The sequence below is a fragment of the Cajanus cajan genome, chromosome 3 (assembly GCF_000230855.2).
Source record: "Cajanus cajan strain Asha chromosome 3, NIPB_CcT2T_4, whole genome shotgun sequence".
NCBI classification, from domain to species: Eukaryota; Viridiplantae; Streptophyta; class Magnoliopsida; order Fabales; family Fabaceae; genus Cajanus; species Cajanus cajan.
The window spans coordinates 12,799,730-12,943,908 of NC_138519.1; the positions used below are offsets into that span (position 1 = coordinate 12,799,730).

A 144,179-nucleotide genomic window follows, 5' to 3' on the forward strand; every position below is an offset into this window, starting at 1 on the left:
GACGTAAGTGCTTACGTTTTTTTCAAAATTACTATTCATATGAATAGTAAAATACTATTCATAAATACGTATTCGTAAATAGTAAAATACGTATACATAAATAGTAAAAATATGTATACATAAATAGTAAAATACGTATACGTAAAATAGTAAAATACATAAATAAAATACTTATTCACATAATAAATACATAAAAAAAAAATTTCTTTTCATTAAATAAAATTTGGGATGTTACAATGAACTTCTAATTTTTGTTTTGTGTAAGTAGTTTATTGGAAAGTTCTCCAGGCATACAAGTTTAAATGAATTTTCATATTTTTTTGTAGAATTTTTCTTAAATTTTTTTTTACCATTTTAGAAATTAATTATATATATTTTCAATGATATAAGTAATTTAGTTTTTAAAATTTATTTTCTATTTTAAAAATATACTGTAAATAGACTGGTTTCTCAAACCAAAGTGACACGATTTTGAATAATTTTTTATTGGTTCAAGAGTAAAACTTGTTATAATAGATTTACTTATATGAAAACTATGAAATTAATTGTTGTTCAAATCAAAAAGTTGTTGTTCAAATCAAAAAGAGTTATAAACATAGTAAAAATTACATGTAAAATATATCCAACAAGCAACTAAAAAATAATATGAAATTAGAATTTTGGAATGCTTTTTGGACTTATGTTTATGAAATTTTTACCATGTTTATGATTTTTGTTTTGCTTTCGTTCAACAGTTTTCATGTAAGTAAATCTAATAAAAACAAGTTTTAAGTCTTGATTCAATAAAAAATAATTCAAAATCATGTCTCAAAATTGTAAATAATCATTGTTTTGAAAGAACTATATCGACTTATATTTATGAGGCAAAAGACCAAAAGTAAAATTTAGTCATTAAATTTATATTATATATAAAAAATTATTAAAATATAACATTTGGTGTAAATTTAATGTTAACGGATTTTGACTTATATATATATATATATATATATATATATGAGAGATTTGTTTATTTTAAGAATAAGTTTATCTAGATTTATTTTATTTAGTAACTCATACTTTACATCAAATTTCAATGATTCAATCGTTAAATTTAAAGTTCTTAATGTATAAATCAAGTTTGCAAATTCTTAAAAAAATTTAAAAATCATTTAATACTTTATTTTATTAATTCAAATTGACAGATAATCATAAAGTTATTTTATACATTGATTTGAATTAATGAAATGAAATATCAACTAATTTTTAAATTTTTAAAAAATTTGTAAACTTGATTTATACATTAAGAACTTTAAATTCAATATAATTGTATTCACAATAATTATTCTCTCCTCATAACTATCGTTCCTTCACATTTATTATCTTTTGCGGACTCAATTCTCACCAATGAAAATATTTTTTTAACTAATATAAGTCACAACAAATGTAAATTAATATTTAATTATAAACTTTTAAACAAATGCATAAATTATTTTTTTAATGAAAATATTAATATAAAATATTTTGTTAGAAGTAACGACTAATTTTCATCGTAGATTCTGAACACATTACATAAATTATGTTGATGAAAAAAAAATGATTGTATTTTGAATCCACATCCTTTGTCGAATCTCATTGCTGAATTTCTGTATAGGCAGTGAGCAAACATGGAGCATTCATCCGCACCTCATGTGTTGGCTTTACCTCTTCCAGCAGATGGCCACATCAAACCCATGTTTAACTTAGCCAAACTTCTTTCCCATAGAGGCCACAGAATCACCTTCGTGAACACACATCACAACCACAATCGCCTCCTCCAATCCACAGACTTACCATCATTCCACACCCAATTCCCCAATTTCCACTTTGTGTCCATCACTGATGGCTTACCCGATGACCTTCCACGAAATGGGGCCCTTATGAACTACTATCCATTGCTTATCTCTCCGAGTGCCAGGTCCTTATTTGCTCAAGAGTTCCGAGAATTGTTCTTGAAACTTGTTCAGACAAATGGAGAGTGGCAACCACCATCTTGCATCATAGCCGATGGACTCATGTCAACCATTGCCTTGAGTGTTTCACAAGAGTTTCGGGTTCCATTCATTGCTTTCCGTGTAACATCCCAAATTTTATTTAATGAAAAGAAATATTTTTTTTTATTATGTGAATAAGTATTTTATTTATGTATTTTACTATTTACATATACCTATTTTACTATTTATGTATACATATTTTTACTATTTATGTATACGTATTTTACTATTTACGAATACGTATTTATGAATAGTATTTTTACTATTCATATGAATAGTAATTTTGAAAAAAAACGTAAAACTCAAATTATTTAGATGAATAGTATTTTACTATTCATGAATAGTAATTATATTATTATTTTAATGAATAGTGCATAGTGCATAGTAACTTCAAAATTTCTATAAATAGGGACCTAAGGATTTTGAAAATTCATAACTAGAGAGAAGAAAAGTTTAGAGAGAAGGAATTCTAGAGAGATAGAAAGAGAAAATAAGAGAGAAGGTTCTGCCTAGGTTGTGAAAAGAGGAGGAGAATAGAGAAGGTTCTGCTCTAGTTCCGGTTCCGGTTTAAGGAGAAAGAGAGGAGATTCTGCCCAAATTCCTATTTATCCAGGTAAGGGGGGGAGTGGGAAACCTTGCTTGGGGGTGTAGAAATAATTGTTAAATAGTCTGTTTGTTGGATTGGCTCCCGATCCCTTGCCTGTTGTTTATTTCTTTGAATATGTATTATTGATGTGTTTTGTTTTATATCTTATTTATTTACATATTAGAATCTGTTATTTGAATGGAAGGCTAAGCCTCCTAAGTATTTATAAATTTGTAATCTATTATTTAAATGGAAGGCTGAGCCTGCTTATTATCTTATATTACCTTTTAAGCTTCCTACTTTACTTAAAAGATCTTAATATATTATTATTGAAAAATATGATACCTAAGCAACCTCTGGACTGTTGGATTGTTGGACTGTTGGACTATTGGACTGTTTGGACTGTTGGACTGTTTGGACTGTTGGACTATTGGACTATTAAATTGGATTATTGAAATAATTCTTAATTATGAAATATGAATATGATATGTGTAACATGCTAAAGGTTGAGTTTGTGAATGTATGACATGCATCATATGCACATATTACTCCAGGTGTGCCGCTGAGGCCGCATACCCACGACTAACAAGGTGTACCTTTGGGTCACCCACGATATGCTAACGAGGTGTATGAACACCAATGATAGGTGTACCTTAGGGTCACCGACAATTGTATAGGTGTGCCTTCGGGTCACCAGTGATGAATTCTGCAACTTCCGTATGGCGCCACATGCATACATTAGTGAGTCAAGTCAAGAAAATCATTATACATAAGCATATATGTGAGATTGATTATATATGTGAATTATATTGCGTGTGTGTGTGCTATTTAACTTTTATTTCTATATCTGCAACTGAGTGAGAAGTTTCTCACTCCCTTGTCATTTTTGTGTATATTTAAATTATGATGCAGATAATTAGCATGAGGCTGAGGATGTTGGTGGTGAAGCTTAGGCTTCTGTTTGGGTTTCGCTCTGATAGGATGTGACATCGGGATTAGCTAGACTTATTGTTAAATTATTATTATTTTTCTTTTGTAATTTTTATGTTATTTATGTTGAAAGTGTGTATTTTTGTCATATTATAATTTTACTAAAAGATTATAAGTTAATTCCTAACTAGGAGGCTCTGCCACCTTTACTGGGATTAATCTATAATCTTTATTTTATTATTTCTTGACAATTTGATACTTACAGTTGAAAATTATGAATGTGCATCTTTTACCCAATGATACTTGAGATAATTATTTTATATTAGACTAAGAAAGAATTTATATATAGATGGTTTATATCTATTGTAATTATGTTGGGGTAGAGGGTGTCACATTTAGTGGTATCAGAGCAAGTCGATTTTATCAACCGTGTGTGTTATGTGCTTATCATGACTCTGTTGTGTACTCTGACTATGTCTTGTTTGTTGTGTACTATGATGATGATGTTCGTCCTGTGTTGATATTGTTGAGTTTGAGATTGTTAAGTTAGTTTGTAATCAGAGGAATGATAATCATGATAGTGTTAGCCAACTCGAATTATTAGAACCTTGGATGGGAGGTGATATATTGAGTGTACTAAGAGTTTATGATTGGTGAAGTTTCTGACATCTATAGTTGTAGCAGGTTGAATCTAAAGGTGGTTGTCTCTTTGGTGAGAGATCGAAATGATGTTAATTCCCTTAAGTGTTATTATTGGTATGTTAATTATTTATGGTTTAGGTAGCATGTGAGTTGTTTTGATTGAGAAAAGTAAGGAGAGACTTGAATGAGAAATTAAGTAGTGAATTTGGAAAAAGTTGAGGTATTTTGTGGCATTAGATATATTGATACATTATTGCTATTTGGTGTCGAAAATATTTTCATTATAGTTTGTTATGATAGTATGAGTATTATATCGACAAAATTTATATTTTGAGGTCTTTATGAAGAATATGGCTTTAGATATTATCTTTTCAATTAGGATAAGATGAAACAAAAATCTAGAACTTCAAGTTATGACTGCCTTGGTGATTAGAAATTTAGTAAGCACTGAATTTATTAGTGGTGATATTTGAATCTTTAGCTAAAGAGATGATCTCTTGGAAATCTTATGTCTTCATAAAGAGTTGTAGCTTATTCACTTAACTTTCGTTTGAGATAGGTTTGAAATCACTTGGATGAATACAACTCGGTTTGTCAGGTAGATATATGCTATCATGATATTTTGAGTTGTTAGGCATAAAAATAGATTTAAACTAGATTGTCTAAGTATGAATTTGGATTGTATGAGGTGAGTATTTTAGACCATGAAATTTCTTGCGGAGGAAGATCTACTTAAGTTGTGCTTAAGTGAGAGATACTTGAGTCAATTAGTAAAATCAGGAGTCTTGTTTGATAGTTTATATGAAAATTCAGTGAGTAATTTTTTTTAACAGTTGTTCATGGTTTAAACTGCTCTCACTATAAAAATTGCTTTTGCCTTCGTTTCTTTGGTTATTAAGATGTTTCAGTTCACTAGGTTGTTTCTTGCCTACCCTTGGAATCAACCGTAAGGATAATCTATATCAGGAATTCTTGAACCTGTGTATATTTTTAACTACCCAAATCATTTCGTTGCTTACTTCTTTGAATTACTTACTATTACCTTTGACTGAATTGACTAGAAAGGAGTTACATTAGTATGGGATAACAATTGAGGAAGTAGTTTTCAAACTCTTAAGGAAAGATTGACTAGTGTTAATATTACTAGATTTTAGTAAGATTATTGTAATATATAAATATGTCTCTGAAAATAGGTTTAGGAAGAATATTGTGGCAAGAAGAAAAGATAGTAGCTTATGTTTCTAAGAAATTGAAAATTCATGAGAGAAATTACCTTACCCATAACCTTGTTAGCGACTTTGTCATTTATATTAAGATTTGGAGACACTAACTATATGATTCTATGGTTGAGGTATTTAGTGATCATAAGAACCTTAAATATATTTTGACCAAAGGGGTTGAATACGAGATAAAAGAAATAGTTGAAATTTCTTAAGGAGTAAAATTTTGATCTTATTAATTTGGTTAAAGCCATTGTGGTGATTGATGTTTTGAGGAAATCTTTATCTTTCATTATGATTAGAGAGATGAATCTTTTTGGCTTAAATTAGAAATTTAAGTTTGGATTATAAGGTTACTTCTAGTATTGTGAGATTAAGTATGAATAGCGAATGGATTGTTGAAGAAAATTATAGGAGCATAATTAGTTGATTTATTTTGGTAACAAGTTATAAGGCTATAGGTTAAGGTGATGGATATGATTATGACTTGGGTGAAGATGAAATGGTGAAACTTGAGAACTGATATGGATACCGAGTGTACATTATGCTTAGGTACCTGATCTTTAGAATTGATCATAGAAGAGTTTGAATTGGTTGTAGATAGAGTAGTAAAATTAGTGATCTGATATGTGTATCTAATGCTTAGGTGTTGATGTTGTGGCAAATATCTGGATTACAATGATAACCAAATTATTATTTTGATGATTTAAGGATTGAATTTGATTGCAGAATTTAGAAACTTATGCTTGATGTGTAAGATTACCATAGTAGCATTAAATTATTTATGTTGGAAGTAACTAATAGATGAGATTAGAGGAACTAGGAGTTAGATCCTTTATTAGTGACCCAAATAAGCAAGAGATTAGAAAGGACACAGTTGGATGTTTAGTTATAAAACTTGAAAGGACATAAGAGTACTCTTAACATTTATTTAGGAGTTACTAAAATGTGTCAGAGTGGCGCAAGGGAAGCGTGATGGTCTAATATGGAAAGCGAAGTAAAGAACTTGAATCAAGGTATGGAGAGTGAGTTTAAATTTGGAGTGGATGGAGTTTTGAGATTTAAGGATAAGTTGTGCATTCCTAGTGTGCTAGAATTTAATAAAGCAAATCCTTTGAGGAAATTGATAAAAGTTGTACATCAACAAGGTAGTGATGTTGCATAAGAATTAGAAGTAAGAATGCAAAGAGTTTACCATTGCAAAAATTTCGGGGACGAAATTTCTAAAAGGAGGGGAGAATTGTAACATCCCAAATTTTATTTAATGAAAAGAAATATTTTTTTTTATTATGTGAATAAGTATTTTATTTATGTATTTTACTATTTACGTATACGTATTTTACTATTTATGTATACATATTTTTACTATTTATGTATACGTATTTTACTATTTACGAATACGTATTTATAAATAGTATTTTACTATTCATATGAATAGTAATTTTGAAAAAAACGTAAGCACTTACGTCAAAACTCAAATTATTTGGATGAATAGTATTTTACTATTCATGAATAGTAATTATATTATTATTTTAATGAATAGTGCATAGTGCATAGTAACTTCAAAATTTCTATAAATAGGGACCTAAGGATTTTGAAAATTCATAACTAGAGAGAAGAAAAGTTTAGAGAGAAGGAATTCTAGAGAGATAGAAAGAGAAAATAAGAGAGAAGGTTCTGCCTAGGTTGTGAAAAGAGGAGGAGAATAGAGAAGGTTCTGCTCTAGTTCCGGTTCCGGTTTAAGGAGAAAGAGAGGAGATTCTGCCCAAATTCCTATTTATCCAGGTAAGGGGGGGAGTGGGAAACCTTGCTTGGGGGTGTAGAAATAATTGTTAAATAGTCTGTTTGTTGGATTGGCTCCCGATCCCTTGCCTGTTGTTTATTTCTTTGAATATGTATTATTGATGTGTTTTGTTTTATATCTTATTTATTTACATATTAGAATCTGTTATTTGAATGGAAGGCTAAGCCTCCTAAGTATTTATAAATTTGTAATCTATTATTTAAATGGAAGGCTGAGCCTGCTTATTATCTTATATTACCTTTTAAGCTTCCTACTTTACTTAAAAGATCTTAATATATTATTATTGAAAAATATGATACCTAAGCAACCTCTGGACTGTTGGATTGTTGGACTGTTGGACTATTGGACTGTTTGGACTGTTGGACTGTTTGGACTGTTGGACTATTGGACTATTAAATTGGATTATTGAAATAATTCTTAATTATGAAATATGAATATGATATGTGTAACATGCTAAAGGTTGAGTCTGTGAATGTATGACATGCATCATATGCACATATTACTCCAGGTGTGCCGCTGAGGCCGCATACCCACGACTAACAAGGTGTACCTTTGGGTCACCCACGATATGCTAACGAGGTGTATGAACACCAATGATAGGTGTACCTTAGGGTCACCGACAATTGTATAGGTGTGCCTTCGGGTCACCAGTGATGAATTCTGCAACTTCCGTATGACGCCACATGCATACATTAGTGAGTCAAGTCAAGAAAATCATTATACATAAGCATATATGTGAGATTGATTATATATGTGAATTATATTGCGTGTGTGTGTGCTATTTAACTTTTATTTCTATATCTGCAACTGAGTGAGAAGTTTCTCACTCCCTTGTCATTTTTGTGTATATTTAAATTATGATGCAGATAATTAGCATGAGGCTGAGGATGTTGGTGGTGAAGCTTAGGCTTCTGTTTGGGTTTCGCTCTGATAGGATGTGACATCGGGATTAGCTAGACTTATTGTTAAATTATTATTATTTTTCTTTTGTAATTTTTATGTTATTTATGTTGAAAGTGTGTATTTTTGTCATATTATAATTTTACTAAAAGATTATAAGTTAATTCCTAACTAGGAGGCTCTGCCACCTTTACTGGGATTAATCTATAATCTTTATTTTATTATTTCTTGACAATTTGATACTTACAGTTGAAAATTATGAATGTGCATCTTTTACCCAATGATACTTGAGATAATTATTTTATATTAGACTAAAAAAGAATTTATATATAGATGGTTTATATCTATTGTAATTATGTTGGGGTAGAGGGTGTCACATTCCGAACCTATAGTGCCACTTGCACTTGGGTCACAATCCACATCAGCAAACTTTTTCACGAGGGATCTTTGCTTCGGAACAATGAAGGTGAGTAAAGGAATTTAGGAAGCAAAAGTCAAATAAATCTTTTCACAAATCAATATAAGTTTACATATAAATTATTTTGTAAAAGTTCATTTGTATTAACTTTTCAAAAAAAAACTTATTTTTAACTCATGCATAAGTTAATTTATGAAAAAGTTTATTTTGATTTTTTTTCTCAATTTTTTTTTTCTTAGAAGTGTTTCTAAAAAAAAATTATTCAAACACACTCTTAATAAGTTATGGCAACTTGTTACCAAAGAATGAGGCCAGTACAACTAATAGTTCTTAATGATTAATAAAACTTTATTCGTCCCACAATGATGGCCATAATTTAAGGTTTTCACACATATATTAAAAATAAAAATAAATGTATCACCTTTTTATATAATTTTATTAAAATAATTCACTTTCACGATAAATACATTTTTCCTTCTGTTCTCTATTATAAAAAGAAAAGAAAATGAATTCACACATATTAGAAAAATTGATTATTTGGATTAAATTTTGCTAATTTTATAATATTTTTCCTAAATTTTCTTTATTACAAATGTTAAATATGGTAATGTAACTAAAAAGTCATGCATTATAAGAAATATATTTTAAAAAGAATATCATTAAATTATAAGATAAAACTAGTTAAACTTTGTTTATATTTAAAAACGAAAATATTTTTTTATTGTATGCTTATAATAGATAACAAAGAAAGTACGCACTCAATTATGTTGGTTGAGTAATTTATTAACAGATAAATTTAAAAAATAAAAATTAATATTATATCGAAAGTGACAAGAACATTATTCATTTTAGAAAATCTAAGTGTTAAAGCTACAGTTACTGTGAAACTAAGGGAGTACGAATTTGATGTCTTGTAACGCAACGTTCTATCCTTAATTAATGCAAATTTTATTTTGTTATTGATGTTTTAACTAGAAAGAAAATAAATCTCAAATAGATGCTTTTGATTATTAGATCTATTAGAACAACACTTTTACAAAGTTTAGAAGTTTTGACCATTTCACAATTGCCTTATTTGCAGAAAATATGCAAAATGTACCTGCAAGCATCCCAGGATTAGAAAATGTATTGAGAGTTTGTGATCTTCCATCTTATTTCACATTGTTGACAGATAAGACCCTCAATAGAGACTTTTACATCGTAGAAACCTTAGCCATGATTCAAGCTTCAGCTCTAATACTCAATACCTTTGAACAATTAGAACCCTCCGTTATCACTAAGCTTGCTTCTATATTTCCCAAAGTCTATTCTATTGGTCCTCTTCACACTCTCTACAAGACCATATTCACGGCTAATAGTTCATCACTGAAAAAAAATGGTCGTATAAGAAAGGAAGACAAAAGCTGCATTACATGGTTGGACCATCAAAAGGCAAAGTCAGTTTTGTATGTTAGTTTTGGCACTGTGGTAAAGCCATCAGTTGAGCAACTATTGGAGTTTTGGCATGGTTTGGTAAATAGCATGGAGCCTTTCTTGTGGGCTATCCAAAAGGAGTTGATCGATGGTATAGGTAACCATGTACCTTTAGAGCTTGAGATTGGGACTAAAGAAAGAGGTTTTATGGTGTATTGGGCTCCTCAAGAAGAGGTTTTGGCCCACCCTGCAGTGGGTGGATTTTTGACTCATAGTGGTTGGAATTCTACTTTGGAATGTATTACTGAAGGAGTGCCTATGCTTTGTTGGCCATTGATAGCTGATCAAATATTGGTTAACAGTAGGTGTGTGAGTGAACGGTGGAGGATTGGGTTCAATATGAATGGGACATGTGATAGGTTGATTATTGAAAAGATGGTGAGAGATATAATGGAGAATCAAATGGAAAAGCTCATGAAATCAACAAAAGAGATTGCAAAAAAAGCTCGTGATAGTATTAAAGAGAATGGTTCATCTTATCATAATTTAGAGAATCTGATCAAGGACATTGTTGCAAGTGTGCCAACAACAGCTACGATGTAGAGTAGTTTCTTTTATAATTTTTAGGAATTTGTTTTGCTTCAGTTACATTTCAGATATTAGGAGTTATAATTCTGGTTTTGTGTTTCTGTTATGGCTAATAATTAAGGATGTAACTTATATGTTTGATGCTCTTTATATATATAGACTTAATTTTTATTAAAATATTATAAGCTTCCTTTAACATTCTTTAGTTATCTTCTCTATTCTCATAAAACAAAAACAACAGATATAAAGTCAATGAAGACATAAAACTACTATAAGAGGAAAACTGCATTTTGTAAAATCAACAATGTTGAAACATATTACATTTCTCAATTTAATCATTGCATTCATTGTTTTGTATCAAATTTTTTAAGACTTAAAATATAAGAATTTTAATCCAAAGGTGTATTACGCCTAGATAGGAGATGGTTGAAGTAGACGAGTAATAATTAAGTGTGATGAAAAAAGTCTTTTCAGATGTATTGCTTATATATATTCTAAATACAAAAACTCTACATAAATCAACTAAGGAAACCATTCTAAAATCGTATACATTCATGACAAGTGGTATTACATGCTAATAAGATCGACTTTTTACTCGATTAGGGTCATTAAGGAAACATTTTATAGAAATAAGACTATTTTAAAACTATTTCTCACTTTAAGGCACTTAATTATGTGTACCACTAATAAATTTAATGACACTCATGCCACGTAATATGTAATATCTGAATTTTTTATTAAAAATATTTATTTTATTATTGATTATTATATTTTGTGATAATTAAATGTATTGATTTTAGTAATTATTTTTATATGAATATATTGTGAGATTTTATAATTAAAATTTATATCATTTAATTATTTATTAAATAAGGGAAGGGATTTGTCAATAACTATGGTTGATATATGGTTTTTTAACTAAATGATTTAAGGGAGGTTAAGTTTTAAAAAGAGCTAATTAATTTTTACGCCCTCTCACTTTTCACATACACATTTTCACTTCAAAGTTCAGAGAATCTGAAGGAGGAGGAAACTATTTTAGAGTCAATTTTCTATACTCAACAAGGAAAGAGAGGAGTGAGAAATCTCACTCTAGGTGTGGAGATATATGTTAGGTAGTATGATTGACTTTTAATCCTATGTATGTTGCATGCCTATGTGTGAGGGAATTTTCCCAAATCCTGTGTTTGTGACTCTCTTTTTGTTGTAATTTTTGTTGATTATGTTATTTTGTTCAAGTTATGAACGTGGTGTTCTCAATCTAAACATGTTTGATTTTTAATTATGAAGAATTATTTCATTCAATTTTTGTTAATTATGCATTATGACATATGGGGTAGAGGGTGTCACATAATACACACACATACATAAATATTTTGTAAAAAGAATTGTATGGAGAGTAAACATGACATTCGTATTGGTGATGTTGGAGTTGCGTGCAAGATCACCATTGGTGCATCCAACTCTAATGACACTGTTGTTTTGTTGTTGTTGTTTTTTTTTTTTTTTTTTTTTAATTTTGGATAAGTGATGTTAGCCCATTCATTTCATACAAGAAACCTTTTATACACACACACACACAAAGTCTCCATTGATAAGAGACCTTTTAGGTAATGACTAAAAGTAAAATCACAAGAGTTTAGGCTCTATTTTAAAGTAGACAATATCTTATTAATGTGAAGACTTGTGTGTGGTGTAAAAAACCCTCAATGCATAACAAGTGGTATCAGAGCTGATGGTTTTGACCATGTGACCAACTTGACGAGTATGATGGAGTTGACAAATAGATTTAGGTGTAGGATCCCTTATATCAAAAGTCTTTCTAAAGGTGGATCCATATATGCAAAAGAGTCTTGTTGATAACGTAGAGGGTTAGGAGGCGTGTCCACTATCGTGGGTTAAAAGATAGAGTGACGATGCAAGTACTTAAACCGTGACTAATAGGGATGGCAAACATACCCGTACCCGCGGGTAATATCCGAACCCGTCCCGACTTTGATGGGGAATATCCGGTTTGACCGGGTATGGGTACAGGTATGGGTAAAACCCGATATATTAAATCGGGTACGGGTACGGGTATGTGTATGTACTTACCCGCCCCGTACCCGTACCCGTACCCGTCCCCGTTCTCATTTTTAATTTAATACTCACTTACAATTTAATTATATTAAAAAATTTTAATATTTTTTTATGTGTGATTATTTATTATAATATAAGATAAAGAAATAATTTAATTATAATTATAATATAATAAAAAAATAATTTAAAAATATCATTTTTTTACAAAAAATAAAAAATAAAAAAATTGACGGGTACGGGTACGGGTACGGGTATACCCGATACCCGACGGGGACGGGGATGAGAATGAAAATCTATACCCAACGGGTATGGGGACGGGGACGGGGATGAGTTTAACTCGCGGGGACGGGGACGGGTATCATGAAACCCGTACCCGCCCCGCCCCGTTACCATCCCTAGTGACTAAGCTTTATGGACTACCATCAAAGATACTCGTGGACTGATTGCTTTCGCTGCAAAATGGGGTTAAACTATAGTCTTTTATTTAAGTGGAGAATTATTGGGATGCAATTAAAGTTCTACATTGTTCAAACAAGAGGATGGATATAGGTTTATATATGCACACGAAGTCTCCATCAGTAAGAAGTCTTTTAGGTGATGACTGGAAAAAAATGCGGACTTAGGCTCGAAATAAATAATATCTTATTAATATGAAGACTTGTGCGTGTATAAAAACCCTTTGATGCATAAAAAACTCTCTCAAGAGATGATTGTCACTAGTACAAGAAAAATATTTTAAACCGATTATTAAATAACTAATGTAATAAAGGTAGTCACATAATTGAAAATTTTGAAAACCTTTTTGCATCGCTTATTAAGTAATTGATGTATAATGCCTTTTTTACACCAATTAACCTATAACCGATATAAAAAGGCCTTTGAAAACATTTTAGAATCTCATTTCACTCTTGCACACTCTTATTTTTCTTCCCAAAAATTTATCCCAAACTTTCTTTTTGTAATCTTGATGATGTTTTAAACATCTCGATCATTAGTACAAAAGAGGTAATTTACGTAAGTTATTTTAAGCTTTTTATGTTAGAAAAAAGTCCGACGTTAATCCGAGAGACGTAAATTTACGTCGATTGTGATGGCTGACGTAAATTTACGTCGGACATTCCCAAGAGCCGATGTAAAAAAATTGTAAACAAAAAAAAAACATAATGAGTGCAAGCAAAACGGGCTGTTCTACCTGGAGAATGAGTCGTTCTTCTGCTTGCAGAACGGGCCGTTCTGATTGTAGAACGAGCTGTTCCAGATGCAAAATTAAAATCCCCTGCATGAAACAAACTTACAAACTTAAGAATCAGGCGAGTTACATACCTTACCTGTAGATGCTCCATATCCTGAATAATCATAACTGAAAGCATAACAAAAAATTGAAAGAAATTAAATAAACATATATTAAACTAAATATATCATGCATGAGTTTAGACTTTAGAAACAAAGTAAAAAAGCAAGAAATTTTGGTGTTGGTGTCTTACTTTTGACGAAACCGAAACCGAAGAAGGAAAGTGAAGAGTGACAGAAAATAAATTCGACCTAAGCGGTTGAGCTTCTTCTTTCTCTCACACCGTTTCACTTGTCTCTTGTTTTCAAATACTGACACGCGCTGGAAGATTAATGGACCTTTTTACGTAGGACATAAGGGGGTCTGTCGTAAAATGTAAAATCTACGTCGGACGTATCTTATGTACGACGTAGATTTTACATTTTACGTCGGACCCCTTATGTCCGACTTAAAAAAGTTCACAAAAATTACAAAAATGCCACCGCATCTTTTTTACGTCAATTTTTGGTATGTTCGACGACAAAGAGGTGACGTAAAAGACTAATTTTCTACTAGCGTGTCTCTAACAAGGTTTTTTTTTTTGGTGATTTCGTCATTGTTCATGACCTCCAATGACATCCACCTAATTCACCAATTTTTGTGTTTTTGCATCATTTTGTATTTTGTTTTATTTACTATCCTCATTATGTTATTTGTCATTTCATGAAGCTTTATTTTCTCTCCAAGTCTTACTTTTGTCACCGTTATGTATGTTATGTATGTTATATCATTGATTTCATATTTTGTTTTGATTTCCTATTGTTAACATTAATTTGTTTTCATTCTTCAAGTCTTGTTAAACTTTCACTTTTGGTTTTTTGCCATTGATCATCAAATATTTGTTTGAGATTTGTTTACAAGTTTAGAATTGTAAAAAAAAATGTACCAATTTTTTTTGTTTAAAAAAAGCTTTCTATGTCTATGTAGAAATGTTCACTTTTTATCACCATTTCTACAATCTATGTAAAATGTTCAAAATAATAATAGAAATTAAGGCCAACCTATACCAACCAATGAATGACCACTACAAGAATGTTTCGATTTAGAGTTGGCCAAAAACTGACTCTAAATCATAAAAATCGACGTAATATTGTCGGTTATTCGTCGATTTTTGGCCGACGCTAAATAAGTTGACACAATTTTTTTTGTGTCGGCTAAGCCGTCACTAACAAATTTATTTATTTTATTTTTTTATTGTCAGTTAAGCTGGCACTATGTTGACACAAAATTTATTTTATTTTTTTCTTTATCTTCTTTTTCCAGCTTATCATTTATTCGTTCATATTTTTAACATTCTTGGGACTCGATCTGTGAACCTTGAGGTCTTAAGTAAACTTGATAACCAACTGTACTAGAACACATTATGCGTATATAACATTGAAAAAATTATCTTTATTTCTCTCAAAGCACGTATACGGTTGGAAAAGCTGACGCTATTTTAAGATGTAGCGTCGGCTTTTTCGACACTAAATTTAAATTAAGTTTAGTGACGCTATTCTTTAAATATAACGTCAGCTTTTTCGACACTAATTTAATTTAAATTTAAATTAAATTAGTATCGAAAAAACTGACGCTATATTTAAAGAATAGCGTCGGTTTTTCCGATGCTAAACTTAAAAGAAATTTAAATTAAATATTTTAAGTTTAATGTCGGAAAAGCCGACGCTACATCTTCAAATAACGTCGGTTTTTTCAACACTATTTGCGTCAACTATTAACCGATGCTTATTTTCCGCTGCTTATTCATCATTTTCTTGTAGTGGACAGAGGTAGAAATTAAGGCCAACCTATACCAACCAATGAATGACACTGGTAGAGAATACAATCTAAAATAATTAACAAAAAGTATATATTAGTGCCAAAACTATTATATGTAGGTTTGTGAGACAAAAATCCGAATCAATCCTATCAAATCTAGATTATAAATCAATATTAAATTTGCTAATACAATATGTAAATTAACGAAGAATAAATTATGCTTTCATGCATTGTTGTGACATACAATTTCTACACGAAGAACTTTGCCTTCTTTCGCTCCTTTCCCACATTTGTCAAGAAAAAAAAAAAAACACCAGTAATAAATCATAAAAAAAAAGAAAAAAGATTGCATATTCTAAATGTTACATTATGATTATGGCTTTTTATATCGCTATTATCACACCTCTTAACATGTTAAATGAGTGAGTCAATATTCTAAAAATGTGATGTGGGAAAAAGAAAAGTGATGCTAACGTGTAAGCTTAGCATAAATAGATGCGTGGAAACAAACCATTGCTTCATTCCCCTCTCCTCAGTCCTCACAATGGAGAAGTCAACAAGACCTCACATATTGGTTTTACCCTTTCCAGCAGAAGGCCACATCAAACCCATGTTTAACCTAGCCAAACTTCTTTCCCACAGAGGCCACAGAATCACCTTCGTGAACACACATCACAACCACAATCGCCTCCTCCAATTCACGGACTTGCCATCGTTCCACACCCAATTCCCCCATTTCCACTTTGCATCCATCACCGACGGCGTGCCCGTTGACCTTCCTCCGAACGAGTTTGAACTGTTGATCTCTCCGAGCAGCAGGTCCCAGGTTGCCAAAGAGTTCCGAGATCTGTTGTGGGGCTTTGTGGAGAAACCTCGCCGGTGGGACCCACCTTGTTGCATCATTGCCGATGGGATTATGTCAACGGTTTCTATGAACGTTGCTCAAGAGTTGGGGGTTCCCGTGATTACTTTCCGAACCTACAGTGCCACTGCCACCTGGGTCTCGATTCATCTAAGCAAAATTATTCAGGAGGGACTGATGGATCTGCAGCATCCGGGTTAGTAAACAAAATTTGAAGTTTCAATTGAAGATAGCCAATTTTTATTAAGTCAACCCCTTCTTTCTCTCACACTATACATAAATTCATTAAATATAATTTTTTTTTTATAAGCAAAAGAGATTAATATTAAAAGGAGTACAAGGGGTACTCCAACTCGTTACAAGAGATACAGATACAAAATTAGTCTAAAATCTAAAATAGAAACTATAAGAAAATAATTAATCTTTACAATTTCACATAAAATATATATCACACCTCCTCTTAGCATTACTGTGTGCTTAAGGATCTTTAACCATAACTATACATCACAATCATATCTTTAATCTGTACTTAAGTATCTTTAATCATAACCTATTAAGATTTAATTTAAGAGTTTCAATATATTATTGTTAAGTTGATCCTAATAATTAAATAGTATTCTCATTTATTATTATAGAAATATTTTTAGATTAAAATATTAAATAAAATTAATTTTAATAAAATTTATATATATTTTAGTAAAAAAGATTATACATTTTTTTTCCTTATATATAAGTATAGAAAAATAATTCTCTAACAAGTGAATTATTTACTTATTTATTTATTTGTTATTATTATTTTTTTTTACCGCTACCGGTGAGCATCGAATCAGGTATAAAATACATTCACAACACTCACGTCTGAGTGTTATACATTCCTTATATTTTTTTTTTACAAGTTATTATACTTTTTATAATTTTTATAAACAAAACATATGTGTTCTTATTAAAGTTTTTAAATTATCATTTAATAACAAGTAAACATGATAAATTTGTTAATTTTATAATAATTATTTTAAAAAATATACTATCAACGATTTCTAACTATTTCGTAGTATACAATTTTTTTTACACTAACAATGTGTAAAGATTCAACCTATTTATTTATTTATTTTATTTTTTACAGGAATTTTTTTTTCTCTCGAAAACTTGCATAATGAAAAAATTACATTAAATATAAGTTATGGAAATAAAATATGATTCTAAATATAATTAATATTAAAATCTTTTTTAAAAATCTTTTTTTTATTTTTATAAAGATACAAGGACGTATACTATTTAACACCTTGATAGAAAATGAAATAAAAGAATAAATATGATAGTTGATATAGTTTGATAAAAAAAAAATAGAATAAAATGAGTATATTGACTCATATGATGGAATTGTATAAAGTGTAATAATAAATAATATGGGAAAAATTATTAATTGATATTATAATTAATTTTAGATTTTATTATCTTAGAATTTAATTTTATCATATTTCTTGGTCATTAATTTTTTAATAAATAATTATCGATATATTTTATTCTCTAAAATATACTTTGCAAAGTCAAATTCGATCATAAATAGAATTTCAATTTTAATATGCTGGCTTAATTTAAGGGGAATTGTGACCATTTGTTTAGTCAACAACTACACTTTTTAATTTAGTGAAGTGAATTCACTTTTTTGCTACAAGATACATGTCGCGATTCACGTTCGATCCTTATTATTATTTTTAGCATTATTATTATTATTATTATTATTATTATTATTATTATTATTTTATTATTATTATTATTATTATTATATTTTTACTGATAAAGAAAGTGAAGGAAAAGTTCAAGAAAGATATAATACTTGTAAGTTTCTTGACAATTTAAATTATTACATATAAAAATTATAAAACAGTGAAACACGTTTATGTCGACGGATCTCTTTGATTAATAATTGTGAATGACAGATGTCTTGCAATTCCACTAAATAAGAAATTTACAGAAATGATATGGAGTACATAATTAAATCTTAATATACTTTTAACTTATTCCACAAAATAAAGGAATTCGGTCACTGGGGGTGGTTAACACTGTTGAACTGTACTCAAGCTCTGCGACCTGCAACCTGAGTTTTTAAATCTATTATGTCGTGAGAAAAATAATGGGATGTAATAAATTCCCGAGTAGGTAGTTTAGAGAAATCAGTAAGAAGATCTTTTGGTTGGGTCTTTGTAGACCCCTAAAATTGTCCGGGTCGGAAATAAAGCTTGAAGACTCTCGAAGACTGAAGGATAATCAGCCAGAAGGACTCCTCGAAGGCCCTAGGAGGGTTCTCTGTAGGTCTAGAGGTCTTAGAATAGCTAAAAATAAGGAAGTGGAGGGAAAAAACCCAATACGGCCGTACTGAACTTAATACGGCCGTATTGAAGCTTCAATACGGCCGTACTGAAGTCAGTACAACCGTATTGACACTTCAATACGACCGCTGCGAACTCAATACGGGCGTATTGAAATTTCTGACTTTCAATACGACCGTATTGAACTCCAATACGACCGTATTGAAGTTCAAAAATTTCAATACGGCCGTATTGGCCCTGTAGGCCGTACTGCGCCTATTCCCTATAAATATGACGTCAATTGGACGTCATTCCACACTTTTTTCAGATAGTTTCAACCCTCTCCTTGAGTATTCTGGGGTTTTTGAGCAGTGTTCTGCCCTAGAAATCACTCGGAGAGTTGATCCGACGAAGTTCTTGAGCCCCGAGCCATTTTGCTTGAGGATCGAACCTAGTCGAGGGGAAATCTTTTTGATTCCCTTAGTCAAAATTTTGTTCTAGGAGAGCGAGGAGCGGGCTTGTAGAGCGAGGGAACGCCAAAACGCTTCCCAGTTCTTTGCGATATATAAAAGCACGCTTCAAGAGGTTTCCCTTCAATCCTTCCTTTTACTGCTTTCTGTGTGCATACTTAAACTGTCACCATGTAGATAGTCAATTTATAATTGCTTAGAATAAATAGGGGTAATTTAGTAATTTTATACTGTTCTTTTAAAAATAATCTGTCATAGGGAACCCGAAAGGGGCGCCGTGGGGTGCTAACACCTTCCCCACGCGTAACCGACTCCCTTACCCAACTCTGGTTGTAGTGGCCAAAGTTGATTTTTAAATCAATTGCCTTATCCCTTTTTCCAATGTTTTGAGTAAAACATTGGTGGCGACTCCACGAACCCTCCTTTTATGAAAACCACTAATCCATGGAGGGTCCCGCTTGGGATTAATATGGATTAGTGAGCCTTTTAATAAAATTGCTCGTTTGACGAGGTCTCAGTTTGAGAATAAGTCATTCTAGCAATCCACATTTTTTAAAACAAATAACGAGTCCAACCATCCTTCGCGAATGCCGAAAGCCCGTTTCGGGCCGGTGGCGACAGATGGCGACTCCACTGGGGAAGCCTCGAGAGTCAGTCCCATTTAGTGACAGATTATTTTTAACAAATAATAGTTAAAATTACTTTATTACCCCTCACTTGTATGATAACATGTTTATCTATTTGGCTTTAATAACTGTTGTATGTTTAATTTTCCGCAATTGTTTGAAATAAAATTGCACACAAACCTTTGCACACAACAGTTCCCTCTATACCCGGGGGCATGAGTGGTAATCCATAGGGAGTGGATGTTAGTACGGCCGGTTGATGGGTTTATAGGAGCCTATGAGACCGTTGTCGGAAAACATCACTCAAGGTGATAACCATGAACTTGAGTCCGACGGTGCGTTGGAGCTTTCCATCGACCTACGACAAGAGGAATTGGGTCCCTATAATGGGGGCACCTTGGGGGCCTTTGACCAAGTGAGAACAGTTAGATCCTCCTTGAATATGCACTTTTCTGCAGGAGACCCCTACCTCGTAATTTGCTCGTGACTGTTCGTGGATGAGTGAATTGTTTGTGTAAATGCTTATGTGCAATTGTTTGTGCATTAATAAATAACCTCGTGATAAGGTCTAAAAATAATCCCCATGCATAAAAAACCATGACATGAGAGGAAAGACCATGTGTGAAAATATAATAAGAGTGAGGAGCATGTGCATCATTACCAATAAGACATCATGCATCCTCATGAAAACATACATTTTAGGATCACCAATACCTCTTGACATGAGTGAAAGAGACCCATGACTATGGAGATTCTCCGTTGGGGAGAAATCATAGATAAAGAAGGGTGGTAAACTTCCGTCTTAAAAAGGCAGCGCCTTAAAGATGGAGGTTTATCAAGCTCATGTTAAAGAGTGTATTCATTCCATAAAATAAACTAACTAAACATTCATTTTAGAAAGTGGCTGGTCATCTCTCTGTCCTTACGCGCGCACGGAAAATCAAGAAAATGGAAGCATTAGAGGAGCAAAACAAGAAGCTCACAACCGAGCTTTCACAGCTTAAAGAGCAGATGGCGCAAATGATGGAACTCATGCGTCATCACAACATCCATGATTCTCATCATAGTGATCATGGGTCCCATCATGAGGAAGAGGAGGAAGAGCATGAAAAAGATCCTCCAAACGCCGTACCCCTTGGGGCAGGAATTATAATAAAAGAGCCCGAGGTCTCAAAGGAACAATTCCATGCCCTCGAGGATCGGCTAAGGGCTATGGAGGGGCATGACTTTGACATTAAGGATGCCGCCGACATGTGTTTAGTGAGGGACATTCAATTCCCTCCTAAATTTAAAGTGCCAGATTTCCCAAAGTACGTGGGATCGACTTGCCCTAAAAGTCATCTCACCATGTACTGTCGCAAGATGGCTGCATATGCCACAAATGAAAAGCTCTTGATCCACTGCTTTCAAGAGAGCTTAGCTGAAACTGCACTCAACTGGTATATGCAGCTAGATGGAAATCTAGTACACACATGGAGGCAGTTGGCCGACGCCTTCCTCAAGCGCTACAAATACAACATCGACCTAACACCCGATAGGTCTGATCTTCAAGCCTTGAGTAAAAAGAACGATGAATCCTTCAAGGCGTACGCCCAACGTTGGAGGGAGTTGGCGGCACAGATAGAGCCCCCGCTGTCGGATAAGGAGACGGTGTCCTTATTCATCAACTCGTTGACTGGTCCCTATTACGATAAAATGATAGGGAACACAACGACACTCTTCTCGGACATCATCACCATAGGAGAAAGGGTGGAACAAGGACTTAAAAGTGGGAAGCTGGCTAAGCCTTCCCAATCATATGAAGCTAAAAAGGCCTTTGGGAAGAAGAAAGAAGGAGGAGTCAACGCTGTAACCATTGCTCCGTCTTCTTCCGCTTCGAAGTCAGGCAAATCGCAAAACAACTCTGTGAAGAAGTTTGATAGACTTCCGACCACTTACAGCGATCTCCTGCCGAAGCTAGTAGAGGCGCGTCTTGTAGCTTACATTCCACCAAGGAAGGTGAATCCACCCTACCCCGATTGGTATAATCCACAAGACAAATGTCTATACCACTCGGGGGCACAGGGGCATTCAACGGAGAACTGCCGAGCTCTCAAGTATAAGGTCCAAGACCTTATCGACGCTGGGTGGGTCACTTTCGATTCGACGGCGCCCGACGTGAGCAAGAATCCTCTACCGCAGCAGGAGTAGAGAGAAGGGCAAGCCATGATAGGGCCCCTCCACATTTTTTCTTTTAGGGACTCATGATCAGTACCCGAGATCATGAGGACCTTTTCATGTAAATAAAGGGTTTTGTACAGTTTTACACTCATATATCAATAAAAAGGCATTTTTCACACATTATTCTCTCATTTTGTTCTATTCTCTCTCTCTCATTAATATTAATAAACTCTAAACCTAAACAGAACCAATAAATAATTATGTCTGTGATTGCTCGCTCTGACCGGGATCCGAAAGCCGAGGGTGAATGGGTTGAGTTGGACAGTGATGAGGAGACCATCTCTCCGGATCTGCAAAGACTGCTAGATCAAGAAGCTCGTCTACTCCAACCGAATCAAGAAGAATTGGAGACCGTGAATTTGGGGCAGGGTCAAGAATTGAAAGAGGTCAACATTGGGACCCGTATCAGTGATGGAATAAAAACGCAATTAATTCAATTATTGAGGGAATACAAGGACGTATTTGCATGGTCGTACCATGATATGCCCGGGTTGGACTCCAACATTGTCGAACACAAGTTGCCCTTAAAAGAGGGGTTTCGACCTATTAAGCAAAAGCTTCGACGAATCAAGCCCGAATGGTCCTTAAAGATTAAGGAGGAGGTGGAAAAACAATTAGACGCGGGATTCTTGGTTGTATCCCAGTATCCCGAATGGCTGGCTAACATTGTGCCAGTCGTCAAAAAGAATGGGAAGGTTAGAGTGTGTGTTGATTATAGGGATTTGAATCGTGCCAGTCCAAAGGACGATTTTCCCTTGCCATATATTGATACACTCGTGGATCACACAGCCACAAACACGCTCTATTCCTTTATGGATGGATACTCGGGATATAATCAAATCAAGATGAATATAGAAGACCGCGAGAAAACTTCTTTCATTACACCCTGGGGAACTTTCTGCTACAGGGTGATGCCTTTTGGACTTAAAAATGCAGGTGCCACCTACCAACGAGCGATGGTGACGCTATTCCACGATATGATCCACAAAGAAATTGAAGTATACGTGGATGACATGATCGCAAAGTCAAAAGACGAGATGGACCACGTCCAATATTTGAGAAAATTATTCAATCGGCTTAGTAAATATCAGCTTAAGCTAAACCCGGCTAAGTGTACTTTCGGAGTTCGGTCGGGTAAGCTTCTTGGGTTCATCGTCAGTGAAAAAGGCATAGAGGTGGACCCCGATAAAGTAAAGGCAATAATGGAAATGCCTCCTCCTAAAACTGAGAAAGAAATTAGAGGATTCCTCGGCAGGGTGAACTACGTCGCAAGGTTCATCGCACAGTTGACTGACACGTGCAAACCGATATTCAAGCTGTTGCGCAAGAATCATTCCGAAACTTGGGATGAGAATTGTCAACGAGCTTTTGACAAGGTCAAACAGTGCTTGGCCAATCCACCAGTATTGGTGCCACCTGTCGAGGGAAGGCCATTAATCCTCTATCTGACAGTGCTTGATGAGTCCATGGGAGCCGTGCTAGGGCAACAGGACGAAACTAGAAAGAAAGAACAAGCCATCTATTACCTGAGCAAAAAGTTCCTTGATTATGAAACCCGCTACACGCCATTAGAAAAGACTTGCTGTGCGTTAGCGTGGGCAACACAAAGGCTCAGGCAGTACATGATAAGGCATACTACTTGGTTGGTTTCCAAAATGGATCCAATTAGGTATGTGTTCGACAAGCCAATAATCACTGGGAAGATCGCCCGATGGCAAGTACAATTATCAGAATTCGACATCATACATGTCACACAAAAAGCCATCAAGGGTAGTACCCTAGCTGATTACCTAGCACACGGGCCGACCAATGATTACCAATCCCTTCAGGATGATTTCCCCGATGAGCATGTAATGAGTATACAACATGAAGATCCCAAGGATGATACGTGGACCATGTACTTTGATGGAGCCTCCAACATGCTTGGACAGGGGATTGGAACAGTACTAATCTCCCCACAAGGAAAGCATATCCCCCTAACGGCAAGACTCAACTTCGACTGTACAAATAACATGGCCGAATACGAGGCTTGCGCGTTAGGAATCCAAGCAGCGATCAACAATGGTATCCTAAAGCTCAAAGTATTTGGAGATTCGGCTTTAGTCATTCACCAACTGCGAGGTGACTGGGAAGTCCGAAATCCTAAACTGATACCATATGTTGAGCATATCAAAGATTTGACACAATTCTTCCAAAGTGTCATCTTTGAATACATTCCAAGGGAGGAGAATCAGTTTGCTGACGCCCTTGCTACACTATCATCGATGTTCGCCTTGGATAAGGAGCATGAAATGCCCATCATCAATATCCGGCGGCACGATAAGCAAGCGTTCTGCCTACTGATAGATGAAGCTGTTGACGATCATCCATGGTTCCATGACATCAAACAATATCTGTCAAAAGGGGAATATCCTGATATGGCTAGTGATAATGATAAAAAGCATATCCGAAGAAGGGCCATAGGATTTCTGTTGATTGGAGAAACCCTCTACAAAAAGAATTATGACTCGGTCTTGTTGAGATGTATAGACCAAGTCGAAGCTCAAAATGTAATCAAAGAAATACATGAGGGGGTTTTCGGTACCCATATTCCCGGGCCTGCAATGGCTAAGAAAATCCTCAGAGCAGGATATTATTGGTCGACCATTGAAAGGGATTGTTACCAATACGTCCGGAAATGCCACAAGTGTCAAGCATATGCCGACAACATTCATGTCCCACCAACGCCACTCAATGTTTTGGCTTCACCATGGCCATTCACAATGTGGGGCATGGATGTTATTGGACCCATCGAGCCAAAAGCATCCAACGGACATAGGTTCATCCTTGTGGCCATTGACTATTTCACCAAATGGGTAGAAGCGGCATCGTATGCTCATGTGACCCGAAAGGTGGTAACGTCCTTCATCAGAAAGAATATCATATGCAGATACGGTATTCCCGACAAAATCATCACTGATAATGGATCCAATTTGAACAATAAGATGGTGGAAGAACTGTGCAAAGAGTTCAAAATTCAGCACCATAACTCTTCCCCATATCGACCAAAGATGAATGGGGCAGTCGAGGCAGCCAATAAGAATATCAAGAAGATAGTACAAAAGATGGTTGTCTCATTCAAAGACTGGCATGAGATGCTACCCTTCGCTCTCCATGGTTACAGGACTTCAGTACGTACATCCACAGGAGCTACTCCATTCTCCCTTGTTTATGGAATGGAGGCAGTTCTGCCGGTTGAAGTCGAGATACCGTCTCTGAGAGTAATCATGGAAGCAAAACTTTCCGAGGCAGAATGGGTTCAAAGTCGACACGACCAATTGAACCTTATCGAAGAAAAACGACTGAACGCCATATGCCATGGTCAAGCCTACCAAAGGAAGATCAAAAAGGCTTTTGACAAGAAAGTCCATCCTCGAGTCTACCATGAGGGAGAGCTGGTGATGAAGAAATTGCTACCGGCTCAAAAGGACAAAATCGGAAAGTGGGCCCCAAATTACGAAGGACCATACGTGGTAAAGCGAGCCTTCTCCGGAGGATCATTGATTCTCACAGACATGGACGGAGAAGAACTTCGATACCCAGTCAATGCTGACGTGGTAAAGAAGTATTATGCTTGAAGACGTTGCTTGCATCAGCCCGCTAGGATGAAAACCCAAAAAGGGCATCCTAGGCAAAAGTTAGGGCAAAACAAAAAGCCCGCCAGTACAAGGGTACTAGGCAAAACAAAGGCAAAATTATCCCCGCTAGGACACGTCCTAGGCAAAAATTAGGGGCAAAAGAATAAGATGCAAAAAGTAAAGCAAGCAACGATCACTTCAACCGAAAACCGAAAGGCGGTCCAAGTGATAATCTTCTAGAAGCAAGCGTCTTGCAGTATCTACACTCCTGGCTCAGGCATCTCACCCGAAACGATTAGGGAAACGGGAAGAGCGACAATTACAGATATAATTGTTTAAGCCAAAAATGTATAGCCTACCTTGGCCAGCCATTCTTCAGAAATTCCCTTTGTAAATCTTTCTGTATAAACATTTGTGAATATCAATAAAATATCCATTCGTTTCTTTTCTCTCTTGACCATGTGATTATGCCTCTGAATTGGTTTTTCATAAAAATTGTACGAAATTCCATTAATAATCGGTCAATAAAAGAAAATTGGAGGGGTTCCTGTAAAATCCATAATCTCCTGCATAAAGGCTCACAAAAATACTCCCTCGCGTCAATGACAGAAAGTCCTCCAAGAAGAAGAGGATAGGAAGAGCCACTCACTTTTCTAAATAAATGAACAAAAATAAAAAATTGTATTGCATTTGTGCATCACACACATATTAGTTGCACATTCAAAGACCTTATCATGAGGCAACTGCATAAAATAGAAAAATAGAAAATTGCTTGTGTATGACAGCAGCAAGCAAAATACAAAGATTCAGAAAATCAACAGCATCATACAGAATAATTGAGCCTGGAGAGGCTTGCCGAAAGAATACTCTCAAAATAACTGAGCCTGGAGAGGCTTGCCGAAATAATACTCCTTCAGAATAATTGAGCCTGGAGAGGCTTGCCGAAACAATACTCCTCATCCCCCACATCAAAGAATAATTGAGCCTGGAGAGGCTCGCAGAAATAATACTCCCCAGAGAAACCTCAACTCACGCTCTTGGACTCAAAATCCCCTGCAAGAGTTATCAAAGCAAGATCGACGACATTCCCAATGGAAGCACGATCACCCAAGCAGAATATCCAAGTCAAAGGACTTAAACTTCCTCAGTGAAGATAGCTCTCCAACTCAAGTGTCGAGTGAGGCTAAGCCTGTAGAGGCTTCCTAAATAATACTCTGGGATACATAAGATCCCTAAATCCCCAGTCGCCTACTCAAGAGGCATCCCTGCAGAAGGAGAAAAAATAAAAAAATCAATAATCATTCCCCAAGTGGAATCTGGCTCTCAGCCAATCATTGAACGTCAAGCTGATACGCCTAACAGAAGAGGCTAATCAAAATCAACGACAAAATCCCCCAGTGGATAACAGCCTACACAGAGGCAGCAAAATCAGAAAACCAAAAGAGACACCCGAACAAGGATAACCGGGATACTCCACCAACGTCGAAAGGACATCAGCCGATCATAAGGCACCGCTCACATCAGAAAGAGCATCTTTGTGTCTGCACCCCAAAGGAATCAGAAATTCCCCAGTGGGCACCAACTACGCAATGGAAAGTTGGGACACAAGAACCTATGAGTAACTGCACATCCCCTAGACGGATCCCTGCGTTATCCAGCCCCTAGTGGCACAAAATCAAAAAAAACAACCGTCGAAGCAGCATCGTGGACTGTGGAGACAAAATCATCACCAAATCCCTGGAAAGGAGATATTCACGCTACCCCGTCGTCACAAACACGGAGGTATGCAGCTTCCGGCTCGGGCAATGAGCGAAGCTATCTCTGGAAAAGGGGTACTCAGCGCTTACCGTTGTCACAAAGGTACTTAGCTTCCGGCTCAAACAAAGAGTGAAGCTAAGCCTGGAGAGACGGTACTTACAGCTTCCAGCTTGGGCAACAAGCAAAGCAAGGCCTGGAGAGGCAAAACTCACACTGCTTACCGTTGTCACAAGGGTACTTAGCTTCCGGCTCGAACAAAGAGTGAAGTTAAGCCTGGAGAGACGGTACTTACAGCTTCCAGCTTGGGCAACAAGCAAAGCAAGGCCTGGAGAGGCAAAACTCACACTGCTTACCGTTGTCACAAGGGTACTTAGCTTCCGGCTCGAACAAAGAGTGAAGTTAAGCCTGGAGAGACGGTACTTACAGCTTCCAGCTTGGGCAACAAGCAAAGCAAGGCCTGGAGAGGCAAAACTCACGCTGCTCACCGTCGTCACAAGGATACTTAGCTTCCGGCTCGAACAAAGAGTGAAGCTAAGCCTGGAGAGGCGGTACTCAACCATCAGCGTCATCAGAGGCGCGTTGATGTCCAACTTCTGGCTCGGGCGTCGAGTGAAGTCGACCTTGGAGAAGGTAAACTCAGCTACCGAGGATGTCAGAAGCGCCGAGGTATGCACCCACCTGGAGAGGCTACTCAACATTTTTCCACCGGAAGACGCTACAAGTCAGAAGGTCGGCGCAATACCCGGACAATTGGGTCAACTCCTTTACTTGTCAGCCGATACACCAAAAGGCCGTCCGACTAAGTAAAGGGGGGGCAGCTGTAGACCCCTAAAATTGTCCGGGTCGGAAATAAAGCTTGAAGACTCTCGAAGACTGAAGGATAATCAGCCAGAAGGACTCCTCGAAGGCCCTAGGAGGGTTCTCTGTAGGTCTAGAGGTCTTAGAATAGCTAAAAATAAGGAAGTGGAGGGAAAAAACCCAATACGGCCGTACTGAACTTAATACGGCCGTATTGAAGCTTCAATACGGCCGTACTGAAGTCAGTACAACCGTATTGACACTTCAATACGACCGCTGCGAACTCAATACGGGCGTATTGAAATTTCTGACTTTCAATACGACCGTATTGAACTCCAATACGACCGTATTGAAGTTCAAAAATTTCAATACGGCCGTATTGGCCCTGTAGGCCGTACTGCGCCTATTCCCTATAAATATGACGTCAATTGGACGTCATTCCACACTTTTTTCAGATAGTTTCAACCCTCTCCTTGAGTATTCTGGGGTTTTTGAGCAGTGTTCTGCCCTAGAAATCACTCGGAGAGTTGATCCGACGAAGTTCTTGAGCCCCGAGCCATTTTGCTTGAGGATCGAACCTAGTCGAGGGGAAATCTTTTTGATTCCCTTAGTCAAAATTTTGTTCTAGGAGAGCGAGGAGCGGGCTTGTAGAGCGAGGGAACGCCAAAACGCTTCCCAGTTCTTTGCGATATATAAAAGCACGCTTCAAGAGGTTTCCCTTCAATCCTTCCTTTTACTGCTTTCTGTGTGCATACTTAAACTGTCACCATGTAGATAGTCAATTTATAATTGCTTAGAATAAATAGGGGTAATTTAGTAATTTTATACTGTTCTTTTAAAAATAATCTGTCATAGGGAACCCGAAAGGGGCGCCGTGGGGTGCTAACACCTTCCCCACGCGTAACCGACTCCCTTACCCAACTCTGGTTGTAGTGGCCAAAGTTGATTTTTAAATCAATTGCCTTATCCCTTTTTCCAATGTTTTGAGTAAAACATTGGTGGCGACTCCACGAACCCTCCTTTTATGAAAACCACTAATCCATGGAGGGTCCCGCTTGGGATTAATATGGATTAGTGAGCCTTTTAATAAAATTGCTCGTTTGACGAGGTCTCAGTTTGAGAATAAGTCATTCTAGCAATCCACATTTTTTAAAACAAATAACGAGTCCAACCATCCTTCGCGAATGCCGAAAGCCCGTTTCGGGCCGGTGGCGACAGTCTTAAAATGCTATGAATCTTGGTTAGCCACTTAGCCTGTAATTTCCGCTCCCAAATACAAATTACATATAACCAGGGGACTTATTATATGAAATCTCACTGTTTTGTTCTTTTGTATGCAGGCTCTCGTTACCTTTAGTACTACTTTAATATATCATTTCTTTGGTGTTAAAAAATAAATAAATAAAAGAAATTGGGAAAAAATTTCTTTGGGTCGAAATTTAATATTGTGGATGCTTTCTTCAACTTATGATTGTTATTGTGGAAGCTTTCTAGTGATTGGGTCGAAATTTCTAGAGATTTAACAAAATTTCTTTGGGTCGAAATTTAATAAAACTAGTGATTGTCATTAAGCTTAGAAGTTTGATCCAATTTTTTATGGACCTAAAATGCAGAAGATTTAGATAAGGTGCTCACAAGCATCCCCGGATTGGAGAATTCATTAAGAGAATGTGATCTTCCACCAATTTTAAAATTGAAACCTGGTAGTCTTTTCATTGATTTTTATATCAAAGAAACCTTGACCATGACTCAAGCTTCTGGTCTTATACTCAATACCTTTGACCAACTAGAAGCCCCCATTATCACCAAGCTCACTACTATATTTCCCAAAGTATACACTATTGGTCCTCTTCACACTCTCACAAAGACTCAAATCACAAACAATAATTCATCAACCCTTCATTTGAGAAAAGAAGATAGAAGATGCATAACCTGGCTTGATCATCAAAAGGCAAAGTCAGTTTTATATGTTAGCTTTGGCACTTTGGTGAAGCTATCACATGAACAACTATTGGAGTTTTGGCACGGTTTGGTGAACAGTTTGAAGCCTTTCTTGTGGGTTATTCGACATGATCTTATTATTGGAAAAGGTGATTTGGGTAACAATGTTCCTATGGAGCTTGAATTGGGAACTAAAGAGAGGGGCCTCATGGTGGATTGGGCACCTCAAGAAAAGGTTCTGGCTCACCCTTCAGTGGGTGGGTTTTTGACTCATAGTGGTTGGAATTCCACATTGGAATGTATTACTGAAGGTGTGCCTATGCTTTGTTGGCCATTGATAGCTGAACAAACGATTAATAGTAGGTGTGTGAGTGAACAATGGGGGATTGGACTTAATATGAATGGAACGTCTGATAGGTTAATTGTGGAAAAGATGGTGAAGAATTTGATGGAGAATCGAATAAGGTTCGAAAACTCTGCGAATGAGATGTCAAAGAAAGCTCGTGAAAGTGTTCAAGAAACTGGTTCTTCATTTCATAATATGGAGAATTTGATCAAGGACATTAGGTCAATAAAGGTAATGAGATAATATTATGAGTAAATTAAACACATTTTGTAGATGAACAATGATATATATTTAATTTTTTATTTATAAGAAAGATTATAAAGAATCGACGAAAATCAAATAAATTTTCTCATTTCTACCTTAATTTCTATTAATTTAATCTAAATATTGTTATAAAATAATTTTTAAATTTAAATTGAACTTGAATTTTTTATTATTATTCTAATATATATATATATATATATAAAGGATCCGTTTATTTTAAAAATAAGTCTACTTAAATTTACTTTACTTAATAACTCATATTTTATATCAAATTTTAATGATTTAATTGTGAAATTAAAAATTTTTAGTACATAAATCAAGTTTGCAAATTTTTAAAAAATTTAAAAATTATTTAAAATTTTATTTTGTTAATTCAAATTAACAGATAATTATAAAAATATTTTAAATGTTAATACTTAAAAAAAACACAAGAAAAGTCTTATAAAACATAGGTCAATGTCTCTTCCTCTTCACTTCTGTACTTTTAAGACAACACCCTATTGAAATCTACTTTACACATTGAATTAACATCCAAGTCTACAAAATGTATATTAACCTTCATTCTTAGTAACTAACCTTTGTTAAGCGAAAGATAACCCTAATTCCTAAGGCATAGCCAATCAGCAACCAAGCCTCAAGTGTAAAATCTCAAAAGGATGCACAAAATCATGATCTTATACATATATTATGAATGAATATCAAATTCTCAATTTCTACTAAAAATCTATTTTTCCAATGACCAGGTGTTAGAATACAAGACGAATGAGAATCTTTCAAATGCTTGTGTTTTAATAATAATAAATATGCGCTTTTGAAATTATAAAAAAATAAAAATACCAAACTTTTATAGTCGAAACTTTACTGTTTTATCTAAAAACATATAAAGACAATCATTTCACCACAGAAAGGAACAAACAATACCCATCATCTATCTTAAGAAGATAGCTTCAAATGTTTTATTTAATGTTGATGATTCTATCATTTGTTTTTATTGTCTTTTTTGATAAAATAAACAAACTCTAATTTCTTAGGGATTAATGATATCTTTACAGATGTAGACTGCTTTTCAAAAAAAAAAATACTCTTTTGGAAGAGCGTGTTTAACATAAAAGTCATTTTAGATTAACAAAAAATGTTTCATTCTCTTAATTAAAAGAAAAGTTGACAAGTAACACCTTCACTTACATAAGAAGTGAAAGTTTGGTTAAACACATTTAATGTAAACATTAATGGTACCAACTAACAATTTACAATATGAAGAAGAAAGACAAAATAAGGCTACAAGCATATACCTTAAAGGATTTACAACAATCATCTTCAAAACCTACTCATAAATATGAAACTTGATCAACATAAAAGCAAGTTACTCAATCTAAAATATTTGCAAGTTATTCTCTTATAACAATTACTCTTTAAAAAGTTGTCTCGTACAATTTTACTAAACAAGTATATCACAAATTAATGATGTGGAAAATTTGCAAGTGAATAAAATATCGATCACAATGATTGCATTTTAATTTGTACAATTATCATTGATTAATCAAAATTAGATAAAAAAATTGAAGTTTTGTAATTTATAAATTAAAAAATATAATTTAAATAAGAAATTAGAGATTATTGAAAGATGATAAAATATGCGTAATATATATAAGGAATTGTTTCATATATTATTTAGAAGATATTTTGAGATTAGGATTCACATAATGAGTTCCTATTTGTCAAATTGTCTCATTCAATATTTTATTAAAATTTGTTTGAAAGGGAATTAACCTAAAGTATTCTTCATTTTTTTTTCAAGATATGATAGTGTATCTAATTGAATTAACCTCTATATATTGTGGTAATTATATTCAATTAAACCCATAGCATTTTATGTTATAATTCATTTGATTTTTGAAAGATTAAATGATTTAAAACCTAAGTCTAATTCTTAGGGTTCTAATATTTATGTTCACCTTTCAATTCTTTTCAAAATATCTCATCAAATTATGAAAAATGATTTGCAACACTCACATATATAAAAATACTAAGAATTGAGATCAAGAAGGGAATTCAATAAAATAATTGAATGATTAAATCTACTCACACATACTCATGGTAGTTCCCCCTCAAGAAAACAAGAAAGCATAAAAGTTAACATAAGAGTTGAGAGTGTAAGATTTGGAACTCTAAGTTAAAAGGTAAAAAGTAGATCAAAAGATATCTCCTTCCCTCAACTCACATTCTATTTAAAAGCCTCAAAACTAATCCTAAAAATAAATAAATAAATTTAAAATTAGAAGAAAAAAAAATACAAATCAAAAGATAAAATGTAATTTCAAATGTTTGCATGCGCGCCTGTGCCAAATGCTACCATATGTATTATTTCTCCTAGTTTTGGTTGCACAGACATGCAAAGCGTTGCATGTGTGTGCCAATTGTTGCCTTGTGAATTTGTTTGGTATAAGTTAGTTTGGACGATCATGCATCTGAGAGTTGCCCGCCCATAAAGGGCATAAACCTTCTCAAATTTTCTACTGTGTGGGTTTGTGATTATTTATCATGCTCCAATGATCTATGTAATCTCATAATTCTTCTTTTTTGCATATAAACTTAAACACTTTTGACGCATATATTTTTATCTTAACATGTTCAACAGAAAAAGAGAAATAACAAAGAGAACAAAATAAAGGACAACACAAACATTTATGTAAACAAATCAAGGTAAAAATGTTTCCAAAATGCATATTAAATGCAACACATCAATTAAGTAAGACAAGATTTGTTTATTTTACTCAATAAATTTTAACCAATTATTTTAGAGGGAAACCTATAAAGACTTTACTTGAAAATAGTAGTAGAGTTCCTTGAAGTTTGGAAATGCTTTGTGTGAACCCAATTGACATAAGAAGGAGGCATACATCATGATGATTCTACTGCATACAAGAGATTGATAGGTAGGTTTGGTATTTGACAACTACTAGACATAATATATGTTTTTTTGCGCAATAGTTTAGCCAATTCATGCAAAATCTAACATAAGGTTACCGTTTGTTTTGAGATATATATAAAAGGTCTCCTACTTAAGGAATGTTCTTTTCTGACACTTCTCAATCTTCAAATAAAAAACTTCTAGTGATTCAGATTAGACCAAGTTTCTTTATTTCTTTCAAAGAGGAATACAAAATTTTTCTCATTTTACTTCTCTCTTTCTCTCAAAAAAGGTTGTTTAATGAATTAGACGAAATTAACTACATTACCACTTCACAAGTCTCTTTAATTATAAGGAATGAAATAACTCTTGATTCATGACTCTTAATTCATTGTTCTTCATTCATAATTATTCATTCTTAACTATATTTATGACTCTTCATAAAATATAACTTTTCATTTATAATTCTTCATAAGATATCAGTCTTTATAAAATACTTCATCAATTAAAGAAGAAACTTCAACATCTTTATCGTATATTGGTTGGAGGCTCTCTCATACATATCATGGAAATCGAGGAAACAACCAATTGTCTCGCGATCATCATCATGAGCATTATATAGAGCCTTAGCCTCCACTTTTTCTCGAATCCAATGGATCACATATTGGCTTACAGATTTGTAGATTTCTTTCACATCTCTAGCATTATTGTATTATGATATCGATAGTCCGTCAACCCGACGTATTACTACAAATTCTTCATTTCATCAACCAATACAACATATAGATTGTCAAATAGTCTATGAAAAGCTTCGAGCCTACTCTATCGCTACAACAAATTCACTAGCCAATGTTATAACTAAAAAGCTTTGGATTCATCTCCTTTTCAGCGCTTTGTATCCAAAAGCCAGGAATGATGAACATGCACTAACCAGCTTGAGGATGTTATCTAGTAAAACAAAAATTAGTTACTTCTGTTATTAGATTATGTTACTGTTTAGTTTCTCTTTTCTTCTATCATCTTATATACATAAATAAGCTTAGGAACTCTTCTCAGATGATGAAGTATTATTCTCAATATTCTCCTTGTTTCTATCGCAATAAATAAAGATCCATTTTTTACTTGTTCGTTTTTCTTTTTTAAATATATTTAGTGGTTTATTACTATTTCCTTTTTTATAATACTATTTAGATGATATTAACGGTGTCAATTCAGCTGCAAATGTAGAACGGTGTTGTGATGAAGCCATGGTCGATCGTATTCTCTCTATTTGAAAGAGTGTTGGAATGGAGGTGCGTGAAAATGAAGACGAGGTGCGACAGAAGCTTATGTCCATGGAGCAGAGGGATCGTATGGTGGCGGTTGGTATTAGGGGATCCTCAGATATGCAATGAAAGTCGGTACATTCAATTGTCGTGGATCAGGGGGTGATGTGAAAAGGCGTCGTATATCGGAGCTTATTCGATTTGAGGAGCTAGATTTTATGCCATACAGGAGTCTAAATTGGAGATGTGCGATAGTACCCTTTGTGCTCAATTATGGGGATCTACAGAGTTCGAGTGGTTTGCTTCTCCTTCTCAAGGCAGGAGTGGAGGTCTACTTTCAATTTGGAACTTTAATCGAGGAAAATTGGTGTTTACGTTTTCTGGTTCTGGTTTTCATGGTGTTTGCTTGCAATGGGGTGTGGATGCGTATAGGTGTGTGGTGGTCAATGTATATTCTCCTTGTCAGCTAGTGGATAAGCGGCGGTTGTGGGAAGAGATAATTATGTCTAAGCGTGGTTTTGGGAGTTGTTTATGGTGTATAATGGGGGATTTCAACACGGTGAGAAGACTAGATGAGAGAAAAGGGGGGATTGGTGACTACGGTGCACGGGATATGGAGGAATTTAATTCGTTTATAAGAGATATGGAGTTGACTAATGTACCACTGGTTGGGAAGCGATTTACTTGGTTTAGGAGTGATGGTTCTATGATGAGCAGGTTGGATAGGGTGTTGACCTCAGAAAGCTGGAGTGCTCAGGGGTGCAGGATTTGTAGAGGTGATTCCGCGTGATGTATCTGATCATTGTCCATTGATTTTGAATCATAAGGTGCTAAACTAGGGTCCTAAACCGTTTCGATTTAATAATTATTGGCTTTCCCATCGTGGTATTGAGGGTGTGGTGAGGGATGCATGGGAGAAACAGGTTCAAGGTCCGTGGGCTGCCCAAAGAATACGAGGAAAGCTCTTGAATGTTCAAAATTCTCTAAAGAAGTGGAACATTGAGGTGTTTGGTAATGTGGATACCACGATAAAAAGCCTGACTAATGAATTAAAGGAAGTGGATGCCAAGAATGAGGAATAAGTTCTTGTAGAATCAGAAAAGGAGTCGGCAAAAGGAGTTAGTAGATGGGATTTGGTGTGCTCGGAGGAATAAACTAACCTTGCTAGCTCAAAAGGCGCGAATTCGTTGGAGTAAATATGGTGATTTAAATTCCAAATACTTTCATGCTTTTATCAGGGGAAGACAACGACATAACCAAATTATAGCTTTGAAGATGGGTGAGCGTATGGTAGAGGAGGTCTATGAGATTAAAGAAGTAGTGAGGTCATATTTTGAGGAGCATTTCAAAGCAAGAAGTTGGCTTAGACCACGATTGTCACTTGCGGGTTTCCCGGTGTTGTCTAATGAACAAAATGCAAGGTTGGTTGGTGACTTTACTAAGGAGGAGGTGTGTTGTTTAATTAGGGAGAGTGACGGTGACAAAAGCCCAGGACTTGATGGGTTCAATTTTTCTTTTTTGAAGAGATTTTGGCCTCTTATGAAGGTGGATGTGATGGATTTGCTTGTTGAGTTTCATACTAACTTGAAGATTCCAAAGGCTCTTCTGTCTTATTTTGTGGCTTTGGTACCCAAGGTTCCTTGCCCTCAAGGTATGACTGACTTTCGTCCTATCTCGTTGTTGGGGTGCTTGTATAAAATTATCTCTGAGGTATTGGCGAATAGATTGCGTGGTATTCTTCCATCAATCATCTCAGAGAATCAGTCTGCTTTTATTCTTGGTAGACATATGTTAGACAGTGTTCTAGTTGCTTCTGAGGCTATTGATTATGCTCAGAAATATAAGAAGCCAATTTTTGTTATGAAGATTGATTATGAGAAGGCATATGACTCTGTGGAATGGGACTACCTGTTGTTCATGCTCCGAGGGTGTGGTTTTCATGAGAGATGGGTCCGATGGATGGAAGCTTGTGTATGTGGGGGAAGCCTATCAACCCTTGTGAATGGGAGTCCAACGGCAGAAGTATCTATAGGTAGGGGATTAAAGCAGGGTGATCCGTTGGCACCATCTATGTTCTTAATTGATGCGGAAGGCCTTAGACTGTTGCTGAGTAGGGCTTTAGAGATGAATCTGTTTAAGGGATTACACTTAGACGGTGAAGGTCCGCCGATTTCTTTTTTACAGTTCGCAGATGATACTCTGATTATTGGAGAAACTACTATGCAGAATCTGTGGTGCTTAAAGGCCATCTTGCGCTGTTTCGAGTTAATTTCAGGCATGAAAATTAATTTCCACAAGAGTTGCGTGGTCGGTATTCATTCTGGGGTAGATTTCACTAGCTTGGCGGCTTCTTTTTTACATTGCAAGGTGGGTCAACTACCGTTTAAGCATTTGGGCTTACCTCTTGGTGCTAATCCTAGGAAGTTGTCTACTTGGAAACCAATGCTTGATGGCTTGCGAAAGCGTCTATCCTCTTGGAAGCATAAGCATTTATCCATTGGGGGGAGAGTGACCTTAATTAATTCGGTTTTGAATGCTATGCCCGTCCATTTCCTTTCATTTTTTAAAGCTCCAAACTCGGTGATTAAGGAAATTGTGGCCATCCAACGTGATTTCTTGTGGAGAGGTGTCAAGGATGGCTCGAAGATTCCTTGGGTAAAATGGAAAATGGTGTGTAAGTCAAAGGTTGAGGGTGGACTAGGAATCAAAGATGTCAGATTGTTCAATTGGGCACTACTAGGGAAATAGGTGTGGAGGTGCATGCTCTCTCCGGGTATGTTGTGGGCTAAAGTTCTTCATGATAGGTATGGTCGTATTGAGTCCTTTTCAAATTGCTCAAATGTGGATAGAAGGGCCTCTTGGTGGTGGAAGGATATAGTGTGGGTGCTACAACAAGGGAATTTTTGGTTGGACGAAAAGACTGAACGTTGTATTGGTGATGACACTATGACCCGATTTTGGGAGGATAGTGGATAGGTGGTTTGCGCTTGTTGGATGTCTTTCCTCGTTTGTACTCCTTTGCCTTAGACCCGTTGTCAGTGGTGGCGGATAATGGAACTTGGGAGGGATCTACGTGGGTGTGGCAGGTTAATTGGAGAAGAGAACCTTTTGTCCATGAAGGTAGGAGTGTGAATACCTTGTTGGATATGCTTCAGGGCTTGCATGTTATCTCTTCAAGGCAAGACTATTGGAGATGGATTTATGATAACGACGGTGTATTCTCGGTGAAAAGTGCGTACCTTTGGCTACAACGCTCGGTAGGTGGAGAACTCAGATACTCTTCGGATTTTCAACTAGTTATAAAAATCTTTGGAAATATAAGGCTCCGATCAAGTGTTTGGTGTTTTGTTGGCAAGTGTTATTGAATGCGTTCCCGTGCAAATCATTGTTACAAGTACGTGGTGTGGAGTTGGATAACAATTTCTGTTCTTTTTGCTCTCTGTTTGTTGAAGACTCTCTTCATCTCTTTCTAATGTGCCCGATGGCTTTTAATACATGGTTAGCTGTTGCTAATTGGTTGGACGTTGCGGTGGTCTTTCTCAATTCTTTAATTTCTCTTTATTTATATTGGACGAATCTTGGTATATATAAAAAACATTCTCACTTTTTACGAGTGGTTTGGGTTTCTGTTATCTGGTCACTATGGTTTCATCGAAATGTTATTATCTTTCAACAAGGTACTACAGATTGCAAGGAAGTGTTGGATAATATTAAATTGCGTTCATGGAAGTGGATTAATAATTTTGTCCCTGGTTGTTCTTTTAGTTACACAAGTTGGTATTATAACCTGAGTTTGTATTTCTCATAGTTTCTATTCTAGCTTTGATTCTAATTTTGTGTCTGTGTCTCTTGTAACGGGTTGGAATACCCCTCGTACTCCCTTTAATTTAAATTTCTTTTGCTTATAAAAAAAAAAAAAACCGATTTAGACCGTCTTGGAATAGAATCTGTAACACAAAAGACAAAACATCGTGATTTCCAATAATTTTGCCACGGCCCATACTTTATTTAATGCCCTTTTGACAACATCCCAATCGGATCTCTGAATTCCCTTCTTCTCTCGGAACAAAGATGGAGCACTCAACTGCACCTCACATAGTGGCTTTACCTTTTCCAGCAGAAGGCCACATCAAACCCATGTTTAACCTAACCAAACTTCTTTCCCACAGAGGCCACAGAATCACCTTCGTAAACACAAATCACAACCAAAATCGCCTTCTCCAATTCACAGACTTACCATCATTCCACACCCAATTTCCCGATTTCCACTTTGCATGCATCACTGATGACTCTCGGAACGACTTTGCAGTAATAGTATCCCCGACAAGTAGGTCAAAGGTTGCGGAAGAGTTCCGAGAATTGTTGTCGAGCTTTGTGGAGAAAGAGAAACCTTGTTGCATCGTAGCTGATGGGATGATGTCAACGATTGCTATGGACGTTGCTCAAGAGTTGGAGATTCCGGTGATCGCATTCCGAACCTACAGTGCTACTGCCACGTGGGTCACAATCCACTTAAGCAAAATTATTCAGGAGGGAGTCATGGACCTGCAGCATCAGGGTTAGTAATTGTATATTTTTAGTTTCGATTAGACAAAGACAACTTTAATTAGTTCTTTAATGAAGATGTTAATTAGATTTTTCTACGGTGACGACATTGTATGTACTTTTAACAAAATAAATAAGCAAATTTTAAATCACTATGGTGTGCTTAGTTGGGAAATAATTAAACATATAATTAATGTATTTTTAGGACACGATTTCGAGTTATTTTTACTAATTTGAGATATATGAAACTTTTTCATTAAATTTACCTGTATGAAAATTTTGAATTAAGTTATTATTTAAACAAAAATGATTAAAACATTGTAAAAATTACGTAAAAGAATATGGTATTAATTTTTTTTATTGTTCGTTAGATTCATTTTGAGGTTATTTTTATTATAAGTATGATTCCTTGTGGTTTGAATATCTCTAGTTCAAAAATTGTATTTAGATGAATTTACACATTTTGAATCGGTTAAAAAAAGTTTAAGTTTGTCTCTTAAAATTAAAAATGATTATTTAAAAGGACTAAATTTTTTAATTTTAAAAAATAAATTACATAAATAAATCTTTAACGAAATGAAAGAATAATATGAATCTTCAAAATAAAATAAAAACTAAAACTAATTTAAATTTTTAAACTGCATGTGTAGAATAAGGAATCTTTTGCTTCTGTTTGCTCTGGTTTGTCTTTTCTGCTTTGCGTTTTCCGAAGCAATGTGAAGAAAACAAGGAATTTAAATGTTTTTGAATGTAATTCCTGTGTAAGCGGCATGTGTCGGCAATTCAATTTCAATCAAATTGATAATATGCAGATGGCCACAAATTTTATCCTTTTTTTATTTTTTATTTATTTATTTATTAATATCTTCCTTTTGATATAGTTATTTTAATAAGCAGATGCCGATTCCATCTTTATTTTTATTTTTAAAGTAATTGATTGAATTCAATTTAATTAACATTGGTGTAGAATTTTTGGATACAAGCTGTTCGCAAGTTTAGTAACACATTTAAAAAAGTGATTTTGAGTCTAGATCAAATTAATTTCGAGTCAAAAAATATATATTTTGGATTGAAATATTTTAGGTATTTATCCACTTAAAAAGAAATTATAGTAGGTTATACTGCGAACTTACTTTTAAAATTAAAAAAATCCAAGCATATAAATAAATTCACTTCAAAATACAAAATTAATTTCATATTCAAAATCATTTTTGCAAACTTTCATTAAAAAAAAACTCTGTGTTGACTTAATTGTTTAATTTGCTGAATTATCTATCTATCACTATAAATAGAATAGTAAATTTACTGTGTGGAAAGTTGTAAATTTTCGTTTGATAAAGAACTCGATTACTTTCAAAGTGAAACACACACTGAGACACATATTAAGTAAATCATAAATATGCTATTAACTTGTTAGAGGGAATAAAATAAATCAAGGAAAAGGCCTTATTCGGGACTATAGTTAATGAAATCTGGTCAACATTGTTCAGGTTACTTTCTTCAATTGTTTGATAATTAATTTGATAGTACATTATTCTCATGAAGCTTACAAGTTTAACAATTTCATGATGGACTTAACATGCAGAAGATATAGATAAGATTCTCTCAAGCATGCCAGGATTAGAGAATGTATTAAGAGACCGTGATCTTCCATCAGTTATCAAAATGAAACCTGGAAATTTTGGCGTTGATTTCTACATCAAAGAAACCTTATCCATGACTCAAGCCTCTGGTCTTATACTTAACACCTTTGATGAGCTAGAAGCCCCTATTATCTCTAAGCTCACTACTATATTTCCCAAAGTTTACACTATTGGTCCTCTTCACTCTCTCATAAAGACTCAAATCACAAACAATAGTCCATCAACCCTTCATTTGAGAAAAGAAGATAGAAAATGCATAACTTGGCTTGATCAACAAAATGCAAAATCAGTTTTGTATGTTAGCTTTGGCACTGTAGTGAAGTTGTCACATGAGCAACTATTAGAGTTTTGGCACGGGTTGGTGAATAGTTTGAAGCCTTTCTTGTGGGTTATCCGAAAGGACCTGATCAACAAAGATGGTTTGGATAACAATGTGCCTATAGAGGTTGAGTTGGGTACTAAAGAGAGGGGGCTTTTGGTGGAATGGGCCCCTCAAGAGGAGGTTCTGGCCCACCCTGCTGTGGGTGGGTTTTTGACACATTGTGGTTGGAATTCTACAATCGAGTCTATTGTTGAAGGTGTGCCCATGCTTTGTTGGCCGTTGATAGCTGATCAGACGATCAATAGTAGGTGTGTGAGTGAGCAATGGGGGATTGGGCTTGACATGAATGGGACATGCGATAGGTTGATTGTAGAGAAGATGGTGAAGAATGTGATGGAGAATCAGATGAAAGAGATCATAAGCTCTACGAATGAGATTTCAGAAAAAGCACGTGATAGTGTTAAAGAAACTGGTTCTTCGTATCATAATATAGAGAATTTGGTCCAGAACATAAGGTCAATGAGTATAAGGAAATGATATTGAGAACTACTTGGTAGACTTGTCATAAATGTAGATGATATAATGAATTTTAATTTTTGAGTAATGCTACATGGACATTTATTATAACAACTTATACCATATCATTTTTCTGTCAAATAACTTCTTTACATTACTTTATTCGGTATGAAGAGATATTATTAATAAAAATAAATAAATAAAAAATAATATTATACAAATTAGTATATAATTTTTAGGATAACATTACTCTTAATTTTCTATGCTGTTAAAAAAACTGACATAATAATCAATTTTAATGTTTGTTTTTTTACCCCGCTGTATTTGTGTATTATGTACATAACTAACATACAAAAGGTTAATTTTCTATTTCGGTTATGTAACCAACATATAAAGTGAGTTGTTTTTTTTTTTAATTTGTTCGTGTTTATGATTTTTCCTCGGTAAAATTGGGTGGATCTTCATTATAGGCTCAGTATATTGTTTAGTTAAGTGTTAGTTGGAGAAATTTTGAGTGTTTTTTTTATCAAGTTAGTAATGTTTTTTTTTATAACTAATTAACTTTAGGCTTGTTATCTCTTTCTATATAATGGCTTAGTTAGGTGTTCTACTGATGGTGCACAGATTACCATGATGAGGTATCCTTTGTTGAAAAGGGAGAATCAAGTGCGAGGAATTTATCTCTTGTAAAGTTCTTGGATTCTCTTATAATAAAAGGCCCGCAAGTATCTTGAAGAGTGGACGTAGGATTTATTCCGAACCACTATAAGTCTTTTTTGTTTTTGTTATTTTTTTTAATATGCAATCTCTTTTCTTTTATAACAATTGGTATCAAGAGCCTTGGTTCAAAGAAGGGGCAATTTCGAGATGGGCTCAACGAAGTTTGACATTGAGCGGTTCAATGGTGATAACGATTTCGGGTTATGGAGGATCAAGATGAAGGCATTTCTGGTTCACCAAGGGGTTGAAGATGCACTCGCAGGTGAAAGTAAGCTACGCTGTCACCTTGATACATAAAGAAAAGAAAGAAATGATGAGTAAGGAACATAGTTTGATCATTTTGTCTTTGGGTGATGATGTGTTGAGGGAGGTTGCTGGAGAAACCACCGCAGCGGGTGTATGGAAGAAGGTTGAAGGATTGTACATGACAAAATCCTTGACAAACAAGCTATATCTAATGAATAGAATTCATCAACTCAAGATGGAGGAAGGGTCATCCATAAGGGAACATGTATCGCTGTTCACAAAAGCTATCTTGGACTTGAAGAGCATTGATGTGGAGATTAACGAAGAGGATCAAGCCAAAATGTTGTTATGTTCTCTCCCACCATCATGTGATAATCTTGTTGACACTATAATGTTTAGAAGAGAGTCACTCACTCAAGAAGAAGTTAAATCTACTTTAAATGTTAGGGAGACCAAGAAGAAATACTTGAAATAAAGGGAGAAGGTGTTGAAGTAGAAAGTTTGTTTGTTCGGGGGAAATCTAAGAAAAAGGAAAATATATAAATCAAGGAATCCAAACAAGAAGCCAAAGACTAAAAAGTCTTGTTATTTCTGCCACAATGAAGGCCATTTTCTAAGAGATTGTCCTGAAAGAAAGAAAAAGAATAATGGAAAAGGCAATAAAGGAATCGATCTTGCAACTGTGGCAGATGGATATGAAAATTATGATGTTCTCACTGTCACTAATCAACCATGTAGTGAAGAATGGATTATGGATCCAGGGTGCATTTTCACATGACCCCAAATCTGAATTGGTTTGATACTTATAAGAAAGTGGAGGCTAGAAGGGTTTTAATGGGCAACGACATTGCTTGCAAGGTAGTTGGTATAGGGACTATCAGAATAAAATTAAATGATGGATCTGTAAAAACATTCATTGAAGTTAGACACGTGCTTGAGTTTAAGAGAAATATTATTTGGCTTGGCATGTTGGGTGAGGCAGGGTGTGTTTTCAATGGAGAAAGTGATGCAATTGTTATCAGAAGGGGATCCAAGCAAATCATGAAAGGAATCAGGTAAGATGGTCTTTATAGGTTGCAAGGTAAAACAATTGTCAATTCAGCTAATTCTTATTTTGTGTCTAAGGATAATTCAATTAGACTACGACATCTTAGACTTGCTCATATTAGTGAGAATGGGTTAGAAGAATTGCATAAGCAAGGTCTGTTAGAAGGAACCAATTATGAAAATTGGATTTTTGTGAACATTATTGTTTTTATGGAAAACAGAAAAAGGGCTAAGTTTCCTACCGGTACACATAATTCTAAAGGGATTTTGGACTATGTGCATTATGATATATGGGGACCCGCTACAACTTAATCTCTTGGTGGAACTAGGTATTACATTTCTTTTATTGATGATTGGTCAAGGAAAGTGTGGATATACTTGCTGAAGCACAAAAACCAAGCTTTCAAAATCTTCAAACAGTGGAAGGCTTTGGTTGAAACTCAAACTAGGAAACAAGTCAAGGTGCTTAGGACGGACAATGGTTTAGAATACTTCAGTGATAAATTCAACGAATTTTGCAAGGATAATGGGATTACAAGGCACAAGACAGTCAGATTGACTCCTCAACAAAATGGTCTAGCTGAGAGAATGAATAGAAACACTTTGGAGAGGGTAAGGTGCATGCTTTCTAATGCCAATCTCAGCAAACAATTCTGGGGTGAAGCTGTTAATATAGTTGCATATATCATCAATAGATCTCCTTCTACAACCATTCAATTTAAGACATCAGAGGAACTTTGAACAGGTAAGCCACCAAGCCTTAAACATCTAAGGATTTTTGGTTGTGATGCATACATTCACACCAATGATGGAAAGTTAGAACCTAGATCAAAGAAAAGGACTTTCCTCGGGTTTCCTAATGGAGTGAAAGGATAAAAAGTATGGATTGTTGAGTCTGGAAAAGGAAAAGTATTTATAAGCAGAGATGTTGTCTTCCAAGAAGAGAACATGATGAAGGTTGATAAACCGGACCCTACTGCTACAAAAATTACAAATACAGAAAGGAAAGTTTAGTTGGAGGTGGAGCCAGCTACCCCAAGGCAATCTGATGAGATCACCACTCACCAACTTGAAGGAACTCAACTTGAAACAAACCAAGGTGATTACATGTTTACTAGAGATAGGGAAAAAAGACATTGAAAAGCTCCTAAGAGGTATGACTATGCAGATATTATAGAATGTGCCTTGATAGTGGAGCATGAGGAGTCTAGCACTGATCCTTCCAGTTATAAAGAAGCCATGTTAAGTGTTGATTGTAAGAATTGGAAAGTTTCTATGAAGGAGGAGTATGATTCTCTTATGAAGAACCATACTTGTGAACTTATTGAAAAGCCTGAAAAGCAAAGACTCATAGGCTGCAAGTGGATTTTCAAAAGAAACCTGAGATTCCTGGTGTTGAGAAGGCAGATTCAAGGCAAGGCTCGTGGCTCAAGGCTTCTTGTGACACCCTTACTACCCCAACACATATATGAAAAAAAATTTTATAATACATTTAAGAAGGTTAAATTTTCTAAGTTGGTAAAAGGGTTCACATAAAAAAATTCGACAATCACATTAATAGAGATATAAAACATAAAACACAAGAGTTTTACAAATTGTTTTCAAAACAATATTACAGTGCCAAATACACATAAATATTTCATCCTAGAAATCCTCTGCCCCGATGAGAGCATTCCCAGAATTTTAACTGTTGGCATCCTAGATGCCACTCGTAGCTGGATCTTCTTCTCCTAAAATATCCACAGTTTATACGGTGAGAAAAGAAAATATCTATATGCAAAGTACATACAAACACATCACAATATAATCTCATAATAACTCATTATTTAATAAAATATTCATAAGCATTTATCTATATATATATGTGTGTGTGTGTGTGTGTGTATCATAATTTATCAACCATTCATCATATTCACATCTCAATTCACAATTACATCAATCCATCACAATCCACTTGAACATTACAATTCATTCATAATCCACACAAATTTCACTATGTCAAGGTCACGCTACCCTTTTTCCAACCTAGGGCCGTGCTCACCCCTGACATAACACTGTGCCAAGGTCACGCTACCCTTTTTAGTAGCCTAGGGCCGTGCTCACCCCTGACATAATACTGTGCCAAGGTCACGCTACCCATCAGCTTAGGGTCGTGCTCACCCCTGGTCATCAGTACCATAATCACATCTCATTCACATCTCAATCACATTCCACACTTCTCATTTCATAACTCAAATTCACATCACGTACATAATTCCACATCACATACACATCACATACACAACAGATAAGCCCAACAAAATGAGGGTTTATACACCCCTCAAGCAATTCACATCAAGATCATCCATTCTTAACGAGTAATATAGCAATAATATTCATAAATTATAATAATCAATAAGATAATCGATTTAATATAACAGTGAAACTCATAATTATTCCAAATTCTAGTTCACAGCACTTATGATTTCTTCTTTCTTCCCAGATCATTATTCCTACAATTTGGCATATCTATAGACCTCAACACATAATTTCAATAGAACTAATGATTCTTCAAATAAAATAATTATAAAATCATAATCCTAAGAAATTCTTCCTCTACCCAATTCCCTCATGTACTCTACATATAAATAATCCCCTTTTCCCCCGTACCTGGATGAATAGTAACTTGAGCAGAACCTTCTCTTCTTAGATAGGGACCAGAACTGTAAATAGACCAGAGCTTCCTCCTATGGATTCCTCTTGGTCTTCAAAGAGAAGAAGAGGAAATGAGAGAGAGTAGAAGAGAAGAGAGAATGAGAATTGAGGGATGGTTTGCAATGGAGAAGTGAAGGGCTATTTATAGCCTTCATAACACATTAAAATATAAGTAAAATGGGCTTAGTGGAGTAATATGAAATGAATTAGTGGAGTTGGTGGAGTTGGTAGAAGAATTAGTGGAGTTATTGGATGAGTTAGTGGTGCTGGTGGATGATTTAGTGGACACGTTCTTAAGCACGATGATTTATACCTTCTAGATGGCAGAATTTGGTCAGGTGGTCTTCATGAAAGTTTTAGCCGTGGCTGTTATCTTTTCAGTCGTTTTGGAATCACCGAAAAAGGAGGTGTATAACTCCAGATATGACCGTTTTAGTGAATAGGAGTCAGGCTGCCAGCGTGAGTCAAAGCTGTTGCGGTGTTTAGAATATTTAACATGGTAGATGAAGGAATTTGAAAATGGTTTCTTCATAACAGTTATACTATTTTCTCTTAGCTTTCCATTGATACAAAGTTTGCATCATTTGGACAACCACAGACCGAGTTATGCCCCAAAAACCGAGGCTTGCCAGTCAGCCCTGCGAAAACGATTTTAACAAAAAGAAAGTTTTTCAACTATTTAATTAAGTCCATTAACACACCTATCTTTCTAAAACCTACAATTAATCATAAATGGAGTGTAAATTAGCTACAATTGAAATAAAAGATAATCCTCAAATTATGACCAAATACTATGTAATAATAATAATAATAGTAATTACCATTTTGAAAATTGGGATGTTACACTTCTCACAAAAAGAGGGGATAGATTACAATAAAAAAAATCACTTGTGGTCAAACACACTAGTATAAGAGTGATTCTTGCTTTAGTGGCTTCATGTAGTCTAAAACAATCAAATTGATGTAAGGACAACATTTTTACATGGTTTGCTTGATAAAGAGATATTCATGAAACAACCTAGAGGACATAAAGTGGCAGGTAAAGAAAACATGGTCTGTTTGCTTAAGAAATCATTGTATGGACTCAAACAGTCTATAAGGAAATGGTACCTGAGGTTTGATAGTTTTGTTGTGTCTAAAAGATATCAGAGAAGTTCTTAGGATAGTTGTGTCCATCTCAAGAGGGAATTCACAGGGAATTGCATATATCTACTCTTATATGTAGATGATATGTTAATAGCTAGTAAAGATGTTGAAGCTATTAAAAGACTAAAGCAAGTTATGAATTCATAATTCAAAATGAAAGACTTAGGAGAAGCAAAAAGGATTATGGGTACGGACATTGTGAGGGACAGAAGCAAAGGCACAATTCATCTTAGTCAAGGAAGCTACGTTGAAAAGGTTCAATATGTTCAATGCAAAACCTTTTTCTACTCCTATTGTTGGTCAATTCAAATTGTCTTCAAATCAATCTCCCAACAATGAAGAAGAGTACAAATTCATGAGTAATATTCCATATGCTAATGCAATAGGTAGCCTGATGTATGCCATGGCCTATTCTAGACCTAATATAGCTTATGGAGCAAGTCTTATTAGTAGATTTATGGGAAATCCAGGAAAAGAGCACTGGATGGCAGTCAAGTGGATGTTCAAATACTTGAAGAGGACTCTAGATATTGGATAGAGGTTCATGAAATTAGAAACTAACAACAATCAAATAACTGGATATGTAGATGCTGACTATGCAGGTGATATAGACAAGAGAAGGTCTATAACTGGCTACATCTTCACTCTGTATGGAAATGTAGTTAGCTAGAAAGCAAATCTTCAATCTGTTATGGCCTTATCAACCACTGAATATGAATACATTGCTTTGATTGAGGCCATAAAGGAAGCTATTTGGATGAAAGGGTTTGTAGAGGAGTTGGAAGGAAAGGAATTGAAGACTAAGGTTATGTGTGATAGCCAAAGTGCTATATGTCTCTCTAAGAACCAAACATTCCATGAGAGGACAAAACACATAAATGTAAGGTTCCATTTCATCTGTGACATCATTGCAAAAGGTGTGATTCAATCAGAAAAATTGGCACTGAAAATAATCTTGTAGATATATCCCTGCTTATAAGTTTGAACATTTCCTAGACTTATTAAGCATTCGAAGACCTGGTGAATAAAGCTTCAAACCATAATCTTGGACATCTATTTGAGCTCAAGCTGTTCATAAAGACCCAAGGTGGAGAATTTTAGAATTGGGTGGATCTTCATTATAGGCTTAGTTGTCTCTTTTATAAATGTCAATATATTGTTTTTAGTTAAGTGTTAGTTGGAGAAGCCTTGAGTTTTTTTTTTATCAAGTTAATAATGTTTTTTTGATAACTAACTTTAGGCTTGTTATCTCCTTCTATATAATGGCTTAGCTAGGTGTTCCATGGATGGTGCACAAATTACCACGGTGAGGTATCCTTTATTGAAAAGGAAGAATCAAGTGTGAGAAATTTATCTCTTGTAAAGTTCTTGAAGTCTCTAATAATAAAAGGCCTGCAAGTACCTTGAAGAGTACTGAAATTAAATTTATTTCGAACCACTATAAATCTTTTTGTTCTTGTTTTTTTTTTAATTTTCAATCTTTCTACTTTTATAACTTCAAATAATTTCAGGTAGTTTATAGTATATATGGCTGGCCACCACTGTCCACCATATCCTATAATTATTTTCTAGGAAAACTATAATTATCCAAAATTTTACTATAAAGAAGTATAAACTATAATAATTTATTTAAATCATGAAAACCTCATAATTGAACAATATATAAAGTTCTTAAACTAAAAATAATTAACACCCTAAAAATATTTAAACAATATGATAAATAATTGAAATGCGAGTACATCTCATCCAATTCAACTATATTTAGATTAGATTATTATATTTATTATTAAAATTATAAAAAAAAGTTAATTAATTAAAAAGAATTACATTAGACAGCTAGTAAAATACATTATTATGACATAATATTTAACTAATAAAACATTCAATATTATAAATTTACTTGTCAAAATATAAAAATCATATACAAAACATATTTGCATGAGTTTATTTTTCACTAAAAACTCAAGCCTTATGTTAAACAAAATATATGACACTTGACAAATAAACAATAATGACAATGCTCATGTGATATAATTGATGCAGCAAATTACCCCTCCTCCTAAATGACTCTATATACAGGGGATTATTAAACTGAGGTACGCATTCAATCTCATCATTACATTACACACATCTAAGTCATATATATATTGACTTAAGTAAGTTGTTACAAGTGTCATAATCCGAATTTGAAATCATCATTGCATCGTCGTTGATGAAAAGAATCTTTTGCCAAAATCTTTTTTAAAAACACTAGTTAAAGAAGGTTTAAAATACGATAAATTACACAAAAAACTTATACAGATCTCACAATACTACGTTTAGTTCTTTGTCAACTACGAATTTCTAAATAACTTACACAATTCTTTCAACAAGTCTCTTGGAGCTCAAATTTAAATAGTATTTCACTTGCTTCTATAATTAATCATCTTACTTTTTTCTCATGGACATGACCAAATTTGTGTACTCCAATGTATCCAACGCTATGAGTTGTGAAACCTTTTTCGAAAACCTTAAGAATAATTCATCCATGATATCTTTGCCAAACTCAACGGTTAAAAGAGGTTCAAAAACAGATCTAATGGACTTAGCTATGAACTCTCCTCTCATTTTGCTATCAAGAACAAAATCAACAACTTCCTCCTGAAGGTTTGCATCCCAACCTATTTTGAAAGTTTTCAAAGTTTGAAGGGTAAAAGACCCTTCTGCCTCAATGACTTGTCTAACTTCCTCTATTGTAGGACCATATATAGATAGATTAAAGGAGTCCAACTTTGCCTCTTCAACCAAACCCTGAAATATGATTGTAAAGCATTATTATTTATTAAAAAAAGGCAAGTCACAAGTAAATAACAACAAAAATAACTATTTTACGATTGGTTTCTATTAAACCCTATATTAATAATAATCAACTTCATTACTTCAATTAATTACCTCTAACACCATATCTTTGAGGACCACCCCAATCACCACCCAAGGACTACTAATTTCGTGAGCCTTTTCTCTGCCTATGAAAGTTAGTACCATAACACCACAAGGTTTTAGCTCATCAGAGCGTGATTTTAGGAAAAGTTTGAAATCTCTTTGAAATTGCTCAAAGTATGCTTTATAGACAGTTGGACTGCTTGTGGTCGTTATATATGTATTGCCCTTGTTTAAAGGTTCTACACCATTGGTTAACTCTTCAGGAGCCTATTCCGAAGAAAAAACATAACATAATGTTAGTTTAGCAAAAACAGAGAATATTAACATAACTCAATTATATTTTTTTTGCTACATATAGTGACCTGCGAGAGCCAATGGAGACTATAGGAGGAATGAAAAAAGTGAATGTGATTATTGGGAAAGAGCCTTCCATAAAAGTTTCCCGGCGTTACATGTATAAAGCATGTACTAACTTTATCTCCCATCTCTTTTATTTTGTGGTAGAAATTAGGAAGCAACTTCATGATGTTATTGAAGTCATTTTCAAATAGATCGTTGAGATAAATTTGGAGCACAGTCGCAGAAGCATCTTGATTTAAGCTCACTTTATGGTTATTAATGATAGTGATTATATCGTACAAAACCATAAGCGCATTTGGTCCGGAAGAACAGCCTAAATCTGCCACTTTCAAATTACTTTTAAAATTGGTGCTGGACAACAACCTTACGAGACTTTCTTCAACTATAGGCTTCACTTTTAGCATCACCTTTTTCTGCATAAAATCTAATTTCAGTATATAAAATAATAGAAAGGGTAAGATGATGACGAAAATTACATGTTTCTGAACATATACCATAATAGGATGGCATAGGAAGGTCCTAAAGAGATAAAATTAAATGGTTGAATTATATTAAAGGTTGGTTTTAGAATATTAGTATATATATATATATATATATATATGTATATATTTGTATTTAGTATTATGTTATTTTTTATTTTCAAAATAGGATGATGATACTTGTAGGATCATTCTTAGTACTATTAGGTTATAAATTTGTATTCTTTTTAGGAATGAATGAAAAATATTTAAGTTATCTTTATCTTTTTTTATAGTTTCTTGTAAGTCTCACCAATGTTAGAGAATTAAAAGTTATAATATCACTACTCCTATATTTCTACCATCAGAGAGAACAACAAGAAACTATAAGGAAGGATAAAGATAACTTTGATAATTTTATTCATGCTTTGTTAACTAAAGAGAATACAAATTTATAACTTTATAGTAGTAAGGATGATTCCTGTAACGTAGTAAGTATTTCAGAAGGCGATGGGTGATTTAGTAGCCTAAAACGGGTCGTTCCCAAACTGGAACGGGCCGTTCCAAACTACTACATTGGCCTATAAATCCTAGACTGGAATGGGCCGTTCCAAACGTCGTTGTTGCATGTGAATTAAATTCAACTCTAGAACGGGCCGTCCTGGGTTGGAAACGGGCCATTTTGCATGTGAATTTTACATATGATGAAAGAGCCCAGAAAGGGTCATTCCGGATTCGAAACGGGCCGTTCTAGCCACTCCTGACCTCTATAAATAGGCGTTAAGGAGGGAGAAAAAGGGAAAGAAAGAGGGAGAGAAGGACTCTAGTCCGCTAGGAAGCTTGATTTTGAAGGATTGAAGTTTGGAAGTCAAGCTCAGAGGAAAGTTTTTCTTATTCCCAAATTCTTGGCAATTCGGAGCCAATATTCAAGTTAGGGAAGCTTTATGCATTGTGTTTTTTTGTTGAAAATGGTTGAGTTGTTGGGTGCGGATTGAGTTAAAAAGTTGGGTTTTAGTTGTTTAAAAGAAAAAGAGATGATTGATTTAAATTAGTGGTTGCATGTAGCTGTTCTTGTGTTTTAGAAGTTGTATATAACATGGTTAAGTTGCCTGATGAAGACAAGTTGTTATATCTTGTGTATTTGGTGAAACTAAGTTGTTTTTATGTCGTTTATTGTTGAATTATTAATAAGTTAAGATGTATAAGTTAAAGTATTCATTGTTGTAAAGTTGTTATTGTGTTGACTATAGTTGCTCTAGTTATTTAATTAAGTAGTATAAAGATGCCTATAATTGTAAAGTTGTTATGATTCTTATTGTTGTAAAGTTGTTATGATGCCTATTGTTGTAGAGTTGTTATAATGCCTATTTTTGTAAAGTTGTTATGATGCCTATTGTTGTAAAGTTGCTATGATGCCTATAGTTGTAAAGTTGTTATGATGCCTATTGTTGTAAAGTTGTCTATTATCGTAAAGTTGTAAAGCTGCCTATTGTTGTAAATTTGCAAAGTTGGGGACATATGGTGAAGATATATGTCCTATGTTGAGATACATAGCACTAAGGTGATAAGTTGAAAGTTGTTTTAAGTTGAGTCCCTTAGTATTGTGTAGACAACATGGAAGTAGTCGATCCATGTCATGGTTGAATGACCAATTTGAGTAAGGTATCTAGTTAGAGATGTAGTCTTTGACTAGGTACTGGAGGGTGTGTGGTACTTGGAGGACAGTGGGTGGGTTAACTCTATATGTGAATTGGTGATGCCAGCCAAGGTCGTGGTAGGCTCATACCCAAACCCTTCTGTCTTGACAGTAGTACTAGACCTTCGAGTCTAAGTAGCACACCTGAGCAATCGCCTATTGTTGTCTATACCTGGTTCTCTTCGGAGTTCCTAACGATGTCTTATACCTGACCTGGTTGAGATAGGTCAAACACTAGATTCGGTAGGATTTATGCCACCTAGACTGCTCAACCTCGATTTTTGGAGATCTCCTAGTTGTATATGCATGACGACACATTAGTTGATGTTGCATGGGTTGTTGCATTCAAGTTGTATATAATGTTGATGAATGAGTTGATAGTTGAGCTATTGTGATAAATACTATGTGATTGTGTTGTCATGAGTTGTTGATCACTAGGACTAGAGGAGAAGTTTTCAAATTTGCTAATCCTATTGTGCGGATTGAGATAGTTGTTGTGCTCTAAGAGCCCAATTTGTTTAAAAACCCTCCTTGGAAAGTTGTCCCTTGGAGTGGATGATGTGTTGTTCTCCTCTAGGACTTGGTTGGTCCCGTGTGTGGGCAAGGTCGAGGCACACGTGTATGAAATGACCACGGTATAGGGGCCAGGCCGAGCTATACCGATTACAAGCGGCCAATTTGAATAAAGTGTTGTGTGTTGAAAATGTTGTTGCTAGTAGATGATATTGTATATCTATTATTGTAAATGTTGTGTTGCTTTAAGTTGCAAGTTGAAAGTAGAATTTTATTACTGTTTATTATATGTTGATGCTAATTTTTTATGATTATTGTTGTGAGCTTACCCTAGCCTGTTTTCCCTATGCGGTTGGGACTGCGATGACCATACCTTGGTATGCGAGCAGATCAGGATTAGGTGCTCTGCTGGAGTGGGTGAGCTTCTTTTTGGTTGGGACTTAGGAGGAGGGCTGACGTTATATTTAGTTGATTGGTAGCTTTTGACTACCTAGTTGTTGTATAGGGTATTATTTCCTACTTTTAGTTATATATATTATGAGACTTTTTAGTTGTGTATTCTCATTATATATATAATTTTTTAGTAGTCAGATTTTATTTTATACTTGTATTTGAACACTATAGACAATGTGAGACCTGGAGGGTCGTTACACTTTTATGGTATCAGAGCAGTTCGAGTCTAGTGGATACTCTGTGGGGGTGGTTCTTTTAGGCTTTTGTTGTGTTAAACTCTGTGTTGTGTTGAATATTGTGTTGATTTGTGTTAAGTAGTTGAGATGTAGTGTGTTGAATGAGTTGTTCATTTTGTAGTAGATGCCTAGAGCAAATGAGTAGATAGCCCATGCCATGGAGATGATGGCTATGGCTATGCAACAACAGAATGCCTACTTTGTTAGGATGGATGCTGAGAGAGCTGTGGCTGGTGTAGTAAGACTAGTTAGGTCACAGGAGAGTCGAGATTTGGACAATTCAAAGGTGATGCAGACCCAAAGATAGCTAACCACTAGATCTATGACACTACACCAAAAAAAAGGAATTACGTCACAAAGTTTGCGGCGGTTTTAAAAAACCGCTGCCGCTTTATTATTTAGTTAAAATTTACGGCGGTTTGAGCAAACAGACGCAATTTTTTATTATTCTCCGGTGGTTAATATAGAACCTCCGTAGCTAAGTTAAAATTTTTAGAGCCAAATGTTCCCCCCTCTCATCAGAAACACCTTAGAAACCTAACCCCCACTCTATTCTTCTTCTTCTCCTTCCCTCATAGTCACGCTTCTACCCTGCCCAAGAGTCACGCCTTTGCTCTTCTGCTGTGGACATTGCTCACGAGCTAACAGCGACAGGTTGAAGGGCTTACGGCGACGATTTCAAGGGCTGACAGTGTTTGCTTTGCTCTGCCTCTCTTTTGGTGAGTATTCCATCTTTAGCAGCTCTAATCTCTGCATTAGGTTTTTGTTCTACTTAGAACTGACTTCCATCGGATTAATCCTTCACTACAGAAAGAAACTCATCCTAAATCCGTTCGGTACTTACAAATTGCTGCAATTTCTTTTATTTCTTTTCTTGTTTTGAGAATGCAATGACAAACAAAACAAGGATTTTCTTTTTACATAACTACAGTACCCTAGCTTTTCCGCATCATGCAAATAAAAAACTAGCAAACAAAAACCAAATAGATGCGTTCAATAGGAAATGTGCAGTCACTCAAATAATAACACCACCTTTTTTTATTGTGCAAATGATTAAGCCTCAAAGGCAGCTAATTCAAAATAGCCAGAGTACGAAATAAATAATTAGAAGAGTGGGTATGGTATGAAATTCAAGACAGAGCCCTTATCTTTAACAGCTCCAACAACTCCCTGAGCAATTTTTAGCTTTGCAGTATCCCCCAAGTACCTTGCATCACTCCCTTTAGTCATGGCTTCTAGGGAACCCATTCCACTATACTTTTTGACACGTTGACCATTCTGGTGAAGAAAAGGTAGTTATGCATGTTATTACCATATATATTCTTGTTTTAGCATGTATAAGTCATCAGCAGAAGAAAGAGGCAAGAACAAATTAATTAACTAAGAAATAGGAAAGAGAAAAGCACAGAGAGTGTGTGTGCGTGTGAGAGAGGGAGATAAGCATATTTTAATAAATGCAAAAAACTAATTTTGAACTCCTAATCCAATAATTAAATACCCTGAAAGAAGCACAAAACAGAAAAAGATATTTTATATTGTTGAATTTAGGATTCTTATTCGATGCGATCCTGAGCTCGTAGATCGGTCTGAAGCTTCCGTTTCGAGGATTTTTTTAATCATTCTTTTTCCTGGCTATCATGTTAGATTGTGTTTTGTAATGCTCGCTTTGTAATTTTCTTAATCATGCGGATTTGGTATATGCTAATTAAATGAATAGGCTGTAAAACTATTTTACTACTGCGTGTTATGTCTCTATGCTGCCCTGAAAGTGTTGTTTGATCCGCGTAGTGCCATCTCGTTGAGGTTGGTTGTTGTTGTTTTTACAGCTTTATGCTGTCCCTCGGTGTTAATTTTTTGAGTTCTGATTTAGGCCTAAGGGATAGGGTTGTTGGATTGTTTGAAATTAGTCCCTTGTTGGTGAAGGAAGGCATTCTGTTCTGTCCTATTCATGTAGGAATTTAATATATTTTCCCCATTTTATTATGTACTATACATAGTAAATGATCCCTTTTTTGGGTAAAAGATGAGTTTGATCTTTAAACTTTACAAAACATAATGAATTCTTAAATTCACGTGTTTATTTAAAATTTGAGGACCAAATTCATGAATGTGACAGTACAAGGACCTTGACCATGTTTAACTGAGTATAAGGACAAAAAAAACGTTTTTCCTTTGTGTCTAGAACTAATTTTGTTACTTTGTTAATGACACTAATTTAGTGAGGTAAACAAAAAAATGTTTTACTTTGTTGATGACACTCCTAACAGAGCACGATATTGTTATTGACACAATATGTGTTTGAATTAATATATAGCATCATACTCGCACCTTTCCTGGTACTTGTGCATTATTGTTGGATACTATGTTTGCTATGAAATGACATACTTATTCTTAAATTAGTTTTTATAATTTGACTATCTTTTTTAGAATATAATTTAATTTTAGCATTGATTTTACTGTAATTTTATTTGCCAATGTCCTGAAATATGAAAATGATGCTCGAGTTAGAGAATAAGAAATATGAGAAAAACTAATTTTAGGATAATTTTGTCTTTATATTGGGTTTGGGTGGTGGGAAGCATAACAATTTTCCAAATCACCTAAAGTTTAACGTGCATTGAAGATTTTTCTGAAGATTTTATTTGTTTTGGTTTATAGGTTGCTTCCTTTGAGTTTACTACCTTAACTTGCATCCCAGGTGTGATCACATATCGTGGAGCTAAAATCTAGGTATCTCTACATAAGCAAGCTATATGTTAATAAATTCATCACCCTTCTATACGCAAGATATTATGATTATGAGTTGAAAAACTTGGGATGCCTTATGCTATGTTTTGTGGTACCTATTTTTGTGATAATAGTTGGATGTAAGAGAAGATTAAATGATGTGAATTCTGCCACAGTATGTTAATAGCTTCTTTCTATAAGCTACATGTGTACTCAGTATTTTAAGGAGCATCAGCATATGGGTTTTGGTGAATTTTAAAAATTGAACTAAACTATTTTATATTTTAGTGAACTATAGTTAGTAAGTTTGAACTATACTATAATTTATATTAAACTAACTTATTATTATTATTATTATTATTATTATAAACTGAATTCAATTAAATTCTAAAAAAAAATCTTTTCAATTTTAAATTTATAATTTCTTTATGGTCAAACTTATGATAAAAATAAATAAATAAATATTATTTAAATATTGCTCAACGAGGTTTTGGTCTTAGTCAACAAAATAGTAAAGTGGCCTCGAATTGCATATCTGAAGTGGGCCATTGAACCATATTACATCAAACCGCACAATCTGGGTAGTAAGTCATATACCCTTGTTATGATTTCAATTCATATGAAACAACTATTTTCCGTCCATAACTCATAATTGTGTCCAAAAATCATTCATTTTTAAAATTTATTTTAGTTCTTTTTTTTATAAAAATAATTTGGTTTTTTCTAGTTTAATCCAATTTAGTTATTTATTAGTTTAGTTCTAATTAATTATTTATAACATTTCTTAATTATAACTTTTTTTTATAACTAAAGTGCACTAAACTACTTTTTATAATAGTTTAGTTTTTAAAAATTAAACTTAAAATATGGTTTAGTTTAGTTTTTATCAAAATTAGTTTAATTTTTTATAATCTAATTTAGTTTAGTTTTTACAATAGTTTAGTTTAATGTAGTTTTTTAACACCCCAACCTACAGTTGATTAAAGCTTTGTCTTAGAGTCATTTCTGTTTATATTTTTATCCATATTGCAAAAGTATATATTTGAAGTTTTTTTATTGAGCGGGTTGTAGGTTTTTTTAATTAAAAAAATTTGAGAATATCTCTTGTACAATTTAGGCTTTAAAGGGTTAATGTTAACTGTCATTTGCATCATTTCTTGTCAATCAAAGTTCTCCACGATATTATCATTAAAATATTGAATCATTTACCCTCAATTTAAATAAACCATGACTAATACTCACTACTGAGGGAGAAATTAACTGGAATGAATGATTTATCAATTGTACATGATTGCATATCTAAAACCATTGGCATCAAGTATCTCGTTTCTGAATTTGGTCTGGTTAACATGTTGCTTTCTTGTATGGACAGTATTGTGTACATCCATTTTTTTATGACCTTCAGCTATCTGTAGTAACAGATTTCAAGAGTTTCTTCTCTAAATTGATTTGTGTATAGTTTCACTTGAAACAGTGATATTGATTTGTGTATAGTTTCACTTGAAACAGTGATATGTTATTGAGTATCAGTCTATATGGATAAACTTCTCTATATGGATTAATCTTATTTCAAACTCCATTTACTATAATTTATTTCTCTCCCGATACCCTGAAATTTAGGACTTTATCTTTATTCAAAGCCTCTATGCTTGTGGGAGTGCAACATTTTACAATTTTGAAGCAATGGATAAGTCATGGATTATATATGAAACCGCGAAACACAATGGAGTATGAGCAAGGAGTTAGGGGATTTATTGATTTTTCTTTTGAACACAGTTCAATAAATGACAAAATAATATGTCCTTGTAAACGATGTGGTTTCAAAAAAAGACAGATCAAGGATGTGGTGTATGATCATTTAATTTGTACACCGTTTCCATGTGGGTATACAAGTTGGACTCATCATGGGGAAAGAAGGATAGGAGAAACTAGTAATACTCCAAATGTAGACCAAGATGCCACTGATATTGAAGATCCTATTCAAAACATGATTAATGACGCTTTTGGAGTTGATAGGCCCCATGGAAATGAAGTACCCATTGTGTCAAATGTAGAGATTGATAAAGATGAAGAAGTGATGCCAAATGCATATGAAGAAAGGCGTGAAGCTAATGAGTTTTATGAATTAGCAAGAGATGGGGAACAACCCTTGTACGAAGGGTCCACAAAGTATTCAAGATTGTCATTTTTGGTGAAGTTATATCATATCAAATGCTTGTGTGGGATGAGCGATAAGGCCATGACAATGATTTTAGAACTTCTGAAAGATGCCTTTGAACATGCAAATATTCCAAGTTCATTCTACGAGGCAAAGAAAATAATCACCAAGCTTGGTTTGAACTATGAAAAGATACAAGCATGTCCGAATGATTGTATGCTTTATTGGGGCAACAGGGAAGATGAAGAGAGGGAGACATGCAAAGTTTGTAACACTTCAAGGTGGAAATCAAGGGCAAAAATAAATAAGTCTAGGTTATCTAGTGATGACAATAGTATGAAGAAAGTTCCTGCAAAAGTACTTCGTTACTTTCCATTGAAACCCCGATTACAAAGATTGTTTCTATCATCAAAGACAGCTGAGAATATGAGATGGCATGTTCTGAATAGTACGAATGATGGAATGATGAGGCATCCTAGAGATTCTGAAGCTTGGAAGCAGTTTGACTTGACACACCCTTGGTTTGCATCTGATTCACGAGATGTGCGTCTTGCATTAGCTACTGATGGTTTTAATCCTTTTGGTGTTATGAGTTCAAGTTATAGCATTTGGCCAATAATTCTCATTCCATACAACACTCCACCATGGGTATGCATGAAGCAAACATATTTTATAATTTCAATGATAATTCCTGGTAAAAAAATGCCAGGAAATAATATAGATGTCTACCTACAACCCTTAATCAAAGAGTTGAAGGAGTTATGGACAACAGGTGTGGATGCGTATGATTCTTTCAAGCGAGAAATGTTTAAATTACATGCAGCTTTGATGTGGACGATTAGTGATTTTCCTGGGCTAGGAACACTTTCTAGGTGGAATACTTACACCGGACTTGCTTGCCCATCTTGTAACTTTGACTCTATTCCTTGTCGTCTTCCTTATAGTAGGAAATGGTGTTTCATGGGTCATCGTCAATTTCTTGATCAGAAACATAGATTTAGATTGAACAGGATCCGCTTTAATGGTGAGCAAGATCTACGTAGTTCACCAAAAACATTATCTGGTTTTGAAATTCTTGAACAGGTTCAGAATATTAATGTCACATTTGGTAGAGTGCAAAAAGGGACAAGAAAAAGAACCCGAGGTGGACATCTTCCACAAACACTAGTACAAAAGACCCTTTTTACGTCGGTTATTTAGGGGTTTTTACGTCAGGGAAACGTCCGACGTAGAAGCGGGAGACGTAAAATTTACGTCGGGGGTCAAAAACCGACGTAAATTTACGTCGGACATACCCAGGTCCGACGTAAAAAATCGTAAAAATTAAAAAAAAAAAAAAAGAAAAATAATGCAGCAGAACGGCCCGTTCTGCTTGGAGAACGGCCCGTTCTCCTTGCAGAACGGGGCATTCTGTTTGGAGAACGGCCCATATTGCTTGGAGAACGGGCCGTTCTCCTTGCAGAACGGCCCGTAATCGCTTTTCTTCTGCGTTTTCCTCCCAGAAATCGCTTTTCTTCCCAGAATCGCTTCTCTTCTCTGTTCTCCTCAGGCTTGGCTTCAGCCACTGGTTGTTCCTACTCAAAATATATAAAGAAACACACATAATAAGTTCAAAATACACATTTAGTCGTATGAACGCAAACTGCTTGTTTTTGTCGTATGAACGGAGACTGAATGATAGAAAAATTATAAGGAAGGAAGGACCGAAGGAGTAGGAGGCGGAGGGATTTACACAACGAAGAGGAAGAGGGTTTACAGAGAAAAAAATGAAAAGTGAATGCGCGCGGTGTGCCTCGCGCTCTCTTATTCAAATATGCGTCTTTTTTACGTCGGACCTGGTAGGGTGCGACGTAAATTGGACTTTTTACGTCGCACCTTCCCAGGTGCGACGTAGATTGGACTTTTTACGTCGGACCTTACCAGGTGCGACGTAAAAAAGTTCGCAAAAATTACAAAAATGCCACCGCATTTTTTTTACGTCGGATTTTCGTATTTCCGACGTAAAAGGGGTGACGTAATATACTTATTTTCTACTAGTGAAAGTACCACTCAATAGTGGAAAAAGAAAAGCATATTTTTTGAACTTCCATATTGGAAGGATAATTGTTTACGTCACAATCTTGACATGATGCATATTGAGAAGAACGTGTGCGATAATGTTATATATACTTTGTTAAATGATAGTGTAAAGACAAAAGACAATGTTAATGCGAGAAAAGACTTGCAAGCTATGGGTATTAGACCTGAACTTTGGCCAAATGAACATGGAAAGTATCCTTTAGCTATCTTTACATTGACTAACAAAGGAATGAAGGCATTTCTCACAACTCTAAAGAATATCACCGTGCTAGATGGTTATTCTAGCAACATTTCTAGATGCATTGATTTGGATAACCTTAAATTGAATGGAATGTTGAAAAGTCACGATTCTCATGTATTGATGGAGCAATTCCTACCATTAGCCATGCGAACAGCATTGCCTGATGAGGTTTCAGCAATGTTAATTGAGTTTTGCTCATTCTTCAGACAATTATGTGGTAAAGTGTTGAAAATTGAAGATTTAGACAAATTGCAAAATCAAATTGTCTCCACTTTATGCCACATGGAAATGTTATTTCCTCCTTCATTCTTCACTGTTATGGTTCACTTGGTTGTTCACCTTGTTGAAGAAGCCAAGCTTGGAGGTCCTATTCATTATCGATGGATATATCCTATAGAAAGGTAAAAAAATGTGTGCTAGTGTTTCTTCTTATTATATTATTTTAGTAATAAAACACATTCATCCAAATAAAATTGATTGTGGCTTAATAATAGGTACCTAGGGCAACTAAAATCTTATGTACGTAATAAAGCACAACCGGAAGGCTCTATAGCAAAAGGCTACCTTGTGCAAGAGATTCTTACATTTTGTTCAAGGTATTTAGATAACATTAAGACAAGATGGAATCGACCTGGTCGTGTAGATGATGAGCCTTATGATAGACAATCTGAATCACAAGTAAGTGAATTATTTCCCATGGTTGGAAAACCTGTTGGTGGCTCTTCATATTTTACCCTTACCCCCAAGGAGAAGTTACAAGCTCATAGACATGTGTTAACAAATTGCCCTGTGGTTGACTACTATCTTCAGTAAGTAATTATTTCACTTGGATGAATTATTAAGTTCTCTTTCTTTTTTTTTTCGTATATCTAATATGATATAACCAAATAGGAAATTTAGAAATATTCTACGAAGGCAGTTAAGGGGTGGTGCAAGGAATGTTGCCGAGGTAGACAAGAGGGTTCATACAGATTTTGTTCGTTGGTTTTCTAATCGCGTAAGTGCTTATGCATTCCAAGTTCAATATATTTATTTTTAATAAGAATTTGACTAACAATATGTATTATGGCATTAGGTTGGAAATAATCTTGACAGTCTTAACGAACCAGATAAAGATGTTCTTATTAGTCTTGCGCAAGGTCCGTTTGACCGAGCTAGAAGGTTCACGGCATTTAACGTTAATGGATACAAATTTCGAACTTTAACACGAGACAAATTTTTAAAAACTCAAAATAGTGGAGTTTTTGGCACATTTGGAACAAGAAGCTACTCAAGCAATAATGATGCCCAAATGCGATTTGGAGGAGTGCCATATTATGGAAGATTGATAGATATCATTGAGATTTTCTATAATGGGTTCACAGTACCCATGTTTAAATGTGAATGGGCTGATACCACTACTTCAAGAGGCATGAAGGAAGTTAAGTTGGGTTTTATCTCTGTTAACTTTGCAAGACTAATACATACTGGTGAAAAAGATGACGATGAACCATACATTTAAGCTTATGAAGCTCAAATGGTTTATTATGTAGAGGATGAGAAAGAACAAGGTTGGAGCATACCGATTCATTTGAAACCTAGGGACTTTTATGACATGGGTGAAGATGATGAAGAATATATGGCATCCATTGAGGCATACCCATCACAGAACTTGGAACAAATATTTCCTAATGATGCCACACATATACAATTGGCAAGGGTGACCATAGATGATGATCCTGAAAATTCAACCATTAATGAAAATTTTGATGAAGATAATCAAGATATGGTTTAATAAGAGTCATGAGTAAGAAACCTATATTTGTTTTGTACAATGTTTGGTTTAAACTTCATAGTAGTTGTATGTTTATCTTCTACTTTTAGTTATTAAAGACAAAAGACTGGTTTATGCATGTATGCCTCGTACAAGAAGACATGTTGTGGCTAGGTGTCGATCCACATCGAATGAAGAAAACAATTCCTCCACGGGCACTCATCAAAGTGTAAAGGTTCAACTACCTCAAAGTGAGCCCATGCCAAACATTGAATCATCTTCTCAAGATGACATACATCCTACTTCGCCCACTCGCACCGCATCTAGGAGGTCGACACAGCATGAATCTGATGTGGTTGAAGATTCATCTGTGGCTCAGAAAAAATCCCCTACCTATTGGAATGTTGATGTTATTGGTATGTTTAATCTAATTTTTCTTATCTCCTTATTATTATTTATTGTAAAACTTGTTGGGTTGTTGATGTTTGGTTTATTTACATGTTAGATGAGGTGGGTGTTGTTAGGCAAACACGTTTAAGGGTGCAAGATGTGTTTGCATCACGTGATGCCACTAAGGTGTGTACCAAGTGGAATGCTGAAGGTCAACCAATAGGAGAGTCTGCTGGTTTATTAGCAGGATTTTTGGGTGAAATTGTAAGCAACTTTAGTAATTTCCCCATAATGTATGAGACATGGAAGAAGGTTCCAAAAGATTACAAAAACAATGTTTATAAAGAAACTATAAAGGTATCAATTATAATTGATTGCACACATGTGATTTCTTATGGAATTTGTGTACTAATGATAACTTTCATTTTATTATGGTAAAGGCAAAATTTGATGTAAATGATCAAGAGCATAAGAAATATATCTTAGCTAGGTTGGGAAAGAAATGGAGGGACACTCGATGTAGGTTGTTTCACAAAAATTATAACTTGGAGATTTATGTGGAAGAAAATTGTCAGATGCACCCACTAGAGATTGACCCAGACCATTGGAGGCTTTTTGTACAATTTAGGACAAGTCCTAAACAAATGGTAATATGTTTTCATCTTCCATTGGTTATAAGTTTGGTTACATATATTGACTTTCAATTTTGTTAAATGTAGGAGATATCTGATAAAAATGTAGCAAATCGTGAAAAGTTATTGATCCCACACACTCTAGGATCAAATACATTAGCAAGAAAAAGGGATGAGTTGGTATGAAAAGTTCATTTAGTATATTTTGTTTGAAGAAACTAAAAAATGAATTGTTTGTATAATTACTTTTGGAATGGTGCAAAATGTTAGGAAGTGCAATATGGACGACATTATAGTAGAGGAGATATGTATCCTATTGCTCATAAAAAAAAGGATGGTTCATTTGTGAGCGAAGATGCTAGAGAAAAATATGTGAGTACAATATATTATTTGTAATTTTCAATTACCATTTACTCTTAACTCATATATGTAATATTTTACTATTTATCTATATATTCAACATTATATGTAGGAACAATTGCATAATGAAATTCAGGAGACTTCTTCTGAGAATGAGGCATTCTTGAAAGTGTTTGGAAAGGAGCATCCCGGATATGTTCGAGGCATGGGACTTGGGGTTACTCTGACTCAAATCATTGGATCATATTCTTCCTCTACAAGGTCTGGATCTTCATCAGATGCGGCCACAATAGCACAATTGCAATCTAAAGTTGAAGTGCTTAAGTCACGAGTTGGTGAAGTTGATGTTTTGAAGGAATAATTAGCTTTCCTTATGCAAATTGTTAAAGGAAATCAGGTAAAAAATAAAGTATTTAAAAATTCATAATTTTTATTTTCCAAGTAAAAGTTTGAATCTAAGTTGTGATTATTTTAATTTCAAGCAGCTGAATTGGGATCACCAGCAGATTTGAGACGTTCTTCTGAGTCTAGCCATGTTCCTGAAGACAATGGAGGGTCATCATGAGGGACTATTTAGAATTGCTTCAATTTTAGTTTATTAGGAGCTTTTAGGACCATCTTTATATTTTTGTTGTTTTTATGTATCTAAGTTTCTTAATTTTAAGGACTATTTCTATGTTTGAAAGATGCAAATCTATTATGTACTAAATTTGGATTTAATATCTTTAGTTAATGAATGACGCTTCTATTTGCATCATTTGTATTAGTTTATCTTTATCACATATGTTTGAGATGAGAATTTAAATAAACAGGTTGAAAAATGTAATTATCATAAACATTTAATTGCAAATTGGATAAGAACTGTAAAATGTGCGTTTACATTTGCGGCGGTTTAAAACTGCCACTAATTTTTAACTTATATCGGTTTCCAAAATAGCGACACTTTCATAACTGCCGCAATTTTATCAAATATATTGCGGATGTTTGTGTGGCTGTTTAAAAAACCGCCGCAAAATGAAGTCCCGACGCACGATATTGCGGCGGTTTAGAAATTGCCGCAATATAATTTAGTGGCGGTCAAAACTGCCGCCGCTCTTACTAAAAAACCGCCGCAAACAAACAAGTTTCTTGCAGTGTGAGATGGAGAAAATATTTACAGTGTTGGGATGTTCTCAGGAAAGGAAGTTGGCTTATGCCATTTATATGCTGGTTGAGGAAGTTGAGTATTGGTGGAGGGGCACTCATCAGATGTTGGTTGCTAGAGGAGTGGTGGTTGATTGGGAATGCTTCAAGAGGGTGTTCCTCGAGAAGTATTTTCCAGAGAGTGAGAGACATACCAAGGAGGCGGAGTTTATGAGGTTACACTAGGGAAGCTTGTCAGTTTCAAATTATGCGATGAGGTTTGAGCATTTGGCTCGTTTTTATTTACAGGCTATCTTTAATGCCTGGAAGTGTAGGAAGTTTGCATGTATACGATTTGGGGTTGAGACTGCTTGTGCCTATGCCCTCTTCTACTTTTGTTGTTGCTTTTGAGATGTATGTTGGTTGTTCTCTAGAGATAGGTGATATGAAGTATATGGTAAACTTGATCTATTTTGCCTTTAGTAGATATTGACATAATCTTAGGGATGGATTGGTTGTCTGCCAATCACATCCTTATGGATTGTGTTAATAGGGAGTTAGTTTTCCTCAGGTGGAGGATGAATTGTTGATTTTAGCCAACCAAGCTGAAATGTTATTGTGGGAATTCTTAGAGGTGTTTCTGGATGAAGTACCTGGGTTACCTCCTACTAGGGAGAATAAGTTTAGCATTGATTTGGTTTCTGGTGCAGGGCCAGTGTTGGTTGCTCCCTATAGGATGGCCCTAGCAGAGTTGGTTGAATTGAAGAGATAGTTGAAAAAGTTATTAGATAAACAATTGGTGAGGCCGAGTGTATCTCCATGGGGTGCTTCTGTGTTCTTGGTGAAGGAAAAGGATGGAGGTAGTCGATTGTGTGTTGATTATCGACAGTTAAACAAATTGACCATTAAGAACAGATATCCACTTCCTCGGATAGATGACTTAATGGATCAATTAAAGGGAGCATCGGTATTTTTGAAGATTGACTTAAGGTCAGGATATCACCAGATCAGGGTGAAGGAGAGTGACATACCTAAGACTGCATTCAGGACTAGGTATGATCACTATGAGTACGTTGTGATGCCGTTTGGGGTGACCAATGCCCGGCAGTGTTCATGGATTACATGAACAGAATTTTCTGGCCTTTCTTGAATAAATTTGTGGTGGTGTTCATTGATGACATCTTTATTTCTTCAAGAACCCCAGAGGAACATGGAGAGCACTTGAGGTTGGTGTTGGAAATTTTGAAAGAAAAATAGTTGTATGCAAAGTTGTCAAAATGTGAATTCTAGTTGGAAGAGGTGAAGTTCTTGGGTCATGTTATTTTAGCAGAAGGAATTGTAGTTGATTCAGCTAAGGTAGAGTCGGTGTTATAGTGGGAATGCCTAAGAATTGTCACGGATATTTAGAGCTTTGTGGGTTTAGCGGGTTACTATAGGAGGTTCATTGAGGAAATCTCTAAATTAGTTATGCCTCTAACCTAGTTGACTAGAAAGGATCAACCTTTCATTTGGACAGATGCATGTGAACATAATTTTGAAGAATTAAAAAAGAGGTTGACTACTTCTCCTATGTTGGTGTTGTCTGATCCTAGTGAGCCATTTGAGGTGTATTGTGATACTTCTCACCAGGGATTGGGGTGTGTGTTGATGCAGAACTGGAAAGTAGTGGCATATGCTTTAAGATAATTGAAGAACCATGAGAGGAATTATCCTACTCATGACTTGGAGTTGGTAGCTGTTATTTTTTTCCTTGAAGATAGGGAGGCACTATCTTTATGGTGCTAAGTTCAACATCTTCAGTGATCACAAGAGCTTGAAGTACTTATTTGATTAGAAAGAGCTAAACATGAGGCAGAAACAGTGGATGGAATTTTTGAAGGATTATGACTTTCAGTTGATGTATCATCTAGGGAAGGTCAATGTAGTGGCAGATGCTCTTAGTAACAAATTCATCCACATGTCTAGTTTGATGGTGAAAGAGTTGGAGCTGGTTGAGAAATTCAGAGATTTGAATCTCTATGTAGAGTTGGCTCAAGACCACATTAGTTGCGGAATGACTACCATAGCTAATGAGTTCTTGAAGCAAGTTGGGTTGAAGCAGTTGTAAGATCCTGAGTTGATGAAGGTTTTTTTTTTGTTGCTGGGTACTGAAAAGGAAGTTGGTTTTGAGTTAGGTGGAGATGGAATTTTGAGGTTTAAGGGCAGAATTTTCCTACCTCATAACACTAAGTTGAAGAAAGTTGTTTTGGAGGAAGGCCACAAGAGTAGACTTAGCATACATCCTGGTATGACTAAGATATACCAAGACCTTAAGAAGACTATATGGTGATCTGGTATGGAGGGGGACATTGTTGAATATGTGGCGGCCTGTCTGACCTGTTAGAAGGCAAAGGTTGAGCACCAGAACCCTAGTGGATTTTTGCAGATGATGGAGATCCTAGAGTGGAAGTGGGATAGTATCATTATGGACTTCATAATTGGGTTGCCTAAGTCAGTTAGGAATAGTGATACTATTTGGGTTATTGTTGACGGATTGACCAAGTGTGCGCATTTCTTGCCTGTCAATAGCAAGTAGTCCTTGGAGAAGTTGACGTAGTTGTATGTGAAGGAAATAGTACGGTTGCATGGGGTGACTTCCAGTATTATTTCAGATAGGGATTCGAGGTTCATTTTCAAATTTTGGCAGAGTCTACACCAAGTTTTAGGCATGAGGTTAAGATTGAGTTCTGCTTATCATCCATAGACGGATGGTTAGTCAGAGAGGATAATTCAGTCCTTAAAAGATTTATTGAGGGCTTGTGTGCTAGACTACTTGGGGAGTTGGGAGGAAGTCCTACCACTGGTAGAGTTTACGTATAACAATAACTTTCATGCTAGTATCGGGATGGCACCGTTTGAAGCCCTGTATGGTAACAGGTGTAGGACTCCTCTGTGTTGGTACCAAGATAATGAATTAGTGGTTGTGGGGTTGGAGTTAGTCCTACAAACTACTACGAAAGTAAAGTTGATTCAAGAGAGTATGAAGACTGCCTATAGTATATAAAAATCATATATTAATGAAAGGTGAAAGCCTTTGGATTTTGCTAAGGGGGAACGTGTGTTTCATGTCTCACAGTTGAGGAAGTATGTCCATGACTCGAGTCATGTAGTTGAGTTGGATGAGATTCAGGTCAAGGAGAACCTGACTTATGAGAAGAGATTGGTAGTTGTGATTGATTTCAAGTTGAAGGAGTTGAAGGGAAAGTCCACTGGATTGGTGAAGGTTCTTTGGGATGCAGCTACTGGTGAGGCTACTTGGGAAGATTGAGCAGTAGTGTAGAGAGCAATATTCTTCTTTATTCCCAAGTAAGTCTATTTTCGGAGACGAAAATTCCTGTTTGTTGGGGGGTATTATAACGTAGTAAGTATTTCAGAAAGCGATGGGTGATTTAGTAGCCTAGAACGGGCCGTACCCAAACTGGAACAGGCCGTTCCAAACTACTAAATTGGCCTATAAATCCTAGACTGGCACGAGCCGTTCCAAATGTGGTTATTGTGAGTTAAATTCAATTCTAGAACGGGCCATTCTGGATTCAGAACGGGTCGTTCTAAACGTGCTAGAACGGGCCGTTTTGGTTTCAGAATGGGCCGTTCTGCATGTGAATTTTACACATGATGAAGGAGCCCAAAACGGGCCGTTCTGGATTTAAAACGAGTCGTTCTAGCCACTCCTGACCTCTATAAATAGGCGTTAAGGAGGGAGAAAAAGGGAAAGAAAGAGGGAGAAAAGTTTAGAGAGAAGGACTCTAGTCCGCTAGGATGCTTGATTTTGAAGGATTAAAGTTTGGGAGTCAAGCTCAGAGAAAAGTTTTTCTTATTCCCAAATTCTTGGCTATAAGGAGCCAATATTCAGGTTAGGGAAGCTTTATGCATTGTGTTTTTTTGTTGAAATGGTTGAGTTGTTGGGTGCGGATTGAGTTAAAAAGTTGGGTTTTAGTTGTTTGAAAGAAAAAAAGATGATTGATTTAAATTAGTGGTTGCATGTAGCTGTTCTTGTGTTTTAGAAGTTGTATATAACGTGGTTAAGTTGCCTGATGAAGACAAGTTGTTATATGTTGTGTATTTGGTGAAACTAAGTTATTTTTATGTCATTTATTGTTGAATTATTAATAAGTTGAGATGTATAAGTTAAAGTGTTCATTGTTGTAAAGTTGTTATTGTGTTGACTATAGTTGCTCTAGTTGTTTAATTAAGTAGTATAAAGATTCCTATACTTGTAAAGTTGTTATGATGCCTATTGTTGTAAAGTTGTTATGATGCCTATTGTTGTAGAGTTGTTATGATGCCTGTTGTTGTAAAGTTGTTATGATGTCTATTATTGTAAAGTTGTTATGATGCCTATTGTTGTAAAGATGTTATGATGCCTATAGTTATAAAGTTGTCTATTGTCGTAAAGTTGTAAAGTTGCCTATTGTTGTAAAGTTGAAAAGTTGGGGACATATGGTAAAGATATATGTCCTATGTTGAGATACCTAGTACTAAGGTGATAAGTTGAAAGTTGTTTTAAAGTTGAATCCCTTAGTACTATGTAGATGACATGGAAGTAGTCGATCCATGTCATGGTTGATGACCAATTTGAGTAAGGTATCTAGTTAGAGATATAGCCTTTGTGATGGAGGACCATCCAAGGAGGAGGCATACATAAAGGCCATTGGACTTTTAACTAGGTCCATGGTCAGGAAGCTAGAGGAGGCTTCTACAAAGGAGGTGCTTCTTAGACCTTTACTCTTCATGAGCATTGAGTATGATTCCTCTTATTAGTCTCTTAAGCTTTCATTGTATATACATTGTATAGTACTTGTACATAGTGTTGCTTGTATAGGTGTATTTTGCCTTTGTATTTGTGAGACACTTTTTTTTCTTTTATTTTAGGTTATTCTTTAGAAATTTAGGGTATGTTACTTAGAGACTTTTGCTCCATTAATTGACCTTGTATTCAGGGTCATTCATTTTTGTATTTTTCAGTAGAGAAAGTGGGGTGACAAATAACAAGGTGTGTGGGTGCAACTAGTAATTGGGCCAGGACTGGGCCTAGGCCAGATTTTACATATTGGGCTTGTTTTGCTCCATATTTTTCAAGGAATTGATTTAGCTAGGTCTCACCATCATATGGTGAACCCAACTAAACCAATTCCCAAATTTCATATTTGATTAACCATGGAGCAAAGCAAGTTGGCCACCTAGCTTGGTACCTTGGCCGAATTCACCTAGCTTCTCTTACACACTTGGGAATCTTATACCATAAGCTTCTAACTTAGCTTGCTTCCCAAGCTTCTAAGTTAGAAGCTTACTCCACAAGTTTCCCAAGCTAACTAGACTGATCAAGCTAAGCTAACCATGGTTCTCTTGAACCATAGTTAGCCTAGCTTGCACCACAAGTTTCCCTCACCCTATATAACTTTTTCTCCTTCACTTGTAATCAACTTTTGGCATAATTGAGAGTGAATTCTGAAAATTGTTCAGCAATTTTTCTCTCTTCTAAAAGTCCTAACCTCTTTGATATTCATCCAATTCTCTTATCCCTTCCATAGAAGAGTGTGGTGAGAATTGAAGAGACTTATCTCTTCTCCAAGGAGTGGTGTCTTTTGAGAGGGTTCTCCACCAAACCGTGCTGCTTCCAAGGTCTTTTCCTCCATTGGAGACCTTGGAGAAGCTTAAGAAGAATCAAGGAGCCAAAGGTCTAGGGAGGAACTTGTAGAGGAATCCACATCAATCCAGTTTCTCAACAAGTTTTCCATCACTTTGACTAGGTACTGGAGGGTGCATGGTACTTAGAGGATAGTGGGTGGGCTAACTCCATATGTGGATTGGTGATACTAGCCAAGGTCGTGGTAGGCTCACACCCAAACCCTTCTGTCCTGACAGCAGTACTGGACCTTTGAGTCTAAGTGGCACACCTGAGCAATCGCCTATTGTTGTCTATACCTGGTTCTCTTCAGAGTTCGTAACGATGTCCTATACCTGACCTGGTTGAGATAGGTCAAATGCTGGATTCGGTAGGGTTTACACATAGACTGCTCAACCTCAGTTGTTGGAGATCTCCTAGTTGTATATGCGTGACAACACATTAGTTGATGTTGCATGGGTTGTTGCATTCAAGTTGTATATAATGTTGTATGAATGAGTTGATAGTTGAGCTATTATGATAAATACTATGTGATTGTGTTGTCATGAGTTGTTGATCACTAGGACCAGAGGAGAAGTTTTCAAAGTTGCTCATCCCATTGTGCGAATTGAGATAGTTGTGGTGCTCTAAGAGCCCAATTTGTTTAAAAACCCTCCTTGGAAAGTTGTCCCTTGGAGTGGATGATGTGTTGTTCTCCTCTAGAACTTGGTTGGTCCTATGTGTGGGCAAGGTCGAGGCACACGTGTATGAAGCGACCACGGTATAGGGGTCAGGCCAAGCTATACCGATTACAAGCGGCCAATTTGAATAAAGTGTTGTGTGTTGAAAATGTTGTTGCTAGTAGATGATATTGTATATCTATTGTTGTAGATGTTGTGTTGCTTTAAGTTGCAAGTTGAAAGTAGAATTCTATTGCTGTTTATTATATGTTGATGTTATTTTTTTGTGATTTGTTGTGAGCTTACCCTAGCGTGTTTTTCCTATGTGGTTGGGACTGCGATGATCATACCTTGGTATGTGAGCAGATCAGGATTAGGTGCTCTGCTGGAGTGAGTGAACTTCTTTTTGGTTGGGACTCAGGAGGAGGGCTGACGTTGTATTTAGTTGATTGGTAGCTTTTGACTACCTAGTTGTTGTACAGGGTATTATTTCCTACTTTCAGTTATATATATTGTGGGACTTTTTAGTTCTGTATTCTCATTATATATTTAATTGTTTAGTAGTGAGATTTTATTTTATACTTATATTTGAATACTATAGACAGTGTGAGACATGGCGGATCGTTACAATTCAATAAGGGACATTTGGCAAGGAAAAAGTTTTTTCATTTTCAAGAATTATAATTCCTAAGAATTACAAATATATTTCCTTTCAATAAAAATATGTTTGATTACTTATACAAGTTCTTGAAAATATTCATATAGGATTTCAAGAATTAAAGATTTTCATATTTGGTTATAATAGTATATATTCATGAGTATATAAATATTTTTTACAAAATATATTTTTTATTAAAATAAATTCATTAGATATATTTATTTACTTAATTTTATTACAAATATGACATTAAACTATTTTAAAAAGGTTCAAAACTTATTAAAATTCTTTAAATACAGAAATCAACAAAAATGTAAAAAAATTACATTATAATTATGAAAAATAAAAAATATTTTTTTATTTCATATTAATAAAAAAATTAAAAAAATAAAAGGTGTTAACAAATACTATTAAAATGTAAAAATAAAATAGACTTCAATGATATTATTAAAATTGACAAAATAAAAAAATAATGAAATATAAGAAAAAAATTGAGATGTGAAAGGGATGAGAGTGGGGAGGGGGTGAGCCAGAGGAAAAGAGAGAGAAGGTGAGAGGAAGAGAGGGGGAGTGAGAATGTGTGAGAGAGGGAGAAAGAGAAATAAGAAGAGAAAAAAAAAATATATTTTTTAAAAAGAGATATAATTTTTTTTTATATATGTAAAATTTTTCTTCTAACTCAAAAAGTTGGATTTCCACTTCTATGAAAATGTTTTTATGAAAAGTGGAATAAAAATAATTCCTAGAAAACTATATTCCTATGAATCTCTTCTTTTAAAAAAAAAATAATAAAAGTCAAGACTTTTTATCTAAAATCTTCATGAAAAAAAAAACATTCTACATATTAAAATCCTCTAAGTATCATCATCCTATTTTAGAGAATATAAAATAATATAATACTAAATAAAAATATATGATAATATTCTAAGATTAAACAATAAAGTCTTTAATCATTTAATTTTATATTTTTTAAACTTCTCTAGGTCTATTCTATCACGCCATCTCTTTTCTAGAGTCCCTTTCTTAAAATATTTCATACTCATTATAACATCGAGATTTAATCAAGTCAAATTAATATGATAAATGATAAGTTCAAACTTTTCACTCATTGTCCTTAATAAAATAAATATAATTAAATCCTCTAATAATAGTCTTTGGGTCGAATTGTCTAACAAAAACTTTTCTACCTTGAAGCAAGGTCATTCCTGTAACGTGTAACATGAGGAATCCGGATCTATCGTATAACCAATGATTCACAAGCAACAATGGTTTACAAACAATAACTTTTTTATATTGAGCTTCGGTATTTTATAAGTTTTGGTATACAAATGTACATATGGGTTGGAATTTCTCTCTCTCTCTTCCTCTCTTTCTTTCTCTCTCTATATATATATTATATTACTATAATATATATTTATATTTTTTAATAATATATTAATATGTATTTATAGTATAGATATAAATAAGTTTTAATGATAAATATTATGTTACTATAAAGTGTTTGTTATTATATAACAAATTTTTTTAATAACTTTTCTTTCACGATAACAAATATTACATACAATAATATATATATATATATATATATATATATATAATATATGTAAATATAAATATATTTAATATATATAATTACACATAATTTTAATTTTAAATAAAATTAAATAATATATTATATATCATTATAATTGATACATATATATTTTAAGAATATATAAATATATATTATATTTAATCTTTTTATCGGTTTCCGTTAAATATTAGTGTCCTTACGGAAAAATATTGTTGACTGTTTTTTTTATTCTTTTAAAAAAAATCTATCTTGAATGAGGGAATGGTCTCACATAGGGAAGGATTTACTTTGAGGGCAGGACATCTTGCTCTCATTATCATTTTATACATACATATTTTTTTTATCAAAAAATAATATTTTGAAAATAAATTATATTTTAATAAAATAAATATATATTTGTATTATTGTATGTATAAAATATAAATTTAAAAAAAATATTTATTTATTTAAAATTTGTCAAATTTTTAAAAGAGATTAGTTATTATATATAATATATTAAAAAATTTAATTTTTGATAAAATAAATTTTACAACATGCATATTTACCTTTGTACTTTTTAATTATTTTATATTTTAATTAAAAAATCAAAATAGTAAAGATTGTAAGATTGTATACATTGATTAAAAAAATTAAAAAAATAAAAATTGAAAGATTTATGTTTTATTTAGAATTTTTATTATAAAATATGTTTTAAAATAAATTATTATAGAAAAATTTATATTAGTATTTAAAACATGTTTATATCATTAATAAATTAAACTTGATTTTTATTAACATATTTATTTTTATATTTTTATTAGTATTAAATTATTATAAAATAAGTCTTTAGGATTATAATTTTAATCAAATATTTTTAAAAATATGTTTATAACAGATAAATAAGTCATATTTAAGAAATGTGTTTTTAAAGAAAGTTATATTCAAACTTACTAACTTATAATATAACTTATGCTGACCTAACTTATTTTCATCCTTAATCGTAATCATAAATATAAAAACTTGTAAAAAATAATTATGATATATATTTATACCTTTAAAAGATATATGTAAAATTGTTAATATTATAAATATATAAATAAATATTGTCTCCATCAATGGCGAAACTTGAATAAAAATTTTAGAAATGCCAAATTAATTTTTTTATATATAAATTACATTTTTATTAAATAAAAACTAATAGAATTTCTTATTTTCTTTACTCATTTTTTTAATTTTATTATAATTAATAATATAATAATATATAAATATAATATTAATATATATATATATATATATATATATATATAGAAAATTTTGGAAGGGACCATGGCTCCCCTTTCATAACTAAGATCCGTCTTTAATCCTCACTATTTAAAGTTTCTGGATCCGTCACTATTCTTACATTACAAAATTTTATTATAAAAGAAACGTGACTGTAATGCAAAATATTATGAATCGTACAATTATCACGTGTATGCATAGACAGTATGTATAATGCAAAATATAAGCGTATAGAAAGAATGTACTTGAAGCGTGGAGTTTTTTGCATAGCTTGTTTCTCCCACACCACTGTTCATGCAAAGGACTCGTTCTGTTGCCATCTGTAACAAACACAAAATACTTTAAATAAATCAGTGCCAAAATTATGTTTTGTTATATAACGGGGTCAATCTGTGTACAATTTTTATATTCTTATATATCCATCTTCTTTTTCATCTTGATTTTTAACTTTATATTTTCTTTTTTTAATAACTTTACCTGTCATTTCTCTCCTTACTTTATATTTTATTTATATTTTATGAAGAGAAAATAAATGATTCACTGATAATGCTGTAAACTAATTTTATACTATTATCTATCACAAATAATTCTGTATAATACGTTATTAAATTTATAAAAAAATATTAATAGTAATATTTAATTAGGTAAAATAAAAAGTTATTTTATAACCTGATGTATCATCGTTAAACTCTTAAATTAATATATTTACAAACAAGAATTTTAATTATACACAAATTTCGCACACATATTAAACTGTATAATTTATTTATAACATCACATTCTAACATAACTAGTTGATAAATTTCTTTGATTTTCATCATATATATATATATATATATATATATATATATATATATATATATATATATATATATATATATCACGAAATGACAGTAAAGATCACGTTACTTTAGAAGAAGCTATGTTCAGACAAATTATGAGATCTTGGGAATGTAACGGTTTGCTCTCATTTAAATATATCAACCTTTACAATTATTTATTTATTTAATGTAATTGTTTTAAAACTACATAGAAATCCAAATTTAAACAAATGAACTTTTATTACTTAGATTTTGTGACACCCTTACTACCCCAACACATATATCGAAATATAATAAAAAAAAAAATTAAGGAAAATAAACTTTTTAAGTTGGTAAAAGGGTTCACATAATACTTCATAACTGTTCTGACTGAAAAATAAAACTTGAAAGATAAAATTCAAGAGTTTACACATTTTTCAAAGAAAATAACATTTATTACAATACCAAATATTCTATCCTAGAGATCCTCTTGCCCCGATGTCACACTATCAGAGCATTTCCCAAATTAACGGATGGCATTCTATATACCACTTGCAGTTGGATCCTCTCCACCTAAAATATCAACAATTTATACGGTGAGAAAAGAAAAATTATCTATATGCAAAATACATTCAATCATATCACAGTATAATTTCATCATAACTCATTATATAGTGTATATATATATATATATATCAATTACTCATCATATTCACATACAACATTCGTGCCAATCCAACAATTAACACTATGCCAAGGCCTCGCCACATCTGACACAAGTGATACAGGTTAATTGCCTCACTCAACCCACACCAGACCAGGGTCACGCCCTCCCTGTAGCATCACTTACCCAGGGGCCGTGCCGTCCCTCGCCATTTTGGTGTGAGGAAACACAATCACATTACAATCAATACAATCTCTTGCAATTAACCCTATGCCAGGGCTGCCATAAGCGACATAAGTGGTGGTGTTAACTGTCCTACTCATCCCACATCATACTAGGGTCACGCCTTCCCTATAGCACCACTTACCCAGGGGTCGTGCCATCCTAGTCATCAATGTGAGACATCACAAGCATAATCATACAATATCTCAACTCATAATTCAAATTCACATCAATATCATCCATCAAATAACGTAAAAATAACTAATATAATAATCAATAGAATAATTAGTATAAACTATAAACAGCGTATCAGGGGTTATACTACTCCTACCATGCTCATCCTTATTTCATATGAAAGATAAGAAAATTTCCTATAACTCTCATGAAGACATCAAGTCCTAATTCCATCATCTACTTTGTGAAAAATGATAAAAACCGCAACAGCTATAGATAAAGCTGACAGCTTGACCCCTCTTCACTAAAACATCCATATCTGGAGTTCTAGACCTCCTTTTTGGGTGATTCCAACGCCATTGGAAAGCTAAAATCCAAGGCTACAACTTTCATTAAGACCTCAAAATCAAAATATTCACGCTCAGCGCCCAGACTTGCACTCAGCGCGCCCAGCGCATTCTGCAACCAGCAACCCGTACTACCCTTACAATATAGTGAAAAAATAGGAATACATATATATATAGATAATAATAAAGAAAATATAAATTAACTCCAGTAAAGGTGGCAGTGCCTCCTAGTTAGGAATCCATTTATATTTTCCAAATCATAAAAATATAACAAAGATGTAAATTTTAGTCTTTTATCAAGAACATTTAAATTACAAAATAATAGGAGGCTCAGCCTTCCATTCAGATAAATTCCAAATTATAAATTAATAGGAGGCTCGGCCTTCCATTCAGATAAATTAAACGTGATTTTAAGAAATTATTCCTCTACCCAATTCCCTCATGTACTCTACATATAAATAATCCCCTTTTCCCCCGTACCTGGATGAATAGGAACTTGGGCAGAACCTCCTCCTCTTTTTCTTAAATCGGGACCGGAATTAGAGCAGAACCTCCTCTCTTATTCTCTCTTTTTATTTCTCTAGAATTTCTTCTCTCTAGAATTCTAAATTTTCAAAACCTTAGGCCCCTATTTATAGAAATTTTGAAGTTACTATGCACTATGCACTATTCATTAAAATAATATTATAAGTTACTATGCACTATTCATTAAAATATTAAAATTAATTAAAAAATTGAAACTTGCTTCCCTCGTGGTTTCCTTAGCAGCCATTTACTATTCACGTATACGTATACGTGAATAGTAAAATACGTATATGTAAATAGTAAAAATACGTATACATAAATAGTAAAATACGTATACGTAAATAGTAAAATACGTGTAAAAATATGATAATCCTTCTAATAATCCCAATACATAAGAATAAAATTTTTGGGATGTTACATTACTCCCCTCCTTTTAGAAATTTCGTCCTCGAAATTTTTGCAATGATAAACTCTTCGCTTCTTACTTCTAATTCTTATGCAACCTCATTACCTTACTTATACAACTCTATCAATTTCATCAAATGATTTCTAAGGGTAAGACAAATAACCTTGACAAGCCTATCCATATAAACAAAATCAATCTCTTAAGTGTCTCAGACAAATCTATCACAAAAGTCTTATCCATTCACCATTTTACTTCCAACATGGAGCGTCCAAGTGCTACAAAATTCTTAAAGACTTATAGTATGCTAATCACAAGTATACAATTGCTTCACTCCTCTCTTCATCATAGGTCACAATACTTCCGCTGCGCTACTCTGATACATCGTAGTAGTTCTTAAATAAAAGAGTACTCTTATATTCTTCCTCTAAAAATCATTTTTCTTAATTCAAAATTACTAAGCGCCCAAATTTATTCTTGCATCTCAAAACAACATCAATTTCTATTTAGAAAAGTTTAATCATATTCCTACTAATATTTTCCACTTGGTTCACTAGGAAAGGCTCTAACCCCTGAGCTTCTATAATCTTATTCACTAATTCACTAGTTATTTTCAATCATACTCAATTCAATATTCCTAGAGGTAATCTCACACATCAATCATAAGTCTCTAAATTCTTCAATCAAATCCAATTCTTAAATAATCAAAAATAATATATTAGTGATCATCGTAATCAAGGGATCTATCACAATATTGATATTACTTCTATAATCATCTATAAAGATCAAACACCTAAGCATGTTAACTAGATACACATATCAAATCACTAATTTTACTATTCCATCTACAACCAAGTCAAACCTCTATCCATCACCTTATTCTATATCCTCATATCTTGTTACCAATATGAATCAACTAATTGTATTTCTCCAATTTCTCTCAATGATCCACTTGTTATTCGAGTCATACCTAATTTTTCACCACTAGGAGTAATCTCACAAGTCAGACTTAAATTCTTAAAAAGATCCATCTTTCTAATCATAAGGAAAATATAAAGGTTTTCTAATCAAAACATCAATTACCACAATGGCTTTGGCCAAATAACTAATAAGATCAAAATCTTATTTCTTAAGAAGTTTCTAACTATCTCTTTTGGTCAATAGATATTTTAAAACTGAATACCTCAAGCTTAGAATCATATAGGTAATGTCTCCAATTCAAGGTCATGGGTAAGGTAATTCCTCTCATGAATTCTCAATTTTCTAGAAGTATAAGCTATTATTTGATCCATTTTGCATTCACATTCTATCCAAACCTACCTTAGGAATATAAATATATACCACAAAAGACTTACTAAAATCTAGTAGTATTAACATTAGTCAATCTTGCCTTAAGAGTTGGAACTACTCTCATACCTACTATCCCACATAAAGACAATACCCCTCTTAGTGAATATAGTTAAGGGCAATGCTATCTTAAAAATTCCTTTAATAAATCTCCAATAATAATAAACTAATATCATAAAACTCTTATCTTCACTAACTGGATTAGATATCTCCCCACTTAAACACAACTTCTACAAGAGTCATATCCATGTTTACCTCAACTGGAACTTATAGGGACAAGAAAACTTATCTCATACAATAAAAATAAATTAATCAATCAAACAAGCAATCACTCAATCAATAAAAATAAAATAAAATAAAATAATAATACTTTGATAACTCAACATACATCCGTCTTGAATATATCTCCACCCTTAACTACAATATGATCATATCATACCCTAAGATCACTTTTACTAACCACACTACATTCACCAATCGATCCCTAAGGTCATCTATCCACATATCAACCTACCTGCATATTAAATCATATTCGAATACCTACTTTAAACCTTCATATATACCATCCATATGAACAACCTTTACCACATAGCATCATACAACCTTAAACAACCTCTTAATCCATATGATAACGCACCGAAATATTTTAACAAAGTCAATTCTTATCCTTGCATTGCCTACTAACCCAAAAACATTATTATACAGCCTAACTTCTCTTTTAAACAACTACCAAAGAAAACAACACATCCCACGTGATCTCAACCTATCACCAAAGAAAGCTAAGTGATTAAACTACAACTCTTATGAAGACATCAGAATTTAAAAGGATCATCTTCTTAGCTAAAAATTCAAAAATCACCACAGATATATTCAATGCTTACAACTAGACCTTTGCTCATCAAAGTAACTATAACGGGAGTGCAAACATCCCCTACACACTAATGCATCAACATCTAAGCCACAAAATACCTCAATCCTTCCAAACTTACTTCTTACCACCTCAAATTTAAATCAAATTTTCTCTCCACAAATTTAAACCAAACGATTCACATATTCGTATAAAAAGACTTAGAAAATATGCGGCTATCAAATTCTAGAAATCATCAATTCTTCAATTTCTCCTTAAAAAAAAAAAAAAAAAAAAAAAAAAAAAATACCAAAACCCCATTTCTCGACATATGTCATCCTTGAATTCAATCGCTACAACTATAGCTTTCAAAAATTTCACTAATCGTAAACTCTTAGTACACTTAAAATAAATCCATGTCTTATTCAAATCTAAGGCCTCAATAATTCCTATAATATTAGCACAGTATCTCGTCTATTATTCACACATATGCTTTCAACACAAGCGATATCACTAAACCACTACCTCTTACGTAAGCAAGAAATATCAAACAAATAAGCGATTATCAAAGAAGCAATCAAAAATAGCATTCATCAAAATCTATCATACAAATCCTGAGAACACATTGCACACAAATAACAACATAATCAATCATCACATTAGCACATCAATCAACTCATCACATTATTAATCTACCAAACAAGCATAGTAGACTCATAACTCACGGCCGATTGGATCGGCCTGCTCTGATACCACTAAATGTGACACCCTTACTACCCCAACACATATATCGAAATATAATAAAAAAAAAATTAAGGAAAATAAACTTTTTAAGTTGGTAAAAGGGTTCACATAATACTTCATAACTGTTCTGACTGAAAAATAAAACTTGAAAGATAAAATTCAAGAGTTTACACATTTTTCAAAGAAAATAACATTTATTACAATACCAAATATTCTATCCTAGAGATCCTCTTGCCCCGATGTCACACTATCAGAGCATTTCCCAAATTAACGGATGGCATTCTATATACCACTTGCAGTTGGATCCTCTCCACCTAAAATATCAACAATTTATACGGTGAGAAAAGAAAAATTATCTATATGCAAAATACATTCAATCATATCACAGTATAATTTCATCATAACTCATTATATAGTGTATATATATATATATATATATATCAATTACTCATCATATTCACATACAACATTCGTGCCAATCCAACAATTAACACTATGCCAAGGCCTCGCCACATCTGACACAAGTGATACAGGTTAATTGCCTCACTCAACCCACACCAGACCAGGGTCACGCCCTCCCTGTAGCATCACTTACCCAGGGGCCGTGCCGTCCCTCGCCATTTTGGTGTGAGGAAACACAATCACATTACAATCAATACAATCTCTTGCAATTAACCCTATGCCAGGGCTGCCATAAGCGACATAAGTGGTGGTGTTAACTGTCCTACTCATCCCACATCATACTAGGGTCACGCCTTCCCTATAGCACCACTTACCCAGGGGTCGTGCCATCCTAGTCATCAATGTGAGACATCACAAGCATAATCATACAATATCTCAACTCATAATTCAAATTCACATCAATATCATCCATCAAATAACGTAAAAATAACTAATATAATAATCAATAGAATAATTAGTATAAACTATAAACAGCGTATCAGGGGTTATACTACTCCTACCATGCTCATCCTTATTTCATATGAAAGATAAGAAAATTTCCTATAACTCTCATGAAGACATCAAGTCCTAATTCCATCATCTACTTTGTGAAAAATGATAAAAACCGCAACAGCTATAGATAAAGCTGACAGCTTGACCCCTCTTCACTAAAACATCCATATCTGGAGTTCTAGACCTCCTTTTTGGGTGATTCCAACGCCATTGGAAAGCTAAAATCCAAGGCTACAACTTTCATTAAGACCTCAAAATCAAAATATTCACGCTCAGCGCCCAGACTTGCACTCAGCGCGCCCAGCGCATTCTGCAACCAGCAACCCGTACTACCCTTACAATATAGTGAAAAAATAGGAATACATATATATATAGATAATAATAAAGAAAATATAAATTAACTCCAGTAAAGGTGGCAGTGCCTCCTAGTTAGGAATCCATTTATATTTTCCAAATCATAAAAATATAACAAAGATGTAAATTTTAGTCTTTTATCAAGAACATTTAAATTACAAAATAATAGGAGGCTCAGCCTTCCATTCAGATAAATTCCAAATTATAAATTAATAGGAGGCTCGGCCTTCCATTCAGATAAATTAAACGTGATTTTAAGAAATTATTCCTCTACCCAATTCCCTCATGTACTCTACATATAAATAATCCCCTTTTCCCCCGTACCTGGATGAATAGGAACTTGGGCAGAACCTCCTCCTCTTTTTCTTAAATCGGGACCGGAATTAGAGCAGAACCTCCTCTCTTATTCTCTCTTTTTATTTCTCTAGAATTTCTTCTCTCTAGAATTCTAAATTTTCAAAACCTTAGGCCCCTATTTATAGAAATTTTGAAGTTACTATGCACTATGCACTATTCATTAAAATAATATTATAAGTTACTATGCACTATTCATTAAAATATTAAAATTAATTAAAAAATTGAAACTTGCTTCCCTCGTGGTTTCCTTAGCAGCCATTTACTATTCACGTATACGTATACGTGAATAGTAAAATACGTATATGTAAATAGTAAAAATACGTATACATAAATAGTAAAATACGTATACGTAAATAGTAAAATACGTGTAAAAATATGATAATTCTTCTAATAATCCCAATACATAAGAATAAAATTTTTGGGATGTTACAGATTTAACTTTAAAATATTTAACTTCCTTAACAACATTTCTATTTATATTTATTAAAATATTATTATAAATTAAATTGATAAGTTATTGTAGCATTTTTTTTCAAAAAATATTATTATAAATAAGATAATATTCTTTTATCTTAATATTATTATTTTTAATTATTTTTTTAAAATTAAAGTCTTATATTTAATAAAAAATGATACATAAAAAATATACTTGTTTAATATTTAATTATTTCACAAAATTAAAGTTACATACCGAGTAAAAGAATAACATATAAAAGAGTATAGATCACCATACAATGAAATTTAATATAAACGAACTTTAATATTTGATCTTGATTTAGCGATTAAATGTCTTTCACCTTAAAAAAAATGTAAAAAGAATATAAGTAAGGGTAACAAAAGAATTTATTTGTATCCAATATTATCCAACCTAGGTACGAATAAATTTATTTAATTTATCATCGATTTAGTTTTATAAATGGTTAGTGATTTATATACTAATTTTTAAATATTCGTTAGATTATAATATAAGATGCATTATGGAATGAGATTTAAAGAAAACTATTTTGACTTTAAAAAATTATAAATTTAAAGAGAAACAATATAAAAATGCAATGATTTATAAAGAAAGGAGAAAAAAAAAATATTTCAAAAATAAAATTATTTAGTTTTAAAAAAATCATAGATGGATTGAATATCCACTTTAAAAAATTTTCAAAGAATGGTTTGAATAATTTTTCTTTTAAATGAATTTAATTTTTAAGAAATTTTTTAATAAATTTAAAATGAATTAATGGATTATTTATTTTAATCCATTATGATATGTCTAAAAAGTTAATTATTCAACTATGTCTCACTTTCAAAGTATAAGTGGAAACATCATCTATATTTAAACTAATTATTATTTTATTTTATTTTTTAAAATAGTAATATTATTAAATATTGATATTAATATATAAAAATGTTGTTAATTTTTTTTTATTAATAATATGACATTTTTCTTTCGTTGCTAAAAACACATGTTGTAACGTTCGGAACCAAATTGAGGGATGGACAAAGCATCGAAGAAGACAGCAGCATGTGGCATGGTACATAGTTTCAATATTTTAATCACAAAATGCACCAGTCACCCAGGTTGCTTTAGAAAATACAGATCTAGCTCGCAATGGCAAAACAAAGAGACAGATTTCGAAAATATTCAACTGCATCAATCTCAGAATTTCTTTCAAAACGCAAAACTAGTTAAAATTGATCCTATGCCACGCTTCAAAACTCCACATAAAAATAAATAAATAAATAAATAATGCATGATTGATATATAGATAGAAAGAAAGAGCATGAATCTGTATGAGTACAATCTAAAAGAACTTTCGAGAATATCTTTTTCTAAAAGTAAAAGATATTTTTTAGCAGAGAAATTTTTAAAAGTTGCCCTAATAAGTTTGTATCTAAACATGTTATATGTAATGGGCTAAGGTTACCTGTTGGATCCGTAGAAAGAAAGAAACAGGACTTGGCTGTGCTTAGATATGAAACCAGCAATAACAAGATCTGTGTTTATCCACAGAACGCAAAACCTCGGTGTCAAAACAAAACGAAACGAAAGATGAAAATGATAATATATAGATATAACAGCTATGCATTAGTCAGATTTGATGAAAGGAACAGTAAGCCGCTATTATTATTTGGGGCTTTAATATTATTTTAAAGATATCTCCACATTTTCTAACACGCAACATTGGGCATATCTCTCGATAAATTATAATGACATCCGTCACATAAACTATTATTAGTTGATATCATGGATTTCTAATTATATATTCCAATTAGTACCAATATACATATATAATTGAATAGTTAAGCTAAAATAAGAAATAAGATTAAAATTAAGATATTTCTATAATAACATAATCAAATTATTTTTAACTAAATCAAAAGACTATAATATCAAGATATTTTTATAATGACATAATCAAATCATAACATAATAAGAATATTCCTCCTAATATTTTGTTAACACCCTCCCTCAAATTCTAGTTAGAATGCTGGATGCTAACTTGAATTTGCTCAAGAGATCTTTGAAGCGAGTAGCACTACTAGAAAAATTAATATTTGTAACGAATTTTGTGACGGAAAAAATAGCGTCGCTAATAGTGACGCATTTTGTGAGGGAATTTTAAGTTTTGTGACGGATTAGCATTTATTGACTTTTGTGACGGATTTTGTGACGGAATATATTTCGTCTCTAAAAATCCGTCACAAATTTCGTCACTAACTAAAAAATAAAAATTTTGTGACGGAAAAATTTTCGTCTCTAAAAATCCGTCACAAATTTCATCACTAAACAAAAAAAAATGTTTGTGACCGATTTTGTGACAGAATAAACTTCGTCTCTAAAAAATCCGTCAATAAATAAAAAAAAATTAGTGACGGATTTTTCCCTCTCAAAATTCCGTCACAAATAAGTTAAAATATTTTGTGAAAAAATTTGTGACGAATTATTCCCTCTCAAAATATTAAATTTTATTTATGAAACTTTTATATTTAAGAATTATGCATAATTAAAGAAAATATGTTAAATATTTTTAAAAAATAATAATAAAAATAAAAATATTTTATTTCATTAAAAGACTGAAAAAATTATGAAATTTATTTAATTAAATAAAAAATTGTCAATTTTGAGCATAAGAAATTAAAACATTTATTACAAATATTTAAAAAAAAAACTTGTGAAATTAAAAAAAAAAGAGTATTAATTTAATTTTGGCTTAATTACATTTTTGTTCTCTCAAGTATTGTAATTGTGCAATTTTGATCCCTAAGGTTTTAATTGGATAATTTTAGTCCCTAAATAATTGTAATTGTGCAATTTTAGTTCTTTAAATTTTAATTGAACAATTTTAGTCCCTCAAATATTGTAACAGCCCACGCAACCCGCATGTGGATATTGTCCGCTTTGGACCTCGCGGCCTCACGGTTTTGTTCTTAGGCTCTTTCCCAAAACGCGTCCACACAAGGAAGGTATCCACACCCATATATATGGCATGCTTCGTTCTCCTTCCTAACCAATGTGGGACTTCACAATCCACCCCCCTCATGGGAGTCCAGCGGTCCAGGCTCTGATACCAAATGTAACACCCCAGCAACCCCGCATGTGGATATTGTCCGCTTTGGCCGCAGCCCTCACGGTTTTGCTTCTGGCAATGGCACTCATGCCACCCCAAAACGCGTCCACACAAGGAAGGTATCCACACCCATATATATGGCATGCTTCGTTCTCCTTCCTAACCGATGTGGGACTTCACAATCCATGCATCACCACTAACCCCGCGACTTCGTGATAAGAACGGTTAGGGAAATTCCTTCATTCTCGGGGCCCAAGAGACCCATGAACGACGTACCATAAAACCCAAAACCCTAGAGTTGAGGAGACAGATTTACACTTTTGAATGCTCTGGCTTTGAAGTACGATCTAGGAAAAAATCCTAGTCCACCCTTTGGCCAGAACATGAACAATTAATAATTACCATTTTTACGTTCACTCTGCCATATATGTTTCCTCTCTGTTTTATCTTTTATATATTTCGCTTTTTATAAAATGCTTTTAAAGATGAGCTCTCAATAATAAAAATAACAAGAAAAATAAATATACAGAGAAAGGTTGATTTAATTGATTAATAGCAATTTTAAAATTGCGCAATTTCCACCGTACATAAACCGTTCAATTTCGTGCCAGAAGTAAGAGAAAGCAAAAGTGTGTTATTCATGCAAAGACTCGGTGGTTGTTTTAATACAGACTGTGGAACAATTGTTGTTATTTTAATATCGATAAGAAAACAAGAAACACCAAATTTACCCTTGTTCTAAGAGAGGCAATATATTAATATTATTGAACAGAAATTTTATCCTTTTAGATATTTTTTAAAAATAACAAATTAACAACATGCATCACCACCACCTTGACGGTCTAAACGCAATAGACCAAACATAAACTTCATTTATACTAACAATTTCCTAACCATTGAGTATATTATATAATATTAGACGATTGTAGATTATGTTTCAAAAGTAAGATCCAATTTTATATTTTTTAAGTTTAGAAACAATTTTTTAATGTAGTCCAAAATATTCATCTTACACTCTCCACTAGAGCCATGATATAATGAATCATGAATTGACGAGTCAGATTAACAATTTATGTTTAACTTTTTAAAAAGTATAGTCACCACTTTTGGAAGAGGAAAAAAAAGTCCGAGCAACTTTAATTCAACGGATGACTTCGAATCGAAGTAAGATTTTTTTTTTCTTTTTCTAAACTATTTTTATTCTCTCAACTTAAATATTATTCTTTGATCTAAATTATTACTAAAATAATTAACAAAATCAGATTAAAAAAAATATTACCTTTATTTTAAAAGTAGAGTGTCTAAAGTGGATAAAAATTATAAAAATATGTAAAAAAAACATATATTAACTAAGTAAATAAAAATTTAAATTTATCCAAACAAAAAAATGTTAGATAAATTATTATTCATTTTAGTCCTTCTATTTTTTAATATTTAATTTGATTTTGTTTTTAAATAGTCCAATTTGGTCCTCTATTTTTTTTAAATTAATATTACCTTTCTATTCATTTCATTAATGGCATCGTGTCAATTTAGATTAAAAAAATAACACTAAATATTTTTAAAAATTAAAAATTAATTTAAACTATTTAAAAATAATAGATCCAAATTGAATTTCAAAGTTAAAAGTATAATTTATTAAAAGGAATTTTATTACAACAATCAAACTCTGTTCCCATTAAAGAAAAAGTAGTGCTAAAATTTTTATTAGAATAATCAAACTCTGATCCTATTAAAGAAAAAGTAGTGGTATAGGGAGCAAGTGAAGAAAACATCGCTAGCACGGACACTAAAACAGTTCCATCATATAGAAAAGGAATTATTGAACAGGTTTCTATCCTACTTTTAAAAATTACAAGCATTCATCACCACCTGACATTCTGAAAGCAACACACTTAAAAATGATTAGTTCTTAAAACTATTCTTAAAACTATAGAGACTTAAAGTTAAAATAAATGAAAGTATAAGGAATAAAAAAAGTATTTTAACCTTATATCATTATTAGATTAGTGTTAGTAGAGTCGAACATGAGTTTTTTAAGGTCCTGGATAAACAAAAACATAATGTCCTCAATTATTTAAGTATGTTATTTGTATTTTTTTATTGCAAGATTATTAGAATATCAAAAGTATTCTTAGGACCTGTTGGTTTAAAATTGGAAGGTCTCAAAATAGTTAAAGGATTCATGAAGAATTCTTCGACAAAATTGAAGAAAGTTGGTTACAAGCAGTTAGGGGCGGTTCAAGGAAGTTACTCACAAATGTGTGAACATCAGGGTAGTTATATACCATAAGAAGTTGATGTGTATTAACTTTTTCTCGAAGAAAGTATTCAAGGATCGAGAAGTGTAGCAAGTAGTTGCCAGAAGTTAAAAAGCGGTTAAGAGAGGTTACTCACATCACGTAATGGGGAGCGGTTACGCATACCACGTCAAACCCATACAAAATTAACCACTCCCACTTAACCTCTATAAATAGGTGAGGCAATCTCATTTCAGGAGGTCAAAAAATCATGCTTAAGGACTCTCATTGCCTGCGCATATGGCTCCCGGATACAAGATTGTTGAATATGACTTCTTGGCCACCCTTTTTCCTTTTCTTTTCTTAGAATAGTTCTATCTTAGTGTAGCAAGGTGTAATTTCGTAGTTCATTTGTTTCTCAGAATCATCATGTGTTGTAATTAGGGATGACAATGGGGCTTTATGGGGATGGGTAATAGTAAACTCGTCCCCACCCTGCTGAATGAAAATTGGCCACATACCCACCCCATATTCACACGAGTATCTATTAAGCGGATATCCATGAATTTCTTGAATATCCACGGATATCCATGGATATTTATAAATTTTTTAAAAATTAAAAAATTATATTACAAATAATTTTAAGTTTATATTTAATATCATTGAAATATTAAAAATAAAAATTAAATGTTAACTTTGAACTTGTATTTAACGTTAATTTTGTTGACATAATAATAGAAATGCTAGATAATCAATAACTTAAAATACATCAATCTCACACAAGTAAGTGAAAGTCTCATATCACAAAGCTATAATAATTCAATCTCATAATTTCAAATGACAATAAACAACTTAAAATATATAAATCTTATTGGTCCAATCAAAGCTAGAAAATTAATCAAATTACATCCAACATAATTCTATGGAAAGAAAATAAGATGAGAGAGTGTAGTTTTAGGGTTATGTGGTACAAGGATAATTAGGATATTTAAGAAATATTATTAAACGAGTACCCGCGGGTATGAATATCATCATACCCGTCCCTGTCCCGTTTATAAACGGGTAAAAAATTATCCGTCCCCATTATTCGCAGGTACCCACCCAATTAGCCTATCCATTTATTATCCGTAGCGGATTTTACTTGCAGATACCCATGGGTGTGGGTATTTTTGCCATCCCTAGTTGTAATCTGAAATTTATTTGAAGCAAACAAGTCATGACTACTATTATCAACGTATATGTTGTCCATTCAATTTGCCTGAATATGTACATGCATGAATTCCTCGTTTTGTGATAACTATTGATGAATATTTGAAAATCTTTACATGCTAATTTGTAAGGAATTGGACCTCGACTAATTTTATGGGTTTGTTTCGCTGTGATTATCTATCTTCTGTGCATATAAGACTCATTCCAGAAAAATTCATTGCATACTAAGAAAATGTATATTTGAAGTCCATATCCTAATAATACATAACATTTTAGTCACTACATACCTAAATTGAAAACTTTGATAGTTCGAGCAAAAAAGACTCATAAACGAATTTCACCGCAAATAGGACCATTCACATTAAATATGTAACACCTCAGTTTTTATTCCACTTTTTATTGAGGGTATTTTGGTAATTTTATAAAGATGATAGGGGTGATTTAGTAGCTTGGAACGGGCCGTTCCGGAATTGGAACGGGCCGTTCCAAACTACCAAAAGGTATATAATTTAGTAGCTCGGAACGGGCCGTTCTGGAATTGGAACGGGCCGTTCCAAACTACCAAGTTGTGTGTGAGTTAATAGCCCAGAACGGGCCGTTCTTAAGATGGAACGGGCCGTTTCGGACTATTAAATATGCCTTTAACCCTAAATGAGAACGAGCCTGGAACGGGGCGTTCCCAAAATTATGGCCGTTGGGGGTAATTAATGCACACCAGAACGGGCCGTTCTGGTTTTGGAACGGGCCGCTCTGGATGTATTTTTTAGCCACGTTTTAAGGGTCCGGAACGGGTCGTTCCGGATTTGGAACGGGCCGTTCCGGCGTAAAAAGCCTATAAATAGAGTTGTTTGCCACTCCCAAAAAGCACACCTCTCATTTCTGATTTCTTTTCTTCTGCTTTCTCTCTTCTTTTTTCTCCTTTCTGCTTCAGAACGAGGGGAACCCAACGAGGGGGACCAACCAGATCTAGTGTAGATTCAACTTCTTCATATCCAGGTACGGGGGAAAAAGGGAATTATTTATATATAGAGTTACATGAGGGAAATTGGGTAGAGGAAGAACCCCTTAGAATTATGAGTAATTTTAGAAATATTTCTGTTTGAAGAATTATTGGCATTATTTGATTCTGTATATATTTAGGACAATAAATATATAATTTGTTAGTAAAAAAATGATGCTCTAGGAGGGAGAACGAAATTATAGAAAAGTGCCTGTAGGTTAGGTTTTGGAAAAATTAGATTATTTATGTTTGAGGAATTAATTATGCCATTAGATTCCGTATGTGTCGAGGATTAGAAATATATATTTAAATCGTAAGAATGATGATCTGGGAGAGAGAACAAAATTGTAGAAAAGTGCCTGTGAGCTAGGTTTTGGAACAATTAGGAGTTTTACTGTTTACGTTGAAATTATATTAAATTGGTAATTCCGTTGTTTGTTATATTAATTTATGAATATCATTGTTATATTATTTAATAAAAATTGATGATTTAAATGTGAATTACTTGATACGTGTGAAACCCATTATTTTGGACATATCTGATATATGTATGAAATTAAATTATGAGATGTTGTGTGGAATGTGAATGAGATGTGGTTGTGGTTCTTCACACCTATGACCAGGGGTGAGCACGGCCCGAGATTGTTACAAGGGTATCGTGACCTTGGTTAACATGTCAGGGGTGAGCACGGCCCTAGATTAGGGGTAACGTGACCTTGGCACAGTGTTATATCAGGGGTGAGCACGGCTCTGGATTGTTACATGGGTATCGTGACCTTGGTTAACATGTCAGGGGTGAGCACGGTCCTAAGATAGGGATAACGTGACCTTGGCACAGTGTTATATCAGGGGTGAGCACGGCCCGGGATTGTTAAATGGGTAGCGTGACCTTGGCATAGTGTGAAGTGCAAGATTTGTGATGATTGGTTTGATTGAGAATTATGGCGTGATGACAATGCATGATTGATTGAAATACGATATGTTGAAATATTTACGAATATTAAATAATATATTGTCTTTTCTTATGTGCTATATATATAGATGTTTTCTTTTCTCACCGTGCGATTTGTGGATATTTTAGGTGAGGAAGATCTGGCTACGAGTGGTATCTAGAATGTCAACGGTTGATATATCGGGATGCTCTGATATTGTGACATCGGGGCAAAAAGGATTTTGTTTAGAACATAGGTTTTTATTGTAAATGTTATTTTGAAAGTAATTTGAGAACTCTTGCGTTTCATTTTTTTTGTTATTGTGGTTATTGAAGGATAATTTTTTTAAGATTCTCATGTGAACCCTTTTACCGAAATTGAAAAATTTATTTATAAGTTTTTATTATTACAATATATATATATGTTGGGGTAGTAAGGGTGTCACATTTAGTGGTATCAGAGCCTGGACCCGGGCCGGTGTGCCAGCGAGGGCGCTGGACTCCCATGAGGGGGGTGGATTGTGAAGTCCCACATCGGTTAGGAAGGAGAACGAAGCATGCCATATATATGGGTGTGGATACCTTCCTTGTGTGGACGCGTTTTGGGGTGGCATGAGTGTCATTGCCAGAAGCAAAACCGTGAGGGCTGCGGCCAAAGCGGACAATATCCACATGCGGGTTGCTGGGGTGTTACAAATATCATAATTGTACAATTTGAATGTCTCCCATTAAAAATTTAATAATTTTAAAATTTTAATATATATATATATATAATAATAATTTAAAATTATATAATTATTTTCTTATTTAAGTTAGCATATACTATAATTTTTATTAATGTAACAAATGATATATATTTAATATTACTAAATAAATAAAATGTATATATTATTAATAATTTAATATTGTTAATAAATTAATATCAATAATATTTTTAGTATATTTATAGATAAACTCATAATTTGATAAATATAACTTAGTATATGTTAATATAATTTTACAAAAATATAAATATACTAGATAAGATATGTATATTTATAATTAATATACTTATAATTTTGTAAAAGTATATTAATATATAATAAGTTATATTTATCAAATTATGAGTTTATCTATAAATACACTAATAATATTATTGATATTAATTTATCAATAATATTATAAAAATAATAATATATAAATTTTATTTATTTAGTAATAATAAACAATTATACTAATAGAAAATTCGGGATGTTATGTAACATCCCAAATTTTATACAATATTAATAAAAGGGTTATTTTTATGTATTTTAAATATTTATGAAATTATTAAAGGGTTTAAAAATGTAATATCCCAAATTTTAATAAATAAAACAAGTTATTTTGATTTTAAATATTTATTGAGATTATTAGAAGGTTTGTCATATTTTTATTTAAGTATTTTACTATTTACGTATTTTACTATTCATGTATTTTACTATTCACGTATACGTTTTTCACTATTCATAAATACGTATTTACGTATTTGTAAATAGTATTTTACTGTGCATGTGCACAGTAACTGGCGGCTACAGAGGGGGCTGCGGATCTGAAGTTTATAAATTTTAATAAATTTTATTATTTTAATGAATAGTGCATAGTGCATAGTAATTTATAATATTATTTTAATGAATAGTGCATAGTGCATATTAATTTCAAAATTTCTATAAATAGGGGCCTAAGGTTTTGAAAATTTAGAATTCTAGAGAGAAGGAAATTCTGGAGAAATAGAGTAAGGAAAAGGAATAATGTGTAAAATAATACGTTATTCTAAATATTTTAGAACGATATGTTATGTATTAAATTCACAAGATATTCTTTTCTTTACTTTTATTTTTATTAAATAAATATATAGATATTGTTAATGATATAATTATAAAATATTATAAAATTTTATAATTTTATATTGTATAATTTGGGTATTAGAATTAGGCGTTACATTAATGGTATCAGAGCGGTCGATCCAATCGGCCGTGAGTTATGAGTTTACTATGCTTGTTTGGTAGATGAAGTCTATAGTTACAGTAATTAAATCCAAAGAGGATGTATGTTGCGAATTGGAGTTTTAAATATTTTTGATAAAAACCAAAGTGTGAATCTTTGTTATTTTTATTATATGATTTAGAATTTATAAATTATTCCTAACTAGGAGGCACTGCCACCTTTACTGGAATTAATTTATATTTCTTTTATTATTTTTAAACCTTATTAAATAATTTATTAAATTTGATATTTACATATTGATTTTTTTATGGGTTAGATTGTAAGAGGATTTTATTTTAGTTTCTAAGTTCTTTGTGCTAAATATGAAAGTTATTTTGGTTCAAGATTGTAGGAAGAAATTTAAATAATGATTTGGAAGTATCTTAAGGTATTTTTGGGGCTTTAGACTTTGGTGCACTCTTTTGCTGATCAATGCAGGGAATGTTTTAGCTGCAGTTTTGTGATGCCAGTACAAGTATTATATTGACAGAGTTGGATTTTATGAATTTCATAAAAGTTGTAAGTTGGATGTTTACTTGTCAAGGGCACCAAAATCAGGTATAATGGAGATCTAGAACTTTCGTTATGAATATTTTAGTGATCAAAAGTCTAGCTGTTAAGCGCTGATTTAATCTACTACAATTTTTGAAATTTTTAGTTAAGTATATGATCATTTTAGAATTTCAAGTCTTTATAAGAATGATAACTTATCCTGTTAGCTTTCTTTTGGTGATAAGTTTGGGATTATTTGGTGATTGGTTTGAGATTATTTGGTGATAGCCTATATAATTTTCTATGTATCATTTTCTTTGATAGTTGTTAAAGAGATATATATGTTGTCATGATATTTGTGAGTTATTAGGAAATCGATTTTATTCTAATATATTGAGGTGTTATCTTGTGGATCAAAAGTTTCTTTAAGGTTGTATGATGTTATGTGGTAAAGGTTGTTAATGTACAGGTTATACGGAGTAAACAGTAATTGATTCATACATGCTTAAGAATGGTATATATGAAGATTTATAGTAGGTATTCTAATATGATTTGATATGCATGTATGCTGATATGAGGATGGACGACCTTAGGAGTGAATTAATGAAGGTTGTGAGATTGACTTTAGGATGTGATATCATCGTATTATAATTGAGGATGAAAATATATTCAAGACAGCTTATGCCAAGTTATCTAAGTATGAATTTTTATGAGGTGAATTTTCTAGGTTGTGTAATTTCTAGTGGAGATATAACGTAGATCTATTTATGATAGAAGTTGTGGGAGATACCTAGGTCAATTAGTTAGGTTAAGAGCTTTGTTGCATTAATTAATATAGGAGATTTATTGAGATAATTTCTAAGATAGTATTACCTGTGTCTGGATTAACCAAGGAGAGAGAGTTGCCTTTATGGAATAGTAAGTGTGATAGTAGTTTTGAAACTCTTAAGGAAAGATTGACTAGTGTTAAGATTATCAAACTTTAGTAAGTGTTGTGGTATATAGTAATGCTTTGAAGACAGGTTTGGGTGGATTATTTCCATGACCTTGAATTAGAAGTCGTAATAGTTACGCTTGAAATTTTGGAAACATTATTGGCATGATTCTAAGTTTGAGATATTTAGTGATCATAAGAATTTTACATAATTGTTTGATCCAAAGGAGTTGAATATGAGACAAAAGAGATAATTGGAAACTGTGAAGGATTAAGATTTTAATCTCAGTTGTTATTCAGAAAGAGTCAATGTGGTGGTCGATACTTTGAGTAAAAAAAAAAAAAAAAACTCTATATATCTCTTCTTATGGTTAAGGGATATCTTTTAGCTCACATTAAGAATTTAAGTTTGATTTGTGAAATTACTTCTAGTAGTGTGAAACTAGGTATGACTCGAGTAAAGAATGGACTATTGAAGGAAATTAGAGAAACATAATTAGTTGATTCATTTTGATGGCAAGACATGAAAGTATAAGACAAGATAGTAGAAAAGATTGGTAGAGGTATAAATAACCCTTATGCTTGGAAGTGGATGGTGTTTTAAGATAGAATCTATGTGCCTAATAATCTCGAATTAAGGAAGATGATCTTAGATAAATGACATAAGAGTACTCTTAACATTCAGTTAGGAGTTACTAAAATGTATCAGAGTAGCGCAGCGAAAACATGGCTTAGGAAGCAAACTGCGAGGAGCTATTCCTATTTTCAAGAAAATTTCGGGGACGAAATTTTTAAAAGGAGGGGAGAATTGTAACATCCCAAATTTTATACAATATTAATAAAAGGGTTATTTTTATGTATTTTAAATATTTATGAAATTATTAAAGGGTTTAAAAATGTAATATCCCAAATTTTAATAAATAAAACAAGTTATTTTGATTTTAAATATTTATTGAGATTATTAGAAGGTTTGTCATATTTTTATTTAAGTATTTTACTATTTACGTATTTTACTATTCATGTATTTTACTATTCACGTATACGTTTTTCACTATTCATAAATACGTATTTACGTATTTGTAAATAGTATTTTACTGTGCATGTGCACAGTAACTGGCGGCTACAGAGGGGGCTGCGGATCTGAAGTTTATAAATTTTAATAAATTTTATTATTTTAATGAATAGTGCATAGTGCATAGTAATTTATAATATTATTTTAATGAATAGTGCATAGTGCATATTAATTTCAAAATTTCTATAAATAGGGGCCTAAGGTTTTGAAAATTTAGAATTCTAGAGAGAAGGAAATTCTGGAGAAATAGAGTAAGGAAAAGGAATAATGTGTAAAATAATACGTTATTCTAAATATTTTAGAACGATATGTTATGTATTAAAATCACAAGATATTCTTTTCTTTACTTTTATTTTTATTAAATAAATATATAGATATTGTTAATGATATAATTATAAAATATTATAAAATTTTATAATTTTATATTGTATAATTTGGGTATTAGAATTAGGCGTACATGTTACAATTTGATATATTAATGAAAATTATAATACACGTTGATTTGAATAGACAAATAATATAATTTTAAAATATTGTATATATATATATATATGTATGTATGTATATATAGTAAAATTATGAAATTTTTAATGAGAGTATAATATAGTATTAATGAAAATTATAATACATATGTATGTATGTATATATATATATGTATGTATGAATAGACAAATAATATAGTATTAATGAAAATTATAATACACGTTGTTTTTTAGTTTAGTTGTTTATTGAAAAATGTCTTTCTAATGTCATAATTTTATAATTTTAAAGTGTAAATTTTTAGTTAAAAATTAAAAGTTTCTTATTTTATGTTAATAAAATAATATCTTTTAATTTCTTTATTTTTATGTTTAAAAACAAATTATAAATTAATGTAATTTAGATTTAAAAGTGACAAGGATAATTTACAAGTTTTTAATTATTTTTTTTTAACTTTAATTGCTTCTAAATGAAGGAAAAAAAGTAAGAAAACAAGATATCTTGAAACCCTTCATTGAGTCATATCTAACAAATCATGAGAAACAATCTCACACTCTAGTGAATAAATTTTTATCAATACCATAGTACTTGACTCAACCATGGGTTTGACAGTAACACATGGTCGTTATGAATTCGATTAACAAGAACATGGAGAGGTTGGGAACCTTATATCGAAGATTTAATTCGAATGAAAATAGAAAGTACTACTACTGTGATGAATTGGAATGCATATTCGATAAACCCTAAACACTTTGATTTTGAAATGCAAGAATTGCTTTGCTCCATCCTCTTTCAACCGTCAATAATTTATCTATTTTAAATTATGTCTTATTTTTATTATAAAAACCAACAAAACTGTAAAATTGGATAACCAACAAAACTACTACATGGAGGTTATTTTTTAATAAAGTGGAGACCAAAACCTTTGTATTTCTTTTATCTTTAGTTAAGTTATAAATAAGTTTAAATTGATGTTTTTTAAAAATGAGTAAACATGATTTAGATTATAAAAAATGACTAAACGTAATAATTTATTGTAGATTTTATTTATAATTTTTTTTTGGAAAAAACTCAAATGAAATCAAATTTCTAAATAAAATATTCAAAATAACATAAATTTAGTTATTTGAATTTTTGTAATTAAAAAACCATAAGAATTATATAAATTTCAAAATTCAAAATTAGGCTAATTTTAAAATTGAATTTATAATAAAATATGATTATATATTTAAATTTTTAAAAATAAATTTAGAAATTATTGAAACGATAATTTATATTTATGTTATTTTATATAAAAAAATGAATTTGATAAATAGAAATATCTTACATTTAAATTTTTAATAAGTTGAATATGTAATAACGCAAAATTGCTGGTTGCCGGAACGGGCCGTTTCAAAAGTGAAACGGGCCGTTCCGGAATAAGAAAAATGCCCAAAACTGGAGAAACAGAACGGCCCGTTCTCATAACCAGCAGAACGGCTCGTTCTGCTTCTCCAATATAGGGCATTTTTGTTATTCCGGAACGGCCCGTTTCACTTTTAAAACGGCCCGTTCCGTCTACTGTTACGGAATAAATTTAAATTCAGTATAAAAATAATAAAAAAATGATTATAAAAACTAAAATTAAATAACTTAGTTAAAAAATGACTATAATTAATAATTTAATGTAAAATTTGTTTAAATTTTTTTGAAAATAAATAATAAAATAAATCCTCCCTTTCTTCTTCTTTACTTTTTAGAAATGTGTTGACAAGATAATGGATAATATATTTTTTTATAGATAAAACTTAAATGCAATATTAAATGCTAGAGGGAACCGGTCAAGTTAACTATATATAGAGTATCATACAAAGAAGGAGAGTGACACTTAAGTATTCTTAATTAAGATTTATATTAAAGTTTATATTAATATTTTATTGTTGAATTTATTGTATTACCCTTTATCAAATTTTTCTGGTATTAAGTGCATTTATATATTTAGAGTTTTATAAATGTTACACTAAAAAATGTGAGGAAATGTATTAAAAATTTTATATTGAATAATGATATAACTAAAATAAAGTATATATAAATAATAAAATTTCGTACATTACAAATCACTTATATATATATATATATATATATATATATATGATTAAGAAATAACTTATTTAAGATATATTATATAATAAGTTTTTATATAATAAGATCTTAATTATAATTAACATTAAACATTCAATGAATTCGAATAATGATATGTTTTAAGAAATAACTTCTTTAAGATCTTATATAATAATTTTTAGAGATTTAATGAGTAAAATTTATATTAAAGATAATATATAATTAAGATTTGTAAGTTATTGATTATAATACTTTTTAGTTACCGTATTTACCAAAAAATTATTTTTAATTAAAATATATTTTAGAATTTTAGTTAATTCATTATCATTCACTCACTTGATTAAAAAGTGATAAAATATAATTAATTTTTAATTAATTTAATAAAATATATATCTAAAATTTGTAACAATTTCTTAAATACAAATATTTAATTAATTAATTTTAATATATACTAAATTTAATATTAAAAAATTTATAAATATTTTAGTTATAATTTTTATTATCTTTTGATTTAATATTGGATTTCTTTTGATTATGAAAGATATTTACCTGGATTTGAGTTATGATTGTTATAATCTTTTGATTTAATATTGGATTTTATTTATTATAAAACATAATAAATAAAATCTAAAATCTAGAGCAATTTCTTTGATACAAATACGTAATTAATTTTAATATATAATAAATTTAATATCAGAATATTTATTATAATTTTAGTTATGATTTATATAATATTTTGATTTAATATTAAATTTCTTTTGATTATAATATTTTAATATATTTTATTTAAAATATCAGTTAACATATTTTATTATATTTTCATTTTTATTTATTATAAAATAATTAGAATATTTAATTTAGAATTATGAAAAAAAATAACTATTATAAGATTTAATTTATTTAATTTCATTATTTATTATAATACTTTTTGGATAATATTTTGTAGATATGTGGTTGATTTTGAGAATGATCATGTTTTGATATGTATTAAAGTGCTCTATAGGTTCCTACGGGAAACCTATTTATGAGAAAGAGACAAAATAAGAATGTTTTGATCATGTTTACGGAAACCTGTTTAATGATAACGAGAAAAAACATATTTTTATCATGTAAATTAAAAAATACTCGTAGTAATATATTTGAAAATAAATTTGTTAAATTTTTTAAAAAGTTAAATTTATTAATATCATTAATATATAATAGACTTTTATTAGGATAGACTAAATTTTTAAAAAGATTAGACCTATAAAAAATTCATAATAAATAATAAATCAGATATGTATATTCCAAGTATGGATTAACTTATTTTCATCCCTAACATGATATAGATTCAAATATATAAAAAAAAAATGGTTTTAATTTAAAATAATTTTATTCATACAATATTATTTTAATTATAGTTTATAAATTTGCATAACATCATTAATAAAATATGTTTAAAATTGAAATGATATTTTTATTTAATTAGTATTTATTAAAATAATGAATGAAATTAAAAATTTTCATTAATTAGATAACCAATTAAAAAAAATTACTTATTAATTTAAAATTCCATATAATACAGACTAAAATGACACACAATTCTGAAAAATAAATATATTTTAAAATTTTAATTTTCAAAAATAAACATTATAAAACACATTATTTTAATATAATTTTAAACATTAAAACAACCTTTTTTTAATGGAATTAATGTAAGTTTTTTGACAATCATTTTTATTTAATATTTAATAAAATTTATTCATATTCTGCTTAATAATAAAGAGTATGCTAGAAAATCAGATTCGATCCATCGAGCGCATGCTCCGAAAGGTAACCCTAACCCTAACCCTATTTCATCTTTTCCATTCCTTTCTATTCATTTCTCCAAATTCGTAAAGCAGAGTTTGCCTCGAGGCGCGAGAGGCGCACGAGCAGAAGTTAGAGGGACTGAAGAAGCAGCAGGAGATTCACACGCGCCTCGCTGCCGAGCGTAAGATATTCTTGCGCGACCGCAAGATCAAGTTCTTTGAGAGGAGGAAAATCGAAAGACGAATCAGACGCCTTGAGAAATTGCACCGTCTTCTTCTTCTTCCTCCTCCGCACAACCTTACTCCGACCAGCTTTCCGCTCTCAAACAAGATCTTCAATATGTCATGGTCTGTATTACGCTATTTTTTTTTGTAGTTTTGACATAGCGAGAAATGTTGACTTAAAATCTGTTGTTGTTCTATTTCTGTTTGCAGTACTTTCCCAAGAATGAGAAATACGTTCCTTTGTTTACCAGCGGCGATGATTCGGAGATTATTGACAGGAGAATGGGCTGCGCAAACAGATTGAAGATAGGTTAATTGCAGCTGCTGCAAGTGGCAAGGATTTAGAAGGTTCGTTTATTTTCATGATTTGTGCCGTCATATATGAGTTTAGAATGTTGATGCTCTACGAGAGATTTGTTTTAGTTGTGTGAGCCCTAGATGAAATTGTTGGTTGAGTTTGGTTCTGTGTGGATAAATTTTTCAATAAAAACTTACAGAGAAGAAAATGAGCACAGAAAATGAATTAAGCTTCTCTTATAAGTTAAAATTAAATGAGTGGGATTCTATGAATTAGCTAATGAATAAGCAAATTTGAGCTTATAGTAGAAGTTGAATTCATTTTACCTTCTTATTTTCTTCTCTAATAAGTATTTATTGAGAAATTTTTTCACACGGGCCTGTCAAAAAAATTAGGAAAACTAGGTCAACCCGCATCGATGTGCCTGAAGATCTGCTTTGTATTTTTAAAAAAATAAATATGCCTCTGTGTTTATGCTGCATTCCCGTTCCATAAATTGTCAACTTGATTTTGTGCTGTTGTCAGAGACTAGCAGTGAGGATGACGGTCTTTTGGATCTGAGTGATGATGATTTTTTCCTTGCTGGGAGTTCTAGTGATGAAGCAGATGCAGATGATGAATGGACAGACAAAAGCACAAGGTCAGTGGGGATGTTTTAATCCTTTAGCAATTCTAACAATGAGAATTTCATATATACCCTGCGTGCATTAAGGTAAAGGAGAATTAGAATGTTAAAAGAAGAGTAGCGGAATCAACCCTCACTTGTGATGTTGGTATTAATGAAGTCGAAGCCACATTTATTTATGAAACTTCTGGCGTTTGTCCAGCATTATGCTAGGAAAATATTCCAAATGCATTTGTTTTTGGAAATTTGCATTAATGATTAAGATGCAGCAAACATATTTTATTTTGATGGAATTTGCTATATAAAATTTTCTATTGGTTGCAGGGAGCAGGCTTCCAGTGCTTCTGGTAAAGGCGTGTCTGGCATGTCCAGTGATGAAAAAAATCAGGTCTAACAGTAAGAGTAGCAACTGTGTTTTAATTCCCAATATTCTATGCTATGAAATATATAGTCATAAACTATTTTGCAAATTTTGAATATCTTCAACCTTTTTATAGAGGCTGATTTCTGCTAGAGCTTTGATGCCTCCACCTCGTCCTTCAAACATGAAGTTGTCAAGGTTTGGGTCATCTTCTGGTCAAAATTCATCTATGCAGAGATCTGAGGTTTCTACATCGAGCAACACATCAAATAGCAAAAGCAGCTCAGACTTCAAAGTAAGGGGATCCTTAAGATCAGGGACAAGTCATGGTAGTAGTCTAAGTTCCAACTCTGATGCTCACAAACCTCGGAGGAAGAGAAGACCAAAGAAGAAAAAGAAGCAGGTTTATTACCTATGCTCTGTCTTGGATTTTATTAATTTTAAGAATTTTTCCCCTGTATTTGAATTTTTGTTAGGCCGGGAAAAAAGGTAATCAATTTTAAGAATTTTTTCCCCTGTATTTGAATTTTTGTATGATTTGATTTGGAATTTTCAACATGTTGCCTCTATTAATTGTATGTTTGGCAGATAGGTATAAGGTCATTAAGCAATCTAGCTTAGTAAAATTAGGTTGCTTCATGTGTATTGTTTGAAGGGTTTAGGGTTTAGGGTCTACGGATTTTCATCATTATCTACGGATTTTTCCGTAGATAATGCTGATTTTTCTTGTAGTGTTTAGCCTAGAATAATAGGCTCTGGTAATCGATTACAAGACTTGGTAATCGATTACAACAGTTTATTTTCAAGTTGTAAAGTTTAAATTCAAATTTGGAATTTTCATCTTCTGGTAATCGATTACAAAGAAATGGGTAATCGATTACCAGAGAACCTTTTAATAAGTAAATTTCGAACATATGATTTTCATTGTCTAGTAATCGATTACATGTGTAGGTAATCGATTACCAGACTCTTAAAAACAATGGTTTTCTCAAATTTAGTCATCAACAGTTAGTGAGGGATTCATCCCAGTTAGTGACGGATAAAATCCGTCGCAAATTGTGACGGCATTCTGGCGTTGCAAATTGTGACGGATTCTACTTAATTAAAGTCATCACAGTTTGTGACGGATTTAATCCCTCACAAATTGCGAGAGATTAAATCCCTCACAAATTGTGACGGATTCTACTTAATTAAAGTCATCACAGTTTGTGACGGATTTAATCCCTCACAAATTGCGAGGGATTAAATCCCTCGCAAATTGTGACGGATTCTACTTAATTAAAGTCATCACAGTTTGTGACGGATTTAATCCCTCACAAATTGCGAGGGATTTAATCCCTCACAAATTGCGACGGATTTTTATTAATTTCTAAACATTTATTATTAGAAATTAGTGACAGAAATTATACTATTTGTGATGCCTTAATTCCGTCACTAATTGTGACGGAGAAAATAATCCGTCACTAAATATTTTGTGATGCCAAATTTTGTGACGGAATCATTTCCGTCACAAATTTCGTCACTATTTGATTTGTGACGGATTTTATCAAAATTAGTGACGGATTTGTTCCCTCTCTAATTTTAATTTTTCTAGTAGTGTAGGTTGATGTGTTTTAGTGAAGACATCAGTAACTTGGTCAACCGATGGAACAGAGATCAATTGTATGGTACCATTGGTAACGTGATGCCGCACAAGTTGACAATCAATTTCAATATGTTTTGTGTGCTCATGAAAGACGTCATGGTGAGAAATCTGGATAGCACTTTTATTATTACAATGAAGCTTAGTGGAGGAAGGATGTGCAACACCCATATCAATTAATAACTATCGTAACCAAAGTAATTCAGAAGTAGCATCAGTAAGAGCATGGTATTCAGGTTTTGTGCTAGAGCGAGAAGCTTCTTGTTATGCCGAGAAATAAGTGAATTTCCCAAAAAAAATAGTAACCTATAATACAGAACGACAATCTGTTGGATTGCCTGCCCAATCAGCATCAGAATATCTAGACAGGACCAGAGATGAATTAGCAGAAAAGTGCAAGCCATGGAAAATGGTTCCTTTAATATAACAGAGAATTTGAAGAATTGCAGAAAAATGTGATGATCGAGAAGCAGACATAAATTGACTAACTACATGAACAACATATGCAATATCAGGGCGAGTTACAATGAGATAAACAAGACTACCAACAAGTTGTCGATACAAAGTGGCATCTTCAAGAGGAATGCCATCAAGAGGTGTAAGTTTGCAGTTGAGTTCCAATGGGGTTGATTCAGTCTGTGATACCTACTCGAGAAAGTAAGTCAGATGCATACTTGGCTTGGGAGAGGTAATAGCCTGTTGAGTCTTGGGAGACTTCTAGGCCCAAAAAATAGTGAAGCATACTAAGGCCTTTCATTTCAAATTGTTGACCAAGATAACTTTGTAATGCTGAAATTTCAAACTGATCATCTCCAGTTATTATCATATCATCAACATAAAGCAGCAGAATTATAATACCTCCTTTAGTTCGTCGAGTAAACAAGGCATTATCATGTGAGCTAGAAAGAAAACCAATTTTTGTAAGAGTAGAACTGAACTTGTCAAACCAAGCCTTAGGTGCTTGTTTCAAATCATATAAGGCCCGTCAAAGCTTACAAACTTTATTAGGAGAATGATAGCCAAGAGGAGGATGCATATAAACTTCCTCTGTTAGATCACCATGAAGGAAGACATTTTTGACATCCATCTGAAGAAGCTTCCATTTATGAACTGCAACAATGGCCAAGAGACTACGAACAAATGTTATACTGGGCCACCAGAGCAAATGTTTCTTCGTAGTCTATCCCATACTCTTGAGTATACCCTTTGGCTACCAGTCGAGCATTGTAACAATTGATAGTTCCATCAAAAAGAGTCTTAATTTTATAGACACATTTACAACCAATAGGGATCTTATTAGGAGGGAGATCAACTAGATCCCAAGTATGAGTCTTCTCTAAAGCCTGGATTTCTTCAGACATAGCTTACTGCCAAATGGGGTTAGTATGTGCTTCACGAAAAGTGGAGGGATCATGAAGAGTTACAATAGCAGAATAACAACGGTAATCAGTAAGATATTGAGGAGGTTCTCTTACCCGAGTTGAATGATGAGTAGCATTTGTTAGTAAGAGTGAGATTGGGGGTGGATACTTGACCAATATGAGTGATGTTCATTTTATTTCCACTAGCTGTGTGGATTGGTGGTAGAGAGGAAACATGTGATGCGGAGGGCATTAATTTAATATCAGTGGTCATATGATTACAACAGGCAGAATCAAAAAACCAATGAGAATTACTCGAAGTAGTAACTACAACATTTGTTGTCTATGACAACAATAAAAAATCGTTGTTGAAAGCCAAAAAAACCGTTCCTGAAAGTTTAGGGAATTGTTTGGCAACGGTTTGTCAAGCGTGGATTTATCAAACGTTGCCTATTCCAATATGCAATGGTTTTTTGGCCTATGCCCACGATGTCAAAAAAACCGTTACCTAAACTTCCTGGAACGATTTTCATGGTCTTCATTGACAATGATTTTTTTATTTATTTAAGGAAACACTATAAATTTTTAAAGAACGATTTTAGAAATGTAGTCTTTTTTTATAGGCAACACTTTTATGACCATTGCTAGTGACATTAGGAAATTTTTTTTAAGGTTGTCTATGAGATAATATAGGCAACAATTTAGACTAAATTTAAGCTACAATTTTGACAATGTTGTCTAAATAAACATGCAACGATTATTTTTATATTGACTTATAATATTGGTAATAACACACCATTATTTAGTCAATAATATTCACCATATACTATTTTTAAATGGTTATGAATGTAATATATATATATATATATATATATATATATATATATATATATATTTAGTTTATCTTGTGAAATCATATATATATATATAATAATAATAAAGAATTGATTTCATCCTCAAAAAATAATAAAATAAATTATAAAATGAAATCCAAACACATGTAAAATTCACTTGCATTAATTAGTTCCAAGTATATGACAATTCAAAAGCATAAAACTCCAAATAAAATCATCCAAAGATGTCAAAGTTTACATAAAATTTCTAAATTTCAAAATAAAGTGTCATCTAGGAATATTATGCATAGCTAGTCATCCATCCATGTAAATAACATCATTCAAAATCTCTTCATCATCATAAGGTTGATCTTCATCATCAAGTCTTTCCTGCATATAAATATATTTTTTCACTTAGAAAACTTATAAAATTAATCCTCAATCAATGTCCAACAATTAACATAAGTTAAAGCTAGTTATACTCAAGAAAACTTTCATAACTGGTTTGATATATGCAAATGAAATGAATTAAAATATAATTTAGAACTCGACAAAGGCATAAATTATACCTTACCATGACCAGGACTATGGGTTGAGGCAGAAGAAGGAGGTGCTACACTATTGTCATTGCTTATACCATTCTCCATTATATTATCCAAAGCTTGGTCATTCAATTCTGGATTGATTTCCTTTAGCAAGCATCTTACAAGACATTGTAATCTTTGAACTGTCTTAGCCATTGAACCTATCTCAACAGAATGTTGTTTCTTTAAAGCAAAAATTTCTTCATTTTTCTTTAACATACTTGGTGTGATCGTTCTTCCCAGACATCGAACTTTACCGGGTTTTTCTTTGCCAAAGATTGATTGAAAAGCTTGTTCAGCAGATTCACTACTTGAGGATTGGATTGATTCCTGAAGTTTTGTCTAATTTATAAGAAAATAAACATTATAGTTAAAATACAATCAAGACATACTACTTTAAAAAATTGGTATTGAAATAGTAGAGTTACAATCACAATTTGTGTATCTTTATCCACCTCTTTTCCTTTTCGACTTTGACGAGTCTCAATGGACATTTCAGCTTGAGAAACATCCTTTCCATTCTTCTTTTCTTGCTACATAAATTAGAGATTGAATAATAAGAAATGCATAAGAGGTACAAGAATTTATTGTTTTGCACATATAAACATAAATATAATACCAATTTTGCACGAATCCTTGCAAAGTTTGTAGGACCCATGTGGTGAATGTATTTCTGCTTTGCCCTATTGATAGCATTTTTCTGGCTTATATTCTGCATTGCATTGCATAGAAAAAAAAATTAAGTTCAATAATAAAATGTAACATCAACCAAAAAATAGCAAAAAAATAGTAGAAACAATAATCCAAAATAGCAGAAATACCATAATTGGTATTCAGAATCAACAACCAAAAAGAACTAGATACACCATTTGGAAAATTAATAACATAAAAAACAACTATAAATACCAACTAGAATAGGAATCGAGACTAGTAACAGTAGCCTAGAGCAACAACAATGAAAACAGGTAGAAACAAAAAAAAAAAAAAATAGAAATATAATTATCTTAATTACTTGGACAATACTGTTTCTCCAATAAACCATCAAATGTTTATACTGATTTTCAGGTATATGCTTTGGACGATGTTGCAGCCTTTCTGTCAAAGTTGAGTATTTCAAAAAATAGTTCCTCTTGATGTAGTTCTTGTAGCGTCTCCAAGCATCATTTATGCGAGCAAATATTGCTTTTTTTCCTTTCTCAGGAATAATGAATTTTTCTTGTAAAATAGAAATATAATTATCAACATTGATAAGTATTAACCATTTAGCAAATTAAATTTACTATCACTTTTCACATACATTAACAAAATCCCATATTCGTTCTTTTTCATCCATGGTCAAGCCTTTGAAGTTTGTATAAATTAAAGGGCAAAAGTTTGGATTCCTTGCCACAGTGCCTAAGAAATAACTCAAGTCGGATACTACTTTATCTTTGGGTCCAATTGGTTCTCCATCATCATCTAAGGTAACTTCTTGACGTTCTTCGAATGATCTTGCATGTATTTTCAAACATCGTGTTGGCCCTCTTGTTTTTTTCTTACATGTACCTAGTTTATCATAATAGCCATGAAAGATAATAGCAAATATGGTTACAGATATATATAAAGAATAGCAAAATAGAATAGACTAAACAATTATATAACCATTTATCTTACCACTTCCATCTTCTAGTGCATTTTCTTCTTCATGACCATTTTCTTCCATGAGTTCTTAATTTTCACTTGCATCTCGCTCCTCCTCTTCTTGACCAAACTCCACATTTTCTTGAAGGAACTGATCAATTAACATAGCTGGACACATTGAGACTTTTCTTGTCTTCTTTTGAGGGCTTTGGAGATTTTCACGTGAGTCATTATTTTCAGCTACTACCATTTTAACAGGCTGTCTTCCATGTGATCCACTATGTTCAGCCATTGACTTTCTTAAGGGCTCATTTTCTTGCACCTCATTACATTCAGCCATTGCCCTTTCTATGGGCTGCCTTCCATGTGACCCGACATATTCAACTAGTTTCCTTTTGTTGGTTACCTCTATTGGAAATTTCTTTGGAACTTGAACTTGAGTTTTCTTGCCTTGTATGTTGGTTGCCTCTATTGGTAACTTCTTTGGAACTTGAATTTGTGTTTTCTTGCTTTGCATGTTGGCTGCCTCTATTGATAACTTCATTGGATCTTTAATTTGTGTTTTCTTTCCTTGCACGTTGGTTGTCTCTTTTTGAAGCTTCTTTTCACTTACATTCTTTCCTTCTCCTTGGTCACTTGTTGAATGGTTTGCAATGCTAAAAGTACCTTGATTGCGCCCTCTGATTTGGTTATCAAACCCTTTAGGTTTTGATGTAACTGTTGTAGTAGTTGGTGGCTTGTTTTTCTTGATATTAGTTCCTTGGACCTTAGTCATAACTCCTTTGCTTTGTTTAGTATTACCCAATACCTTTTCACGCTTAATTTGAAATCTCCCAAGTAATTCAGCACTTGATTTCACTTCACCTTCCAAATTGAAGATATCTTTCTCACGTTTTTTTGTAGTACTCATATTTTACTTTAAAATTCCTTCCTTCTGCGTTTTGTACCTACAAAATGAAAAATATAATTATTGGATAGTACTCATGCTTGTTGTTCCAGATTACACATTCACTCCTAGACACCAAACAATAACTTCAGCATAACATGAGTTATAGAGCTTCACATAGCATGGGATTAGTTTCGTTAGAAAGATAAGATACTAACCTACTTATGATTAAAATTTTATAATTTTAGAGTTTGACATGCATAACCAGATTTTATTTTAAAACAGTTTAGTACTTGTTGTAACAGATTTCACATTCAATCTTGGACACCAACTAGTAACTACTGCATAACTTGAGCTCTAGGTCTCCAAAAAGCATGGGGTTAATTTTGTTAGAAACCTAAGACACTAAACTTTTCATAATTAAAATTTTAGAATTTTATATTTTGACATGCAGTACCAGATTTTATTTTAAAACTGATCAATTCTTGCTGTAACAGATTCGACATCCTCTCTAAGACACCAAATAGTAACTACTACATAACTTGAGCTTTAGATATCCAAATAGCATGGGATTAATTTTGTTAGAAAGCTAAGACACTAAGCTTTTCATAATTAAAATTTGAGAATTTTATAGTTTGACATGCAGTACCAGTTTTTATTTTAAAACAAGTCAATCCTTGCTGTAACAGGGTACCCATCCTCTCTTAGACACCAAAAAATAACTACTACATAACTTGAGCTCTAGGTCTCCAAATAGCATGGGGTTAATTTTTTTAGAAAGCTAAGACACTAGGATTTTCATAATTATAATTTTATAATTTTATATTTTGTCATGCAGTACCAGTTTTTATTTTAAAACAAGTCAATCCTTGCTGTAACAGAGTACCCATCCTCTCTTAGACACCAAAGAATAATTACTGCATAACTTGAGCTCTAGGTCTCCAAAAAGCATGGGGTTAATTTTTTTAGAAACCTAAGACACTAAAATTTTCATAATTAAAATCTTAGAATTTTATGTTTTGTCATGCAGTACCAGTTTTTATTTTAAAATAGTTTAGTCCTTGTTGTAACAGATTTCACATTCAACCTTAGACACCAACTAGTAACTACTACATAACTTGAGCTTTAGATCTCCAAATAACATGGGGTTAATTTTGTTAGAAACCTAAGACACTAAAATTTTCATAATTAAAATATGAGAATTTTATAGTTTGACATGCAGTACCAGTTTTTATTTTAAAACAAGTCAATCCTTGCTGTAACAGAGTACACATCCTCTCTTAGACACCAAAGAGTAACTACTGCATAACTTGAGCTCTAGGTCTCCAAATAGCATGGGGTTAATTTTGTTAGAAAGCTAAGACACTAAGCTTTTCATAATTAAAATTTTAGAATTTTATAGTTTGGCATGCTGTACCAGTTTTTATTTTGAAACAGGTCAGTCCTTGCTGTAACAGAAGTCCATGAAGTCCAATAATTAGTCCTCTAAGACTGTGTATCCATTAGTCCATGAAGTCCAACAATGTGTCATCAAAATCAGACTCTTCTTCATATTCTTCTTCTTGCATAACATGCAAAGGTTTCTCGATGATTGTTGCGGGTATATCTTCCCTAACCCAGTTAAATTCACCATCATCATTTGGTGCATTTACACCTCTTGGCTCCAACTGCTCACTCATGTTAAATGCATCTCGTGGCATTGTTTTCATAACATAATGCCCATTTTCATTAAAAGGATCTTGGACATAAAAACATTGATGGACTTGAGAAGCTAGCACAAAAGGATCATCTTGATAACATCTTTTGTTGAAGTGTACACAAATAAGTCCATATTTGTCTTCTTCAACCTCAAACCAATCACACCTAAACAACACAAAATTGAAGTGGCCATAATAATCTAACTCAATGATATCAGTAATTGCTCCATAATAAGGGATAGATTCTATCTTGGGATTTTCATCCTTAGAGCTTGCAAAACTAGGAGTTAACGAAACCAATGTCACACCAGAATTTTGAGTTTTTCTTCTTGCATCTCGTTTCATAGTGTGGAATCTATATCCATTAACGAGGTAGCCTGAAAACCTCTTTGCAATAGTATTTGGTCCTCTTGACAATTCTTTGAGCTGAAATGATACATCATTTTTCATGGCCCGATTTCTAAACCATTCACTAAAATCTTGACTCTGCACTTTTGCCTTAGCCCACTTCCGTTTTTTAGTGTGACTATTAATACTATCATCATGCTCTCTACAATGACAACAATGTCATTCGTTAGTATAAAAATAAAATGAAATAATTTAGAGATAATCAATAGATGGAAAATGAGAACTTCTCGCACCGGATATAGACTTGAACTTCTTCACAATTGAATAAGATGTATCGATGGGCTTGGGCTGTAGATTGAAAGTCCAAAGCAAATGGTTCCCCATTTTTCTTCCCCCCTAAAGGACAACCAATACTTGTGAAGTAATCAACTACATCTACTTCACACAAATCACTGTTGTCATAATTTCGATTCTTTCTATTCAACCTTGTCTCCACATTTTTATGTAAATATCTTGAGCAAAGAGTCAATGCCTCTTCAGCCAAATACCCCTCAGCAATAGAACCTTCTGGCTGGCTTCTATTATGAACATAACTCTTGAGCTTACATAAATATCTTTCTATAGGATACATCCACCGAAATTGAACCGGGCCACCCAATTTAACCTCATTGGAAAGATGAATAGGTAAGTGAACCATTATATCAAAAAAGCTAGGAGGAAAAATCATCTCCAATTGACAAAGTATTTCTACAATCTTTGCTTGTAAGTAGTCTAGCTCATGGACTTGGATAACTTTTTGACACAAAGAACGAAAAAAACAACCAAGACTAATTAGAGGATGAGCCATTGCATTTGGCATTGTGCTTCTTATTGCTATCCGTAGTAAGTAATGTAGCATAAAATGTGCATCATGACTCTTATAACCAGATATTTTCCTTTCAGTAATGTGCACACATCTTGAAATGTTTGATGCACTACCATCTGGTAACTTACTGCCCTTGAAAACACCACAAAAAGTAGACTTCTCTTCTGAAGTCATTAAGAAACATGCTTTTACAAACTTTGCATGACCTCCACCAATATCAATTGGATGAAGATTCTTTCTAATGCCCATCTCTTGCAAATCATAACGAGCCTTAATATGATCCTTTGTCTTGCCCGCGATATCCAATAAAGTCCCAATAATATTATCAAAAATGTTTTTTTCTATATGCATTACATCAAGATTATGACGTAATGGATTATCAGCCTAATATGGCAACTCAAAAAAAATTGACTTCTTCTTCCATGGGCATCAATTTTTTGTCTTTTGGTTTTCCCAAATAAATTGTTGAAATCTTTTAAGATTTCTAATATCTCCTCCCCTCTTAACAAACTTGGTGCAGATCTATGTTCTTGTTTTCCATTAAAGGAACTCTTATTAGCCCTCCAAACATGACACACAAGTAGAAAGACACGATGATCCATATAACACATCTTTCGACTATGCTTCAAATAGATTGAAGAAGTGTTATAATTGCAACATGCACATGCCAACTTTCCTTTTGTGCTCCATCCAGACAACATAGCATACCGAGGGTAATGACTAATGGTCCATAAAAGAGCTGCATGCATTTGAAATGTTTGATTCCTTGAGGCATCATATGTCTCTACTCCTGATTCCCATAATTCCTTCAACTCCTCAATCAACGGTTGAAGATACACATCGATATTGTTTCCTGGAGACTGAGGTCCGGGAATCAGTAAAGACAACATCATATACTCAAATTTCATACACATCCATGGTGGAAAATTGTATACCACCATCATCACAGGCCATGTACTATGTGATAAGCTCATAGTCCTAAATGGATTAAATCCATCACTAGCCAAGCCAAGTCTTACATTACGAGTCTTAGAAGAAAACTCAGGATGAAGCTTATCAAAGTCATTCCACACGTGGCCATCAGCAGGATGTCTGAGCTTCCCATCCTTCGAGCGCTATTCCTCATGCCACCTCATTGAGTTGGCTGTCTTTGAACACATAAACAACCTTTGAAGCCTTGGAATCAATGGAAAGTGTCTCAAAATTTTTGCTGGAACTTTGTGCTCATTTTTTCGTTGCTCAAGCTTACTGTTAACTTGAGGGAATTCTTTCCATCGTGAAGCTTCACAAAATCTACAAGAATTGTCATTCTCATAGTCGCCCCAATATAACATGCAATCATTTCGACATGCATGAATCTTTTTATAATCAAGGCCAAGGTCTCTAATCATGGACTTTGCTTTATTAAAAGATTCAGGAATATTTAGATCAGGAATGGCTTCTTTGAGTAACTCCAAGAGAGCAGTGAATGATGCATTGCTCCACCCATGTAGACATTTCAACAAGTACATTCAAATTATGAAAGATAACGTAGATAAATTTTTACATCCTGAGTAAAGTTCTTGTTTTGCCTCATCAATCAAATTGCAGAATTTTCTAGCATCTTTATTAAGACCTTTGTTAACTCCCTCTGTTTCTACCACATTTCTAAAAGTGTCATACAATAAGCAATCAATGTCATCACGTGAGTCCTCTTCATCTTCTATGTCTTTGTCAATTTCCATTGGCCTTGATATTCGTTCGCCAAGGTGTACCCAAACATTGTAGCCTTCCACAAATCTGATAGCTATTAAATGATTATAAACCACATTTCTTTTTTCCCAAAAACAATTTCCACACTTAGCACAGGGGCATAAAATCTCTTCTCCTTGAGGTCTTCCTTTACTATAGGCAAAGTCTAAGAATGACTCAACACCATTGATATAGTCTCTATTAAACCTTGGTAGTTTTGTCCACTTTTTATCCATCACTTTTAATCTAATCCAAATGATAAGTTCACATATTATAATAATCATAATGACATATTTCTTTAAGTAATTTAATTAATGTTATGCTACTGAAAGATTTAGAAAAGGGCTACATTAATTTTAAAATTAAATTCAAAATAAAAAACAACTTTCAAAGGAATAACATAAACATCACAATCAAGCCTAAAAATCATGTTTTAAAATGCAGTTTATATTCCATGGTAAAAAAAATACAACAAAATACTTTGCAAAATTTAGCCAAATCAAATATATTACTTCTAAAATAATTAAATAACTTAAACTTACCAGGAGTAAGACAAAGAACTTGACCTGATGAACAATTGTTATGTTTTAATTTCCTCTGCAACACCTGTGACAAATAACAAAGCTTTTTTATTCACATATTAAATAAATATTATTCCTTCTAACTGATATGAATAAAAAGGTTTTTAATTTTCTTTTATTTCTTATTGATATGGAAGTAAGTATCATCCTAAGAGAGAAAATACTAATACTGGCCGTAACGGGTATCCATAAACATTTAGTGGAGTTTGGCTTAAATATCCACCTCTGTTTTTAGGATGGTGGAACTTACAAGATGCACCAAATTTACAGGTTCCAGTTTTGATATAATACTGCTCATCAGAAAGACCAATAACCACATTAAATTGAAAAGATAAGAAGCAATTTCTGGACTTCACATGGAAAATCTTTAAAGGATGGGTAAAATAAGATACCTGACATGGGGGTTCCCCCACCCGTTCTGGGTAGTCCCCTGTAGCTCTTACTGCCGCAACAACCTAAGCCATAGTTGACTCAATCGAATCAATCCATATGTTTACACACTTTAAGCAATAAAATGGAATAAAAGAACTAGCGATCAACATTCTTGTAATCCTTTCGGCTTCGTGCAACACAAAAACCAATTTATTCTCTGAACTGGATTCTCACTTTCACATGATACTCCCCATTAAGAAAGCCAAAATCCAATTCCCCCTTCCATGCTAAAAACACCTTAAATATGCAATTAAGTGAACATGCAATCACACACAAAGAGAAACAAATAAAAGGTGAGAATCATACCTGAAAGGTGCCCAAATAGCAAGCGTAGAACAACTAGCTACACGTGATGAGAAAGATGAAGATAGGGAGCAACGTTTAGGAGACGAGAACACACGGAGAAGAAAGCATATGGGAAAATTTTAGGGATTCTATTTTTTGGTTTTAGGAGACGAGAAGCCCTTTGTTCCCGTGAATTAATATTTTCGGAATTTAAGGAGAAGTTTAATTTTTTTAATTAATATTTCCTGCGAATACGAAAGGGTGGGTATAATATTAAGCAATGTTTATAAGTGTTGCCTATTAACAAAATAAACTTTTTATTTTAATAATAAACATGGTTAATAATATATTTTGGGAACATTTTTTATTGTGTTGCATGATATAAAATAAGCAATAATTTATAAATTGTTGCCTAATATCAATTTTAAGAACGGTTTTTAAACTGTTGGGTAGAGAAATGGCCACGATTAGAAATTTGTTGCTTGTTTCATATTTCAAGAACAGTTTTGTTAATATTGAAAAGAGAATAGTGCACGCTTTGATCAAGTGTTGCCTATATGTGCTTTTGGGAAGAATTTTATGATTGTTGTCAAACAAAGTGCCAATAGTTTACAAAATTGTTGCCTATTCCATATTTCGAGAACACTTTTTTAGGCGTTGCCTAATATAAAAAATGTTGTAGACATGTCAGTAGAGTTATTACTAGAGATAACCTCACTACTAGAAGGATTGTATTCTAAGTCGGTTATTTTTCCATATCTACATCGATTCTACAACCGACTTAGATGAGAGCGACGTAGAAGAATGAACATATCTACGTCAATTCCTTAAAACCGACTTAGATGTATGTGTTAATCTAAGTTAGTTTTTACTAAAAACCATCTTAGATGTACACACACATCTAAGTCATTTTTTAATAAAATAGTCTTAGATATGCACATACATCTAAGTCAGTTTTTAATAAAAACCATCTTAGATATACACATACATCTAAGTCAGTTTTCATAAAATCGTTTTAGATGTACACATACATCTAAGTCAGTTTTTAATAAAAACCGACTTACATTTATCTAAGCCAATTTTTACATATAATTGTTGTAGATTGTATTTTTTTAATCAGTTTAATTTTTAAAATAAAACAGATTCAATTATAAATAACTTGTAAAAACTGATTCAATTATTCACATCAAAATCCATCATGAATTAAGAAAGGTCAATCTAGGATCCTTATCATTATAAGAATGACTCAATTACATCATTATTATCATTATATAATATATAATACTAGAGAAGCCATATACTCAAAAATCAAGAGAAGCCAATCTGAGATCCATAAAGAAGAGTTTTTTTGTTACATGGAGAAGAGAACTCAAAAAAATTAGGTCACACTAAATTAGACATGCACTTGGTAGCCTAATGCTGAAGCGACATTCACCTATTTCTAAATTTTACATGTAATATAGACCTTTCAACATTGTCTATTTCTAAATTTTTCTAAAAAGAAATTTCCCCCAATGAATTCGAATGTCTTGCAATTTTCACTACAAGAAAATGACGATTTTGCGACAGTTATATGACCTACATTGCGACGGTTAGAATTGTCGCAAAGACACCATTGCAACGGTTCACCAACTGTCGCAGAAATGTCTATCACGAGTGAATTTTGTGACGATTACTGGCACCATTGCACAAATCGTCGCAAAATTGGAATTACGACCCTTACAACACCCGTCACACTAACTGCCTCTAAATCAGTTGCTAAATATTTATTTTTTATTTTATTAAATTTTTTAGACGTCTCAAATTCGGTTGCTATTCTTTTCAAGGATTCTATTTCACAATACTTCACTATTTAGCATGTTGGGAAACTTCCCAGAAGGTCACCCATCCCTATATTACTCCAAGTCAAGCACACTTAACTGTGGAGTTTTGATGAGATAAGCTACAGAAAAGCATATACATGTTATCAGTATAAGTAGTACAATTTAATTCATTTAAATCATTCTCAACTATACAATCTCATACTTATACTATCTTTGGATCCCTCTCATTCCGGTGTGTCCGAACCGTTATAAATATATAATAATTATATTACTAATAATAATTATATTATATTTAATTAATCTTTATTTATATATATACTTACTTTTATAATTAACTATCTACTTATTTATATTTAAAATTAATATTATGATATAATTTAAATTATTTATTATAAATTTAAAAGTTTAAATAATAATTTATATATTTTAAAATGAGAAAGGTTATAATAACACCGGTGTAACTTTTACTAAGTATTATTCCACTTAATAATCTTATATTAAATGTAAATTTTGTAAATCCAACCGTTAGATTGAAAGTTCATATCACTTTATATGTTTATATCAAATTTTGTTAAAATTGAACAACTTGAAGGTAATCAAATGTTCATATTTTAGTATATTTTGAAATGTATATATTACGTCAATTTTTTTTTTTACAAAAATGAAGTATCAAAATCATCTTGAATTATAAAATTTTGTATATATGATCTAAGAGTAAAAAACTTTCAATCTAACGGTTGAATTTATAAAATTCCTATTTAATATAAAGTTATTGAGCGGTGTAATACTTAGTAAAAGTTACACTGGTATTATTATAACCTTTCTCTTTTAAAATATTATTTTTATAAATTAAATTTTAACATTTTAAATAAATTATTAATTAACTTAATTTATTTATTCATCTTAAATATAAGATATAAAATTCAAAAAATGTATTTATCCTTGTTTTATTTTCTAATCAATCTTTTCTATATTAATTATTAGTAAAGTTTAATAAATTTTAATTTAATAATTGGATCGATAAAATTCAACTTACATTATGAGTTATTGAGCGGAGTAACTTTATTAAGAGTTACTTTGTGAGTCATTTAATTCCTCTTCTATATCTCTCTCTCTCTCTCTCTATATATATATATATATATATATATATATATTTATTTATTTATTTATCTATATATAATTTTTTTGATGATAATTGTGTATATCATATTAAAATAATAAATTGCATAAATTATTTATTAGTTTTTCAATATTCTCGATTTAATCTACAATTAAGATGTATTATTAATTTCACTAATACATAAAAAAATGTAACATATTTTTTTTTTTAATTTTTAGCTTCCTAGGATTGACATCAAACTTTTTTATTCTTAAATAATTTAAAAGATAGAGAAATAAAATTAATATAGTATATTAAAGTATTTTTTCCTTTTTAACATTTCTAAATGTAATTACATGTCATTATGATTTTATTTTTCTATTTTTTATTGAAAGTAAAATTATATAATGGAGTGTGCATGACTTTGTGTGAATTTTTATTTCAATTTTTGTCTTGTAGATTGCGACGGTCGAGAGAAACCGTCGTATGAAGGGTCGCAATATCAAAGCGACGACGGTTTCAGGATAACCGTCGCAATTCATCATTTTTCTTGTAGTACGTGTTGGTTTCCTCCAATGGTGTAGATAGGATTTGTTTATGTTGGGGTTTGTTTCCTTGTTTCTTTGTTTTTCATTGCCTCTTGTATATGTTCTATTAGATTGCCTCTAATCCTCTATATGTGCGACACAAGCAGATGTTCATAAATTACATTATTTGAATCCCAAAGATTATTGTAGACAAATAGTTCAAAATCCATCAACTTACAGGAAGTTTAAATCATATAGCATATTTGAACTATTACTCATCAAACTAGGAAATCTTTTCAAAAACAATTGACTACCAAATGTTGTAACTAATGTTGTTTTGAAGGTGGCAATGTTTCACTTTTCTGGCTGGATTGGTGACTTTAAGACTAAATGATTGGTGAATTTAAAATACTTAAACAGACAGGTGGGAATGGAGAAAGACGTTATTAAGAACCAACACAACAAATATGCAAGCAAATAATCACAAACCCATATAAATAAACCTCCAAACAAAGAAAAACATCAATAAGGTCTCATTTTTCACTAATTAATTGAAGATGACTCATATTTAAAAATATAACAATAGGTTTTAGATTAGATAGGATTTGGGCTAAAAGAAAAAATATGAACCAAGAAAAAAAATGGGAACATAATTGGATGCCAATTTGAATCAACAAACAATGGCAAATGCCCATGGTAATTCACTAGCTAATCAAACACGAGTTATTGTTGGAGATAATTAAATAATAAAAACAATTAAATGGGGAGTCAATTCCATCTCTTTCCCTGCCTTCACATCTATCAAAAACCACATATCTATTGAAACCCAAATAATGATGTTTAGTCACTTTAATGTACTTATTATGCATCCACACCCAAAAATAACAAAAAAAAAACCAAACAAATGAAAATAATTACCACTTTTAAAAAATCACAAATTATAGAACAACTTTACCTGAAATTTTCAAAATTGTTTGTTGAAAAATAGAACAAAGACCAGATTTAATATCCAAAAGTGTACTTAGGGCCAGAGTTGGGTCAGTTAATGCCACAAACTCAAGCACAGATGCAAATTTTTCTTGTAAACTAGGAGGAGAGGACTTAAGAATCTTAACAAGGTGTGCAATGAAAATAGAATCCAGTATATCACTTTTTACTCCACCAAATGCCTTTTCAGAGCTGGTCCATCATAAAATGAAAATGAAAAAAAAAATAAATACGTAAATACACAAGGATAGTGGACTTGGTTTTTGTTTACACGGAATTAAAAAAGGAAAAAAAATATTTAAACTGGTGAGGAAAATCAACAAAAGGAATAAATGAAAAAGATAAAGAGAAATAACGATGCAATTGCAATTGGTGTGGCCGAGTAGATGTAGGGTTCCGGTACGTGTGGGAGGCGAAAGCAGAAGAACAAGTGTGAGAGCAATGCGAGCGGTGGTTTAGCATGTTGCCTCTGCCCCCTTCGAGGTTGAAGACCGCATTGTCTCCGAGATTGGCCTCGGTGTCCCTATCTCGTTCGAAACACCTTCGACCACCATTGCTAAGAAGTCACACAAAATGCAAGAAGTTAAGAGTTCTCGAAAGGCCGTCACTGAGAGGTTGCACGCAAGAATGTGGAGAGAAGTGAGAGAGAATGTGGGAGAGAACTGAGAGAGAAGTGAGAGAGAACTGAGAACTGGGAGACTGAAGGGCGCGCATGAATTGAGAGAAGACGTGCGCGCGTTAGTTTTGGGTCTCCATCTAAGTCAGTTATACACAAAAATTGTTGTAGATCATTTAACATCTAAGTCAGTTTTACTATAAACCGTCGTAGATATATTTTTTGTAGGCTAATCTACTACGGTTATTTTTTAAACCGTCATAGGTTACGTTCATTTTATTTACAAAAATGTCACCGCGTCTTATTTTACATCATTTTTTAGTAAACCGTCTTAGATTGAGTGGCTTAGATTATTCAAATTGTAGTAGTGCCTGTTTGAGTAATTCCTCAATATCACTCATAGTAATACTAGTGGAACCCTTAATGATAGCAGCAGAGATATGAGACTTATTCTTTTTGACAACCTTAGGTTTGAAGGTGCCACGGTTTGGTTTTGGAGGTCGTGTGGGACAATTCTCAAGAATTTGGCCAATATTATGACAATATTTGCATTCTATAGTTGGATAATTGGAAAACACATGGCCAGTTCGATTATAATTTTTACAAGGGTGGTAGCTTGATTTTTTTTGTGAGAACCGAGCAATTGCCAAAGCAGCATCAAGAGGATGGGGTTTGTCCAAATTCAAACGTGTTTCTTCAAAAATAATCTCTTGCATAGCAGTATCTAATGATGGGAGTAGGTGTCGATTAAATAATAAGGCGCGAATAGCTTTATATTCTGGTGTAGAGCCGTAAGAACTTGAATTAGATGAAGGTGATCTTCACTGATTTTGGCTTGAGATAGTTGGTGCCAAATTGGTTGTACTTGGGCAAGGAAATCATTCACAGATTGGTCAGATTCTTGCTTGATGTTGTGAAGTGTCGTCCACAACTGGTAATAGTGAGCAAGGCTGGTGGTCTCATAACGGCTAGACAAAAAGTCCTAAATTTCTTTGGCATAATCATAAGTAGCAAATTGAATATGAATAGATGGAAAAGAGGTGTTGCGAAACCATGTGATTACCTGATGGTTTTTGCTATCCCAATCCTCAACACGATTAGCAAATTCTGCATCAGTTTCACTTGCTTCCTTGGTTGGCTATTTGATATCGCCAGTGACGATACGCCAAAGCTTGCGACCAATCAAGAAACTTTTCATTGCTTGAGCCTAAAGAGTGTAATTTGATCCCGTCAAGATAGCTGTGATGGGTTTTGAAAATTCAAATTTTTCCATGATGAGTCTGGTAGAGAGATAAGCAAAGCTGGAACAAATTATTACGGGATAGAAAATGACAAGACAAAATTTGTCAAGTTGCAGAACACTAGAAAGATTTGGTGGCTATGATGGTGTGGCTGGAAAAAAAATAGAGGAGGCTAGGGTTCGTAACTCAAGCTCTTGATACCATATTAGTTGATATCAAAATATTAGATTTCTAATTGTATATTCCAATCAGTATCAATATACATATATAATTGAAGCTAAGCTAAAATAGGAAACAAGACTAAAATCAAGGTATTTCTATAATGACATAATCAAATCATTCCTAACATAATCAGAATATTCCTCCTAATATTCTGCTAACAACTATAATGTCATCATATTACACATCTTGCCAACTGATAAGGAAAACGACAACACAATAATCAAAAGTACCAAAGTACGCAGCGGAAATAATTCCCCAAACTTGCAAAAACCAACGAGGAGTAACAAAACAAATAAATGGCAGAAAATAATCACAAAGATACACATATATTTTTAACGTGGGAAAACTCTCTCAATTTGGGAAGTAAAATCCCATTGGCATTTGCTAGTCAATCAAGCTCCACTATGATCAAACAATGGTACAAGAGAGTCTAATCAAATACATAAAAAAATGCTTACAACCAACCAATATCTTAAAGCAACAAAGCCTTCCAACTGAAGAATAAAGAAGAAGAAATCTCAAATCAAAGCAACTGTATGAAATTAATTTCTCCAACCACAGACTTCCAATCCACGATCCCAATGGTCAAAACAAAGATCACCGTGTTAAAAACCTGTTTTCAAATTTCCAGCCTGATCTAATGGTAAACGAAGTGGGGATCGCAATTTTACTAAAACTGCTTTGTGTATACGAACCAAATTTTCTGCTCTCTTTCTCTCTTCTTTCTCTCCCTAACGACTGTGTAATTTTCTCTCTCTCTTATCTTGTCGTTAATAGACCCCTCTCTACTTGGTTTTTAAGTGAGACAAAATTCGGGCTTCTCTATTTTGGGCCTTTTCTTCACATAGGAAGGGAGTCCAATACCCAACAAATCTCCCCCTCACAACTACATGGAGATAACCGCCAAACCGGCGATCTCACAAAAAACTTCAAATTTTCCTCTTGGCAATGCTTTAGTCATCATATCAGCACCATTATCATCTGTATGAATTTTAGCCAACTCCAACAGCTTACCATCCAAAGCATCACGTATCGAATGATACCTTATATCATTATGCTTGGACCTAGAATGGAAAGTTGGATTCTTTCCAAGATGGATAACACTCTGACTATCAACAAATAAAGGATATTTGTCATGCACAAAACCAAGCTCCTGCAAGAATTTCTTCAACCATAGCAACTCCTTGCATGCTTCAGTAATAGCAATGAACTCTGCCTCTGTAGTAGATAATGCTACACACCTCTATTGCCTTGATTGCCAAGCTACAACTCCCCTTGCAAACTTAATCAAATAGCTCGAAGTGGATTTTCTGGAATCAACATCTCCAACCATATCTGAGTCTGACTAACCCACCAAAGTAGGCTTATTCCCTCCAAAACAAAACTTTAAACCAGTAGTACCATGAAGATACCTCAAAATCCATTTCACAACATTCCAATGCTCTGTACCTGGATTTGATAAGAATCGACTGACTGTACCAACAACATTTGCAATATCTGGTCTTGTACATATCATTGCATACATCAAATTACCATCGTAGATGCATAAGAAACTCTGCTCATATATGTCCTCTCAGCTTTATTTAAAGGACTCTTCTTAACACTCAATTTAAAATGAGTTACAAGAGAAGTGCTTACTGCTTTAGAATTTTCCATCTGGAATCTCTACAATACCTTCTTAATGTAGTGCTCCTGTGATAGCCAAAGCTTTTTCTCTTTTCTATCATGTGTGATACTAATACTAAGAATCTTTTTAGTAGCTCCCAAGTCTTTCATGGAAAATGACTCGCCTCTGGAATCTCTACAATACCTTCTTAATGTAGTGCTCCTGTGATAGCCAAAGCTTTTTCTCTTTTCTACCACGTGTGATACTAATACTAAGAATCTTTTTAGTAGCTCCCAAGTCTTTCATGGAAAATGACTCGCCCAGTTGCTTCTTTAATCTGTCAATCTTGGAAACATTTTCCCCAACAATAAGCATGTCATCCACATACAATAGTAGGATAATAAAGTCATCATCAAAAAATTTTTTTAACAAAGACAAAATGATCAGAAGTAGTTTTCTTTTAGTCTTGCTCACACATAAAAGACTCAAACTTCTTATACCACTGCCTTGGAGCCTACTTTAAACCATATAGACTTTTCCTCAGCTTACATACCCAATCTTCCTTACCTTCAACAAGAAAACCATCGGGTTGCTTCAGGTAAATCACTTCCTCCAAATTACCATGAAGGAAAGCTGTCTTCACATCCATCTGCTCAACCTCTAAATCAAGAGTAGCAACTAAACTTAATATAGTTATGATGGATGACATCTTCACCATAGGTGAGAAAATCTCATTAAAATCAACACCTTTTCTCTATCTAAACCTTTTCACCACTAATCTAGCTTTGTACCTGTAACACCCCAATTTTCAAAAAGGTTATTATTATTATTATTATTAGATGGTATTTGGTCATAATTATTTTAATAATTATAGAGGAATATTATTTTGTACATTTTAAATAATTATTATTTTGGACAATTATTTTGTACGTGTTAAATAAGTATTTTTATTAGCATTTTTAAATAAATATTTATATGTTTTAAGAGAAGGTTGATTTTATATGATATTTTGTTATTGAAATTATATTATTATATTTAGGGTCAGAAATATATTATTATTATAGAGAAAAAATATTTTATAATATACATGTATTTATTTTATTTAATTATTTTGAGGAAAATTAGAAGTGGGTTAGAAGAGAAGGAAAATGGGTTGGGTTGACCCAGTCCAATGGATTAATTTTAAGAAAGGAGTCAGGTGGTGTTAACCCTATCTGTCTCATTTGCGTTCTGAAGGGTTAGGGAAAAAAAGAGGAGAAACAAAGAGCTCTAAGGAAGAGTACTCAGGAAAGATCTTAGATCACACCAAGACCATTCATCTTCTGCTCATCCAGGTACGGGGGAGATGGGTTTCTTCATATGTGAATATAGGGGTGTTCGGGTAGTGAGGGCAATCCCTAAGTCCCTCTAGGAACTCTATTTAAAATTCTGAACGATTATCTGTGCAATCGATTTTCTAAATTCTTAATTCATTTGGAAGAACTTATTTCTTGAATTGTCTTTGAATTCCATTGGGGCTTTCTTGTTAATTCTTTATCCTTAAATTTGATGACTTGAATTTTATGTGTTAAGAAGAGTTTAGATTTTTTTTTGTAAAACCAATGGAAACCAATTTTTGAGGCTTGAGATGTGTATGGATTGATTTGGAACGTATGAAGAATATAAATGGAGTTAAACTGAACCAACGGGGTGTAGAAGTAGTGAAAATTGGTAAAAACCTTGTTGAAACTCGTAAAACGCAGGTTTAATTTCACAGAGGGGAGTCTGGGCAGAGATTTGGGCGCTCAGCGCCAGTTTTGGGCGTCGGGCGTCGGGACCCCGACATACGTTTGTAATTTTGCTATATATTTCTGTGTAGTTATCCAACTCGAGTGCCGTTTGTTTTGTTAGAAACTAGACATCTGGGACTACCATTTAGACACAAGAATCGTGTAAAAAGATTAATATTTGATCAATTTATGTGAGTTTCAATTTGAGCCTTCCAATCTGTGTGCGAACCACAACATCAATTTTTGTGATCCCTGAATGGTAACCTAAACGACTTTATTAGGATTTGTGTTCTTCATGAAAGTTGTAGATATTGATGTTAGGATTCTAATGGAGTTGGTATCACTTAGAAAGGATATGTATATCTCGAGTTATGGTTAAATTATTAACTGAATGTCATAGATATTATGATGTGTGTGAAGAATTATGTGAAATTTGTGGTCTATGATGTTGATAACTTAATGATAGGTGCCTAGCATGTGAGGATGATATTGCATGGATTGTTATTGACATGTGATGATGTTATATAATGGAGATGCATTAATTATGAGTTACGTGGGATGCATGAGTTGCATGAGACTTATGAGTTGCATGTGGTGCTTGAGAAGCCAGACGTGGCTATATTGCATTGGACCCTGGGCCCAGAGAGGGGTTGAGACAGGGGGGACCATGACGGGAGGCATTCCATGCGTGGGCCGTTGGGTGTTTAACTGCGCAGCTCACTGGCCACAGAGGGTTTAACGGTGGGTGGATTGCCTTTGCACGGGCCGCTGGGTGTTTAACCGTGCAACATACCGGCCCTGGGAGGGTGTGAGAACGGTATGCCCGCATTGGCAACAACTAAGGGAATTGACGAGGTACGCCCATTGTGCGGAGTGCCAAGTTGAGACTCTTAGGAGAGGAGATGTGTATGAGCATATAGTGAGCATGTGTATGAAAGCTTGTATGATTAAAAAAAATGATGTTTGGTAATTATATGAGATGTATTTGTTGTTTATAGTTAATGATGATATTTTGGTGCATGGTGTGGGGTGGGAATTGGGTAGCTCTATGTTCATATATGATGTTATCTATCTCTCACCGTCCTGTTTTTATGTGGTTTTCTTTTAGGTGAAGATGAAGGCACTCATAGTGTTGAGTTCTAAAGGGAAAGGGTTCTGCTCTGATAGGATGTGACATTGGGGCATGAATTTAGGATGCTTTAGTTATGAATTGTTATTTGTCGTTTGAGGAGACTTATTTTTAGGAGTTTTATATTCACCTTATATTTGTAAATTCTGGATCCCTTTCATTTTTCTTTAGAGACCTTGATAATTTTCTTTTAAGAGTAAAACTTTATTATTATTATTATTATTTCTATTTATTTCAAGACTTGTGAACCTATGAGTTTTTATTAAAATATGTGGACCCTTCTTGATGTTATATTTATTGAATTATTCTTATTGTTGTTACTTATCTATTATGGGGCAGAAGGGTGTAACAGTACCTCGGAGATGTAGAATTACTTTCTTGTTTTACCAAGTCATAAGTGTGATTATCATGCAAAGATTTTATCGCAACTTGCATTGCATCCAACCACTGTTACTTTTCTTCACTTTCCAAAGCCTCTTCAAAATACTCAGGTTAACCTCCATCAATCAAGGTCACATACTCATCAGAAGAATACTTGGACGATGATTGTCTCAACCTGTTGGACCTCGAACTTGTGGTAATTCATGCGCATTATCAAGATCATCATCATGTACCATATTGTAACACCCCAGTTTCCATGCTTTTTTATTGAGGGTACTTTAGTAATTTTTAGGGTGACTTAGTAGCCCAGAACGGGCCGTTCCCAAATTGGAACGTGTCGTTCCAAACTACGAAAAAAAGCGTGATTTAGTAGCCTAGAATGGGTCGTTCCCAAATTGGAATGGGGCGTTCCCAAATTGGAACGGGGTGTTCCCAAATTAGAGCGGGGCGTTCCAAAGCACCAAAAAGGCTTGAAACCCTAGTTGAGAAAGGGTCGTTCTGATTTTAGAACGGGTTTTTCCAGATGAGAATTTAATACATGATGAAATGATCCAAAAGGGTCGTTCCGAATTTGAAATGGGCCTTTCTGGCCACTCTTGAAATCTATAAATAGAGCACTTTGGCAATGTTTCTGGACACACTCTCTAGAGACTAAGGAGAACCAAGAGAAGGAGATCGACCAGATTTCGCTCTAGCTTCGTCTTCTTCTCATCCAGGTAAGGGGGAGTGAGAAACCTCGCTCGGGGTGTGGAAATAATTGTTAGGTAGTAGAATTGGCCCCCAATCCCTTGCTTGATGCATGCTTCTAGGAACATGCAAAATATGAATGTTTTCTATTTTGTCTTTTGATTGTTCTGTTATGTTCCATGTTGGATGTAATGCGTGAATACGTAATTAATCTTGAGAATAAATATGTTTTGATATGAATTATAGTGCTCTGTGGGTTCTTGAAAGAACCCTATGAGAAACAGAAAAAATATGAATGTTTTCTGTTTTGCTTTTTGAATGCTTTGTTGCGTTCCTTGTGTGATGTAGAGTGTAAATATGTATTTGATTTCAAAATTAGATATGTTTTGATATAAATTAGAGTGTTTTGTGGGTTCCTGTGCGAAACCCTATGAGGAACAATTATGAGTAAGATTGTGTGAAATATGAACAAATGACATGAGATATGATGTGAATGAGAATGTGCTAATGTGAACACTATGACTATGGAGATGTGAAATGTGATGAGATGAGATAAGCTATGATTATGAGAATGTGAAATGTGATAAGACGAAATTTCATGACGAGTGAAGTGATGAGTCCATGAGTTTGTGAACGTGTGACATGCATCATGTGCATATATGAGCTAACAAGGTGTACCTTCGGGTCACTGGTGATGTACCAAGCTAACAAGGTGTACCTTAGGATCACTGGTGATGTAACAAGCTAACAAGGTGTACCTTAGGGTTATAGTGATGTAACATGCTAACAAGGTGTACCTTAGGGTCACCCATGACGTAACATGCTAACAAGGTGTACCTTAGGGCACCCACGATGTAACATGCTAACAAGGTGTACCTTGGGTCACCCATGACATAACATGCTAACAAGGTGAACCTTGGGTCACCCACGATGTAACATGATGATATGATGAGATGATATGATGAAAAATGTGAACATGAGATACGTGACTGGCGCCACATGCATACATTTATGAGTCGAGTCCATGACATCCTTGCATGATGAATGACTGTGTATGTATTATATGTTAACATTGAATTTGCATCTGATTAATGAGTAGCTATGACTGTGATTGTATGATTTGTGTGAGTTACCTAACTGTTATTTCTACATCTGGAACCAAGTGAGATGTTTCTCACTCCCTTGTTGTTATTTGTCTGTGTTTGAATTGTGTTGCAGGTGATCATCAACATGAGGATGTTGGTGGTGAGGCTTAGGCTTCATTTGGGCATACTCTGATAGAATATGTGACATCGGGGCATAACTAGGCTTAATTTAGGATGCTATTTCCATTAAACTATTTGAAAACTCAATTTTATTTCTTTGTAATTTCCGTGTTAAAAATATTGTTTATGAGTTTATGAATGTTAATCCTCTACGTAAGATATTTGAGAATTTGGTTTTATTTATGAAAGATTTTAATTAAAGTATTTTTTAATATAATTACTGTATATGTATGTTGGGGTAGAGGGTGTCACACATATCATGTTCCTCTTGAGCATCATCAATTGAAACTTTTAATACATCTCCATTTTGTTGATCATCAACATCACGATGTTGCTCATCATTTTGAGCATTAGTCTCAACATTATCCAGATTGTGAACAGGCAGCCGCATGGGATTACCATCATTCAAATTATTATCTTTCTTGGGTGTAATCTTCTCTACCTTGTTAATATCTTCAATGGTTTGGTCTTCCATGAACTGCACATCACGACTTCTAACAAGCTTCTTTTCAACACAATCATACAACCTGTAGCTAAATTTATCCTGACCATAACCAATAAAGATACATTGTCTTGTCTTCGTATCCAATTTGGATCTTCCATCCTTTGGAACATGAGCAAATACCTTACAACCGAAGACACGCAAATGATCATAGCTTACATTCTTGCCAAACCAAATTTTATCTGCCACCTCACTTTCAAGAATAATAGTAGGAGTGAGATTAATAACATACACCGCCGTGTATAGTGTCTCACCCCAAAAATGTTTGGGTAATTTAGCATCTGAGAGCATATATCTCACCCTCTCAAGCAATATCCTATTCATCCTATCCTCTAAACCATTTAACTAAGGAGTTTTAGAAGGAATCTTTTCATGTCTGATACCCTGATGCTTGCAGTAGACATCAAAGGGTCCACGGTACTCACCACCATTATCAAAATGGATGCATTTCAGCTTCTTGCCTGACTGCCTCTCAACCAAAGCATAAAATTCTTTGAACTTTTTAAGCACTTGGTCCTTCCTCTACAATGCATAGACCCATAGCTTCTTGGAACAATCATCAATAAAAGTAACAAAGTAAAGTGCAACACTAAATGACTTTACCTTCAATGGGCCACAAACATCAGAATGCACCAATTCAAGCAACTTTGACTTCCTTGAGGAAAGATGTTTCTTAAAGGATACTCTGGTTTGTTTACCAGCCATGAAATGAGAACATTTCTCCAACTCTGCACTCTTCAATCCCAAAAGCACATTCTTTTTAGCCAAGCAATTAAGTCCCTTTTCACTGATATGACCAAGCCTTCGGTGCCACAAAGAAGCCTCCATATACATAGCATTCACACTATCCTTAGCAACCAAAGCTTTAGTCCAATACAGTTTAGAATTTTTCTCCCCTCTAGCCACAACCAAGTTACCTTTGGTGAGTTTCCACTTTCCAGAGCCAAAGTGGTTATCATAACCACCATCATCATGTATATGCACAAAGATCAAATTAAAATGAACATCAGGAGCATGTTTGACTCTTTTAAGCAACAAATGCGTTCCCATGTTGGTTTGCAGGCAAACATCACCAACACCAATCACTTTAGACACACCATCATTACCCATCTTCAACACTCCAAAATCACCAGAAGTGTAAGATGTGAAGAACTCCTTCCTTGGTGTAACATGCAGTATAGCACCATTATTAACAATCCACATGCTCTCATCTGATACAAGATTAATTAACCCATGGTTACTAAGAATAACAAGATCACCACAAGTAGCAGTAGCAACACGATCATCATCATCATGATCCTTCTCTTTCTACTTACCCTTCTTGCCTTTATTCTCCTTTTTCCATAGAAAACAATTCTTTTGGATATGCCCAGGTTTATTACAATAATAAAACTCCACATTCTTGTATCTTGACTTGGACTCGCTCCTACTTTTCTCTCTACCACCCTTTGGTTCTTTTTTCTGACTTCTCCCCCTATTTTCTATGATAAGCACCTCAGACTGAGATCAAGAACCCCGTGACTTCCTTCTCATCTCTTCATTAAGGGCACCACTTTTTGTTGCTTGCAAAGAAACAACACCTTTAGGGACCGAGTTGGTAATAGAAACTTGAAATGTCTCCCAAGACTCAGGTAAAGTATTCAGTAGCCATAGTCCCAAAACTTCATCATCAAATTTGATACCCATTCCGGATAACTGATTTAGGAGCCCTTAAAATTCATTCAAGTAATCTGAAATGGAAGAAATCTCCCTGTACCTCAAATTCATCAGACTATTCAACAAATACAATTTATTATTCCCTAATTTAGAAGCATACAAGGACTCATTCATCTCCCATAAAGTTCTAGTATGTGTCTCATTTGCAATGTGATTATAAACATTGTCTTCTACAAATTTCCAAATAAAACCACACACCTTTTGGTGTTCAAAGTCCCAATCTTCTTTAGACATGGAATCCAGCTTTTGAGTAGCAAAGACAGGAAGATGTATTTTCTTTGCAAATAGAAAGTCTTTCATCTTACCCTTCCACAAATAATAATTTGTACCATTCAAAGGAACCATTTTTGTATTTGCCTCCATCATTTAAGCAAGTAAATACAGCCCCAAACCAAAGAGCTCTAATGCCACTATGATAGGGGAAATGACAACACAATAATGAAAAGTACCAAAGTACACAGCGGAAATAATTTCCCAAACTTGCAAAAACCAATGAGGAGCAACAAAATAAATAAATGGCAGAAAATAATCACAAAGAGACACATATATTTTTAACGTGGGAAAACCCTCTCCATGTGAGAAGTAAAAACCCACGGGCACAAGCGAGTCAATCAAGCTCAACTATGATCAAATAAGGGTACAAGAGAGTCTAATCAAATGCATAAAAAGATGCTTACAACCAGCCAATATGTTAAAGCAACAAACCCTTCTAACTGAAGAATAAAGAAGAAGAAACCTCAAATCAGAGCAACTGTAGGAAATTTATTTCTCCAACCACAGACCTCTAATGCATGATCCCAACGGTCAAAACAAAGATCACCGTGTTAAGAAACTAATGTCAAATTTCTAGCCCGATCCAATGGTAAACGAAGTGGGGATCGCAATTTTACTAAAACTGCTATGTGTATTGAAGTTAGCAAAAACACATAGAAGGGGGGTTGAATATGTGTGTGTGAACAAGGAATTTTAAAACTAATTTCGCAAGAGTAATGTACTTCGTTCAATGCACTTTTGAATATCAGACGGTTATGCAGATTTTTGTCAACACAAGGCCAATACGTCTAAAGGGTCTATCATTTGCTAAGGAAAATGTTTTATAGTAATAGTTATTAGGATTCTTACATTTTCCTTTTCAAGATAGTTTCGTTTAAAGACAACCAATAGATAAATCTTTTCAGTGTAATATATATATTAAACGTAATTGCGTCTTCGTCTGAGAAATGGTTTTAACGATATGTAAATATTGGACGAAGTCTTTCACAAAGATTTAAACAGTAAAGGAGATTTGTTCCTAATAAAACAGGAAAAGAAAAGCAGTCATTTTATACTGGTTCGCTCAACTAAGCTACGTCTAGTCTCCTTCAACTGAAAGGTTCCACTAGGTATGAAATGAAGTACATAAGTATTGTTGACCACTTCTGGCCCGTTGACTACACTCATTAACGCTAGTATATTCTTCTTAGCCTCTTCAGGCTAGCAGTGAATATTATGAACCACCCAAGTTAGAACCACTCTTGGTCCAAGTATTCTCGACCACTCCTGGCCCGCCAACTTCATTTACCAGCGCTAGTATTCTTACACCACTTTTGGTTCAAGTATTCTCGACCACTTCTGGCCCGTCATCTTCACTCACCAATGCTAGTATTCTTAAACCACTTCTGGTTCTCCAAGTATTCTCGACCACTCCTGCCCCGTCGGCTTCACTCACCAACGCTAGTATATTCTTCTCAACCATTTCTGGCTAGTAGTGAGTATTCTTTGACAAGTCCCTCCAGGCTTTATAAGTATTCTTTTCTTAGCCTCTTCAGGCTTTACAATGTCGGTAGGACAGTTTTGGCTTGAGTTTATACATAGCTCTCACAGAGAGGATTAGGAATTTTCTACACTCACTAAGGTTTGCTACCTTAATTTTACAGAGATTTTGAGTGTGTGGGTTACTCTTTACAAAGAGGATAAGTAAAATTGCTACACTCACTAAGGTTCCATTCATCACTGATATTTCGAACACCTTAGTCTACAGAGATAAAAATACAATATTACATTGTATATATGACTATGAATGCTCATCTCTGATCTCTGTTTCGTGGGCTTGATATCACTCTTTTTCTCTTAATAAAAAAGCCAACGTCTTAAGGTTTGAGATAGTGATATATATATATATATATATATATATATATATATATATATATATATATTCTCGTAGAATCTGCCCGTTGCAACTTCCCGTTGAAGTAGATATAGTCATTCACGACTAGTTTGATCTTATCATTTAATGTTCTGATCCTTGCATTAAACGTTGCTTCCTGTTTATAGACAATGTGTGTATTCTTCTCTGTCCTGTTGCAGCAGTGTTTGACTTTATCTAAGACCAAGAAATTTTGTCTTTTTCTGATCATGCAACAATATAGTCGTTGTTCTTTTTTGAAAAAGTAATGCACTTTTTCTGACACATGCATGCTCTGCTTTTGTGTGTCTCTCTTCTTCTTTGTTCCTTCATACACATTTTACGTTGAAAGCTTTGGGGTGTTCATAGATGATATCTTGGCTTGTTTCTTGAGACGTGATTCTTTGTTTGCTTGTGTGCCAGTCTTCGTCTTTGTCTGTTGGTCTTGTGCACTTCAATCTTGACTTTTGCTTCAGCGTCTAAGTTTAGTGCTTTGGTTTTTCTTTGGTCTGATTAAGGATGTGAATAGACATACAATGTTTCTATCTGGAATGTCTCTCAGTCTGTGCTATCTTTTGTTTGTTGTATAGTTGGCTTTCTTTTTGTCCTCAGACACATGCCTCGTCTGATTTGTGCTTTAGGATAGTCTTACTAGACACATTTTTGTCTGAGTGTTTTATGATCATTTGGCCCATATACATGTTCCAACTATTTTTCTCTTGACATTCAGTTTCCTACCTTACTCGCTTCATTTGTCTCAATTTTTCTGGTTCGTGTCTTGCCTTAACTATTCCTCATAGGCTTCGTATGATTTTTTTAGTGTCTTATTCTGGTGGTAGTCTTCTTCTGTCTGTGAGCGGACTCCGTTTTTATGCTTGATTACCTATCAACTAATTCTTTCATCTGGTTTGTACAATCTTCATGGATTGTAGCATTTAATGCTTCTGACTTTGCATTTGATGTTTTCTTGCTAAATTTACGCTTCTCGAGATATTTTGTACCATTTGTGTGCTTCTATGACTGCCATTAAGATATCTCTATACTTTTTTGGTATTGTAGCAACATAGGTGTTGTCCTTTACTGACTGGTAGGTGTACTTGCTCTGACACATGCTATTTTGATTTGTGGATAAGAACTCGTCCCTTTTTCTTATCTTCCTTCTTCAATTCTAATGTCTTCATGTGTTCTTCTAGAAGTGTGGATGCTAGGTAGTTTTTCTCATTGTGTCTTCAGACGCAATACAACTTTCTTGACCTTCGTCTATGTATTCGAGTCTCCGTCTAGTTAGCTGTTGTAGGTAGTTGTAGGTACTTGACTCAGTCTATGATGCTCTAGCCAAGATTTACCCATCGTCCATGGTCTTGTATCGTCTGAGTCTCCATTATCTCCCTTCTTGTGCTGGGCTCAATTTTGTTTGATTGTTCTCCTTATCTAACATCTTGTTATCTTTTGCCCTCCATCTTGGTTGCTCGTGTCCTGTTCTTTATTCCTTTGTATAGGTGTCTTCGTCTGATGCATTCTCTTTGTTTGCTTAACCTTTATCCGATGCTTGGCTCATATCTCTTGATTCTGGTGTGGATGTATATTCTCTATTCTTCAATTTACCTGTACTTATATATATCTGAAACACTAACATACTTGTTAGTAATAACAATAAGTATTATATTTGTCTCATTCAAAACCTTACTAGGAATTATTTTCGTCTTCGTCTAACTTAACATGTATACGAACCAAATTTTATGCTCTCTTTCTCTTTTCTTTCTCTCCCTAACGCCCGTGTAATTTTCTCTCTCTCTTATCTTTTCGTTAATAGACCCCTCTCCACTTGGTTTTTAAGTGAGACAAAATTTAGGCTTCTCAATTTTGGGCCTTTTCTCCACATAGGAAGAAAGCCCAATACCCAACCCCAACATTAGTCAATTATCATACCTAACAGAAGTATCACCTTTGCCAACAAAAAATTTGAAACCATTCATTAATTTATTTTAGAAATGTGAAGTACTTAAAATATGCACTGTATTTAGGTATTTGCAGGACAACACCCAGACTTTGGCATTAGTGGGCACAAAAAACTTGCATGTTATAAGTATGATCAAAATATTCCAAGTCCCAACATTGAGATCTAATAATGATATAAATAAAAAAAAACAAACTCTATTGAAAAACATGGATGGCTATATACTAAAAATCATTTGCTAACAATCAAAATATAATTTCTACTATTGCAAAGAAAGCACGTTGTGTAGTGCAACTATATTTTTTCAAAATATTGGAGCACTCTGTTTCTAGCAACATTAGAAAACATTATCACAGTATCATAGGCTATATTAATAGAAACTGGTTTAATGAAAATGATTATTTCTCTGGGCATTGTTTCACTCTACAATTGTTTGCTTGGTAAACATTAAAAAATCATATACAATTCATGACATTACTATATATAAAATGAGAAATAGAAAAGTTTTAAATTGTTTCACTCTAGATTGTAGCTAGCTAATAATAAATATAACAAATCATGGATGAGCTTTTTCCCATACCAAATATCAAGTCATTGAGGTATTGAACTAAAACTTTCGGCCTTAGTTGCACAATTGATTTATCTTTATTCATTCACCTCTAAAATAATAATTAATGGTTTAAATTTTAAATATTAGTAAAATTAATGGTTCAATAAGCATCTTATCCAAAGCCCATCGACCCATGCTCAAATAAATGCAAAACAAAAATTATAATTGAAGACTTACACATAACCTTCCCAATAGAGCAATTGTAATCACAACTCCAAGTTGACTGTAGAATGGGTGTTTCTCAACAAGAAGCAATTTTCTGGCACTTCCACTTGCCAGTGGTATTACATAAATATCCCTAATTTCAAATTTTGAAAATAGAATTCCACAATGTTTAAAACCCTAAACCTTGCAAAAAAAAAGTGTAATATTATCAGTTTCTTAACAAGAAATAAGAAGTGTAAATAGGAAATGCAAATTTTTCATTATTCCTTCAAGAACGATGAACACAAAACGAACGGTGATAATGCGAGAACCTAAGTGTGATACACTAACCTCAATGTGGTTGACGAACGATAAAAAATGTGAGAATGGTGCAAGTCACAATTCAAGTGAATAGTGAAAATGTGAGAACGTGAGACCATGACAAAGATAAGGAACAAAAAGGATGGTGAGAATGCCTAACAGTCGATCGGTTCAACGAAGAGGAGAAATAGAGAAGGGGCGAAAAGTGATGTGATTCCTTATAAAAAAATTTAAAATCAGCTGTGTGAAAATCAATTTTGTATACAATTTACCAAATCAATTGTAGTGGAAACTAATTTTGAAACTACTACGCATAGACACCTTTTTAAAATCGAGTAACTTTAACTGATTTTGAAAAGGACTTTTAAGATTGTTATTTAGAGAGTCGATCCTAAAAGTTACGTGGTGGAATTATTGTAAATAAGTTTACAACTTTTAAGATCGATCACATAACTTTTACAATAATGTAACCGATCTTAAAAGTTGTAAACTTATTTACAATAATGCCACTATGTAACTTTTAAGATCATCGATCTTAAAACCCCAATCTTAAAACTATTTTTTGCACTATTGTTATATCAATAAGATGCATCTACCTTTTGGTAGTTCATCAATTAAGAACTTATCAATTAAGCGTTTTCTTGACTTTGAACAATTTAGGGATGAGTGATTTTTTTAGAAGTTTTCAAGAAAACGTGCGAGTGACGGCAATCGTTAACCCTAAAGTCGATTGAACATCTTAGAAAGGACTACCCATAGAGGGTTCTAACCAGTGATAGGTTATGACTAACAAGGAGTTCTATGAAGTATCATTGTGTGAAGTATTGCGGAGTGGAGACATTGAGACATTAAGTCCAAGGAGTGTTACAAATAGTATAAGAGTTTATTTTTTTCTCCAAGTACAATGTGATTCAAGGACGAACCAAGTGGAAGTTGGTGGGCTTATAATAACTCAGACACACTAGAATGAGATAAATTCAGATTTGTAAAGGTGTGAGACTATGAAGTTGAGGATGACTTAAAGGAATTAATTTGTATTACCTGATGGAAACTCCTAGTAGATTTTGATCTAGTTTGCTTACTAGAGTTTCTCCAAGTCTCTTTATCTTTCTTTGAGTTCATCCTTCGTCAAGATTGATGGGATAACACCTTGGGAAAGAGTTGAACATCTAGAGTTGGAAGCACTCAAGCCAAGGACTCAAGTGATTACTCACAAAGGTGGATGAACCTGGAGTAGAAATTTTCAGAACTCCTAAAGTTCTAAGCTATGTAGCATGAATTCGAACATGATATGGAAATAGGACACAGACACGAACGCGAGAATATAGCAAAATCAAAAATCATAGGACACGTGGGCAGAGAATATATATAATATATAATATAAATAACATGACAAAAATATTATATATTAATATAACAATAACCTACTAAGTCTCAAAAACAAATTATTAAGAGATGTTATATTCCACAATAAATTTTTTTAAATCTTGAATCCTCCCTTTATTGCCAACAAGCATTCTATGGTGGGTGTTGACTTATCCGCCACAGAATGTGAACATTCTATGATGGTGCTTTGTCACCCATCATATAATTTCCTGTTATTACCTACATTGAGAGTGCAAAGTCAATTTGTGTTCCACTGTTTCATCTTCTTCTCTAGCAACAACGTTTAAGGAGATTTCTAGTGAGCTCTCTAACCACACAAGCTACCAATGCGATTCTGATTACCTACACAAGTAAAACGCTCTGATAACCAAGGTGACTCATTCTCCTTCAGTTCAACGACCTTGGTGTAGGGTTCTCCTTCACCCATGCGCTAGCTCCAAAAAAATTGTAGGTTTTCGTCTTTTTTTCTTTCATATTGTTTTTAGGGTTTTCTTCTTATTGTTGTTTATCTTAGGGTTTGCTCATTTTGGGTTCCCAGGTTCTCGTTTAGTTCCCCTATAGTTCGACCACCTTTATTTTTGCTCCTATGTTCGTTCTCTTTCCTTTTTATGTGTATTTTTGTTGTTTGATTAAGAATTTCCTGCTGCCAATATATAGAATGTAAGTGTCAATATATTAAATCCTCATATTTCGTACCTCATACTATGATGAACGTTGACCACCCGACATAGAATGTCAACTTTCTATGTTACATGTTGACCCATCATAGAATGTGCAAACATTCTATGTCACTAGGATCTATGTTGTGTCTTGAACCGACATAAAATGTTAGAAAACACTTGTCATGAAATGTTTATCCTACAGTAGTGCAGGATGCAATTTTTACTAGACATCAAAAGTGGTATTCAAACTTCCTTATCTTATTTTTCTCTTTAAAAGTTTATGTTTTTTTTATCCAAACTTACCTTTTGTTATTTTCCCCTATCGTGAATGTCCTAAATTTTAATTTTTAATCTTATGTTACAATTGTCAACAAAAGTTGAAGGTGATATTCACAATTCTCTCTTATATTGCTTTTTATAAAAAAAAAATTCCTAGACATATTTTCCACACCTTTTATAAAAGAAGGACTTTCTTATTGTATTTCTCTTGTGAAATTATATTTCTAATAACTTGGACATGATGACGTTTTTTATAGTTCACAACTATTTGGAGAATGGCGTCAAAGCATAAACTTTGTTATACATGAGAATGAAAATAACAAACAAAAACAAGATGATATACTAAAACAACCTTTGAGAAATAATAATTTAATCCAATTTTAATTTTGTTCTCCTATGATTATTTTGAAAGGTTAGATTTGCTATATTAATATTTGGCTTTTATAAGGAGTATTTTTTGTTGAAAAGTTTTATTACAAATGAACTGTTTAGAATTTTAATGGATATTAAAAAAACTATTTTTGTAAGCTATAGACGAAACAAAGAGAAAAAAGAAAAGGCAATATCTTTTTTAAGGTGGATTATGGAAAGCATATGATTTGGTTTGTTGGAATTATCTCCTCTACATGCTTAAAATGGTTAGGATTCAACTATAAATGGATAGATTAGATTGGAGAATGTTTGAAGACAGTCCATGTTTTGATGACTGTAAACAGAAGCCCAACAGAAGAATTCAACATGAAGGATCTAAGACAAGGAGATCCACGTGCACTGTTCCTTTTTATTGTTATTGCTAAGGGCTTGATAGGTATGATCACTACAAGAAAATGAAAATTACCGACGAATAATTTTTTATGGATCCAAATCCGTCAGATAATTTATATTTTCGACAGATTTTATCGATGAAAAAAAATTGTTGGAAAAGTTATACTACTGATGGAATATTTTCAACAAATTTATATTTGTTGTGTGACACCCTTACTACCCCAACACATATATAATATATTTAATTAAGAAGAATAAACTTTCAAAGGGTTCGTAAAAGGGTTCACATAAAACTTCAAATATGTTCTTTCTTCAATATAAGAGAATGACTGAAAAATAAAACTTGAAAGGTGAAATTTAAGAGTTTACAATTTTAAAATCATTTATTACAATACCAAATCCATATAAATATTCTGTCCTAGAAATCCTCTGCCCCGATGTCACACTATCAGAGCATTCCCATAATTTAACTGTTGGCATTCTAGATGCCACTCGTAGCCGGATCTTCTTCACCTAAAATATCCACAGTTTATACGGTGAGAAAAGAAAATATCTATATGCAAAGTACATACAAACACATCACAATATAATCTCATAATTCATTATTTAATAATATATATATATATATATATATATATATATATATATATATATCAATCATTCATCATCTTCACATCTCAATTCACATTTAACATATCTCATTCCACATACATATCTCAATCCATCATAATCCACACCAATTATACAATTTACAACATCATTTCCATATTCATAATTCATGTCAATCTTACAATTAACAATATCATTTCCACATCCATAATTCACACCAATTTTACATTTAACACTGTGCCAAGAACTCGTCACATCTGACACAAGTGATACGGGTTAATTGCCTCCCACACCAAACCAGGGTCACGCCCTCCCTGTAGCATCACTTACCCAGGGGCCGTGCCATCCCTAGTCATTAAGGAGTACGCTCGTCCCTGAAGCATCACCTACCCATGGTTCGTATCATCCCTGATCATCCAGGAGTACGCTCGTCCTTGAATCATCAACTACCCAGGGTTCGTATCATCCTTGATCATCCAGGAGTACGCTCGTCCCTAAAGCATCCACTACCAGGGTTCGTATCATCCTCGATCCTTTAGTGTGAGGAACCACAATCACATTACAATCCACATAGTCTCTTGCAATTAACTCTATGCCAGGGCTGCCATAATCGACATAAGTGGTGTGTGTTAACTGTCTTACTCATCCCACACCATGCTAGGGTCACATCCTCCCTGTAGCACCACTTACCCAGGGGTCGTGCCATCCCTAGTCATTAGTGTGAGGAAACACATCGCAATCACATTTTTAATCATGTCCATACAACATCTCATCTCATATCACGATTCCATATCACATACACAATTCCATATCACATACTCAACAGATAAGTCTAACAAAATAAGGGTTTACACATCCTCAAGCAATTCACATCTCGATCATCAATTCTTATAAAATAATATAAGAATAACATTCATAAACTAATATATTAAACATTGGAATTATCAATTTAATATAATTTCAGCTAAAACCCCTAATTGTTCCAAAACCTAGTTCACATGCACTTTTCTACAATTTCGTTCTCTCTCACAGATCATCATTCTTACAAATTATTAGCATATTTATAATCCTCAACACATACCGAATCTAATGATATAATTAATTCCTCAAACAGGAATAATCCAATTTTTCCAAAACCTACCCTACAGACACTTTTCTATAATTTCGTTCTCTCTCCTAGAGCATCATTTTTACAAACAAATTATATATTTATTGTCCTAAATATATACAGAATCAAATAATGCCAATAATTCTTCAAACAGAAATAATTGTAAAATTACTCATAATCCTAAGGGCTCTTCTTCTACCCAATTCCCTCATGCAACTCCACATATAAATAATCCCCTCTTCCCCCGTACCTGGATAAATAGGACCTCGGGCAGAACCTCCTCCTCTTTTTCCTTAAACAAGGATCTGAACTAAAACTGGAGTAGAACCTCATCCTCTGAGTTCCTCTTGGTCTTCAGAGAGAAGAAGAGGAACAAAAGAGAGAACAGAAGAGAAGAGAGTGTGAGAATGAGAGGTGTGTAGAAATGAGAGGATTTGAGGCTTATTTATAGGATTTTTCGCCCACCTACCACTACGGCCCGTTCCAAAATCGGAACGGCCCGTTCTGGGCCCTTCAAACCTACGTAAATTTTTCAACTGGAACGGCCCGTTCCCAAACCAGAACGGCCCGTTCCCAAACCAGAACGGCCCGTTCTCAAACCCAACAGAACGGCCCGTTCTGCTTCCAGAACGGCCCGTTCTGCTTCCAGAACGACCCGTTCTCCAAACCAGAACGGCCCGTTCTCCCATCAGAACGGCCCGTTCTGCTTCTACAATTTTGGCCATACTCACTATTCCAGAACGGCCCGTTTCAAAATTGAAACGGCCCGTTCTGGGCCACGAATTGGGCCTTTGGCCCACGAAAAATGGGTTGTTACAATGCTCCCCTCCTTTAAGAAATTTCGTCCCCGAAATTTTTGTAATGGTAGACTTCTCTCTTCTTACTTTCTAATCCTTATGCAACCTCACTACCTTACTGATATACAACTCTATCAATTTTATCAAAGGATTTATAAGGGTAAGACATATAAACTTGGCGAGTCTATCCACTGAAACACAAATAAAATCAATCTCTTAAGCGTCTTAGACAAACCTACCACTAAGGTCTATCCACTCACCATCTCACTTCCAAAATGGAGCGTGTAAGTGCTACAAAAATTCCTAAAGACTTCCAGCATGCTAAACACGAGTATACAAATTCCTCTACTCCTCTCTTTATCTTAGGCCACTATGCGTCTATTGCACCACTCTGATACATCCTTCTAAGGTCCCGACACATCTCAGTAACTCCTAAACGAATGTTAAGAATACTCTTATGTCCTTCCTCTAAGATCATTTTTCTTAATTCAAGGTTACTAAGCACCCAAGTTTGTTCTTGCACCTCAAAACAATGTCGATTTCTACTCAGAAATGGTTATCTATACTTCTACCAATTTTCTCCACTTGGTTCCCTAAGAAAGGATCTGACTCCTAGGCTTCTCTAATCTCATTTATTAATTCACTAGTCACTTTCAACATAATCAATTCAATGATCCTAAGGATAATCTCACACACCAAGAATAAGTCTCTAAATTCTTTAATCAAATCCAACCCTTAAATCATCAAAAATAATATATCAGAGGTCATCATAATCAAGGCATCTGCCATAATATTGGTTTTACTTCTATGTTCATCTCTAAAGATCAAGCACCTAAGCGTAAGTTTACTAGGTATACATATCAGATCTCTAATTTCATTACTCCATCTACACCCAAGTTAAACTCTTATCAATCACCTTATCCTATAGCATCATATCTTGTCACCAAAATGAATCAACTAATAATGCTTCTCCAATTTCCTTCTGTAGACCCCTAAAATTGTCCGGGTCGGAAATAAAACTCGAAGACCCTCAAAGATCGAAGGAAAGTCAGCCAGAAGGACTCCTAGAAGACCATAGGATGGCTATCTGTAGATTTAGAGGTCTTAGAGTAGCTTAAAATAAGGAAGTGGAGGGAATGAAGCCCAATACGGCCGTACTAAACTTAATATGGCCGTATTGAAGCTTCAACACGGCCGCAGTGAACTCAATACGGCGTATTGAAGTTTCTGAAACTTCAATACGGCCGTACTGAAATCAATACGGTCGTATTGAAGCTTCAATACAACCGCAGTGAACTCAATACGGGCGCATTGAAATTTCTGAATTTCAATACGGCCGTATTGAACTTCAATACGACCGTATTGAAGTTCAAAAATTTCAATACGGCCGTATTGATTCTGTAGCCCGTATTGCGCCTATTCCCTATAAATATGACGTCAATTGGACGTCATTCCACACTTTGGAACATAGTTTCAACCCTCTCCTTGAGTATTCTGGGGTTTTTGAGCAGTGTTCTGCCCTAGAAATCACTCGGAGAGTTGATCCGACGAAGTTCTTGAGCCCCGAGCCATTTTGCTTGAGGATCGAACCTAGTCGAAGGGAAATCCTCCGGATTTCCGTAGTCAAAATTTTATAGGAGGGAGGGAGCGGGCTTGTAGAGCGAGGGAACGCCAAAAAGCTTCCCAGTTTTACGAAATATATAAAAGCACGCTTCAAAGGTTTCTTCTTCAAAATCCTTCCTTTTACTGCTTTCTGATTGTTGCATAGCATATCTAATTTATTCGCCATGTAGATATCTTGTTCATAATCGTTTAGAATAAATAGGGGTAATTTAGTAATTTTGTACTATTATTTTTAGAAATAATCTGTCATAGGGAACCCGAAAGGGGCGTTGTGGGGTGCTAACACCTTCCCCACGCGTAACCGACTCCCTTACCCAACTCTGGTTGTAATGGCCAAAGTTGATTTATAAAATCAATTGCCTTATCCCTTTTTCCAATGTTTTGAGTAAAACATTGGTGGCG

General features: G+C 33.4%; 7 protein-coding genes and 1 long non-coding RNA gene across 20 annotated transcripts; 4 read left to right on the plus strand and 4 right to left on the minus strand.

Annotated features, from left to right (window-relative positions):
• Positions 1-6,808: 6,808 nt before the first annotated feature.
• Positions 6,809-10,808, plus strand: LOC109799252 (7-deoxyloganetic acid glucosyltransferase). The gene is made up of 2 exons (XM_083070441.1): positions 6,809-8,557; positions 9,591-10,808. The coding sequence occupies exons 1-2, from the start codon at positions 8,425-8,427 to the stop codon at positions 10,523-10,525; spliced, it is 1,068 nt and encodes a 355-aa protein (XP_082926567.1). The 5' UTR covers positions 6,809-8,424; the 3' UTR covers positions 10,526-10,808.
• A 5,356-nt stretch (positions 10,809-16,164) lies between these two features.
• On the plus strand, positions 16,165-42,234 carry LOC109798619 (7-deoxyloganetic acid glucosyltransferase). Of its 3 annotated transcripts, XM_020358950.3 has the most exons (3): positions 16,621-16,735; positions 35,015-39,622; positions 41,195-42,234. In XM_020358950.3, exons 2-3 carry the CDS (start codon positions 39,136-39,138, stop codon positions 42,109-42,111), a joined length of 1,404 nt encoding a protein of 467 aa, XP_020214539.1. In that variant the 5' UTR covers positions 16,621-16,735; positions 35,015-39,135; the 3' UTR covers positions 42,112-42,234. The 3 variants fall into 3 exon arrangements, with proteins under 3 accessions (XP_029127215.2, XP_020214539.1, XP_082926568.1); XM_029271382.2 differs by lacking the exons at positions 35,015-39,622; positions 41,195-42,234 and adding an exon at positions 29,951-35,001 and having other exon boundaries at positions 16,165-16,735; XM_083070442.1 differs by lacking the exon at positions 41,195-42,234 and having other exon boundaries at positions 35,015-38,805.
• A 3,396-nt stretch (positions 42,235-45,630) lies between these two features.
• On the minus strand, positions 45,631-49,019 carry LOC145955556 (uncharacterized). The gene is made up of 2 exons (XR_014432197.1): positions 46,753-49,019; positions 45,631-45,833 (listed from the first exon to the last, which is right to left on the minus strand). It is a non-coding gene; the product is annotated as an uncharacterized LOC145955556 (long non-coding RNA).
• A 1,000-nt stretch (positions 49,020-50,019) lies between these two features.
• Positions 50,020-87,611, minus strand: LOC109799257 (monomethylxanthine methyltransferase 2). 7 transcript variants are annotated; one of them, XM_083070443.1, is made up of 7 exons: positions 85,516-87,611; positions 78,546-82,245; positions 77,124-77,231; positions 76,104-76,178; positions 51,228-55,859; positions 50,875-51,132; positions 50,020-50,733 (listed from the first exon to the last, which is right to left on the minus strand). In XM_083070443.1, exons 5-7 carry the CDS (start codon positions 51,720-51,722, stop codon positions 50,371-50,373), a joined length of 1,116 nt encoding a protein of 371 aa, XP_082926569.1. In that variant the 5' UTR covers positions 51,723-55,859; positions 76,104-76,178; positions 77,124-77,231; positions 78,546-82,245; positions 85,516-87,611; the 3' UTR covers positions 50,020-50,370. The 7 variants fall into 7 exon arrangements, 4 of the variants coding, with proteins under 4 accessions (XP_082926569.1, XP_082926571.1, XP_082926570.1 ...); XM_083070445.1 differs by lacking the exon at positions 85,516-87,611 and adding an exon at positions 83,564-85,509; XM_083070444.1 differs by lacking the exon at positions 77,124-77,231.
• Positions 54,739-63,287, plus strand: LOC145956066 (uncharacterized). The gene is made up of 7 exons (XM_083071625.1): positions 54,739-54,867; positions 56,299-56,384; positions 59,202-60,549; positions 61,523-62,187; positions 62,281-62,595; positions 62,678-62,783; positions 62,862-63,287. The coding sequence occupies exons 1-7, from the start codon at positions 54,739-54,741 to the stop codon at positions 63,285-63,287; spliced, it is 3,075 nt and encodes a 1,024-aa protein (XP_082927751.1).
• Positions 87,612-101,301: 13,690 nt separating the features above from the next.
• On the plus strand, positions 101,302-103,425 carry LOC145956067 (uncharacterized). Its single transcript, XM_083071626.1, has 7 exons — positions 101,302-101,312; positions 101,502-101,621; positions 101,785-101,842; positions 101,944-101,981; positions 102,467-102,571; positions 102,881-102,944; positions 103,054-103,425. The coding sequence occupies exons 1-7, from the start codon at positions 101,302-101,304 to the stop codon at positions 103,408-103,410; spliced, it is 753 nt and encodes a 250-aa protein (XP_082927752.1). The 3' UTR covers positions 103,411-103,425.
• Positions 103,426-106,919: 3,494 nt separating this feature from the next.
• Positions 106,920-115,975, minus strand: LOC109799100 (uncharacterized). 5 transcript variants are annotated; one of them, XM_083070450.1, is made up of 9 exons: positions 115,804-115,973; positions 115,458-115,520; positions 115,027-115,090; positions 108,991-109,904; positions 108,635-108,882; positions 107,957-108,049; positions 107,793-107,870; positions 107,323-107,667; positions 106,920-107,143 (listed from the first exon to the last, which is right to left on the minus strand). In XM_083070450.1, exons 4-9 carry the CDS (start codon positions 109,037-109,039, stop codon positions 107,069-107,071), a joined length of 888 nt encoding a protein of 295 aa, XP_082926576.1. In that variant the 5' UTR covers positions 109,040-109,904; positions 115,027-115,090; positions 115,458-115,520; positions 115,804-115,973; the 3' UTR covers positions 106,920-107,068. The 5 variants fall into 5 exon arrangements, with proteins under 5 accessions (XP_082926576.1, XP_082926577.1, XP_082926574.1 ...); XM_083070451.1 differs by having other exon boundaries at positions 107,328-107,679; positions 107,766-107,870; XM_083070448.1 differs by having other exon boundaries at positions 107,323-107,679; positions 107,766-107,870.
• LOC145955558 (uncharacterized) lies at positions 109,932-115,011 on the minus strand. The gene is made up of 2 exons (XM_083070447.1): positions 112,182-115,011; positions 109,932-112,090 (listed from the first exon to the last, which is right to left on the minus strand). The coding sequence occupies exons 1-2, from the start codon at positions 113,102-113,104 to the stop codon at positions 111,346-111,348; spliced, it is 1,668 nt and encodes a 555-aa protein (XP_082926573.1). The 5' UTR covers positions 113,105-115,011; the 3' UTR covers positions 109,932-111,345.
• Positions 115,976-144,179: the final 28,204 nt, after the last annotated feature.

Excerpts from the sequence above, each read along its gene's own strand:
- LOC109799252 (XM_083070441.1), top strand. The coding sequence starts at position 8,425 with ATGGTTTATATCTATTGTAATTATGTTGGGGTAGAGGGTGTCACATTC. Across the intron at positions 8,558-9,590 it reads TTTGCTTCGGAACAATGAAG|AAAATATGCAAAATGTACCT; the intron begins GTGAGTAAAGGA and ends CCTTATTTGCAG.
- LOC109798619 (XM_083070442.1), top strand. The coding sequence starts at position 36,340 with ATGGGTGAGCGTATGGTAGAGGAGGTCTATGAGATTAAAGAAGTAGTG.
- LOC109799257 (XM_029271383.2), bottom strand. The coding sequence starts at position 51,722 with ATGGTATATGTTCAGAAACATGTAATTTTCGTCATCATCTTACCCTTT. Across the intron at positions 51,133-51,227 it reads GTCTCCATTGGCTCTCGCAG|GCTCCTGAAGAGTTAACCAA; the intron begins GTCACTATATGT and ends TCTTCGGAATAG. Across the intron at positions 50,734-50,874 it reads TCAAAGATATGGTGTTAGAG|GGTTTGGTTGAAGAGGCAAA; the intron begins GTAATTAATTGA and ends ATCATATTTCAG.
- LOC145956066 (XM_083071625.1), top strand. The coding sequence starts at position 54,739 with ATGGAGATGATGGCTATGGCTATGCAACAACAGAATGCCTACTTTGTT. Across the intron at positions 54,868-56,298 it reads GAGATTTGGACAATTCAAAG|GCTGTAAAACTATTTTACTA; the intron begins GTGATGCAGACC and ends TTAAATGAATAG. Across the intron at positions 60,550-61,522 it reads GTTTTGAAATTCTTGAACAG|TGGAAAAAGAAAAGCATATT; the intron begins GTTCAGAATATT and ends ACCACTCAATAG.
- LOC145956067 (XM_083071626.1), top strand. Across the intron at positions 101,843-101,943 it reads TTGTTCTATTTCTGTTTGCA|GTTAATTGCAGCTGCTGCAA; the intron begins GTACTTTCCCAA and ends GATTGAAGATAG. Across the intron at positions 102,572-102,880 it reads TGGACAGACAAAAGCACAAG|GGAGCAGGCTTCCAGTGCTT; the intron begins GTCAGTGGGGAT and ends TATTGGTTGCAG.
- LOC109799100 (XM_083070448.1), bottom strand. The coding sequence starts at position 109,039 with ATGGAAGAAAATGGTCATGAAGAAGAAAATGCACTAGAAGATGGAAGT. Across the intron at positions 108,883-108,990 it reads TGCACTAGAAGATGGAAGTG|GTACATGTAAGAAAAAAACA; the intron begins GTAAGATAAATG and ends ATGATAAACTAG. Across the intron at positions 107,680-107,765 it reads AAGATACACAAATTGTGATT|ACAAAACTTCAGGAATCAAT; the intron begins GTAACTCTACTA and ends CTTATAAATTAG.
- LOC145955558 (XM_083070447.1), bottom strand. The coding sequence starts at position 113,104 with ATGCATATAGAAAAAAACATTTTTGATAATATTATTGGGACTTTATTG. Across the intron at positions 112,091-112,181 it reads GAAGTTCAAGTCTATATCCG|AGAGCATGATGATAGTATTA; the intron begins GTGCGAGAAGTT and ends TTGTCATTGTAG.